At 41.7% G+C, this 144,179-nt stretch overlaps 4 protein-coding genes and 1 pseudogene across 6 annotated transcripts in view; 3 read left to right on the top strand and 2 right to left on the bottom strand.

The window, feature by feature from the left end:
• The window catches only part of RGMB (repulsive guidance molecule BMP co-receptor b), a 26,054-nt gene extending 2,785 nt beyond the window's left edge, over positions 1-23,269 (top strand). The window contains exons 3-5 of one of the 2 annotated variants that reach the window (XM_080941945.1): positions 2,099-2,361; positions 7,641-8,149; positions 20,024-23,269. In XM_080941945.1, the coding sequence (XP_080798071.1) occupies positions 2,099-2,361; positions 7,641-8,149; positions 20,024-20,680 (1,429 nt within the window). In that variant the 3' untranslated portion in view covers positions 20,681-23,269. Of the gene's footprint in view, positions 1-1,936; positions 2,362-7,640; positions 8,150-20,023 lie in introns of those variants that run through there. The other variant, XM_080941946.1, reaches the window with a different exon arrangement.
• Positions 23,270-28,578: 5,309 nt separating this feature from the next.
• On the top strand, positions 28,579-34,181 carry LOC308439933 (ADP-ribosylation factor-like protein 2-binding protein; annotated as a pseudogene). Its single transcript has 2 exons — positions 28,579-28,596; positions 33,721-34,181. The product of its transcript is annotated as an ADP-ribosylation factor-like protein 2-binding protein (transcript).
• A 20,326-nt stretch (positions 34,182-54,507) lies between these two features.
• Positions 54,508-114,680, bottom strand: CHD1 (chromodomain helicase DNA binding protein 1). Its single transcript, XM_080941852.1, has 36 exons — positions 114,553-114,680; positions 112,730-112,920; positions 97,239-97,440; positions 95,806-95,919; positions 94,085-94,143; positions 91,863-92,012; positions 91,477-91,745; positions 90,449-90,674; positions 89,883-89,983; positions 89,376-89,554; positions 88,218-88,345; positions 86,921-87,137; positions 86,256-86,345; positions 85,331-85,521; positions 84,318-84,506; positions 82,215-82,377; positions 81,307-81,459; positions 78,835-78,906; positions 78,164-78,313; positions 76,564-76,712; positions 76,188-76,284; positions 76,004-76,099; positions 74,110-74,286; positions 71,550-71,710; positions 69,817-69,858; positions 68,674-68,804; positions 68,053-68,191; positions 67,740-67,890; positions 66,048-66,170; positions 65,147-65,275; positions 64,125-64,265; positions 62,670-62,848; positions 58,898-58,994; positions 57,998-58,052; positions 57,108-57,318; positions 54,508-55,989 (listed from the first exon to the last, which is right to left on the bottom strand). Exons 2-36 carry the CDS (start codon positions 112,780-112,782, stop codon positions 55,662-55,664), a joined length of 5,112 nt encoding a protein of 1,703 aa, XP_080797978.1. The 5' UTR covers positions 112,783-112,920; positions 114,553-114,680; the 3' UTR covers positions 54,508-55,661.
• Positions 114,681-131,171: 16,491 nt separating this feature from the next.
• Positions 131,172-131,645, top strand: LOC308440049 (histone H2A.V-like; the record flags this gene model as incomplete). Its single annotated transcript, XM_080941983.1, has 1 exon — positions 131,172-131,645. Exon 1 carries the CDS (start codon positions 131,259-131,261, stop codon positions 131,643-131,645), a length of 387 nt encoding a protein of 128 aa, XP_080798109.1. The 5' UTR covers positions 131,172-131,258.
• An 8,111-nt stretch (positions 131,646-139,756) lies between these two features.
• LOC308439928 (barrier-to-autointegration factor) lies at positions 139,757-140,478 on the bottom strand. Its single transcript, XM_080941876.1, has one exon. It carries the CDS (start codon positions 140,393-140,395, stop codon positions 140,126-140,128), a length of 270 nt encoding a protein of 89 aa, XP_080798002.1. The 5' UTR covers positions 140,396-140,478; the 3' UTR covers positions 139,757-140,125.
• Between the last annotated feature and the right edge of the window lie 3,701 nt (positions 140,479-144,179).

The following is a 144,179-nucleotide window of genomic DNA, read 5'->3' as shown; positions in this document are numbered from 1 at the left end:
TGCGAAGAGGAAAGGGATTCAGATCCCCTGGAACTGGAGTTACAGATGATTGTGAGCTGCCTGTGGTCACTGAGAAGTGAACCTCAGGTCTTCTGGAAGAGCAGACACTGCTCTTAACCACTCAACCATCTCTCCAGCTCCAAGCTAAAAGGATTTTTAAGAGTGTCACGTGATCACTCTTCAAAAGAAAGATGATGATGAATATTTTCTGAACTGTATTTCAGGGATTATATGTAGTAACTACAAATGATAAAAAAAAAAAAAAAAGTTTGCCCCGATAGCATTTGGTATACACCATTACTTAAAACTGTCAGATCTAGCCTCCCCCCATTAAAAGTCATTTCTCCAGGCAACTGTGAAGCTATTATTAAGCATATTAAAGACAGACATAAGGCTTGGATTATATCTTGGGTAGTGAAAGGTGTGTTTACCACTTGAATCATCATGGCCTGTAATAAGTAATGAAAAATTACAGTTAAAAACTATAGGTCTCCTTCATTAGGGACCTGGTGGTTTGGGGAATTCACAATGTGTCTAATAAGTAAGATGGTGAGACCTAAGGCTTGCCCCCTAGTATCCTTGTCCATTGATTAGCACACTGCAGCTTGTGGAATATGCATGTGTCTGTGGTTGATAGGAGATTCCTAATTAGAGATTCTGAGTATTGTAGCAGGTAAAGTTGCAAACTGTAATTTAGATTACGCTAAGTGCATTTTAAATGCCAGTCCCCAACAGTTTGGAGAATGGCAGAGCAGGGGAAAGTAAAGTGGCTCCACTCTCCAGAGGAGAGACCACTTCACACTAACTGATAACAAATTGGAACCTATCGTCAGCTCCGCCAGTGCTTTCTTTTGTCTCTATTTACTAGCCCTTTTCCTTGGAGAGATGGTTTGAGGTGGTTTGCCTTAGGTTTTGGAGGACAACTCAAGTAGAAACAGACCTTCCATTGGATTAATAGACTGGAAATTTGTGGAAAAGCCACCGAGCAACAAGAAATCGTGGCATAATTGCACTGCATAAAAACTCACCACTCTCATTAATCTAATTACCTTGTAACCGAACACGTTGAAGTTCGCCCAATCCCTGACTCCCGCTCTCCACTTTGAAGCTGGGAAAATGTCAAAGAAAGCCAAACATCAGTGCCTCACGCAGCTGCCAGCGAATTCCGCTGGGAGCTCGCTCGCAGGTACCTTCTCGGTCCATCCATCTGCTACGGACCTCAGTGTCATCTGAGTATTTAACACGGCTCGGCTGGACTCTTGTTTTGCCAAGAGACCCCCAACAACTTTGCTACGAAATTCAGTAGTGGATAGGCTTAGTCGGGGGATGGGGGGGGGGGGAGACCTGCTACAAAGAGCTTGGAAAAGCGCTGGCTTCCTGCAAGTGGCTGAAGCCAGCAGGGATAGGACAAGGGGTTGGGAAGGGTCATTAAAAACAACGAACAAAAAACTAGGAGGAAGCTGAACCTGAAGCTCATTAATTCAAGGAAAGGTTAAAGGCCGGTTCTCCTGGAACGCGGGCCAAGCGAGAGTCGCTGTAGCCCATTTCTATTGGGTACCACAAAACCGTGATCGCGGAAAGGGGTGGAGGAGAAAAAAGCACAAGGAAGCCGGCAGGAGGGAGGCTGGGCCCTGGCGAGGCTGCCCCACCCGCGGGCGGCGGACACGGAACTTGAGCGAGACGCGAGGGCGGGAGGCACGCTCGCAGCCAATGGGGAGTGGAGGAGGAGGGTGACCGGAGGCGAGGCCTCCTCGGATTGGTGGGAGCCCGGCGGGGCGGGGCGAAAGTGCGGGGCTGAGATTGATTGACCGCGCAGGCCGCGGTGCGGAGCTCTCCGGGCCGCTGCCTGCTACGGCTGGTGAGGACCCTCCGATCCACGCACGTCGAGCCCACGCCAGCTGGGGCTGAACCGCTCTTGAGCTCCGGGCTGCTGTCGGCGCTCGCTCACGGTCTTTGTGTCTTTTTTCTCCCGCCTCTTTCTGCCTGCTCGCCGCGTCCGGCCGTCTCGATGTCTCTGCGCCCTGTTGCCGCCTCCCTCCGCCCGCGACGCCCTGCTCATCGCGGCGGTGGCGGCCGGTCTCGAACGCGGGCCTGAAAGGAGGAAGAGGAGGAAGCGAGGCGAGCGCCCCGGCCCATGCCGCAGCCCGAGGCCCGGCCCAGCCACTGCGCCCGCGCCGCCGCCCTTGCAGGAGCGCACGAGACCTGCATGGACGGGCATGGGCGTGAGAGCAGCACCTTCCTGCGCCGCCGCCCCCGCCGCCGCCGGGGCTGAGCAGTGCCGCCGCCCCGGGCTCTGGCCGCCGTCGCCCCCGCCGCCGCTGCTGCTGCTGCTGCTGCTCAGCCTCGGTCTGCTCCACGCAGGTAGGCGCGGGCCGGGTGGGGAGCGGGCCGCGCGGGCTTTGTTCTGGGTCCGGAACGCCACGGCCCAGGCGGGCGATCAGAGCACTCACCATCGCGGGTTCAAGCTCTAGCCCCCCGCCTCCGGTCTTCGCCCACGACAGCCGGTGGTCCGGTCTCGGCGTGCAGGCGTGGCCGCGTGCAGGACAGACACCCCGGGGCTTTATTGCTCTCTGCAGGGGTGTTGACTGAGTCCGCAGCGGATCGGGTTTCAGCCGCCCTGGTCGCCTGAGAGCGGGGACTGGGAACCCTATGCTGTTCCTCCTCTACAGCTGGGGGTGGCGGCGAGGCCCGGGATCGCACACGGTGCAGAGGTTTTTCACCCGAGTTTGGGGGTAAATTCCCAAGAAACTTGTGTTAACCGGAATCTCTTTCGGTTTTGCCACTGCTGCTTTGAGCGCCGAGCTTGGCGATTTGAAGATGGGCTTTGAGGGTAGCCTTGTGTTTTTGGCTCCTAGCCGGCTTGACAGATGCGTGTGGAGGTCACCAGGGTCCTTGCCGCAGCTGCACTGAGGAATGTGCCCTTAGGATATACCTGAACCTGACCCTCGTGACGTGTGATGCTTGGTTTTTTGTTTTCTTTACAAGGAAGTGCCATATCTTTTTAAGACTTTGCCTAGACCGTAAATTTCCCTTTCATACAAAAATTAGAAGGATCGTTGTTTTACATAGATTTCCTTGGAGGCCCTTTCCCCCTTTGTTCAGATGGCACAGCGCCCTAATCTGGAGATTTCTCGTTTAATATCACTCAACTGTACTGAAAACTTTTTTACTTGATAAGATATACCAACCGTGCTAAAATAGCTTGGAGGCCTTTAAGTAATGGAATAAAATGGCATTGTGGAGCCAACTCTTCAAGGTGTTTTAACAGCTGCATTGTGACACTGTCACTTGGGGAAATGGACTGGTCGTGCTAAAATGTAATAGCCAGTTATGGAATAACTAAGGCTTTAAGTTAGTGGCTTTAGATAGAAAGCGGTCTGCATGCGGTTTCATGGAAACTTTGTTCATGTTCGGGATGCAGAAGTGTTGGGGTAAAACGTATGTATTCGTTATGACAAACCGCCTTTCATGAAAGGGAAGCCAGCTGAAAGGCTAGGTTGAGCTCTTGGCAGCTTCGATATTGGTTGCTATGGGGTCCTGACGGGGTTGGAGAGTCGTTCCTGAAGATTTCATTGCTGCCCTGTGAAAGGCATGAGAAACTGGACTAAAGGTTTCCAGAATCAAGGTGCTCTGGTGAGAGAATTTGGAATAGGAGTTCCTTTCAGTAGCTCAGTCTGTGCTCACATCGAGATTGAACCCGAGGCCCTCGTTACTGTGAACAATTTGTCGCAGTGGAGCTAGCTCTCTTTGAAGAGCGGTGCCATGGAGATGCAGGGAACCTTTTCCAGTCCAGGGAACCCAGCAAGTGCTGCTTGCAGACGGACTACCATATGTTTTACGTCTGAGTCCCTATCTGAGCCTCTGTGCCCATATGGCTCCGAAGTTCACTCAATTCGGCTTCCACAGATCTCATTTCCTTTCCGATAAACTGGCGTTTGTGCTGTAGTCGCTCACAGTGCTGGTGTGAAGGAAGCTGTTCATTAAAAATGAGACGAAAGCTCTAGACCACGACTCTAGACCACGGCTCCTTTAGCACTGGTGTAACTGGCTAAAAGTACCAGTCACACCAGTCATAAATGACCAGACACCGAAACAGAAAATTGTTCTTTTCTTCCTGAGTGCTCCTTCTGAATTCTGCCCTTGGGAAATGGGCTGTTTATTTTCACATGTGTTTTATTTTTATGATTTTTATTTTAAGAAGACCTTTTGCAGTTCGTGAGTGAATATCAAATATGGGCCTTCTTGCTTACTCATACACTCCGCGGGCCTCCTGGGCCACATCCTAGAGAGTGTTTCTGCTCGGCATTGTCTTGGCATTTTGACAGGAGGCTTGCATTACCGCTTCTAACAGGCAAAGTGTGCGTTGTCATTAAGAATTCATGAAGCCTGGATATTTCTGGGTGTATGCTACAAATTAGTCATTCTACCGGAGCCTGTGATGGAGCTGAAAATGCTGACCTCAAAGTATTTTCTCTTTAGTTAGCCCTCCTCCCTCTGATCCTCTCTACAGCCACGGGTGGTTAGGCCCCTGATCCGAAGCAAAAGAGCTGTTTGTGTGTGATTTCTCAAAGCAGTCAGCACCCACCTACCATCAAGAGGGGAGGCTAGAGAGTGGGGGTTGGGAACGAAAGAACGTTGGGAATAAATGCTGCATCTGCTCCCAAACACGGGGATTCGGTATCTCCACGCTGACCTTACTTTTCATATTTTATGACCATTTGAAATAATTATAAGTAACTGTATGCTCAGATAGGTTTTATAGACCATAAAAAGAACAAATAGGCCCCACGAGTTTAGCGGAAAGTTCTACTGCTGTCATTATTTGAGGTCCGGGCACTGGTTCTTAAGGAGGGATCTCCTGCTTTTACCTGTTTTGTGCTTGCTGTGTATCTTATTTTAAAAGAAGAGTGGTATCATTCACACACACACACACACACACACACACACACACACACACACTGCTTTTTCATCTATCAGTGGCTGACCTTAACACTAGTTAGTGTACAATCCCACCAGGACAAGGCCAGACCTTGGGTACCCCATTGGTTAGAAAGCATTTGGGATAATGAATTGGTTTGATTTGGTCATTTTTGTTTTTCAATAAAAGTACTTGAAAGCAAATACATTTGTTTTCGAGAAAGGAATCCTGTAAATCGGGGTCTCTTTGTCAGCGCTGCACTGAGCAAGCCTTGAATGGACCAAACACATGAAGATGGCTGTGATTTTGTTTTTTAAATGATCTACTGATTGTTATAAGTCCATAGCTCCAAAATAGTAAGATAAATTTGAATCTCCCTTTTTCTGGTAAAAATGAAAATGAAGTCTCAACTGGGTCTTTGAAATTTCACAACAATGACAGACTGTTACCCTCACACACTTCTCTCCAACTAAAGCCAAAAGTAACTTATCGTTTAATTAAAATTTAAAAACATTGAGGAACCTCTCTAAATCAATATAGAGATTACTAAATGATGTCTTTCATCGGGTGAAGTTTTAAGTACTGATATCCTGAAGTTAATTGTTTCCACATATTGTAATAATTACGTATTTAAAAAATAGCCCACTGACTTTGATCAAGTATGGTGGCATACACCGATAGTCCAACTTTCTAGAAGCTGATACAGAAGGATTACAAGTTAAAGGTCAGCCTGGGATGCAGTTCAGAGAGACCTCTTGTCTCAGAACAAAAGCAAAACTAGGCTCTAGGGAGATGGCTAATAAGAGAACTGGCTGCTCTTCCAGAGGGACCCAGTGTGAGTCCCAGTACACACATGATGGCTCAGCCATCTGTAACTCTAGTTCCAGGAAATCCAACACCATCATCTGGCCTCCGAGGGCACCAGGCATGTGTGTCATGCACAGACATACATGCAAGCAAAACACTCATACATACTTAGACTAAACACACATGCGCGCGCGCGCACACACACACACACACACACACACACACACACAAGCCAAAAACCAATGAATGATCCAGTGATGTCAACCCAACCACCACCAACACAAAATGTGAGACAATGGTATGTGTAGAAAAGCCCGTGAAGTTGTTATAATAACTTCCACAGTCCTCAAAAGAGGACCAAGATGTGAAGAAATGAAGCCTTCCATAAGTTAAACACCTAACAAGGAGTTTTAAGTAGCAGATATATGTTACAGCTCCTTTTATACAGTTTGAAATAGAAGGCCAGTGTTTCTCTTCAGTTAACATTTCTTTGCTTTTGAAGCCATACGTAATTGATTGGTACACATGACTAATCTAGTGTTTTGTCTTTTTCTCTTGTGCTCTGAGATGTTCCATGACCTGTTATAGAAGAGACAAGTGACAGATAATTTGGAATTTTTTTTAATACAGGACTTTTTATACTTAAAATACATTTAACTTTTTCTCTAACCTTAATTAAGAGGGAGGGTGAGTTGTATATGCTCACACACACTAGGAGGTGTGCTCACACACACCAGGATATATGCTCACACACACCAGGATGTATGCTCACACACACCAGGATGTATGCACACACACACCAGGAAGTTTGCACACACACACACCAGGATGTATGCTCACACACACCAGGATGTATGCTCACACACATCAGGATATATGCTCACACACACCAGGATGTATGCTCACACACACCAGGATGTATGCACACACACACCAGGATATATGCTCACACACACCAGGATGTATGCTCACACACACCAGGATGTATGCACACACACACCAGGAAGTTTGCACACACACACACCAGGATGTATGCTCACACACACCAGGATGTATGCTCACACACATCAGGATATATGCTCACACACACCAGGATATATGCTCACACACACCAGGATGTATGCTCACACACTAGAAATTCTTGGCTCTATAGTTCTCTGATTGCATTTCAAAAAACAGTCTTGATGTTGCACACTTTTTTAGTTGTCTTGTGCTGTGGTTTGCTTGAGATTAGTGTGACAGACATGTTAAGAGAGAAGTAAAGTCAGATCCAAGTGAATCACGTTTTTAGCCAAGTGCTTGGGTTTTATAGCAGTTAAGGCGTTGTGACTGGATAGTGATAGAGCTTATTTGGAATTCCTTCAGGAAAAGTAGAAGGACTTACTACTTGAATTTTTTTCTTTTGATTTTCTTACCCTGTAGCCATACAAAACCAGGTAAAGATACTTTAAACTATAATTTAGAATTTTAGCCTTTCTTCGGGTGTGTAGACTTTAATCATAGGTGTGTGCATAGTGTATCTCCCCCACTACTTTCCAAAGCAATTACTCATACAGTTTTAAAAGTCAAGACAGCCCATATCTTTGGTTTTGCTTTGGAGTAGAAGAATCTTTGTCAAAATAACAAACAAGAAACAATATTTCGTTTGCAGTTTTAACCTGGAAGCATTTCTAGACCAGACTCTTGTTCCTTTACCAAAGCCCAAATGTCAGAGATTTAGCTAACTTTATCCAGTTTTTCTCCTAATAGCTTAATTTGAGATACATAATAGCACAATACAACCTTATTTATGAAATTGTCTTAAAATGGGAGTACATGAGATAAAACAGACAATTCCTAGGAAGAATAGCAAATTCTCATGCTGCCCAGGAAATGAGACACAGTTACATGCTTGATCCTGCCTTCTTTCCCATAGGTGATTGCCAACAGCCTGCTCAGTGTCGAATCCAGAAATGCACCACAGACTTTGTGACCCTGACTTCACACCTGAACTCTGCTGCCGATGGCTTTGACTCCGAGTTTTGCAAGGCACTCCGTGCCTATGCTGGCTGCACCCAGCGAACTTCAAAGGCCTGCCGTGGCAACCTGGTGTACCATTCTGCTGTGCTAGGCATCAGTGATCTCATGAGCCAGAGGAACTGTTCCAAGGATGGACCCACATCCTCCACCAACCCGGAAGTGACCCATGATCCCTGTAACTACCACAGCCATGGGGGAGTCAGAGAACACAGGGGAGGGGACCAGAGACCTCCCAATTACCTTTTCTGTGGCTTGTTTGGAGATCCTCATCTTCGAACTTTCAAGGATCACTTCCAAACGTGCAAAGTGGAAGGGGCCTGGCCACTCATAGACAACAATTATCTTTCGGTTCAAGTGACGAACGTACCTGTGGTCCCTGGATCCAGCGCGACTGCTACGAACAAGGCAAGTATGAGTCTTTTCCCCCTTCCTCCTCAAGTTGTTTGGTCCTTCAGACAACTTATAAGACGTGTTGTTATAAAGTTCAGAGGGACTATTTGTATATCTTCTTGGAAAGTTATTAACAGGGTTGGAAAAGGTTTGAAATTATTTAATGAGAGATTTTCTCTGGCGTGTAAGATGTGGATCTAAACTTAACTAGACAATGATATGAAGGATAAAAAAATAAACAGTGAAATCAAGTTCCCCAGGGAGAAAAGGCAGGCCTGTTTAATGAGAAAAACGTGTGCCCTCCCCGTGCTGTCTTAGTCTTGTGTGTGTGTGACTCTTCTCAAAGAAATCCACATTCAGACTCATCAGATGACGAAAGTGGGTGTTCTGAGTAAAGAAAGCTGTGAAGCCTAGGGCAGTGGCCCATCAGGAAGCGTACTTTATTGGAGATTTAGAAGCTATAGTAAATGTAATGGCTGTAAGCCAGGCTTCCCAGTGGCAAACCCACAATGGTGCTTTAGTTACTAACCTTTTGGTAACCAAGGAAGTTAAGGATTGACTGTTGCAGAACACTGCTGTGTAAGTCCTGTGTAACCTCACACCCTCTTTAACAGTTTAAGGCAGAAGCTAAGAAGAAAGTTCTTGTTCAGTTAAGCTAACCCCGAGCCAATGTCTGTGCACCTGGTTTATTTTGAAGAAATTGATCATGTATAGGGAGAGACCTACCAGGTACCGACGTCTTCCTGCCGGGTGGAAGAGAGTGCTCCGAGGGTCTGCGTGCAAGGACCAGTCAGTGCTAAGAAACTTACCTTTCATAAATAAAATCTCTCCTAGTGTCCAACTGAACCCCGTCCTTCCCTGTCTTCCCCAGCCAGGAACACACATAGACTGTCTCATCACGCTTCGATTTCCCGTATTCATTATATCTGCTCCTCAGGTGTCATAGACTAAACATAATTGAAGCTTTGGAAGTTCTGTGGCTGTTCATTTGACTCCCTCCCTTGCATCCAAATGTGTGGCATATTTTTAAGTCAGTTTAAATTATTTTACTTGGCATTTTGTGAAGGGAATTTTACAGCACCTCAGGAGATATCTGGAGACACCCAGGAGTGTCACAAATCTAAAAATAGAAACCATTGCTCTTGAACACAGAGAACTGTTCCAGCATAGCAGACGTTTTAGGGGATCTCCAAAATGTTTATACTTCAACCCTGTAAAATCTCAGGCTTGCCTCTTGCCTTAGCAAATCCTACATCTCAAAATAAAGCTTTCTTTCTCTGGCTCTTTTATGTTTATAAATACTTTTTCTTTCATAGGTCTCAGAGTATGGGGTTGGTAGAAGTTAGATTATAAATGTATATGATTATGAGGCTGGTGAGATGGCTCAGCAGTTAAGAGCAACTCCTGCTCTTGGAGAGGACTGGGTTCAGTTACCAGCACCAACGTGATAGCTCACACGCATGTAAGTCCAGTTCCTTGATGGTCTCTTCTAGATTCTGAAGACACTTGCATGTATGTGCATGTACATGATACTCATGAACTCAAGGCACGTACACACTCAACACAAAAAAACCCTTTAGATATATACATAGAAATATATATATACATATATTTTTTAAGGCAAATGATTATGAAGTTGTTTCGTTGCCAAAAAACCTAGGATTACAACAGCCACAAGACACCTCACACCTGGTAATAGTTATTCATTGTTCAAATAGTTGAGAATTTGGAAGACTTTTGGTCAAATTAAGTAATAATTTGTTTTACACACACACATGGGACAATGTGAAGTGCATTTACATTAGCAAATTAATTTTTTTAAAAAATGCAGGTCTGTTATCCTGATCTGGTAAGAGCCAAAGTCTTTGTTCTTTCAAAATGGAGGAAAACGGAAGGGAATTCAGGAAGACCGCTGGAGGGGGTGGTTTCTCAGTTCCCTGCTACTCAGTGAGTTCCTCTGTGGTCCTCCACCTCAGCAAAGGCTTAGTTTCTGTGTTGGGTGCCCAGGTATCCAAAAGGCCGGTTTTGATGCCCCGTCTCAAGACCAGTACATGTGCCACTGAATTCAGCAGAGGCCTAGCCTTGTGCTGCACAGACTTACCTTTAAGGACTTTAAAGAAAAGGTATTAATAAAAATAAAAACAGTGAGGCACAATGTCCTTACAAAATACATTCTAAGCAAAATCTGATTTTTTTTTTTTTTTTTGCAAAATCTGATTTTTTTTTTCCAAAATCTGTTTTTAAAACATTTTCTCTTATATTTAAAAAAAAAAATGTGGAAGGGTTTTCTTCATGTGGATGTCAGCACACGGCAGCCTTCTTTTTATCTCTGTGACAAGTACCCGAGGAGAAGCAGCAGAAAGGAGAGAAAGGTCGTTTGGGTTTCAGTCTTAGCTTGAACCTCAGACAAGGCAAGATACAGGCATCCAGTTGCCCAGAGAGGAGAAGAAAAGAAATACTGCAATCGGGGAGACTGGGGACAAGGTGGAACTTTCTGGGGAGGTGACCAGCTCCTTCCTCCTGGGTGCCACCTGCTTCCCACCCCCTCAGATGCTATCCTGTGTGACTCCACCAGGGTTACAGTAGGGCTCCGACCCAGTCTTCGGAGGCGTACTTCATTTTCTTACTGAGAATTGCTGGAGCTCCCCACCCCAGAGCTGAGGGAGCCCGTGCTATCTGAAGCAGATATGGAGCCTTCCTTGTGTTCATGCATTTTCCGAGACCTGCGCACTGCATCTCTGTACTTAAAGAGTAACTGTGCCCGCAGAAGGCCAGCTGCGAGGCTGGACATCCATGCTCCTCACTGTGAGACGTGCTAGACCCTGGGGATTTTACTCAGTGTGAGGTCACTAAGACAACTGGCTTCTGGGAGCCTGGTTTCTTGAGCCAGCCACCTGCAAGTTGAACTTAGTGAGGTCTCTCTTCCAAACATATCTCCCACCTATCACCAAAAGACACCTCAACAGATTAAAGTAGGATGAAGTCATCGTACTTGGGGACATTTATTAACTACACCTTTCTCCCCCCCCCCCCATATGAGCAGTGACTTAGTTAAGCAGATAGGCCTGTAGTCTAATGTGGATTTATCTCTCCTTATCCAGTGTTCTCACCACACACTGGCTCTCCCTTCCCCGTGGGAAAAGAAGGGCTTGTTTTCCAGGTGGTCACGGCGCGCACAGGTATGCTTTCTCAGAGCCTCCATGTTTCTGTTTATACCCTTGCTCGCTGGAAGAGGCCGTCCTAATGGACCAGCTTGCCAGGTAGAGATATGTTACTCAAGGTGGGAAGCCAGGGCAAGTTTTTCATCTCTCCACCCCAGGGCTGCAAGAGTTTCTGGCACACCTACACACATCACCTCATCTCAGATAGACATCTTCCCCACCTTTGGCTGTGAGAGGCGGCTGCAGGCGTGCAGGCACTGAGAATGGGGGAGGGGGGACACAGATAAAAAGGGGTTCCTGTTGGGGAGGAGGTAGTCACACCTTGTCAATTCCAGAGAAGCACCGTGGCAGTGGCTGTCCTGTATCTCACATGGCCCAGAGGAGCTAGGTGACCTATCCTGGGGTCCCCTGGCTTAGTACCTTTGCTTCACATTTTCTTTGCCACTTTCAGACTCAGCACATCTGTTAGATGGCTTGGGTATCTGTTCTTAAAGGTCCTTAGAGAGGATACTTAAATGCATGATCACAGAAGGCGGTTTGAAGGTAAACTTCTTGATCCTTTCGTATGTGCCCACGTATTAAAGGTGTAGAGTTTAGTGGTGGAGGACCTGCCTACTGTGAGTTACCTCCTCGGACCTACAAATGAAAATGAAAAGTAGACACTTTTTAGATCCTCGATCTCGGGCTAGGAAAATGGCTCAGTGGGTAAAGTACCCATGGCTAACCTTATAAACCCAAGGTTAGCTCGGGAACTAAAGTTAGGTATGGGAGACCTGACTCTGCAAATTGTGCTCTGATTTCCACATGAGCTGTCCATGCAAACACACAGTACACAGATAAAATGTAATTTAAAACATTAAAAGTCAGTTTTTCAAGTACATTTTCAATAACCTTTCAAAGTACTTTTCAATTAAAAACTTTCATTTTACCTACCTAAAAATGGCCATATTTTTAGTAATGATTTTCACAGGTATTCCTTTGCTTTATTTTTTCCCTTTAATTTGTATGCAGTAAGATTCTTTCCCACTTCTCTGGCCTTCTATAAAATACTTAAATCTCGTGGAAAACACATTAGAAGTAAGGGAGACTGGGAACCACACATCCTGAGCTCCCTCCTTGAGCCAGGGAAAGGGTTTGCTGTGGTGCAGGTTCCCTTTAAGAAAGGGGTTGTTCTTTGTGCTTCCCTGAGCCAGGTGACTTGGTCAGCTGGGACACTCTAGCCCTTGCTGTGGCCACCAGCTCCTGCCATCCTGTGTGAGCACCCGAGGCAATTTCACAATATCTATACATCTCACGTTCTTCAACTGCTTTCTTGGAAGTCCTGAGGGTTTCCATCAGACAGGTAGACACTTGGTTTTATTTCTTTTTGGCTAATGTCTTTCTTGAGCTGTGCAGCCTAGGTTTCCGTTCTGATAAAATCCACCAGTCCTTGGTAGCACTAAAACATACTGTGGCCACTGTTTCTGATAGCCCTCAGACATGCACATCACCCTGGGTCCTCAGCTGTCTCTTAGACATGCCTGCATTGCAAAAGCCTTCAGCTGTCATCTCAAAATGCATCTCCAGATGGAGGTTTGGAAATCTGTCCTCTCTCGACCTCACACCTTGCGATACTTGTTTCTTGCAGCCACGGTTCTACAGTGATTTATTTTCATAGCTGTGGGGACCTGTGAGCTACTGAGCAGTGATTTTTACTTCTATCAATGAAGATGTCCCTCCTTCACGTTGATTGAATCGTGCTTAGGAGTAGGACCCTGCTCCTGCATGCAGTGGTAGTCACCGTGGAGAGGGGTCTAATTAAAAGTCTAATCATTAAAATCTGATTCAATGATTTGCTTTTGGGATGCTTGTTTATAGTTGTAGCTCCCTTGTAATAATTTCTGATAAAATATCAATAATACGGTACTGCTGCTTTTTTTTTTTTCTAATCATCACGTAGGAGATGTAGGGGTGAATGTAGCCTCCGCATTGTTTTGGCACATATCTGAAATGTGCCGCATCAGGCAAGGGTGGATTTGTGTGCAGACCCTGCTGTCTTCAGAGCTCCTTGGTAGAATGCATTGATTCCCAGAGGCATTAGTTAGCAGGTTGACACAGGTGTCAGGAAGCAATATAGAAAGAGCAGTTGCTGTGGAAGTGGATCACGGACCATCACCCAAGGCGGACCCTCCTGCCTTGCTTGCTTCTGGGATTTGGTACTTTAGCTTCCCATCCCCCACAGTCAGTGCCTGCCCATCACCTGCTTCATATTTCCACCATCACCAGTCTTAATCAACTGTCAGGGTCCCATCTAATTACTAAAATTCTCACACTAAGTCATGTGTTAGACTTTTTGTCGTTCCTGAAGTTTTTGTTGTTTGTTCATTTGTTTGTTCTTAGAAACAGCACTGAAATGTTAAAGAATGAGTTTTAGAAGGAAAAATGAGCCCTGCTTCTGGGTGGGACTGGGTCTGCTGTCCTCAATTTCCCAAAAGGCTGTTGTTTGTACTGGATTATAAGGTGCCAGCCGCAGGAACTACTGTGTGGTGTAGTCTCAGTAAACTGCCTGAAGGTGGAAAGATTTCCAAGTGCATGTTGGGGAAGAAAGGAGAAAGGAGGGTTATCACAGGGTAACTGGTGTGAATTTGCAAGAGCATTTTGTAAGACAGATGTAGGGGCTCCTTATTTATTCTTTATGCTGTGTTTTTCAAATAAGGTTCCACTTTGTTTTTTTCCACATGTGTTAAAATATTCTGGATAAGAAGTTCTTTACCATCTTTTAATCTTCCTGAGACTGAACGTAAACAGTTGTGTCCACGCCAGGCAGGATTCCACACTTCTCCATAGTTGAAGGCAGGGGCAGGAAGCCAAGTCTGATCCACAGCTAAGAGTCTGAACATGTTTCTCTGTCAAGTTTCCAAATGTCTCTCGCTGCCTTGTTCAGCTTCCTTTGAGTCAGCCTTTCGAGGGGAAGGGTCGAGAAGGAAAGCTGGGTGGTTGGTTGGTTTTTGCTTGTGTTGCTGCTGCTGGCTTCAGTTAATGCTAGACAAACACTTTCTGCCTCTGTGGAATGCGGCCTAGTTACCTACAGAGTGCAGCAGTGAAACACGGTGCAACAGTGAAAACGCTCCCTTCCCCATCTTGTCTTTATTTGTTTTGACTGCAAGAAAACTTGCTCTTCCAGTGTTTGGATTTTGTGTTCCTGTGGGTGGGGTAATTTAACGAAGTGCTCAGCCTGTCTGAGTGCTAAGGAGCAGGAGCTAACACACCTGAGAGAGATTAAACTGTACGTCCTTGGAGTGAACCTGTAGTTCTCTTGGATACTAAATAGAACTCAAGTGAAATCAGCTCGCTAGAGACTGGAGCTCTTTCTGCCCCACTTAGCTGGTTATTTCAATGCTTGGGACTGGGGAGGGAATTCAGCTAATTCTGGTGGGTTTCTTTTATGTTGGCATACTGTCTACACTGCGGACGGAATGGATACCACAGCATTTAAACATGAACTTCTCATCTCCTGTGCAAGTGCTCTTGAAACAGATTCCGGGTTCAATCTGGACTTCAGACATTTGTCAGCTCCTGCCCAGGCACAAGGATTATTTTCGTCCGGTTACTGGCATTTTAAAACATGTGGTCACCAATTCTGACAGTCTTGATCCTTTCCTCTTTTGTCTTTGGAAACTTGAAATTGAACCTAGAGCTGGCGAGCTCTGTGTATATTGTGAAGAAATTGAGGCTTTTTCTCCCCCTCCTAATGTCGAGAAGTAATCAGAGAGGCCATAGCTCACTACCCTCCATCTGTTTAGGAACTACAATGGAACCTAGACCCTGAGCACTTGCCGAATCTGTAGCCCTGCCCTTTATTCAGATGGGATGCCTCTGGAAACTGGGACCTGTGTGACAGCTTCTGCCTAGCTGAGGGCTACTGCCCCCACCACAGCTTTCAACTTTTGAAGTATTTTTAGCCTCCGATCTGAAATAGTAGCATATATAATACTTCTCGGCTTCCTCATCGTGCAAAATCTGAAGCCAGACTTTTGGAATTTTTGAAGTTTCTGAGATGTACAAGCCTGGAGGGCTTGCTTCCTCGAGCTCGGCCTGGTGTTACTCTGGTGTGTAGAAGGAAGTTGGCTGACTTCCCCGCCTCTGTGCCTCTTTATGCTTCCCGCCTTCCTTGTTTTAATTATATAGAAACTGGTTTTTGAAAGTTGGCATTTCTGTGCCTGTCCGTTTCACGTGTTATCCCTGGGCCAGATTGCTTTCGTTCCCGGAGCTTTTTCCAGCAACTGGGCTTCTCCGGACCACCCTAGCAGCCTTCAGCTGTGGGTGTCCTTCCCCTCTGGTTTGGCTTCTTACTTCTCCATCTGCTGCCAAGTACCCCTGCAGCGGCCAAAGCAGCCCCCGTTCTTGCTTGTGCTCATTACCTAGGGCAACACTGACGGCTGCATCCTGCCCGTAAGTGCTCAGCGTAGAGCTCAGAAGAGGCGAACATGCTTGATACCTGTTTTGAAGGAGTATAACCTTAGTCTTGCCTACACCCTAAAGGGAATCTAGAGCAAGATTTTTAATATGCTTCTCACCTTACAAACATGTGCCATCTCAACTATTAGTGTATTGTCCTAACCAATAAAAGCATTTAACCATTTCTACTTCTGCAGTTCTTAAGACTTTACGTGAGTATAATATTTGATGTGAGCTAAATAGTGATTGTTAAATTGCTTTCTACTTTGTTGAGCTTACAGCTTCCTAACAGACCGTCTTCTCCCTGATGCTTTTGGGGAAACTGTCGGTGACCGTACGCATCTCCCACCCAGCGCTGAGTACACTGCATATAGCATCTTGTCTGGGTTCTGCATCGATTGTTCAGGCACAAAGTTAAGCTTGAGTGTGTGTGAATGTTCTCCCTGTTTGACAGAAGTCAGAGTTACCCTCATTTTTCTATAGCTAAAGGTCAGTTCCTTCCTTGCCTACACAGAAGAGGCCTGCCCTAGCTACAGTCCACACTAAGGTGCAGTCACTCAGCTTCTAAGAGCTTCCTCAGTGAGCTTCTCAACATTGAGAAGAATTGGCCTCCTGGGTAGAATTTGGGTTTGTTCAGCATGGAGACAAAGCCATTGTGGCTGAAGTATGTGCTGTTGTTGGAATGGTCTTGTTATCTGTCTAGAGGACTGAGGGAAAGCCAGATTCGACTTGTGTAGGCCTGAGAGGGACCCTGAGCCTTGGTCTCCTTGAGGGTCTGCCGTTTGTCCACCATACTTACCCCAGGTGACTTGACAACATGGCCACATCAGTCGATTAGATGAAATAAAATACAGTGTAACTTCCTTGTACATGGGGAGAATTTTAACCAGATACAAATCAAATTACCTTTCAAGTTCATTCTATCTCTTCAGTTTCATCTCTAGTCCCATGTTTAGCTCTAAAAGCCCAGTTCTCTTGTTGAGGGTTCATTCCAGAAAGTTCTTTGCACCTGTGGTGCTAAGTGTTCTGACTAACCCCTGGTAAATGTTTCTTCCATAATGTATACAGAGCTATAGCAAACACAGAACTGAGTGCAACGCCTCTGGGGAGTTGTGGTGTTTTGGGGGTTTTTTTGGGGGGGTTGTTTGTTTGTTTGTTTGTTTGTTTGTTTGTTTCAGGCTGTTGTACCTTGGGAAGATTTCTCTGTATCCTGGTGAGGCAGGGCCTAGATTTTCCTCATGACTTGTTCAATTCCATTTCATTTTACTTGCTGGTTGGAAAGAGGCAGGCAGGTGTCTCCAGTGGTACTCGACCTGTAGGTGGTGACCCTTCTGAGGATCTCAAAGACCCCTTCTTCAGGAGGTGGCTGTAGACCATTGGAAAGCTCTGGTATTTATATTATGATTCATAACTGTAGCAAAATAACAGTTATGAGATAGCAGCAAACAGTTTTATGGCAGGGGTCACCACAACACGGGGAACTGTTAAAGAGTCATAGCAGTAGGAAGGCTGAGAAGCACTGCTCTTTATTTTAGAGCAGCCCTTAAGTTCTTTTTGCTTTTTGTATGTGGAAAGGTTGATTTGTAGCAGACATCCCTCTCTTCCTCATAAACCTTGTGGGTGGTAGACATCTCAGGCATGAGATTAAAAATGAATGAGGAAGCTGGAGTAGTTTGTCTAAGGTGGGGTTAAAAGGAACTAGACGCAGGAGGTTTAACAAAAGACATTGATGTTTTAAATGCACAGAAATGCCACCCATCAATAATAAATGGTGTGGCATGAGCAGATGTGACAAATTGAGTTATTACTGCATATGGATCAGTTAGTGGAGGGGAAGCAGGCAGCGTGGCCCGTGTCCCACAGTTTTTAGACGCTGAGTGAAAGCCGTAAACCAGCTGGATATCTATTTTACTGCCCTGGTGGCTGCAAAATGAAAATTCTTCACGTTTGTAGTTTGCAGAAATTCCAGTGAAACTGTATAATTTTGAAGTGAGAATTATTACGGATGAACAACTTTGCTTTTCTGGAGAGGTAGAAAATCTAAAATGGATTTCATGCTGGTCACAGCTGAGTGCTTGCTTGTTGAGAACTTGTTATAATTGTTCTGAGGAATGGCATCCCATTACAAAAGTCAAGTCATGTGGAACTGCCACCCAGAGTATACATTGCATTGATTAGGAATCTAGGTCCCTGCTCAGTGCACAGATAAACTAGAGCGACTTCTCAGGGACCCTTTCCCATGCTCTGAGGTTCTTTCAGCCCCTTAGCAAGTTGGTTCAACAGATAATTCTATACACATGCCCAGTGGAGAAACAGCATTGCAATTTTATCAGACGGAAAGTCTCTTCAGGTAAAATAGGTAAACAGAGACCTATGGAGTACAGTACAGTATGTTCTAGGTGCATATTCTATTAGAGAAGGCTAGTTTTCCATGAGCCCTGAATCAGAGAGGGTAAGTGGGTGAGGGGTGTCTGAAGTGAGTCCAGGGTTCTAGGGTGGAATTTCTGTGCCTAATGAAAAAAGCAGGCTTGGTTAAACATGAAACTACTCCCCTCATCTTAATATTGACTCCTGCCTGTAACTTGTTTGCAATTGCATATCTCTGCTTTGTTGCCCCAACAAAAGGGAATTCCTCTTCTCTCTTCCTAATGTGAACAGAATGTTCGCACTTGTCGCATTCATGCCAAGTTGGTCTAAAGTTTGTGAGACCAGAAAGGCACATGACTGAGCTGTTGAATTTTCTGTTTTTGAATGTGTTTCAGCTGAGAGGCTCCTGAAGATCATGGCTATGTAAAACAGTGTTACTGACTTTTATTTTAATCGTCTGTGTGGGTGAATCGTTAGCATTTTCTATCCCTCCTCCAGTGTTTTCAGGCACAGAATTAATCTTTTCACCTCCTGGCAGTCCCAGCTTGTCTTAAAAAAGGACTTGTCAAACTGACTTTAGAGCCACCAAATAAATGTGTTTTATAGTCCCCTTAGATACCCACCCCACAGGGGAAGGTCCCTGGTAAGAGTGAGCAGTTCTCCTGGAGTTCTCTGGTCACCTTCTCTGGCTTGTTAAGAAGGTGTTGAAATGTGAGAAGGGCTGGTCGTGAAATCAAATTGTGGCTCTGGGTAATTAGGAGAGAAAGCCCGGGGTTTTCACTGCACATTGTCTGGCTGTTGGCTGCAGCTGCGAAGGACGGATATGAACTTCGGCGGTTGCCTGCAGCTGGCTCGGATCTGGGCTTTGTGACTGACTCAAGTAAACGAAATGGCTGGAAAATTCCAGTCAAGTAACACCAGTGGGAACATGTGGAATTAAATAGTGTGAGCAAACACTGGCTGACTGGGGGAAAAACTTCAGACATGGGCTTGAGGGTGGTAGTCAGGATTTGGGGGCCATTTCTGGCCTTTCAAACAAGAGTCCATTGTTTTGACTAGTTCCCTGCAGGAGCTGAGTCTCATACGGTCCTCACACATTCTTACAGACTGTGTGGCTTGTCTGCCTTCCAGCGTCCTGTTTGCTTTTTTTTCTTTTTAATTAAGAAACAGAACTGTTACTACATAACTAACAATGAGCTGAACCTCAGAGGCTGTGTCAGATGGTGCTGTCCCTTCCCAGTTACCCTCTCTCTTCAGAAGCTGGCTGCAAAAATGGGCGCAGGATTCCGCAAGGAAGGAAGTGTTTATTGCGGAAGGTTTTGTATTTATCAGTGGGTAGTTTGTTGTTGTTGTTGTTGTTGTTGTTGTGTTTCCTCTCCCTGAACTATTTGCTTCATGTGGAAAATTAAGAGCTTACTGGGAAAAGCTGTGAGGAGTCAGAGGCCCCTGCTGGTGTTTGGGGAACACATGTTCTGTTACCAGGTTTTGGGCATGTTATCTCCGCCAGTGCTTGAGAGCGGTGCTTGCCCGATCATTCCCTGCGCAGGGATTATGCAGTGATGCAGAACATTTGATTAAGAGACTCAGAGAAATCCCTCCCGAGGCACATGATTGGTAGTTGTTGCAGATACCCCACCCCCACCCCCGAAGCACCTCTGTTTTGTCTCCGTATTTATATTACGGTAATAGTGATGAGTCATGCAAAATGGAGCTAGGCCAATGAACGGGCTCTGTTAGATACACCATCAAGTCCTTAGAAGCTTCTGTACACCTTAGCAAGGAACCCCTACTGTGCTGTGCATTGGTGGTTTTTACTTTTCCCAAGCCTCGCTCTGAACCAGCCAGCATAGGGAACCCCCCCCCCCCCCCGTGGAATGGTGCACACCCCTCAGCTGCGCTAACTTGTACATCTCCCACCCCACAGATCACCATTATCTTCAAAGCCCAGCATGAGTGCACGGATCAGAAGGTATACCAAGCTGTGACAGATGACCTGCCTGCCGCCTTCGTGGATGGCACCACCAGTGGGGGGGACGGCGATGTGAAGAGTCTTCACATCGTGGAGAAGGAGAGTGGCCGCTACGTGGAGATGCATGCCCGCTACATAGGCACCACAGTGTTTGTGCGACAGCTCGGTCGCTACCTAACCCTCGCCATCCGGATGCCTGAAGACCTGGCCATGTCCTACGAGGAAAGCCAGGACCTGCAGCTGTGTGTGAACGGCTGCCCCTTGAGTGAATGCATTGATGATGGCCAAGGCCAGGTGTCTGCGATCCTGGGCCACAGCCCACCTCACACCACCTCAGTGCAGGCCTGGCCGGGTTACACACTGGAGACTGCCAGCACCCAATGCCAGGAGAAGATGCCAGTGAAGGACATCTACTTCCAGTCTTGTGTCTTCGACCTGCTCACCACTGGTGACGCCAATTTTACTGCTGCGGCCCACAGTGCCTTGGAGGATGTGGAAGCGCTGCACCCGAGAAAGGAACGCTGGCACATCTTCCCCAGCAGCCGTGGGGGGTGTACTGATTTGTCTGTCGGTCTTGGACTCACATGCTTGATCCTTATTATGTTTTTGTAGGAGTTGTTTGTTGGTTTTTTTTTGTTGTTGTTGTTGTTTTGTTTTTCTGGGTTTTATTTTTTTTTTTTGTCTATAACAAAATTTTAAATATATATTGTCATAATATATTGAGTGAAAAAGTATATATGTATATACCATGTATATGACAGATGTTTGTCCTGGAACACCAGATTGTACATTATGTGTTTGGCTGTGTTTCACATATGTTGGTTATGGTGTTTTTTTTTGATTGTATCAATTTTGTTTTGCCGTTTTGTGAAATGTTTTATAATGTTCCTGCCTAGGGACCTCTTAGAAAGCACTTTATTTTTTATATATTAAATATTTATGTGTGTACCTGGTTGATATGCACAGTGCATATACAGAGACACCACCCACAGCAGTCCATTTGGAGGTGACTAGTTTGTAGCTCCTCTGGTTACTCCTCCTGCACTTCCTTCCCATTTGCTACTGATTTTCCGAGGTTCCCTGTTCTGGGTGGAGCTGTCTCCCTTCCTCTGAAGTGTCGATTGGAGAGGAAAGTTGTCCCCTCACTTGTAAGTACTTTTGATTCTTAAAGTGCGGATCTCACTAAAGAGCCCCGTTTCTAACCATTCACTGTTTCAGAACATGGGCGCCTGAGTGTTGCAGCTGCCGCCTGCTACTCTGTGCATCCGAGCACACGTGGCCGATTACCCTGGCCCTTCTGACGCTGCTGTTTGTTGAGCACCAGTCTGGGGGTGGCCATTTCAAGTAAATACCCAGCGCCTTGCTATGCTCCAGCTAGTAACTCTCCCTCATCCTCTGTCCCTAAATTGTACTCCCCCCCCCCCCCATGGACTCTAAGAAAAACAAAACCATCAGAAGAGATCGTGCCTCACTCTTCTTTGTAATTTGTAAAACTCGAGATCTTAACTTTCTCCTTGGCTGCTTGGAGTCCTAACAGTGTTCCCTGGCTCTGCTCCAGCATCTCCTTAACCTCCCCTCAGGATGCCAAACGCTGGTATTACTGCTGCTCTGATACTGAGCTCCAAGAGCACGGCCTTAAGAGCAGAAAGTCTATCTTGGTGTGTATGTTAGTTGGCACTTGCCTGTGGGTGCTGTGGAGTCCTGATGGTCATCTTTTCAGCTCTCTGCCACCCTAACACCTGTTAGCGAGATCCTCATCCGATAAAACCTCTCCTTCTCCCATTATACCGCTGGTACCAGCTATAGACAGGACGTAACAAGACGGTGAGACTAGCAAAGTTAGCTCCTTGAATAGGTAGGTTTGTATTATTATATCTAAATGTGAGTGTTGGGTTCCAAGAAGTGATACAATTTGTGTTTTAATATTTAAGGTTTGCATTAATGCAAGCAAAAGATACAAACCTTAATATCATTGGGACAAGGTGATGTCTTTTGGTGGCCAGTGGGACTGACGGACAGAAGCTGTCAGCAAACAGGCAATCTTTTGTGAAGTTGTGTCTCTTAGGGAAGGGCTATCGCCCATGGGTGGGATTGTATGTTCATCCAGAGGTGGTAGTCTCACCTGGGGGGCCGTTATCGAGGCACCCTGCTTTGAATTCTTAAAGGTTGAACTCCAGAGAGTTAGGGTATAGCCCAGTGAAAGAAGGTCCTTTTAAGAAAGCTGCAGTAGGACTGACCAACCTGAGCTTTATAAAGCCTGGCCAGTTTCCTTCACCTGTGGAGCCCTGTGCCAAGGTCAGACGCTGTCAGTAGCTGGTAGCCCGTGATAGAGTTGAACGAGGGAGAGAAAATGTTGGATACTTTTAACCACTATTTTTATGCAAATATAAAAGGAAAGTAAGAACAATAGACGTTTCTACAGTGTCTGCCTTTAGAGTGCGTGATTGATACACCTTTTATCCTTTTGAGGAGAACAAAGCCACCATGTCTACCCATAGTTTGGAAAAGAAAGTTTGCTTGTTTAGCTGTATTTAGCTGGAGTGGGTGCCCATGAGATGGGCTACAGTATTAGTATTAGTGTAAAGGGTGCCCTCCTTTATAACTGGTGTCCCTGTGCGTCCTTTACGGTTCCCACAGATAACTTAGAAATAAAGTACTGGGTTTCTAAGGAACATACTGCTTGAACTTGTTTTATGAAGTCCATAGCCAGAAGAATTTCAGGCCACACTGGTAACAAATGGGCTACAGCTTTTTCACGGGTCTCCTGGGAGAGCTTAAAACTTGGGGCAAAACACTGACTTTCACAGATCTTCCCACGTCTCTCAGGAAAGACTCAAAAACACATTGCCCCCTTTGCTGTGCTTGAAACCTCCCCCCCACACCCCAAACCATTGTGCAGAGTCTTTGCAGAGAACCCTGTAGATGTGGTTCATAGGTATATGAGTATCTGTAAAAACAGTGAGTGTGTAGTATGTAAATACGTTAAATTATTATGCTAGAAAAATAAAGTTACAGACCTTGCTGTTTGATGTTTGTTCTGTGATTATAGTGACACCTGCTGGAAGAGCTGAGGAACCTCTGCAGAAGAGAAAGTAAGGGAGTTAAAATCCCCATCAGTATAACTTGTACTTCTTGCCCCTAGCTCATTTGACTGCTACTGTAGCTTTTCTTTTATAACCTTTAAGCGATTACAAATAAAGCAGTGTCCCACTGTCCTAAGATCTGTCTTTAATGAGTAACCTTGCCCCTTAAGGACGCTTCACTCCAGGTCTTTTGAAGGCCAACTGGATTGGGTTTTTGGTTTTGCTTTGTCTTTGGTCTTCGAAAGTTTAGAAGCCCTCATTTTGGGGGTATTTTAAAGGGAGATGTCATGTGACTCTAAGTTACCTGTGTTGAAGAAATAGAAGGTGGAAGAGTTTGGAAAACAAACAGGCTCAGGAAAGCACCTGCTGGTGCTAGGAGGAATGCTAAGTGGAGTAAACCTGGGGTGAGCAACTCCGAGTTCTTGAACAGAGAGCTTGCTGTGCGTTCTGCAGGTCAGAGCACATAAGTGGGAATTTTTATGTCAGCTGGCTTATGTGAGCTACAGAAACCAGAGATAGAGTTCCTGGGTGCTGAGTACCCAGCTGTGTGCACAACAAAGGAGTACACATGTCCACGTTTCATGCACAACAGAGACCCAGAGAGATTTCCATTTTCTTAACAAGTGCATTTGACTTTTCTGAAATTCAAAACCTAAAAATCCTATTTGTTGCTTGATTTCATTTTTTTAAAATATGGATTGGTAATTATTAACTAGAGTGTGCCAAGGTAAGAGTCTTAGATCACTATAGACTTACAGTGCATTCCAGTAACTAAATGCTGGATCAAAATCAAAAAACAGCTCTCTACCCACAAGAAGGTAAAGAAAAGGAAGAAGTTCAGAATTCTATTTCTATCTTCATTTTCTGTTAGTCCTCTAAAGGGAAATTAAGTCAGTGGTGGTGGTTTGGGGTTTTTTTGGTTTGGGGTGTGTGTGTGTGTGTGTGTGTGTGTGTGTGTGTGTGTGTGTGTTCACTCCTCTTCCTCTAGTGAACCTCTAGTAAGATGTTTCACACTGTCAGCTCCATAATACAGTGCTACCCAACCCACCCCAGTGTGTTGTCAGCATGTTTGGAGTGGTGATGTCTGTGTCTTCTCTCTCGTGAATGGCTTGCAAACTGACAGACTGACAGACTGGCACTCAGGGCCAGCAGGACACAGTGCAGACAGCCAGATCTCACTTTTTATGAGAATGATGTCAGATCAGCTGAGCAAACTGAGTCTCTTAACCAGAACACATTAAGGGAGGCCTATCAAACTACCATTAGAAACAAAACAAAACCAGAGCAGTGTTTCCTAATTGAAGGTTCTTTTCTTTATGGTCATGAGCCCAGCCCTTTAATGAATGGCTAAGCATATCTTTCCAACCCCTAATTAAGTCTTTATGGGTGATCTATCTATGATCCATTTTTTTAACTTCAATAATAAAAACACTCAAAAAAAAAAAGCATTCTGTAACCAGATCAAATAGGTAAGACTAAACCACAAATGTATTGGCAAAGTGCAAATCAATAATCAATCTTTATAACTATTTCAAGATCTGAGATGATAGTCAACTGTTGGTCACACAATCCTGAGGACCTGGGTTCAGATCTAAATGTAGTGGCATAGACCAGGGATTCCATTTCTGGAGAAGTGAAGCCAGAAGGGTCTCTGAGCTGAATTGGAGACTTCCCTGTTGAATAAAAAACTCTAGCTCCGGAATTAAGATAGTAGGCCATAAAGGATGACATCTAGTGTTGACCTCTATTCATTACATGCATGTACACACATCAACAGAATACTGCATATACCACACACCAAAAAGAAACTGATGATATGAATAAGAATGACCCCCCCCCCCACAGACTTGTATATTTGAATGCTTGCTCCACAATTGGTGGAACTGCTTAGGAAGGATCAGGAGGTATGTCACTGGGGTGGGCTTTGAGGTTTTAAAAGCCCAGGCCATTCCCGTTCTCTTGCTCTCTGTCTCTTGCTTATGAGTCAGATGGAAGGTCTCCGCTACTTCTCCAGCACCATGTCAGCCTGTCTGTCGCCATACGCCATGATGGGCACGGACTCAACACTCGGGAATTCTAAGCAAGATCCCAATAAATTCTTCTATAAGGTGTCTCCATGATGGTGTCTTTTCCTAACAGTAGAAAAGTAACTAAGACAGAACTCTAGGGACAGACATTTCAGTCATAAAATAACAGTAACAAAGGTGCTGTTAACATATCATTGGTTACCAGTATCATGGAAAGTGACAAGAAAGGTCCTGATCATCTTGCTCTGGGTGCAAGAAAGTCCAAGCCTATGTCTCCCAAATAAGACAGTATAATACAAGATCATTAGCTCCTATCAAATTGGAAAATTGGGTGACATTTGGAGTTCAGGAAAGATGGTAAAGATTACCTAGGCAAGATGGAAGTACACGACAGATAGGAAAAACGTGCAGATCAAAATGGCAGGTATGAATGCCTTCTGGGTGCTGTGAACTGCTGGGCCATTAGAGGTTCGGCGTCTACTCAGGAAGCAGTGTGCCCTCATGGTCAGGATGATGTCCTGTGAGAATGTCAAGTGTTAAATCTACCTTCTTTCACCATTGTGCCTCCTTGTGTGTTCTAAATCATGTCTAGACTTCCTTGTTTTCATCATTATCCCAAGAATTCTAACATCACACTTCAAACATTCCCATAAAGAGTAAATTTACTATATCTAAATTTCATGGCATATAGTCCTTGACTTTACCATTCTATACAGCACTGGAAACTGTACCTGGGATGTACCGTTGGTGTGTTCACCTTAGGGAATTGGCAGGCCCCAAGAACTACATTTTGTTTAGTTCCCGTAAAGATTCAAGAATTAAGGGTTGGGCTGAAGTTCTGAAGAAAGTTTGGTCACCCTGGAAGGAGGCAATTACATCACAGCTTCCAGGAAAGTCTCAAAAGTAGCCTCACCAAGTACCTTCTGTTTCCTCTCTGGTGGAACTGCCCTAGACTGTCAGCACAAATTTACTAAGGCCCTCTCTAAAACAGGAACACTAATTTTTGAGCAGTCGTTTGCCCTAGAGTAAAATAAGGAGAGTAAGAAAATCGCTACCAAGAGCATTGGCCATGTGTTTGCCGATCACTGCCCAAGTGGAGGAAATGGGACTAAGGGCTTTCTCAGGTGTTTCCCTTAGAGCAGCAAGAGATGTACTCATCCGATGTCTCAGACTCAAAGCAAAAGGAATCTTAGATCCAGACCCTTCTAGTTCTATCTATTAGGCCAATGGTGATGTTTTTATCCTCTTAGGGTAGAAGGAAAAAGGGCCAACTATAGAAGGCTGGGAGCTTTAGAGTGACCTGACCAAGCCAAGTCCTTTCCCTCTGGTTTTAATATTTCTTCCAGGAGCTATAGAAATAGCTCAGCAGTTAAAAGTGCTTCTTGCTCTTCCAAAGAACCAAGGTTTCTTTTCCAGAACATACACTAGTCATATAACAACTACCTATACATAGTTCCAGGGGATCTGACATCCTCATTTGACCTCCATGAGTACCCATTCATACATGTCATATCCTCATATAGACAAATAGACAAACACATACAACTATAGAATATACTGAATTGCAGATGCCAAAATGCAGGAATGACCTGAGGATTCCAAGACAGCGTTTTGAAGAAACATTTACCATCAGTTTACATGTCTTCCTTTAAAAATGATTATCTCTCTCCTGGACTTTAGAGAGTCTGATAATTGGCCATATTGTTTTGGTTTCAGTAAGTCCAATGTGAACTATTGTCTCCAGCCTGTGGGAAGAAATTTACTGCACTGTTGTAGAAACACCTTGTGCAGCCTGAGGACAAGAAGGCAAAACCCCAGTATGACATAATGAAATCATACAATCATCCTGTTTTCCAAATCAGTAGGGCCAGAAACGATACACTAAATACCTAAGTACAACCTGGTCGGTCTGTATAACTTCCGTGTAAGTGTGTTTTCCTGACTGGAGATTTGGTATTTCACAACCAACTGATGTGTTTTTCCTGGGGGAAGACGAATTCTCCTGCTTCCTTAGTTGCCTGTAGGGCTTTGTATAGGATTGGTACTTCCTAGGCTCTGAGCCATATTTGGAGGGAGTAAAAGGAAGGGTGGTGGGGATGGCATAAATTATATTGCAATCTCAGGTGGGGGGTGGGAGAGAGAGAGAGAGAGAGAGAGAGAGAGAGAGAGAGAGAGAGAGAGAGAGAGAGAGAGAGAGAAACACCTGTATAGAGGGCTATATATTCACAATACTACTAAAGCCTTCTGTGAGTCAAGGTTACTAATTATTACCTTTTTAAAAGAATTCTAGAACTGTTTCATCAGAACCCATCACAGGGGAAGATTATTACTTCCATTCATAGAAGAGATAACTATAGCCAAGTAAGGATATCGATTGAGGGTAACATGGAAGAACACAGCCACATATTTAACAAGCATTTATTAAGTGAACTGAATCCTGGGGTTCTAATCTTGAATATCCCTGTTTCCTCACCTAGAAGAACTTTAATGGTGAGAAAAAAATGGATATTATTTCAGTTTTCAGTGTTCAATTTTGAAATGTTTTTAATTGGGATAGGGTTTTATAAACCACATGTAAATCATCTTTATAATATCTAGCAACAATTTTAATAAAAAAAAAAGTGGCCATGATCTGTGCACTGGATGGTCTCAGCTGACTGCCTGTTCCCAGGGTAAGCTCATGCAGAAGTAGGGTGTCAGTAGTTGCAAGCCTCAGCTAGACATTCAAGATGTTCAGATGGCTCAAAATCAGTAGAAGCCAGCCTTTGAAAAATCAGCTGGGGCTATGAAATCAAGTACCCATTTTTATTACTTAGGGTTTCTTCTGATAGGATAAAACACCAACACCAAAAGCAACCTGGGAAGGAAAGGGTTTGTTTCTCTTTACAACTCATAATAAAATCACTGAGGGAATTCAGGGCAGCAGCTCAAGGCAGGAACTGAAGCAGAGGCCATGGAGGAATGCTGCTGACTAGCTTGCTCTCTATCATTCTCTCAGCCTGCTTTCTTAGACCATCCGTACAGTCACCCCAGGTGACAACACAGCTCCACAGAGGGCTGGGCCCTCCCACAGCAACCACTAATCAAGAAAATGGCCCACCTTCTTGCTCTTAAGCCAATCTAGTGGGGGTATTTTTCTCAACTGAAGTTCCCTCTTACAAAATGACTTTAGCTTGTGTCAAGTTGACAAAAAATAATTTGTGTGACTTTAGTTTTTCATAGCATGCTAGCTCTGGAGAAAGCCTAGCAAAAGTAACCGCAGGATGGTTAATAGCCAAGGAAGATAACAGGTACAGTTAATGACTACCCTTAAGACCAGCATTATCTTATGCTGGCCAAAGTACCTACAGAGTTTATCCAAATTCAAGGACACACACCTTACCTTTTTATAAGAGGGAAGATGTGTATCGAGGCTGCAGTAAGTCACATAGGATTACAGATATTTTGGGATATCTTCAAAAATTCAATGTCTGCAGGAATAAAGCTCACTGTTCCATATCTTTTTAATCTAGAACGAAACCTTTAGATGAACTAGATCCTCATAAATCTAGCAAGACAGCCTTGTCTATAATGTCTTACTATAAATAAAGGACTATCTCAACTGGAAAAAGACTTCTCAAAATAGTAAAATAAGTATGTATTCTGGCTTAACATGTACTCCACACACACCCACACTCTCTGTATCACAGAGAACACATCTTTAATATTCTAGACAAGACAGTAAGTGCAAATGTCTTCAAACACTTATCTTGGGACATTACATCCTTTCAATTCAACTTAAAAACTAAGCTGTGAAGATCATTTTTTGATACTGTTTCAAGCTATGTAAGCCAGAAGCTGCATCTTCTGTGATATTAATTCCAATTAACAACCTCTAACAAAAGGCAGAAAAATATATCTTCTTCAGTATATATTCAGAAAGTATGTCAACTCTCAGTGACAGTTGATGTGTCTTTTATGATTAAGGGGCTCTGCATCTCCAAATGAATGTGTAAATAAGTTGTACAGGGTCGAGAGTTATATGTGAGCAACTTCTCACTTTCATTCAGAAAGTTTTATGTATCTCTTGTTTAGCATTCAACAGTTAGGGAGTAAGTGCACCCTGCATGGATAAGTATCCACAGCATGATCACATCAACATCAGTACCTCAGACCCATGAGAATGGCAAGGCCTCCCCTGAGTCAGACTCAAGTAAATAGCAAGTTCTTCCCTTGCTCCACAGATTAATGCTGACTTTATGCAGAAAGCATCAACCACATATTCCTCTTTTGGAAGAAAAAAAAACCAAAGTTTTCCTTCCCAGTCACTCAATTCCCAGAAATAATAACTCTGAGACTAATGATTTATTAATATTGGCCATCAGCTTTTGGATTAACAGGTGACTCTTATAAGAGATTCTCTCTACACTCCTCCCAGATGACTGCAACCTGAGACTGGTCTCTGTATTACTAAAATTAGGAAACCCACCACCTTCTTTAGCTATATAGAACAAATGCATTTAGTCTCCAGGCTGCTGCGCCTCCATCAGACTATGCTGTACCTCCATTGGACCATGCTGTCCCCTGATGCTAGCTTTTCTGACCATGTGCCTTTCAGTTGCCCCTATCAACTCTTTCCCAAACTTACACAGGACCACACTGTTGACAAATCTAACTCTCACTTCAGGACATTACATCTTTTTCATTCAACTTAACAAAGGCTAATCTGTGAAGGCCATTTGTTTAAAGACACAAGATGTCTTAGTTAGGGTTTCATTTGCTGTGAAGAGACACCATAACCAAGACAACTTTTAATGGAACTGGCTTACAGTTTCAGAGGTTCAGACCATTATCATCATGGTGGGAAGCATGGCAGCATGCAGGTAGATGTGTTGAGAAGGAACTGAGAGTTCTACATCTTGTTCCAAAGGCAACAAGGGGAAGATTGACTTCCACAGGAAGCTAGGAGGAAGATCTGTTCCACACTTCAGGAAGCTGAGTATACGAGACAACCACCAAAGCCAACCCCCACAATGACACACTTTCCTCCTCCTGGCTTCACTATATGCTTTTTCTCAAAAATACTAAAATTTATAGAGATGTTTTGAAGCACTGGGCAACTATTTCAACATTTCAAGCCCTCCTTGCAGGCTAACAGTTTCCCAAAGTTAGAACATGTCACTTAAGAAATACACTCATTCTCATTTTTTATCCTGGACAGACATCATACAGACCTTAAGAGAACACAAATGCCAGCCCAGTTACTATATCCAGAAAAACTCTAGATGGAAAAACCAAGATATTCCAGGACAAAACTAAGTTTACACAGAATCTGTCCACAAATCCAACCCTACAAAATATCTTTGTAGATGAAAAACTACAACACAAGGAGGAAATTTACAACCTAGGGAAAGCAAGGAAATAATCACACAAGAAAACCGAAAGAAGAAAAGCACACACACAATAATTCTACCCCTAACAACAAAATATCAGGAAACAACAATCACCATTCCTCAATATATCTTCCCATCAATGAACTCAGTTCCCCAATAAAAAGAACATAGACTATCAGATTGGATACTTAAAGAGAATCCAGCATTTTGCTGCATACAGGAAACTTATCTCAGCGACAAAGACAAACACTACCTCAGAGTGAAAGGCTGACCAAAAAAAAAAAATTCTTCCAAGCAAATGATCCCAAAAAACAAACTGGAGTAGCCATTCTAATATCGAATAAAATAGATTTTCAACCAAAACTCATCAAAAATAAATAAATAAGGGAGGACACTTTTTACTCATAACAGGAAAAATCTATTAAAATGAACTCTCAATCCTGAACATCGATGCTCCAAATAAAAGGGCATCCACATTCATAAAAGAAACCTTACTAAAGCTCAAAGCATATATTGTACTACACACAATAATAGTGAGAGACTTTAACACCCCATTCTCATCAATGGACAAATCGTGGAAGCAGAAACTGAACAGAGACACAGCAAAACTAGCGGAGGTTAGGAACCATTAGATTTAACAGACATCTATAGAACATTTTATCCTAAAACAAAAGAATATACCTTCTTTTCAGCACCTCATGGTACCTTCTCCAAAACTGACCATATAGTCGATCACAAAACAGGCATCAATAGATAAGAGAAGATCAAAATACTCCCACGCATCCTATCAGATCACCATAGACTAAGGCTGGTCTTTAATAACAAGAAAAACAACAAAAAGACCACATACACATAGAAGCTGAGCAATGTTCTACTCAATGATAACAGGGTCAAGGAAGAAATAAAGAAAGAAATTAAGAATTTTTTAGAATTTAACAAAAACAAAGGCACAACATACCCAAATTTATAGGATGCAATGAAGGCAGTACTAAGAGGAAAACTCATAGCTGTGGGTGCCTCCAAAAAGAAACTACAGAGAGCATACACTAGCAGCTTGACAGCACACCTAAAAAGCTCTAGAAGGAAAAAAAAAAAAAAAAGCAGATACAACCAAGAGGAGTAGATGGCAGGAAATAATCAAATTCAGAGTAGAAATCAACCAAGTAGAAACAAAAATAAGCATTCAAAGAATCAACAACAAACAAGGATCTGGTGGTTCTTTGAGAAAATCAACAAGATTGAGAAACCCTTAGCCAGACTAACTAGAGGGTCAAGAGAGGGTGTCCAAATTAACAAAATCAGAAATGAGGAGACATAACAACAGAATGTGAGGAAATTCAAGAAATCATCAGATCCTACTACAAAAGCCTATACTCAACAAAACTGGAAAATTTAGAAAAAAAGCCTCCCAAGCAAAAAAAAAAAAAAAGCCTAGGACCAGATGAGTTCAGTGCAGTACCAATACTCTCCAAATTGTTCTACAAAATAGAAACGGAAGGAACACTACCCAACTTGACTATGAAGCCACAATTACTTTCATTCCTAAACCACACAAAGACCCTATAAAGAAAGAAAACTTCAAACCAATTTCCCTCATAAACATCAATGCAAAAATACTCAATAAAATTCTTGCAAACCGAATCCAAAAACACATAAAAATGATCATTCACCAAGATCAAGTAGGTTTCATCAAAAGGATGCAGGAATGGTTCAATATACGAAAATCTATCAATGTAATCTACCATATAAACAAACTCAAAGGGATAAAAAAAAAAAAAAAAAAAAAAACATGATCATCTCACTAGATGCTGAGAAAGCATTTAACAAAACGCAATACCCCTTCATGTTATAAGTCTTGGAAAGATCAGGAAATCAAGGCCCATGCCTAAACATAGTAAAAGCAATATACAGCAAAGCAGTAGCCAACATCAAACTAAATGGTGAGAAACTTGAAGCAATCCCACTAAAATCAGGAACTAGACAAGGCTGCCCATTTCCCTCCCCCCACTCAATATAGTACTGGAAGTCCTGGCCGGAGCAATTTACACAGCAAAAAGATGTGAAAGGGATACAAGCCGAAAAGGAAGAAGTCAAATTATCAGTATTTGCAGATGACATGATAGTATACTTAAGTGACCCCAAAAATTCTACCAGAGAACTCTCCTACAGTTAATGAACAACTGCAGCAAAGTGGCTGAATATAAAATTAACTCAAACAAGTCAGTAGCCTTCCTCTACTCAAAAGATAAACAAGCTGAGAAAGAAATTAGGGAAAGGATACCCTTCACAATAGTCACAAACAGTATGAAATACCTTGGTGTGACCCTAACTAAGCAAGTGAAGGATCTGTATGACAAGAACTTCAAATCACTGAAGAAAGAAATTGAACAAGATCTGAGAAGACGGAAAGATGTCCCACGCTCACGGATTGGAAGGATCAACATTGTAAAAATGGCAGTCTTACCAAAAGCAATCTACAGATTCAATGCAATCCCCATCAAAATTCCAACTCAATTCTTCATACAGTTAGAAAGAGCAATTTGTAAATTCATTTGGAATAACAAAAAACCTGGGATATCAAAATCTATTCTCAACAACAAGAAAACATCTGTGGGAAACACAATCTCTGACCTCAAGCTATATTACAAGGCAGTTGTGTTAAAAAGCGCATAGTACTGGTACAGAAATAGGCATGTGGATCAATGGAACAGAATAGAAGATCCAGAAATGAACCCTCACACATATGGTCACATGATTTTTGACAAAGGAGCTGTAAACATTCAGTGGAAAAAGGACAGCCTATTCAACAAATGGTGTTGGTCCAACTGGCACTCAGCATGCAGAAGAATGAAAATAGACCCTTTCTTATCTCCTTGTACAAAGCTCAAGTGCAAGTGAATCAAAGATCTCCACATTAAACCAGATACACTGAAATTATTTGAAAAGAAAGTGGGGAAAACCTTAGAACACATAGGCACAGGAGAAAATTTCCTGAACAGAACACCAATGGCTTGTGCTCTAAGACCAAGGATCCAAAAATGGGACTTAATGAGATTGCAAAGTTTCTGCCAGGCTAAGGACACTACCAAGAAGAAAAACAAAAAAAACAAAAAAACAAAACGGCAGCCAACAGATTGGGAAAAGATCTTTACCAATCCCACATCTGATAGAGGGCTAGTATCCAATATAGAACTCAAGTTAGACTTCTGAGAGAAGCCCGGCGGGGAGGCGACCACGGCGCCCCTGCGGTGGACGCCCTAGAGGAAGAGAGCTTCGCGCTGTCCTCCTCCGCCTCTGATGCAGAATTTGATGCTGTGGTTGGATGTTTAGAGGACATTATTATGGATTTCTCTGGTAGAGAAGTGCATTGAAGAGCGGTTGCTGGAGTGTATCCCAGGCTTCAGCATGGCGGCCTTCACGACCACACTGCAGCACCATAAAGATGAAGTGGCTGGAGACGTCTCCGACATGCTGCTCACATTCACAGATTTTTCTGGCTTTCAAGGAGATGTTCCAGGACTACAGAGCAGAAAAGGAAGGCCGATGACTGGACTTAAGCAGCGGCTTGGGCGTGACTTCTCTGTGTAAGTCATCTTCAACGCCAGCTTCCCAGAACAACCTTCGGCACTAGGTCTCACCTTCACACCACAGGTGACTGATATGAGGTCACCAGCCCAGCAGGCTCAGAGAAACATGGGCTAATGACGACAGATGCAAAGACCCACTGTGTGCCACAGCCCTTCGTTCATATGAAGTATTGATGGGTCCTGGAAAATATGACTGACCCTCCTGGCCCTTGTTCAGAAACACCTACCTGTAGTCAGTAGCCCTCTTTCCCCACCCCTGTCCCCATACAGACACCTCTCCCAGGTGCTTCTAGTGGCTCCTCTGAAGCATGTCCGGGTCGGCCACCTCAGCTGGGGGCTCTTCCCCATCAACATGGTAGTGTAGTGTGTCAACAATGTGTACACCACACCCTTCATCCCCTTCATCGATTTAGTGAGTCTTTGTTCTCCCCACAGTTTTCACCTGGGTCCGTTTTAGACCTCAGCCTCGATGGGGCTTTTGTTTGGGCATGTTTATCTAGGGAGTTACAGACCAGCTGCCTGTCCTGTTTTCTGACTCTGATTACAGCTTGACTGGCTACCAGGATCCACTGAGTGTCCTCTACCCACCAAGTGAAAATGAACTCCTGATCTCACGTTAGCATTCCTTTCTCCAGCAAACCCTGCTGAGCTTGATGTAGTCCACTGTTCTCTACTCTCTAAACATTATTTTCAAGAAACATATTTTTATAGATGAAAACTCAGGCTAACCTAGTATGATCTTGGGATGCCCTTGATCAACCACTTAAAGGTCAAAGTATTATATGCTGTGTGCTTTTTAGTTGTGAGTGTTGCGAGTGCAAATTTGCTTTCCGATTGGTGCCCCTCTCGCTGGGCACCAGTACAGACAGGCTGTGTACTAGACACACAGCTCTGTCAGGACAGCCTGCTGGGTGAGCTTGTGCCTGTTTGTCTGCCTTCCTGTAGTCCGGTGAGCTGGGTATTTTATTGGAGGGTGGGGGGTAGGGACTCTGCTGTTTGTTTTCCTACAATGTCTCCTGCTGAGTTAATACTCCCCTGATCCAGCTCAGCCTGGGGGGAGGGGCAGGACATAGTTTTTCTGGTTATCTGTCATCTTTGGTTGGCTGCCACCACCCAGAAAACATGTGTCACATCTCTAGAAAGAAGAAAACAGTTCAAATCCTAATGTATACTTTTGACTTTAACCTTTATAGTAAACATAAAAATCCACGAAGACTTTGCATGTGACCATCCTGACTTTAAAGGATAGAAGCTAAGCTCTGTGTTTTCTCTGTACCTGTGTGTCACTCTGTACTTTTGTAAAATGAGTAAAGTTTGAGGTGTTTGGCAAGGATAATCAAAAAAGAAGAAGAAGAAGAAGTTAGACTCCAAAGAATCAAACAATCCTTTTAAAAATGGGGTACAGAGCTGAACAAAGAATTCTAAACTGAGGAATATCGAATGGCTGAGAAGCATCTAAGGAAGTGGTCTACATCCCTAGTCATCAGGGAAATACAAATCAAAACAACCCTGAGATTGCACCTCACACCAGTCACAATGGCTAAGATCAAAAACTCAAATAACAACAGATGGTGGTGAGGATACTGAGAAAGAGGAACACTCCTCCACTGTTGGTGGGGTTGTAAGCTGGTACAACCACTCTGTAAATCAGTCTGGTAGTTCCTCAGAAAATTGCACATACTACTACCTGAAGACCCAGATATTCCACTCCTGGGCATATACCCAAAAGACACTCTAACATACAACAAGGACACATACTCCACCATGTTTATAGCAGCCTTATTTATAATAGCCAGAAGCTGGAAAGACCCCAGATATCTTTCAACAGAGGAATGGATACAGAAAATGTAGTACATTTACACAATGGAGTACTACTCAGCTATTAGAAACAATGACTTTATGAACTTCCTAGACAAATGAATGGAACTAGAAACTACCTGAGAGAGGTAACCCAGTCACAAAAGAACACACATGGTATGCACTCACTGATAAGCGGATACTAGTCCCAGAATGCTCTGAATACCCAAAGAAAAAATTCACAGATATTATGAAGCTCAAAAAGAAGGAAGGCCAAAATGGGGATGTCTCGATCCTTCCTAGAAGGTAGAACAAAACACTCATGGGAGGAAATACAAGGTCAAATAGAGGAGCAGGGATTGAAGAAAAGAGCATTCAGAGACTGCCTCACCTTGGGATCTATCCCATATGCAGCTACCAAACCCAAGCACTATTGCTGATGCCAGGAAATACTTATGGATGCCTCCTCAGGGGCTCTGCCAGAGTCATATAGATACAGCTGACCATGCTTGCAGCTAATCATGGGACTGAACACGAGGACCCCAATGAAGGTGCTTAGAGAAAGAACTGAAGGAGCTAAGAGGGGTTGCAACCTCATGGGAAGAACAACATTATCAACCAAGCAAACCCTCCAGAGCTCCCATGGACTAAAACACCAACCAATGAGCACACATGGAGAGACCCATGGCTCCAGGTGCATACGTAGCAGAAGATAGCAGTGTCTGGCATCAGTGTGAGAAGAGGCCTTTGGCCCAGGCAGGGCACGTTTTCCCAATGTAGGGGAATGCCCAGGCAATGGGGTGGAGAGGGTGATTAGGAGAGGATGTACCTTCGTGGAGGCATGTGGAAGGGGATGGGAGGTGGGGGGAAAGGGGATAACATTTGAAATTTAAATACAGAGAATATTCAATAAAAACAAATAAACAAACAAAAAAGAAGTACAGGGACAAAGTGGAGAAGAGCCTGAGGAAAAGGCTGTCCCTGTGACAGGCCCAAATTTGGTATCCAGCTCAAGGGGAGGCTCCACAGCCTGACACACATACAGCAGAGGACTGCCTGGCCTGGTCTCAGTGAGAGAAGATGAATCTAACCCTGGAGAGACTTGAGGCCCCAAGGAGTGGGGAGGTCTGGTGGGGTGGGGACATCCTCTTGGAAACCAGGAAGGAAGAATTGGATGAAGAACTGTTGGAGGTCACACCAGGGCTGTAAATAAAAGATTAAAGACAATTAAAGAAGGGGGGGAAGAGCAGTTTTCAGTTGCAAATTTTCTGACAAGAATTTCTTCCTGTTTGCAGTTGGTTCATTGGAAAGAAGCATATGAAATAATTCTCATGCCCTAAATAAAGCCCCAACCCCTTTCCCTGGCTGCTGCCCCCAGTGTGGGTCTTGCTCCTTTTCCTCAGTATAGGTGAGCTACTCCCAAGTTTTCCTGGATGATAGGGTCACAAAACCTGTAAGATTGGGTCATTGCAGAACAATGGATTCTGGTGTGGGCATGTATATAGGGCAAGGGTTCCTGTGACTCCACGAAGATGTCTCTGAGCTCAATTTAAACAACTTATTCATTGTCAGAATTATATTGGTCTGAAAGTAAATTGGAGAAGCCAATTTATAATCACAAGTGCGATGAATTCAGTTCTCTGAAGGGAGACAGAAGCAGTAAGATACAGAAAGAAAATTTAAAACCAAAGAAAACAATTTGTTTTTCAGAACATTGGATGCGTATGTTTTGTACATTCTGTTTCATTAATCAAGTTAACAAGGCATCAACTGCACTGGAGAGATGGCTCAGAGGTTAAGAGCACTGGCTGCTCTTCCAGAGGTCCTGAGTTCAAATCCCAGCAACCACACGGTGGCTCACAACCATCTGTAATGGGATCTTATGCCCTCTTCTGGTGTGTCTAAACACAGCTACCGTGTACTTATATGTAATAAGTAAATAAATCTTTTTAAAGAGCATCAACAAACTGAGCTGCTGGCAAATAATTACCAATAAAGTAGATTTTCTGTTCTGATCTGCCAATACATAGTTGTGGGACACACTAATTTTTAAAGATCGAACCCAGGGCACCATGCATACTTGGCAAATGTTCTCCCATTGAACTGACACCCCTGCCCCCTCAAAATATAATTAATGCATTTTGTGCTTGCAGGATACCATCTTTAAAGCGGACTGTGCACTTGCTCACGTGAGAGTCTTAAGCTCCTCTCCTCAAGCTCACTGAGCTAAATCCACCCTAGACAACTACAGTGACCTGCGTTGTCTTTGCCCACATGTGCTGCTCCCCGTGTGTTTTAAAAAAATGTTTAGGGTAAACAATGAAATTACTGAACAAAAACTGAGGCAGTGTGCCAAGTTTCAGGAGAAATTGCCCTCTTCACTCCATCCACGGAACAAGAAAATGATGAAAAGGAATATAGGCTATAATCCCAACTCTTGCTGAAGGCTAGAAGATGCTTCAGACAGGCTTCTAGGACATTGTAGCCCGGGGTCTTCAATGCCTCCCTTCCCCACCTAGGAACGATTCAATTCTACAACCTGATTTAACTGGCCTTCCTCACCTGCAGCTGTCACGGAGCAGGTCTATTATGTAAAACAAGATGAATAGCAGAACTTCTGAAATCTCTTCCTCATGAGCCATTGTGCAAGAAAGCTTGCCTTTTGACATATAACGCAGCATAATGTTGTGTAAAGCGTAGATTAATATTGCTTGTGTCTCAAGAACTGACAAGCTTTGCTATATAGAATGCACCTAATAATAAGTAGGAAAAGGATCGGTTATTTGAACCACTAAAGAATCTTTCGTGTGTGTGTGTGTGTGTGTGTGTGTGTGTGTGTGTGTGTACATGTATGTTTTTATCTGTGTGTCAGTGCACACATCTGCATGTAGAGGATAATGTACAACCTCAAGTGTGATTCCTCTGGTCCCATGTAGCTTTCTTTTGTTGGTATGTGTTTATGTGTGTGTGTGTGTGTGTGTGTGTGTGTGTGTGTGTGTGTGTGTGTGCATGTGTGCATGCAAGGTATGTATTCATACATCCACATTGCCAGAGACCAGTGCATTCTTCAGTTGCTGTCTGCCACGTGTGTTTTGAGAAAGTCTCAAGCTTCCCGATCCATCTAGGTTAGCAGTCTAGTTAGCTCCGGGGGTCTGCCTGTATGCCCTCATTCCACCTCATCCCAGTGCTGGGTTTCCACACGCATGTCCAGGTGCCAGCTCTCTATGTAGATGCTGCCAGTCTGTTAAACAAATTGAACCCTTACCATGTGTTCCACACACCAACCTTATCTTCTACCTTAGGTAGCTGAGGCCTGAAAGATAAGCTACTTATTCCTAATGGCATTCTCAAAGCTACTCTCAGTCTGAGGCAGACTCGAGATAACTGCCCACACCCCTCCCCCGCTGTCGCTGCACTGTTTAAGTTTACGATGTGATAGGAGGTGATGAATCTGCGTTGCTTGTATTTCTTGTGTGACTTGGTAGAAAGGCTAGAGAGTAGAACCTGACGGCACACCCTCTCATATCAACACAAGGACTAATCACCTGCTGTTGACACTCTGAATCAAATACTGAATTGTTTCTCCTACATTGCCTTGTGTTATAAAGCTCAAAGCCAAGATAATGATCCACTTCTCTGACATGAAAGAATCCATGACAATTCTTTTGTCTCCTGCATATTTTCCCCACGCTTTCTGTCTATTCTTCCCACCTGTTCTGTATTTATAAACTATCAGATTATTTTAGTCTATTTATTCCTGACCCTGTGGCTCACAGTTCTGGAGCCTAGACCTCCAACGTAAGGGGTCTGCAGAGTCTTAGCTTCTGGAAAGAGCTTCATGCTGTACCAGGCATGATAGTAAAACGAGACAGCAAGCATTTGTGTGTGGAGGAAGTGTGTGTGCAAAAGAGCGAAGGAGACATCAGACATCTTACAACAATCTGTTATTTCACAACTAACATGCTGCCACAGAATCTCACTGACCCCTTCATAAGGTGCAGCACAGGACCCAGTTACCTATTAAAAGTCTCAGTACCACTGTCACTAGAGACTGAATCTCTAGTATGTACACTTAGGAGACAGGGAAATCATGTTACATATAACTCTTAATCTAAGTAAAATCTCACATTCTGCAGTTAGTTATTAAATAGTCTATAGAATATTCAATTACATGGGTATTTCTATTTTTAGCAGGATCAAACACATCAGTGTGTGTATGTGAGCATGTATGCATGTGTGTATGTATGTGTAGATGCATGTATGTATATATGTGTGCATGTATGTATATATGTGTGCATGTATGCATGCATGTGTGTATGCGTGTGTGTACATTCATTGTATATGCATGTGTGTACGTGCATGCATGTATGTGTATGTGTACATACATGAATGTGTGTATGTTAGCTTAAATTCAAATGACAAAGCTGGACATAGTGGTACATACCTGTAATTCCTGTTGTAGGGAAGCAGGAGGGTCAGGATTCAAGTTCATTCTCAGGTACACAGCGAGCAACCACAAAAACAAAAATAACACAAATCATGATTCATTTTTGAGACTGGGCCTTACCATGTGGCCAGCATCTTGTAACTTTTCTGGGGTACCATAAACAAACATCTATTCAATCCCTACAATACACTAAAGGAACAATTCTACCCAAGTCTAGCTCAGAGAGACAGTGAATTCACTGACGTCTTTTATGGTGGTATAGTTGAGGAATTACTACATGGGAACACTCCGAAGTCCCTCTGTGGCAGGGGTGTGGACTCACAGGGGCTGCATCCCTAAATCTCCTTGCTCAACTCCCGGGAAGCTCCACTAGTCCCAGCCAGTCTCCTGTCTAACAATTGTCAGTGTTTGTGTGACCTTAGGGAGAAGCCCCGTCAGTCTAGCTGGGTAGACTCCTGAGACATGAGCTCTGTTTACTGCAAGAACCTTTCTACTTAATTTCCTTTCCCTCCTGAGTCATATAGAGATGTCCCCTTTGGGAAGGAATGTTTCAGACAGACAGACTCTGTATTGGTCATACAGATGTGTTGCTCCGCATACACTAATTCAAGTGGTTTTAATGTGCTTTTCTGAACCTTGAGGATTTAAGGATGCCCCGTGTAATCGTGGAAAACATCTGGGTAGTTAATTTTGGAGGGCTCTGCAAACTGTGCTGCTGGGACAGAAATGAACCCCAAGAGGCAAAGAAAACCCAGTTCAGCACAACTTGGTTCACTGGGCTGGTTCAAACTTCAGGAGTCTGACCCCTATGCAGTTTATTTTTGACATATGTAAGCACAGAACATCTTTGGAAAAAGGTTTTCTCATGACAATGATAACAGTTAATGGCCATCCTTAAACTCCTTTGCAGTGCATGTTTCTTCTGCAAAGTACCTGTGATCTCTTCAAGAATGGGTTCCATTGACTGAGAAACAATGTTCAGGATAAAAGTGAAGCCTGGCTCTGCAGAATAGCAAACTATCATCAGACCCTTAAACAGTATCTATTCCAGACTTACGGATAGAAAACAGGTATGCGCATCCCTCTGCTGAAGAGAAAAGCCTGCATGTAGAGCATCCCTGTTTTCCTAATGCCTCTCTGTGGGCCTCATGCTCTCTCCAATTAATCACTGCCACAATAGCAGACTTGAAAACTGCTTCAGCCGTCATCTGAGGCTGTCTGTAGTCCTACCCCATGGTCCGGCACAGCTTTTTACCTTGTGTAATGTAGTGACGTCGTAGCTGCTCGTAGCCCCGAGCCTGATACAGAACGAGTCTTGAGTTCTCAGAGTTCTCAAGCAGCAGGGACCCGAACAGGAAAGCATCCATGATGGCTTCAAGGCTTCTCTTTCGGGGATTTAGCACAGCGTGCTGAAAATCATTTCTGGAATTACTGAAAACCACAGAACCCCTTGGGTTAACTTCCGGAGTAAATTGAACAAGGTCCTTTCCTTTAAAACCCAGTCTTCCTCTCTTCCTGGAGTGCTACCTCGCTCTTGGGTTTGAAAATTCAGAGGATGTGTACCAACACCAGCAACTCAAGCAAGACTAGTCTCACTGCAAAGTACAAAACTCCAAGGAATAAATTACTTCATCACTTCAAAGAGAATCAAATGAAGACATCAAAAAGCAGAAAGTTAATTTTTATGGAAAAAAAATCCATGTACCTCAAACCCTGTTTAAGAAATCGACAAGAAGGGAAACAGCCACCTGCCTAGTCCGCTGAGGGGGTTTCTGCTGTGATTGACCTGTGAGAAAGAGTTGGCTTTGTACCAGAAACCAGAAGAGCTACCATGGAAAGCTTGGATCAGTCTGACAACGAAATTAAGACATTGCATATAAAGCAACATGAAATATACTTCCTGGCCAGGGAGTTGGATTCCAATCCTGAGAACAAATACGGAGCTCTTGTAAATTAAAAACATTTAATACTGGAATTCAGTGACTCAGTGGAAAACTGAAAATCTGGCACAAGATATCTCCAAGATCAAGGAGACGTTTTTGTTCCTGTTTTCTCATGGAATGCAGCAAGTCCTGCCTTGAGCATTTATTCAGTAACCAACAAAACCTAAGCTGAGGTAACAGAGGAGAAAAAGAGCCAAGGAATGCAAAAGGAAGGAAAACTGAAGTCATTTTGCTGAAAATGTCGCTGTAGTAAACTATTCAATCTATTTTCTTTTTCTTAAGACTTATTTATTTATTCCATGTATATGAGTACACTGTAGCTGTCTTCAGACACACCAGAAGGGGACATCGAATCCCATTACAGATGGTTGTGAGCTACCAAGTGGTTAATGGGACTTGAACTCAGGACCTCTGGAAGAACAGTCAGTGCTCTTAACCACTGAGCCATCTCTCCAGCCCCTCAATTCATCTTAAAATAATTACTATTTGTACTTTATTTGTGTGGATGGGTGTTTCCTTTGAAAATCTGTCTATGTATAATTTTCATGGGTGATATCCTCATTTCAATAAACAAACAAAAAAAAAAACAAGTAAATTTTGCAACTTTGTTTCATTCAATACAAGGGCAGAGAAAAGAGTGTCACACATGGGCGCACATCTTCTTGGGTATCCCCTGGAAGAGATGGTGATGGGTATGAAATCACTATGACATGTAGATTTCTTTTGATATGTGAAAGGATGTTATTTATTTTAAAGATTTAAGATACATCAGAATGCTTTATTATAATATGAAACATTTCTATATCTTGAAAGTGTATGAGTAAATGTAATTATTTGTTTGTTTGTTTGTTTATTTACAGAATTGTAATTGTAAGATATCTAAAATGAAATATTTTGCAAAACACCACTCCAAGGTTGACTGGTGATTGCAGTGTAATTAATTAATGGACCCGCACTGCCCCCTGGTGGTTAAAATGGTCAGCAACACGTTGCATTAAATTAATAGAATTATTTTTTCCAGATAGAAATTATTTCTTTTAGTTGAGTACTTCATTCAGACATTCCTCCGTTGGCTGCAGAAGCCTTAGTGCCAGCTGTTTCTTCCGCCTGCTTCACGGGCTTTGCCTCCTCTTTCTCCTCGTCGTCTTGGGGCTGGAGGTCTTGCATGGCCCGGAACTGGTCTATACAGTATGATCCCTTGATATCCTCTGTGCTGGAGTGGGAGCCGACAAAGGCGGACTTGAACTGTTCCTTACAGGGGCCGCTGGCCATTCCCACAACACGTAGGAATCAACGTCTCCGTTAGGCCGTATCAACCCACACTCCTCATAGTGACCATTGGGGTCATCAGCCACCAGCTCGGAATTCCATGGTCTTCTCTGGCCACGGATATGACCCGGTCCTTCCCTTCCTGCCGGCAGTAAAACACGGTTGTTCCGAGTCCTGCAGTTCGCAGAGGCTGTAGCGTGAGTGACCTCCCTCACCTCTCCTCGGGCCTGGCGGGTGACACTAAGATCCACCTAGAAACTTTTGTAAACTCTGTATACACCGAGGAAATATTCTGAAAATTGGTGTTTGCAACTCAGTGAACCAAGATAACAAAGTGTCTGTCCTCTGCTCTGATCAACAGTACTGGATCATTTCAACAGGATATATATATATATATATATATATATATATATATATATATATATATATATATATATATATATATATTCAAGTATCTGCTTCTTTTAAAAATAACACCCCCCACTCGCCATGACCTTAGCTGTGGCTCATAGTATTAGGTATACAGGAGAAGACACCTCCTGTAGCCAGGCAGGACCCCCAAGTGGAGTGAAAGGGACACCAACCCACCCACAAAGCTTTCGACCCAAAATTTATCCTGTCTGCAAGCAATGCAGGGACAGAGGATGGAGCAGAGACAGAGAGAACGGCCAAGAAATAACCGGTCCAACTTGAGAGCCATCCCGAGGGCAAACACCCGTCCTGACATTATTAATGTGTGGTGCTGGCAGACAGGAGTCTTGAATGGCTGCCCTCTGAGAGGCTCCACCCAGCAGCTGACAGATGCAGAGACCCACAGCCAAACAGTGGACGGCGCTTAGGACTCGAGCTGGGGAAAGATCGAGGGTCCCAAAAGCGATAGGAACTCCAGAGGAAAACCAGCAGAGTCAACCAACCTGGGCCCTTGGGAGCTTTCAGAGACCAACCAAGGAGCATACACGGGCTGGACCTAGGCCCCCCACACACGTATGTAGCAGATGTGCAACTTGGTCTTCATGTGGGTCCTCAGTAACGGGCAGGGGGTGGTTATCGCTAAAGCTATTGCCTGCTTGTGGGCTATGCTCGGGTGAGGGGATATCCAGGGACCCCACCAGCTCAGAGGAGAAAGAGAGGGGGAGGGGAGGGGGAAGGATTGCGGAGGGGGTGACAGGGAGGGGGTAGTGAGCAGGATGAAAAGTGAATAAATAGAAAAATAAAATTAAAAATAAAAATAACTCCATTAAAACAAAATAAAAACCAAAACACAAAACGTCCTTGACCAGTAACTGCGTGGCAAGCAGCTGGAACTACAAGCCCAGGGTCACCACCCCTGACGTACACACAGATGAAGGCCTGTGTCTGCGGTACTGACTTCTCGAATTTGTGTTTTCTCACGTTCAAACCTGGGTTGCACTTCCGTTCCGTCCCGCTAACCTTTCCTGTCCAGACTCTACGGTTAATTCTGTGAGAGCAAACCCAGCGAAACCTTCTCTGAAGGCTGTGGTAGCTTTGCACAGTTGATAACTTAATAAAAATAAATAAATATTTAAAATGGTCTCCTAGGAATTACTTGATAGCTAAAAACAATACAAATCACTCAAAATTCCTCCAGAACATACGATTTTTTAGAAGACTCATATGTCATCTCTCAAAATGCAGGAGAAATACACTGAACACTAGGTTAATCCTGCCCATTGTTCCTGCTTCTAGCTGGTCCTTCCCATGTCCCTAGGAAGACTACCAGTATGGAAGGGCCAAGGTCAGGGGACCAACAACTCCCATGAGAAAAAAACAAAACAAAACAAAACAAAAAAAAAAAAAAAAAAAAACCAAAAAATCCTCTAGTCCAAGGTATTCATCAGCTGTGCGGGTCCTCTGTGATACCAAAATTTTATGTATTGTCTAGTCTGTTCAAGGACCAAGCTATATGTTGTGGGTAAGGTATCTTCTTAGATCTATTATATTTGCCTAACTGCTCTCACGCTGAAAGAAGTATATTGCAAATACCCTCTTATAATAAAGCATTCACTGTTTTATAATTTTTTGCATAGACCTAAATATAAAGAAGTGACTTAGTTTAAAATTCAAATGTTTTACCCATAAGGCATAGAAAAAAAAAAAAATAAGGGTTGGACTGTCAGTAAGAGTTTCTGTTCAGGACCTAGGCTGGTGGATTGGTCAGTAAGAGCACTTGTTCTTGCAGAGAACCTAGGTTCTGTTCTCAGCATCCACATGGTGGCTCACAACCATCCATAAATCCAGTTTCAGGGGACCCAATGTCTTCGGTTTCAGGGGACCCATTGCCTTCTTCTGAATTCAGCGCAGAGATGAACATGAAGATTGTGATTTGAGTAAGAATGGCTCCACCGGCTTTGAATACTTCGCATTATGTTTTCCTTAGCTGTTGAAACTGGGAAGGATTAGAAGGTGTGGCCTTGTTAGGGAGGAGGTGTGTCACTGGAGGCAGACCCCATTCCCAGTGTGCTCTTTGCCTCCTGCCTCGGCTACTGTCCCAATGTCATGCCTGTCAGCTTACCTGCTGCCATGTTCTCTGCCACGGTGATCAGGGCTCTAAGTCTTCTGACATTGTAAGCCCCAAATAAAATCTTCCTTTTATAAGATACCTTGGTGATGGTGTCTCTTTGTGGCAACAGAAAGTAATCGGGGAACATTCGATACAAATGAAATAAAATGAATAAATCTACCAAAAAATGTCTATTCAGAAGGACTGGTGAGATGTTCTGCTCACCAGTTAGACTAATTTATTTTATCATGTGACTGAAATAAATAATTTTAAGAGGTATCTATTCCTAAGAGGCCTAATCTTTTGACTTGTATTTCAAGGTCTCTTGAAACTTCATGGCAATACCTGGTTTGTTGTTAGTGCCTTCATACACCCTGGTTCCATAACTCACATAATGTAATTCTTCATCACACAGTGATACTAATACCAGCAAAATGAAAGAGGGGGCTTTGTTCCCATAATTCCAGGTACTCTGGAGGTCAGAGCAGGGCATTGTTCTAATGCTCCTCACCTTATTGCTTTGAGTCAGGAACTCAAAACTCACTACTGGGATGGCTTATGGGCAGTGGTTCAGCTAGTCCCACAGTGGCTGTCAAAGGAGGGTACAGGAATCCTTTGTTCAGTACATTCTCTCAGCTACTCCGGCATAGGGCAGGATATACCAGAATCCCGGGGAAGCGAACCTAATGCCTGTGAAGGAACGGACTTGCCAGCAAGAGGGAGGGCGAGCAGGAAAAGAGCAAGAGCTTTCTTCTTCCATGTCATTTATACAGACTGCCACCAGGAGTGACCCAGACAAAAGGTGGATCTTCCTGCCTCCAAAGGTCTGGATTTAAAAATAAAAAAAAGTGAGACTTCCCACTTCAAATGATTCAGTTAGGAAAACCCTTCATGGCTGGCTGCACCCAACTGCTTGGATTTTAGTTAATCCCAGACATAGTTAAATTGAAACAAAGAATAGTCATAGCAACAGGTAAGACATTGTGTCCCAGGACACACCTATGTGTCTAGTAGGGTTTTGGGGGGTTTTTGTTGTTGTTGTTATTTTGTTTTGTTTTGTTTTTATAAAGAGGTGATGTAGGTTGATGTCAAGGTGATACATGATTGGACAGTAGAGAGTGGGTGGGAACAAAGTTTTGGGAAAGCAGACGAGGAGAAAGTAGGAGATTCTCGATGGAGGTGCCAGAGGAGGACGGTTCAGATCAAGATGAATTAGAACAGTTTTATCCTGTTTAGGTGTGCGGTTTATATCTTTATTAATTGGCAGTGAATTTATTGTTTGGATGTATTGTGGATTGAGAATTAGTCCACATATTAATTAACATATAAACCTGTTTGATAAGTTATTGTTGAGTCATGTTTTTACCGGGCTGTGGAGGACAGTGTGTGAAAGCAATGGCTGAGAGACAGCTGAAGCCAGCAGTTCCAGCTCTGTTGCCTGCTTGAGGTGAGAGGACACAGGGCCCATGGAACGAGACGTGTGGGTACCAAGCTTGGTAACTAACCCCTTAGGGGATTGCGCTTGGCTCTGCACTGGAGCGGCTCCCCAGATTGAGAGGTACGGAAGAGTGAGAGCACGGGACCAATAGCAACAGAATCTTTTTATTTTTACCACAACAAAGTTAAAATAATCCAATTAGAAAAGAACACTGTTTTCAACAATGTTACTCAAAAAAAATTGAATCTATGTGGGGCAGTGATGAATCTCAAGTTGCACTTTTTCTAGAAAACCCGCTAGGGGGCACTAGGGAGACGGGACTGAAGAGATTCCCCAGTGGTTAGCAACACTGCTGCTCTCACAGAAAATCTGGGTTAGTCCCAGTACCCACCTGGCAGCTCACAACTGTCAGGAATTCCAGTTCCTGAGGATCCAACACTCTGGCCTGCCCAAGCATCAGACAGGCAACTGGTGCTCAGACATACACTCATACACACAGAATAAAGTAAATGAACCTAAAAGCTTTGCTCAGAATTGATTCGTGGTGGAGCAGTGACTCAAAAGTAAAACCTGAAGTGAAAGCACATTTCACCAAATCATAGAAGAGCGATTTTATTATGAGTGTCTGTATGTTTTGCTTGTATACATGTGTGTGTTGTGTGTATGCCTTAGTAATCACAGAAACAAAAAGAGGTTGAATTCCCTGGATCCAGGATTTCAGGTGGATATTAACTGCCATGGGAAGGCTGGGAACCAAATGTGCCCTTAACCACTGAGCCATCTCTCTAGTCTACTATTTTTTTTAAAATTAAATCACAAAACCATACTAGATAAAGCAACTGCAGGGGAAAGATTACAGCAGGAGGCATTATTATACCATTTGACTTCAAAATACACCACTAAACTGTAGTAACCAAAACAGCACAGTACTGGTCTAAATACAGACCAGCGAGACAACACAGAGAGCCTGCGAGGCACGGTATGCACCTGGATTTTACAGCACGCATCAAGCTAAGAACTAGATATCTGCACACAGAAAAAGAACCTAGGTCCCTTATGTGGTGTACAATAAAATCAAATCAAAGTACAGGGAAGCCAGGCACAGTGAGACTGGAAAATGTTTCCGTACACCAGTGTAGGAAAAGATGTCTAGTTTTTGTTTGCTTGATATGATTCTAAGAGCAAAGAGAATAAAAGCCAAGTAGACAAACGGGATAGCATCTGATAAATCTGCACCCCTCAGTCATGTGGGAGAGCTGGTGTCTCCAGCAATGGCTGCTCAGCATGCTTGAAGCCGTGGCCCCACCCCTAGCACCAAATAAAACCCAGAGTGAAGAGGCTACATAGATATTGGGGGAAATATCTGCAAACCATGCACACAAGACATACAGGTCAGCATTCAACATATATAAAGAACCTCAAAAGTCAATAGGAAAAAAACATATGACCTAATTTAAAAACACATGATGGGTCCAATTAGACACATCTTCACGGACAGAAAAGAGCAGTAAGTGCACAGAAAAATGTTCCAAATCACCCACTAAAGAGAAATACAAAACCACACCCCAATTAGATATCATCTTACCTCAATCAGAATAGCTAGTATTTAAGAAGCTAAAGTGCTGGAGAGGGTGTAGAGACAGTGGTCCAACAATATACTACTGATAAAAATATAAATGAATTCAATCATTTAGGAAAAGAGTGTGAGACTTCCTTTAAAAAATAATGAAATACAGCATGACCCAGTTATTCCACCAAATGGTATATAGTCAAAAGAAAGAAGATCATATGTTAAAGAGATGTTCACATGCCTAAGTTCTCTGCAGCATTTATTCACGATAACCACAGAATAGAAATTCAGAACTGACAGCAGACAGGGAAAGGCGGTACATGTGTGTACAATGGTGTGCTATTCCCTCGTAAATGGTTAAACGGCATTCGTGGCAGTGATGGGAATGAGGCATGTGTTAAGACAAAACAGGCAGAGTCAAGCTTGGATCTCACTTGTGTATAGAATCTAAGGGGTCAGTGCCCAGGAATGAGTGGGGCCTGTGGGAAGCCAAGCAGAGTAGTGGGGGAGGGGGCAGTGAACTAGGTCACACTAGAGCAGGAAGTTCTGGTGTGCTATTGCACAACACAGGGACTACAGTAGCTTAATGTTTCAAAAGGTATGAAAAAGATTGTTTCACACACACACACACACACACACACACACACACACACACACACACACACACGAAAGCCAGTATATGTTTATTTCAAACTTATTTCAAACTCCAATAGATAGTTCCAATACAATGGTCACAAAGAAAGGTGTCATAAAACCAATCCCAAAATCATGAATCTGAGAAAGGGATTAGTAGGGATCATCTGGGACTGACAGAAAAGGGAGATAGTAGTAGAGTCTGTGTGGAGGGGTACTAACAGTATTCTCTCTCTCTCTCTCTCTCTCTCTCTCTCTATCTATCTATCTATCTATCTATCTATCTATCTGTGTGTATGTGTATGTGTGTGTGTATGTGTATGTTTCTGTGCATGTGTGTGCCCATCAAATAACATTAAAACTTTAAAAAAATTCTGAGTTCTTACTTAGACCAGGCTGCAAACATGTAAAACAGTTTGCAAAGGAAACCCATAGAAATGCTACTTGCTTTAACTGGAAAGGAAGCAGCCTGTCCAGTAGGTGAGCAGCGCACTCAGCAGTAGAGGGAATGAGCAGAGCTGGGCATGTGGGCATCACCTGGCTGACGGAGGCAGGAGGAGCAGAAGTTCAAGGCTATCCTCAGAAGCAAAGTGAGTCAGAAGCCTGGGCCATGTGAGTCCACTCCACCAGCCAACCTTCCCACAATTAAACAAGAGGGAAAAAAACCTCAGAGAGCAAACACGCCAGGATGAACTACTGACACACAAAACATAAAGGAGACTTAGGAAGTGTTGGGCAAAGGAGGTCAGATGGGATAGGTTCGCACCCCATGACCACACCTACTTCAAATCCTGGCAGAGTCAGATCTAAGCTAGTGTAGCCAAAGACAGGTCAGTATGTGGTCTTCTGCCCCACAGCATGGGGGGGGGGGGGCTGGTCAGGAAGGGGCACAAGGAAAACTCTCGGAGGGATGAAAATATTCTGCATCCTCCTTATGACAGGATAGCATTGCTGCAGCTCACACTTACACTGCACTATGTATATCTCATTACAGGCAGAGGTTCTGGATGAAGGTGACAAAAAAGAAAAGCAAAAGAACAATTCACTTTAAAGTGTCACTTCTTAGAACATGGATAATTAAAGGATGTTCCGCTCACCCAGAAGAAAACCAAACTGAAAACTGGAAATCATAATAATTTATTTTTAACTCGTGACAGCAGAGATCACCAAGCAATGAACCCCAAAGAGTGGCAAAGCCCTTTAAGGGGAGCTGGAACACATGATCCGGACACTGGAAGTAAAGCAGGGATGAATACTTACAGACTGTGTGAATGGTGACCCTCCCGCATACACTGCTCACTGGAACACAAACGGTATGCGTTACCAGCATCACCAGTAGGTTCCAGTGCTTCATGACACTCTGGACTGGTCACTTCTCAGAGAAAAAGCAATTACTGTGAGGCCATCAATACTGCCCAGGGAGACAGCATGGCTGCAAACACTTTACAGCTTCATACATGGGGCTTGTGTTGGGATGGCACAGGCCTTTAATCCCAGCACTTGGGAGGCAGAATGAGAAAGCTATTCATGAGTTCCAAACAAGCCAGGACTACAGAGTAAGACCCTGTCCCACCCTAACTGTCCAATCCCCACCCCCCAAAAAGAGAGAAATAAATGTGTAACCAGGCCAGAGGTCACACGGTCACAAAAACAAGTGTTCTATGAAATCTTAAAAATCACAATTATTCAACATCTAACAGCATATAAAAAAATGTGTAACACCACAATGCCAAAAATCTTAAATAAATGGAGATCTATGTTCATGAGTTGAAGTCTTGATCCTGAGACTATTCCACATTATGAACTCCACTAAAACCTCAAGAGGCTTTTGGTAGTAGGCTGTTTATAAAATGTGAGAACAAAGGGTTACAAAGAATCAGCAATTCTGGAGAAGTTCACAGGACTTACAGCTGTAATCTTGGGAGCTTAGCACCACCTATAGTAAAGAAACAGAACATGTCATTGGTGTGTGCGCATAAGCACAAATGAACAGAGCATCCAGGTCAGCAACGGCTCAGTACACCGGAACCTGGTCTAGAAAACTTGAGACTGTGTGCTCAGCAAACTGTGAAAAACACATTTCTAGTCAAATAGTTTGTACTATTTCTGTAATAACTTCATAGAAGCCCAGCTGTTGCTCGGTCTCGTTTTTACTCGAATGTTAACTGTCTGGTAGTTGTTTTTCACTTGTTCATATAGACCACAGTGTGCATAGAACGCTGTCTGTTAAATGATCTGAATATTTTCTGCATGGTGCCAATTTTATGTCAACAAAAACTAAAATTCCTCAACAACAACAACAACAAAAAAAAAAGTGCAGGGGTGTCTCACACCCTTAATCCCAACCCCCGGCAGGCAGAGACAAATGGAAAGACAGAAAGAGACAGAGACGGGGGGGGGGGGGGGGGATTGAATTAGCTGGAACTCATCACAGAATTTAAAGCATATTGTTAACTTGTTTCTTCCTCTTTGCTATAGTACTAGATGACTTTGTGGGTAAGTGCCCCGCACAGGAAAGACCCTTGAAGAATTCATATCTGTACTTAGGTTTAACTTAAAACACACACACACACACACACACACACACACACACAAAGTTTCTACAGAAGTCATTCACTGGAGAAAACACAATCTCCATGGAAGTAAATAAATGTTTTCTTCCTAATCCCCATAGCATCCTAAAAACTTGAACCCAGAAGTTAACTACACTTATTAGGACTGTGTCCATTCACCTCCCCTTGAAGATCTACACCCAGTGCCACAGCAAAAAATAAAGATTTGTCTTGAATTGCAATGTGTTTGATAAAAGATATCTATTAATTTACATACCAATTCAGAAACATCTAAAACTTGGTCGCTGAGCAATAAAGCACTAAAAATTTTAACCAAAGTACCTTTATATTTAGATGAAGCTGTAAATCTGAAAAACTTCAGATGCAGTGAGTAGCTGTTTTTTCCAAGCCCTAAGCCTCACTTCTATAAAGCTATTGTGTAACTACAGTTACTTATGGTCCAAAGGTAATTTTCTAGCCAAAAAGTTAGTTGAGTGCAGATAGAACTACCAAACATGAGCTGAAAAACTATACGCCAAAGCAGATGGGAAAAGCCTGGGAGTCTGAACCCTACACAAAGAACTGCAGGTAACTAAGGAGTGGGAGAAACAGTCCTGCCCAGGGACGAGCACGTGGTTATCCACCGAAAACATCCATAAAAGTAACATTATTCACACTGAGTGGGTTATAGTTAGAAATACTGATCACATACACGCACACACTCATATAACGAAACTGAGGCCATGAAAGAGAACAGAAAAGGGGTATATGGGACTATGGTATTTGGAAGGAAAAAGATGGGAGACAGCTTTTCCAAGGCAGGCTGGCCTGTGCAGTGAGTTCCGGGTGTCGAGAAAATATCACCAAAACCAAAAAGCAAACAAACCAAAACCCATAGAAGGTTGGTGAATATTCTCAATCTTACCATAAAATTCACTCAACCCTTTCATGAAAGTTTCAAAACTAGGTTAACTGAAATGTCCGCACGGTTAGCCAAGGCTACATCATACAAACTGCAATGGTTCGCACCACTGTGGAACGGTCTTGTCTCATTGGTTTCCAGTCTGAAGACTCACGCCCTGAACACAGAGGGTTTTCTTTATAAGCAGACAAGCCATTGCTTTTAGTAAGAATCTTTTTATTGTTTATTAAAATGGAAGGTTGGTACAATGCTATGAATAATCTCTCATCTTTAAAAAATTAAACAAATGGATAAAGATAGAGAAGCAGAATGAGCAGGTAAAAGACAAAAATTAGCATGTCTGTCATGTCCGCTGTCCCTGTGGAGGGATGTTTCCATTGCATCTTGGTAACTTTATGGCTTGCTCCTTTACTACGGAATTGCTACTTTTTACAAATAATTAACACGCAAATGTTACATACAGGTTTAAGATTGCTTCATTGAACTCAGCTAGTTAACTCAAATAAATGTCAAATTGTTTTTAAAAGCCTATTTTCCAAAATTGCATTATTTTTCTACAAAATCTTTACAACAGGCTTTTAAGCAAATGACCTAGCTGCAAAGGCATGTAGTGTCAACCCTGAGCTATTTGCTGTGTTACTAATGAGATTTATGGGAAGTGTTCTTTGGGAATAAAATGATCATTTACATTAAATGTGTAGAAAAGTTGAAAAAAGGTGTGTGCCAGCACTGAATCCTATCATCTTTATATTATTAATTAAAACTAATGTTTAAAAGTTGAGTTCTCCCCAACATAATACCTCGCATATCAAAAATAAAAACACTGTTTGCTTCAAGATAACTTTAGGCCAAAGATGTAACTGCTTTGAAAAATAAAAAAACTTGTTTGTATACACAGCATAAATGTTATATTTAACCGTGTGAAAGGAAGATATGGAAATACAAAGCCACAGACTAAGCTTCGGTCGCCCCAAAGCTAATCCATGGAGACATGATCAGGAGTAAAGGTTATTAAATGATTACACTACGTACATCCAAAATTCCCACTGAATGTAAGAAGAAAAGGGGTGAACGAGTAAGGCATCCTACAGGAATGTCCATAGGAAGTCTGTTTTACTGCACAGAGGTCAGATTCATCCATAGAGACAGAGTTTTGGGGTAACATATTATCAATTCTCAACTGTTTACCAAAATGCCTTTCTGGCAGCTGTTACTTCAACAAGGAGGAGTAAATGTTTGAGGGGACAAGAGCAGCAGAAAACTACAGGAGCCCACATATCCTTTTTCTTAAAATTTAATTTGTCATATATAAGGTTTTTATGTACAATCAGTGTGCACTGTGACAGTTTATATTAAAAAGTCAGTCAAGCTCATGGAAACGGTAACCTGGCTGCATAGCACATTTGACATTATTGCCCACAGGAAACGGAGGACAAATGGACTCAACTTTTGGCCATTTTGGATTTTCCAAAGTGTTCACACACCTACCCTTTTAAACCAAATGCATCTGAAAACGCTCCCAGAGCATCAAGTTTCTATCTGACATGTAACCCTCAGCACTTCTGTAAAACTACAAACACAATATTGACTTTAAAAAGGAGGGGTAAAACACGTATCTAATAAAAATATTCCATATCAAAAGAGGACTGAAAGAAATAAGTGGCCCCTTTCCCCATTTTTACATTCTAAACAATGATTCCATCAAGACAAATCATTAAAAAGTGTTATTACACTGATTTTTTTTAATAAGAAGGCCTGAGTTGGTAGGGAAAGGAACAGTGAAAAGAAGCCTGAGAAGGGCAAGGAAGGAGAGCTCATTAAATCCATTTACAATAACTTACAGCCGTCTTCTGTAAAAAGGCATAATAATCACAAACAGGAAACCCGGCTATCTTACAGACTTAAGTACAGGATTTAAATATTCAAGCTTGTGATGGGGAGCGGCAAGGCGGGCGCAGTGGACGATGTAAACAAGTAGCTTTGGAAAGTGAACAAAGTCCTTGAGCCGTTTTTCTTTATTAAGAAAAGACCTCTCTTTCATTCCTTCCTGAAACATGATCACAGGTCAGAGTAAAGTTCATATACAAACATAATTTAAATGGAGTCAGTGTAAAATTACTGACGTAAAAAGTTTTATACAGCCTACACGGGAGGGCAGTGCTGAGGTCCCTGTTACAGTAAACATTTTCCATTTCTTTAAAAAAAGAAAAAAAAAAAAGGTACTGCATTACTGCAGTACAGTGCAGCATAATCCTTAAATATAAAAATATTCTCTTCTGTTGGGATCACAGACCTTGTGTCCTGGGAAGAAGTAACAATACTGCTACTGGCAGAAGAGCTGTCTGTATCTTTCAAGTCACGTAAGGCAATCACTGTGTTGGTTTCTGAGCTATGGCTACGATGAAGTCCAGAAAGACAGTCACCCGCTTCTGTTATGTCTTCCGACTACTCCAGGTGTGTTCAGGTGTACTTCTGTGTTCGGATGAATGTTCAAACGGGGACCTGGAGCCATATGGAGACCTCTGATCTAAAGGGGACCTGGGGCCACCGCTGGCAACTCGGTGGTCCAACTGCCAATCTGAGGGGTACCTATAATCCCTGGAGGATTTATGATGTGTGTGCTCAGAACCTGAGCGATGGTCCGAGTGCGATCGGTGGTCAGAATGACACCTGTCCTTCACGCTGCCTTCCAGACTCGACCTGTGCTCTCGACTCCTGTGGTCATCCAGTTTTCTGTGTTTCTCTCTGTCACTATAGTACCTAATCAAAGAGAAACTCAGACTTTTAGTCAAACTCATAAGTTAAAGTAAAACTATACATAAAGTATAAATCCTTTAGAATGTACGTTAATCATGTAGAAGCTCAGAATTTCATGAAAGTAGATTAGAATCCCTTCTCTAGTGCAACAGAGAGCCACCTCACACAGCAGCTGAAATCACTAGAAATCTACACAAATCCTGGTTCACAAGTCTGAATGGAAGCTGAGAGCATCTGCACTTCACTTAGGAGCCCTGAGTCGGTGCGGCCCAGTGTCTGAGATGGCAGGGCACAGCTTCCCCTTCACAAACCTCCAGGAAGGACGCTTAAAATGCCAGAATGTAGTCTGAAAACTCTCATTTCGTTTTTATGTTAAAATGATGTTAAACATTTTCTCATTCACCTAGTTATATAAGTCAACACACATATCAAGAAGTTCACCCCATAATACAATCAGGCAGCTGAACAAGAAATCTCAGATATATTTGCCTTTTCAAGTAAAAGGCTCTTAGTCAGGGACTCTTGTTACAAACACTTTCTCATGAGTTACTGGTATATACAGTTACAGACACCGGTTTTCTTTTTACGTCTCGAACAGAAACCCTTTCATACTGCCATGGCTGTGGCACAGCTGAGCTACAGGAAGTCACATGGGACTCCTCCACGCCTGGCAGGCACTCTCAGAGCAGCACCTGCAGCCCCTCCCGTTTATTTCTGACTTTTACTTTTATTTCTCAGTTTTTTGAGTTTAATTGTAGCAACAGTCCTAAATTAGCAAGGAGACTCTTTAAACAATAAAGAAATAAAGTGTATTTTGCAGTTAAAAAATGTTTTCCACCCACCAAGGTTTTCAATGTCCAATGCAGAATTCTCTCCATAAAAAGCCTGCACCTCTACCAACAAATTGCACTATTTAAAATTATAAAACTTTCAGCTCTTACTGCATATTCTGAGGTCAATTTAATTTAATACTTCAAAACCATTTTGGAGAAAAATTTATAAATATTAACACAAAAAGTAGTATCAATTTTTTTGATAAACAAAAAAGTGCTTGATCTGTTCTCACGAGAGCGGTTAGGTCGAGCCCGACACTGGGAAGAAAGCGCTGACTGCCGGCTCACCTGCTGTCCTGCCTGTAGTGATCCCACTCCCGATGGTCCTTGCCGTTGCTGAAAGAGGAGTAGGGTCTCTTCCGAGAGTCACTCTTTTTATAACCGTCTCCCTGGTGACGGTCCTTGTGATGGTCATGGTACTGAGATAAGTGTCTGTCAGAAGAATAGCTGTCCCTGCTGCTGTCATCGTGACTTGTATTCTCTCTCAGCCTTTCCAAGTCTATTAGATAAATAAGTGAGACTTCATCAACAGATTTTCAAATGGGTTACAAATACTTAAATAACAGCCAATTGTCAAAGACAGATAACTAAAGCTTTTAAAGGGTTTTGCAGGTAAGTGTCGGTACCACCCCTCATCAAAGCCTCTTTATAGCAAGTGGAGACCATCACCGGATCCTGGGAAACCCAGCCCCAAGGATACATTGATGTCACTACTGCTGCATCTGTGGCTGAGAGAGCACTGAAGAGAAGGCGGGACTAGGAAGTCTGTGGTAATACAAATCTGTTGTAGAAATCATTGCTGCAGTAAGACCAGAAGAATGGTAATACCAATGGACACATTAATATGGAAGGGACAATCTTACAGGGTCCCAGCCCTCGACAGAGAACTACAAGAGCCAGTGATGGAGGAGGCTTGAAGGAGAACTTTTAGTCTCTCCCAGGGATATAAGCCTCCTACTGGCTGTCCAGTGCAGAGGGGCAGCCCTGAAACTATAAACAAACCAAAAACCAGTAAATGGACTCACAGGTCCTATTTATGCATTTGTGCACACATGTGCGTGTGCATACACCATGGAGGGCAGGGGATGAAGGGTGGGGGTGGGGGGAGGGGAGGAGAGGGGAGGGGAGGGGAGGGGAGGGGAGGGGAGGGGAGGGGAGGGGAGGAGAGGGGAGTTTACCTGGATTCCTAATCACTTGAGTGGTAGTAACATTGCTATTCTGGTCACTGTTTTGCTAAAATAAAATGCAAATATTAGACACATACATTTAAGTAATTTAAGTAGCTAAACTACTTTTATAGAATGGTGTATGTATGTGTGTTATGTGTGGGGAGGGGGAATATGTTCCCTTAAGAAAATCCTGCTCTTGAATGAAGGTCTTTAAATACCAAGTATACATAAATATAAAATATACACGTCTCCTTAAACACAACAATTTCCTCCATGTTTTTAAAAACCGATTTTGAATTAATTTTAGACTTGACAGAGAGGATGATAAAAAACCATGTGCTAGTCTCATATGCTCACCACCCACCGACCAATGTTAAATCCATATGGAAACAACACCATCTTCTGAACTATGGTCCAGTCAGATTTCTCCTATGTCCCTAGAAGCCAGTCTAAAGGCTACATGTCAGCCAGCCATTATGTCTGCGGTGGTCTTTTCTTTGAAAACCTTAACATTTTAAGAGTATTATTCAGTAGTTTTACTGAGAATCCCTCCAATACAGTTTGTCTGAAATTTTCTCATGGTTAGATTCAAATCACATACTGTTGGTGACACGGTCACAGATGAGGCATGACAATGTCAATTTCTTTTTCATATGAGTATCATGTTCCTTTCATAATCACTGTCCATGAAAACTATCCAATATAATATCCTGTTTTCTTGCCCATTAATTTAAGCTTATGGATTTATGTTTTGGATTATTAGTTTATGGTATTTATTCTAATGGTATTTGGTTTTATTTATTCATTACCTCTATTTTATTAACTAAATTCTCCATTTATTACTAAATAATAAAGAATGTGTATGGTGTTACCGATAATTAAAAAAATAAAATATTATATACAAATTACCTGAGATTCTTGTCGTTTTTTAATAGCATGCTTATATAATTTATGTAATTTCCTTGCATCAAACTCAGTAAACTTTGACACAAAAATCCACAGGTTTCTAGAAGAAACAAAAATGGCCAATTAGTCTGGTAATAAATATTTAACTTCATCACAGAACTTATAACCCTTTTTATACATAAAAAGAGTCATATCTCTCTATGAACCAAAGTCTACATTAAAGAAATTAATTATTGGAGACTATTAAGATGGCTTAGCAGGTAAAGATACATCCTGCCAAGTCTTGACAACCTGAGTTCAAAGCCAGGAGCTACACAGTGGAGAGAAGTCTCTGATCTTCATACATGTACACACACAAACACATGCACACCCTCTCTGATCTTCATACATGCACACACACATACACATACACATGCACACCCTCTCTGATCTTCATACATGTACACACACAAACACATGCACACCCTCTCTGATCTTCATACATGCACACACACATACACATACACATGCACACCCTCTCTGATCTTCATACATGTACACACACAAACACATGCACACCCTCTCTGATCTTCATACATGCACACACACATACACATGCACACCCTCTCTGATCTTCATACATGTACACACACAAACACATGCACACCCACACAGAAGAAAAAAAACAATTTTTAAGAAATAAAAAATGAAATTGTGCTTCGTGTTTACTCTTCAAATCTTCATGCACATTAAAGTCTCCAAACACATAAATGATTTAGTTCTTTTCCAAATCCTTTTAGTTCAGTCTGGAATGAAATCTTGTGTTTGACATTAAAAAACGTGAAATGTACCAAAGAGATGTGGCACTAGGCAAACAGTCAAAGATCCATCCTGTAGTATAGACTCTGTGTATAACATCAGATATGCTAATAGTTGAATAAGAAAAAAATAATAGCTGATAACAGATTAAGTTGGTAATGTGAATAATAGGAATAGGGAGTATGAGATAGGAGTGCCCCAAGTATAGCCTTTTCCCATCCAAAGACAGGAATTAATGTAGTGGTTATAGTGGTTATATCAGTGTGTGTGTGTGTGTGTGTGTGTGTGTGTGTGTGTGCGTGCGTGCGTGCGTGCGTGCGAGGTCCAATTGTATGCATTAAATATTGTTCCAAACTATCAAATGTCCTTCCAGCAATAAAATCTGTTAGGTGACTTAAAATATAATTTGAAAACAAATTTGGTTGAAATAACAAATTGAATATTTCCCAAAAACCTCAGAACCTAGCTTTTAAATTAATTTTATACACTGGCTTTAACATATACACATTCCACATCAAAACAAAGCATAGCAACTCTCCTAGAAAGAATTAAAATTAGAACTAAAGTCTTTTCATTCCCTAGGATACCAGCCACTTGGGGGTCTCTTTCCCCTTTGCCTGTAAGGAAATTTGAATAAGCACACACCATAAGGATGAACAGACAGCAAGAAACATAAAATTAAGGTTGGTTAAGGACCAACTAAGGGGAAGAGTAAAGGAAGAAATATGGAGACGAACCATCGACACTAAGGGCCTCATGAAAACCTGGTACTGGAGATTTCTAGCACCGATTCACATAGAACAGGAATCTAAATGGATCCACTCCCGTACTACAGAGTAAAACACCATGGCCCTCCCCCAAACATCTCAGACTACTGTCAGAGCTATTGGTCACTCTCACCAAACTTCTTGTCTATATTTCAAAAAATATGGAGAAGTCCACTGGTGCCTAGAGCCTTCGGCCCTACTGACTAGTGTTCAGGCACCAGAAAGTACTCTGCATGTTACCAGAGAAGGAAATGAATGAGCAAACCAGCTACAAAGTACGCAGTGGTGCTGTCCTTCGAGATATGCTGAGGCAGTAGTGGTACACTGTAATAACTAACCACTCTGACTGGATTTAGGCCCCACATGGAACCTGTGCCTGACACTGCTCAGATAGCCAAGAACCTGAGACTAGACAGGCCATAGGCCTAGGGGAAAACTAACTACACGTACTGATCTGCTAAAGGAACATGGTAATAAGATGCCTCCTAGTAATATTCTGCTATGCCCATGGGTCAGGGTCTCACGCAGCCACCATCAGAGAAGCTTCCTCCTGCAGGAGATGAGAACCAACACACAGACCCACAGTTGTACAAAGTTCAAAGAGTGAGAAACCTTGGAGCACCCAATCCTAAAAGGGTTGTCATCAAATCCGTCCCTTTAATGCTAGATCTATGTAGAAAAGGCAGAAAAGATTGTAAGAGCCAGAGAGTTGGATAATTCTGAGGAGTTTATTCTAGACACAGGAACTCACACATGACACCATACACTATGGTAGCACACACAGGGTTCAGCCCAGCTGGGTCCCAAGTGCTGAGACGGGGGAGTGGACACGGACATCCCCTCCTAACCGATGTTCAACCAATACCCACCCATCTGCAAAGCACAGTTTCTGCAACTGGTCCTCATGTGCACATTAAGGGACGTGCCCAGGCCTAGCAGTTGTTAGCCAACAGAAACGAACCTAGTGATATTTTCATAGATATTTTACTCATATCATATTTTTGGGGGCTTTTGCTTGTTTATTTGTTCATGTTCATTTTTTAAAGACGGGAGAAAGAAAAGATATGGAGTTGGAGGGTGGGGAGAACCTGAGAGAAGTTGGGAGAGGGGAAAAATAATCAGAATATATGGTATAAAAATTCTCAATAACAGAAAGGGCAGAAACTCCTTTACTGAGCCCTAGAGAAAAAAACTAAAGGACTTTTTGCCTTATGTGGGCAAGGAAAAAACAAGATCAGAGCATAACCTTTGGAGGGAAATTACCCGACATGCTGAAAAGCAACATTTCCTGCCACCAGTGCTGCTTCCTCCAAACACACACGTCTCTCTGTATCAGTCACTAAGGAATGTCAGTAACATGTTTCTATTGTCCAGGAAGCAGGAAAATGACATGCCTCTCTGCAAACATAAACTCTAAATACTAATAAACAAGGTTTTCAAAACTGGCAACTAATGTGTAAGTAAAGTGAGCATCAGTGATCTTCTCAGACGTAACCAACTCTTGCCGAGAGGTATTATTCATCAGCACTGCCAGACACTCAAATCTGTGCACTAAAAGTGAAAATTAATGGAACTCTTTGAGATGCTAAATTAACTTTAAGAATGACTTACTACACTGTCATTATTTTCCTAATTGTTACCAAGGTTAACAGCCTAAAACACACGTGGAAACCGCTGGGGGTAAAATCAACTGACTGTGGGAGGGAGAGGACGGCCGTGTGCTCACTAGTGCACTACCAGTCAGTCTCGCATGGCTAACGGCACAGCTTTACTAGACTACCACACATTTAAGGAAAAACAAACAAAAACCTTAAGAGCCCATTCTATCTACACTAAGGAAAAGCATTATACTCTAGCGCTGCTTCCTCTTTCTGTGGTTTCAGTTACCAAGAGCCAGAACATATTAGAACGACAACTCCAGAAACAAACAGCCTCTACACGTTTAAACCGAATGTCATGTCATGACTATGCAGTGAAATCTTACCCCAACATGACCCAGAGTCCGCCTGTGATGCCCACCAGTCTTCTTGAGCACACCCATGCTACACACACTACCTGTGTGCTGGTCATTTTATAAATGAACTCAAAATTTACAAATGAATTTTAACAACATGGTTTTTTCACCTCAAAACTGGAAGTAGAAAAATAAGCCAAGAAACACAGCAATGCTTAAACTCTGAATTGTACATCTCCTCAGAGCTGGTACTTACTTTCTCCACTGCTTAATTTGCTCCGGGTTGGAGTACTCCTTCAGACACTCAGTGATGTGATCTCCGATCTTGATTAAGCACTGTCTGGTGTGCTCCAGCTGCTCTCGCTCTGAAAGGCCTTTCTCCGGCCTGTCAAGTTGTTTCAAAGCTGCTTTCACTGGCCTCATCCTCTCCTTACACTTGAAAGGGACAGAAATGTATGCATTAAAAACCCAAGGTAAACTCTGACTCTGCGGGGCCCCTAGTTTCGGAATAAGCAGTTAAACACCACTCCACCCAGCATGCAATCAGCTTGGCTTTTCTTCAGGCAAAGAACACCTTCCATTACCACGTGACATCAGCTTGAGGAAGTGAAGCTTCTGATTTTACAGAGCTTCTAAAGAACTAGTGAGTGGCTCCCACTCATCACAGTCCAGGCTGTTGGCACTGTGACAGGACAGTCAGAGGAGCTACATAATGAGCTCATTAGTAGACTAGCAAGACAAAAATAAGAAAATTAGCAAAAAAGAAACGAAGAAGCAAAAATGTTAAAATGAATTAAGCAACTGGTATAAATCACCTGTGCTTTAAAATCTTTCGAGTAGAACACTGGCTAAAAATGACTTTTACCACTTTTCTGGAAGATTGGAGAACTGAGCAGAAACCACTTTTCTTAATAAATACCTTCACAATTATAAATGATGTCTGGATTTTCTGTCTTAGTTTTATTTAAATATACTAAAAGGCCAAGAACTTTAGATAAATTTATGGAAATGACTCTTAAAAACAAATATATTGATAAGGAACTTGGTTTAGTTCTACAAATAAATAATAAGACATCATTGCAGGTGATGTATTTAATTAATGCAATGCTATTTGGTTAAAAGAAAGTCTGTGTACTCCTGTTCTGAAAGACCAATGTGAACTGTCTATTTAGTTGCAGATATGTTCATGAGTAATTCAATGTTTGACTGCCTGTAATCCAAGCTGATAGAAAGTTCTCCATTCTTTGTCAGGAATCAGTTAAAATCAAATCTATGAATTAGAGCTTTACTTCCCCCAGCTGAATGTGGTGGCACCATAATTACAGTCCTGCAACAAGGAAATTCAGGTCTAATAACTAACAACTAAACAAGCTCATCATTTCGACACATACAGTATTCAGGTTATAGAACTCTGACGGGGAGACACAGGATCAAGGCACACATCAGCACAGTCAAACTATCCTTCATTAGCAGTCTATACAACAGATTTCTTACTCTTGGTTTATAAACTTAGGGACTTCACACCTTGCTTATCACTAGGCCTGCTTCTTGATCACAGTAATGGCTGAATTTAGGAAGAACAACCTTTGCACGTGAGAACTCAAATTTAAGTACTGGATCGGGAACTGAAAAGTTTGAAATCCTAAATGTAAAAGTTGCCTGAGATGTTTTGACCCCACTACTTCAGTCTACTTGCAAATGCGGTCCTTACAATGCTGAATGTCTTCTGATCCAGCTCTTCAGACTCCTCCGCTATGGGAACTGGTTCTCCACTCGCAGTGATGTGGACAGGAGCATCAGACACCACAGACTTCTTGGATCGGTCTTTACTTTCAGGCTTGGAGTCGTTCACCTGGAAAACAGAGGAAACCAAAGCCCAACCATAAAGACAACATGATACTCTTTACAACAGCCACTGTGCTTTCTGCTGCAGGTACTCCTTCTCAGAGAACCATCATTACTTCATTCCTCCCAATTCACTCGGAGATCTCTTGTGACCCTCGAACAGGACCCACCTTTACAGTTGCTAGACTTTTTAATAAAACTTCCTTGCTACTTTGCTAAACAATGACAAATAGGGAATGTCTACTTTGTAATGTTATCTTGTAAGGCATTAAAGCAGTGCTCAAACCAATCCCCCACCTCAACTGCATGCCCACAAAAACATCTAAAGAACTCAGTTACTGAGACTAGTTTGGGCTTTTCCACTTTCTAGGTTCTATACTAGAGTACCAGCCTTTTCTTTCCTTATATCTTTTTCTTTCTAAATAGCTTCTTTTATTTTTCTTTCTCCTTTTTTCAAGATTTGTTTATTTACTATGAATACAATGTTCTGCCTACATGTATGCGTACACACCAGAAGAGGGCACCAGGTCTCGTTATAGATGGCTGTGAGCCATCTATACGATGTGATTACTAGGAGTCTGGAAGGGCAGCCAAAGCTCTTAACTTCTGAGCCACCTACCTCTCCATCCTGTTTTCTTTTTCATCAAATTATTTTCCTATCTTTCTTATCCTTAATCTTTTTTTTCACCTCAAATAATTTTTTCTGCATTCATGTAGGTGGAAGATGTAGCTCCCTTTAATAATGATACATGTAATATTTACTTCTCTCTAAAGTGAGCCAGGCTCATTCAAATTCATAACAAAATTAAAAGAAATGGCTCATTTAGTTATCCTCACGTTCTCCTTCCCTTCCCACATTAGGAGCTGGTGCTCCAGAGGCACACGCACTTTATCCTCGTCCTCGTCAGACTTCTCCGAAGGCAGGGGCGATGAATCACTCTTTACTTCCTCTTTCACTTTGACGGACTTCATGGCTTTGTTCTTTTTAGCTCTTGTTTTTCTTCTCTTTGATCCACCCTAAACATAATTACTTATACTTAATCAATACTGATTTTCTGTTTTAAAAACATCATAAATACTAATCTGAAACCCATATATTCTGAGGCTGTTGGTAATGACCTCTACCAAGTTCAGAGTTAGCACAGGAAATACAACTCTTATATCAAATACAACGTTGTCAAAAGCATGAGAGGAAGAGGAATGAGGTTTTCACTCTCAGACATATTGAGTGGTAATAACACAGTGATAGGAACATTTGTGTATTTCACAGGTAGCTGTTGACATCATGTTCACAGGCAAACATAAGGGTTTGGAAAGATCTGGGGGAGTGAGGGAATCACTCTTGGGCCTGCAGCAATAGATAGGTCAGCAGCCGAGAGTATTTGCTGCTCTTTAAAGAACAGAACCCACATAGCAGTTTACAAGTACATATTAACTCCTGTCCCAGGAATCTGAAACCCTTTCTAGACTCCATGGGCAAACACATGGTACAAAGACATACATGCAAGAAAAATATTCTTACGTGTACAATAAAACTTTTTACAATGTCTTTTTTCATGTGTCTTTATAAAAATCTCTTTTGAAGTGGCTCTTAAAGTTCATGATCCTTAAAAAATTATACATTAAACTTTATAATACTTTGAATAATAAACTATACAGGTCTGGCCTCTCTCCTGTCATAACCAAGTAGAACCACTAAATTAAAGAACAATGCAGCTCTTACATTAACTATGGATAAATAGCACAGCCAAAAACCCCGGAAGAGTGGGCTGCTCTGAACTTAACTTACCGCACCAGAAAGTCTCTGAGCCTCTTTTTTTGCAAGATCTCTGCTAAGGAGTTTGATGAGGTAGTCTGCTCGTGTCTGTAACTGCTTTGCTTGTGGTTTTTTGTCAGGATCATCTGGAAGAATCTGAAAGGCAATGCATTTGCAGGCTGTCTTTCATAGATAACATGGAAAGTGTTGCATTAGTTCACACATTAAAGTTTCTAATATTTCTAATAGTGTAAGAATAGGCCATGTGAGAAACTACAAGAGGGCAGAAAGCTGGGTGCTATCATATAAAATACAGTTGTTGTAAAGATGGACTTAGTGTGTGTGTGGGGGGGGGAGTATGGTGTAAGTACACCGCCCTCATGCACACCAGAAGAGGGCATCAGCTCCCATTTAACAGCTTTAATTTCCTCAGAAGCAAATTTCATTCTTCTGCTTTGTTTGATTTTGAGACAGTTTCACTGTGTAGCCCTGGCTGTCCTGGAACTCCTTCTGTAGACCAATCTGGCCTCCAACTCAAGAGATCAACTTCCCTCTGCCTCCCAAGTGCTGGAAATTAAAGGTGTGTGTCACCACTGCCTGGCTATTCTTCTCTTCTTTACTGAGGGCCAGTCTTACTGCTTATGTTTACCCTTGCTGGCCTCAAACTTGTGCCCTTTCTCTATCTCCAAGTACCAACTAGGACTACCAGTGTTTACCAGCATGTCTGCCTCTTGGGAATAAACCCTATAAGAAAACCTAAAAATCTCTCAATGTAGCTAATGGTGGTAACAGCAAACTCTGGAAATCACAAGCCTAACTGATCTAGATGAACAGGTTAGTGAGATGTGTCAAAACACAGCCTCAAAATACATACACATGAGCACACATACCATGTATGCATGCACGCATGCGCACGTGCGCGCGAGTACACACACACACACACACACACACACACACACACACACACACACACACACACACACACACCCCAAGGCAACAAAAGCTCTCATGCTATAAACACAACAAAAGTCTAAGGTGTCCCCTAAGCACCGAGGAGGCAGGAGGACCCTGGGACTATCTGGCCAGCCAGTCTAACCTAACGGTAAACTTTTCAGACAATGAAAACCCCTATCTTGAAGAGGCAGACATACTTCCTGAAGATGACATCGTTCTGACCTCCACAAAGATGCACAAATGCTCATGTAAGCACAAACAGGTAAACTAGGAAAAAATAGCACAGAGAAATGCTTTCAAAGTTTCCATTTTATGCAAGGAAGGAAGAAAGGAAGAAAGAAAGGAAGAAAAGCTATCTTACAGAGCAGCAAAATAAGTCACCCAATTTTGTAACATTAGTTGATATTTTGAAAATATTTGATTTGCCAGGGCATGGTGAGCCCGTGTCAGGATCAAGAGATCCAACCCGTCATGTCATTCCTTAACATTATAAATTTCTCAGAAAGACTTTTAACTTTAGTGTTTTTACTTTAATAATAAAAAAGCTTTAACCAAATAATTTATACCTGTCTTAATAATAAAATATAATTTAGAAATAAAGCAAAATCATAAGAGATTAAATTCAATACTTCATAAGACCCAAGCTATAAATCATAAATCACAGAATTAGAGTCTTTACTTCCTTATTCTCAATTAAACTTACTTTCAAATTGACTTTTAAGAATGAAGGTTACCTCACAGCCATCAGCAGTGAGAGTCAGAGACACATACCTTGTGTGTCAGGCTGAGGTCTGGGTCCATTTTAATCATTTCCCAGCTGCCATAGCCGTACTCATAGATGCCGACTAACAAATTAGAGTCGTCTTCTTTGCCCCAGTCTATGTCAAAGTGAGCGGCCTTTGTATGGCACGGGATTGTATACCTAGCATTAAAGACAGTAAAAACTTCATGTTAATAATCGTCCAAAAATATGCTTTAATATCTAATAACTGAAACTTTCTATTCCAACATAGTCAGTGTCATAAAATGCAGTGTCTGTTCAGGACAGAATTCCGTGTAATAGTGTGGGGCGGTGAGGACTCACTGCTTCCTGTCCTCCGGGTCTGAGGGAATGGACTTATGCAGAGGTATCAGCTCCTCCTCATGAGCAATGACCAGCTTTGCGTTAACTTGCACTCCTGATATCCGAAATGTTGGCCCCTTCACTTTTCCAAGTCTGCCACCTTGATTTTTAAACAAGAATACAGAAAAACACAACATACATATGTATATATTTGTAAGTATACAAAACACAAAGCACCATGTTATTACTTATGCCAATGTGTAGCACTCTTTTCTAAACTAAGAATAAACCCCTGGCTATCTCTCACACACTACTGATCAAAGCAGATGTGAATTCGGATTCCCTCTGCGGTGTTTTCTAAGTACAGGAGGAGACGACACTAGCAGCGCCTAGATGGGAATGTCACAATGATTTCTTTAGTGCATCAGATCAAGAAGTCTTCCGCAGGTCTTTCCTCACCACATGCATGAGGACATAACTGTGCATGCTCCAGACTACTGCCACATGTCTCTTCTGTCCCTCAGTCATGTCCTCACAGACAGAACAGTAACGCAGAACACATCAGTACACCGAGGAACAGACTCCCTGCCTAACTGCAGCTCTGCCCTCTGCGTGCCCTGCAGGCTAACTGAAGGAATTCACCTGCTCGCTCTGTTCCTGAAGAACTGTCTTTTAAAGCTTTAACGCAACCGTTATGCACCAGTTCTCCTAGTCTTCTGAGGTCTGTTTCTGACTTATCAACCAACTCAGCATCTCGAGCAATCGCATCTAACCTGTAATAAAACAATGATTTTCAGTCAAATATGTTAAATAAAATGTTATTTTTAAAAACTTATATTATTTCAAAGTCCAAGTATATCACTCTTGTTTGCCTTGTAAATTCTAGTTTATATATGTGGACAACTTAGTAGAGAGTCAATTTATCACACTTTCATGAGCATTAATAATGGTAAGGTCTTTATTTCAGAGCAAATGGTAGGCTCCCAGAGATTACATACACCAACCACTAAGTCTGTTTGAATCTGAGTGAAAAAGTGATATATTTGATGACAATTATTAAAAAAAAAAAAAAAAAAAAAAATTCAGGCTGCTCTTCCAGAGGTCCTGAGTTCAATTCCCAGCAACCACATGGTGGCTCACAATCTGTAATGGGATCTGATGCCCTCTTCTGCTCTGTCTGAAGACAGACAGTGTGTATGTGTGTATATATATATATATAAAGTAAATCTTAAATAAATAAATAGGTCCTGAAGTTTGTGTTACCATAGAACCTACAAAGATTAATTATGTATAGTTATTTCCAACATCTAAAATCATCATGCAAATATCACTGCATTGAGCAATCTAGTTCAAAATAAAGAATGTATCTTTATATTGTCAATTTTAATGAGAAAGAAATGAACAAAGTAATTTGAGTCTTTGCTGCTCTGCATTAGTGAGATTACTACTAAAAGATTTTAAAAAGTCAGACATTAGGTTAGTAACTTAGTCCCTCTGTGGACAGATCTGTACTCTTTCTTAAGTAGTTAATGAAAAATAGACAGAAAATAATTACATTACAGCTGTCAAAATGCAATTTAAGGAGTATTTTAATGACATTTATTTAAAATAAGAAAATTCTGGAAACTCAAATCATGCAAATATATTTTTAATAATCAGCAATTAGGTTCCTACTGATTTTTAAAAATGCTTAAAGCAAAATCAATCAAGTAGCTAAACTGGAAACTATGTGAATAATCATGACATTACACATTTCATAACTATATGAGAATAACAAATATTTACCTCTCCAGAGGGCCACCAAATTTCTTATAGCTCTTGATAAACCTAACAAAAAATAAATGTTTGGTTCAAACATGTTTTATACAAATGTTTATATATGTATTATGTATTTTCATATATATATACATATATATACATATGTGTGTGTGTGTGTGCGTGTGTGTGTGCGTGCGTGCGTGTGTGTGTAGTTTGGTTGGTTTAATATTTAAGTGTACTGGGGATGTAGCTCAGTGGTATAGAGCTAGCCAACTATGTGCAAAAGGATCCTGGATTTGATTCCCAACACTGTAAAAACAGAAACAATAATTACAGACAAAGACAGACGGACAGGCACACACACACACACACACACACACCAATCTGTATTCATAATGCATATAAAAATAAGAAAGTATAGTGGTGCATGTCTACAACTTTAGCACTTGGAAGGTGGAGGCAGGGGGATCAGGAGTTCCAGGGCAGCCTGAGCTACTGGAGACCCTATGTCAAAATAATAAAAACCAACCAACCAAACAAACAAACAGAAACTTAATTTAAGGTATTGTTCCCTGATTTAAGAAAAGAAACTAAGCTATAAATTGTCAGGACATTAAGTTACACCAAATGTAACACTGTATCACCCAAGAAGCTAAAGTATCAATATAAATAAAACAATAGAAGCTAATTTTTATTTTAGAAATTACTTTATTATTTTCATAAGACAAAAAAATGTTCAAAGCTACCACAAAAAGAGGAATTGTCTCCAAACAACCAACCATCACACCTCGTCATACCCTACAGCTGACCAAGATTTACTTGAAGGGTTTAATTCAGATGACTATTATACCAACAATATAAAACAAAAATTTTACGTCACAACAAAGCAACTTAAGTGGTTGATGGATGAGGGAAAATATCCAGAAAGCAGAAGATGAAATGCTTCTTCAACTAAAGACAAAGTCCAGCAAATCAGATGGTCATAAAGGTTCCCTTAATGAAAACTAACAATGCACTTAGTTTTCTTGTAGGAACAATGAGGAAGGGCTTTGTCAGGTCTATGATTTAAAGGAAAAGAGTTAAAAATAACTTGAAAGAAACAAACTTCTAAAACATAAAAATGCACAAGCATTTATCAAACTTTATAGGTGAAGCTACTGCCCAACTAAGCTGCTCTCTCTTGCACACTGGGTACTCTGCTCTCTCTTGCACACTGGGTACTCTGCTCTCTCTTGCACACTGGGTACTCTGGGAAGAGGCTGGCTCAGCCTCCGCTCAGGTTTCCCACTTCTACTTGTCTATATCAGAGGTCGTCTTTGTGGTGCTGAGGATGCAACCCAGGATCTTACACAGGCAAATTCTGAGCTCTCCTGCTGAGTTCCATCCCAGCCCCAGGAGTGAATGACTACTTTCAAAAGCACAATTACCTCAATGTTAAACAAGAAAAATATAGAGCTAAATTAATTGCCTACAAAATTAGTAATGCCAGGGAACATCACTATCGTATGAACTGGGCTAACTTGTCCTTTTACTGTTCATAAACATCATGAGAGAAACAGTTTTACTATACAAGTGCTGTAACAATGGTGCAAACATGAGGTGCTACACCTTTGTTCCAAAGTTAGATCCGTATCTAAGCTGAGCACCCCAACTCCTGCACAAACATCTGTTTTACCCTCTAAAGCCTCAATCTAGTTTTCATATTTAGTTTTATGCTCTAAAAACACCAAGTTAAAGAAAACGGTCTGATGCCCTCTTACCGCCTAATCTCTGCATCACTGAATCCTTTAATATTCTCCCTCGGGATGGTGCGTGGTCTCCCACGTTTCTTCGGCCTCTTCCTTTCCGAGACTGAATCACTATCAGATCCTGAGTATCTCCTGCTTCTACTCCGTCTCCCTTCACTTCCATTGAAACTTATCTGGAAAACAAAAAAAAAATATCCTTTAATGCAGGGTAAAGAAGCTTGTATCTTCCAGGAAGACAAACACAGTAGACTACTGTAAAACTTTAAAACATTGGTCCACATATGGAAAACATTCCAAAGCCAAAATTAATCCATCAAATAATAATATAAAATGTAATGGCAAAGGATTACTGAGGCACATATAAGTCAACCAAAAAAAAAAAAAAAAAAAAAAAAAAAAACCACCATCTTTCTGTAAAAATACGATAATAACTACTAAATGGCAACCTAGCATATATGCAAAACTATATTGAGTTCATTTATACTGTAAAAAAAAAAGGAAAGAAACGCAATTTCTCTTAAGACCGATCAACCTGATAAATAGTAAATGAGCCGTAATGGCCACTATGAAATGCTACAAGGACACCGGGTACAATTCTTGCATTTCTGCTGTATATTGAAAACAACAGGTTATTTGGCAATATTTTATCATAAGCATCAAGTCATCATTCTGCGGATCCAGACCTGTCACTTCTAGGCATTGCCTGAGACCAGAGATGTCTCTATGAAGCTACACTGTCCAGTAAAATCCTTCACATAGAGAAAAATAAAGGAGTAGACAATGTAAAATCGACAGGCTGGAATGTGAGAATCTGATGTTCGATCCACGTGACAGAGGCACCGCCAGGCACACCTGTGGAGACGGGTCCTCTCCCTTTTTAGTATTTTTATTCTATATACCATCCTCTGTTGCTTTTCTAAATAAGCTGATCAGATAGATATCTTCAAGGAAAAAAAAAAGTCACAGCTTGCCCATGAATACCTATTTGTAACATTTTATTTTTAATGAACATACCAAAATAAAAACTAAGTCTCTGAAGTTTTCCCAAAATTTACAAAGCCATACTTTTAAATATGCATCAGAACTAAAGTCACAGAACATAAACATCAAAATCGAAGTAAAGTATTTCCAAGAAGAGATAGATATTTGAGCCCTGGCTCATTTGTACTATACAAGCAAGTACAAGGACTAAGCCAGCCACACTTGTAAAGGCCTAGCAAACACAAGAACATCACAGGACACCTAGAGGAAAGCATGCAGGAAACCCCGCCAAAACCTATGCTGGGCATTTAAAAAAGACTCGCAGCTGAATGACTTGGGAAACCTGACCTCCACACCACAAGCCTAAGCAAAGGTAGAAATCAGCTCTTCCAAGACAGGCAGCAAGCCTATGAGAGCTACCATTGACACGGGGAGCAGAGGAGGTGGGGTGGACACACACGCACACACGCACTCACAGGATCACAACAGACAGGAGAAGACTTCGCAGAAGAAAACAAATTCTTTATTCTTGAGTGAATGGCAAAGGACAGAAATACATTTCTTTCTCACTTCAAACGTAGTAATAAGCCCTCCCATAAAAGAGAAAATTCAGTGATTAAGACAATCTTAAAATGCAATATTCTAATGAAAGGAGAAATGAAACCTTGGGGTGTTTTTTTTTTTTTTTTTTTTTTTTTTTTAACACAGTAGAAAAAAATCTCCCCACTAAATTATGGATCAAAGAAGCCAAAGAAAATTTCATCACTGGATGGTAATAGAAAAATAATGCTAATGTCCAACCTCACATCTCAAAGAAATAAAAATAACAAATTAAATCAAAATCTAAAGAAATGATAAAGAACAGAAACAGAAATGAAACAAAAAGCTCATTCTTTGAAAAATAAAGGTAATTAATCTAATCTACCTAGAATGATCGAGAAATGTAGAGGATCTCTTGTGAGCAGTATGAAAGTCTATGGCCAAAGAGCTGAGGCAGGAAATAGAGAATACATCAGAGCTCACAGTGGGGCTGGGGAGATCACCCTCAACACTGAAGGAGACAGTCACAGAAACCTGAGAGGAGGTAACTAGCCATGTGGAAGACAAAAACCAGAATAAACGGGTAATTAAGTTACAAGCTAGTCAGGAAACAAGACAAAGCTTTTGGCCTAAGATTTATTTATATATAATTAGGTCTCATAAAATCATTATTTCAGGAACAAAGACGGCGAGGTTACAAAAAAAAAAAAAAAAGATTTCCAAATTAGGAATAAGTTGGCATGCATTATTAAGACAGTAAAAATGTAAGTTCATTCCTATAAATTCAGAGGGAAAAAAAAAAACCAGATTCCTCAGGAGAAACTATTCTAAAATCTTCCAACAACAAAAATCACAGACCAAGATAATTTTCCTGACAATAATCTCATCAGTTAACGAAGAAAAAATTTCCAGATCTACATAAAATCATCAAGATAGGAGGAAACATTTATCAAAGACATAAAGAGAAACAAGATCACGAATTATTACTATCTGTAAAGCAAACAGTAAGTACTGTGCACACTGACAGGCACCGTGTTCTAAATGCCATCACCTGCTTTGCGCAGTTCCTCATCCTCGGGAGCATGTAGATCTCCTCCAGCTCCCTCTGCCTCTCCTCCTCCTCTAGCCGCCGTCTTTGCTCTTCAGGAATGATGTCCTCCCAGTTCTTTGAATTTCTTTCAGGTTCCAATTCAATGTCATCTTCATCCATATTTGAGAAATTGGCAACCTAATAAATTTCAGAGTCTTAACAAAGGAAGTATAATCTAAACTATTTAAGTCACAAATGGACCACTGAACTGCGTTCTGATGACTAACTAGTTATCTCTTCCTCAGAGCCAACCAACTTTCTTCTACAGTGCCTCCCTCCAGCACCGACTCTGTCCCTTGTTCAGCATTGTTAGTAACAGAACTCAAGAGAGACAGCAAACTAGTAGTTAACAAAATCACCAAGCTGTGAAGTATATTATTAAAATGCTGTACAATCTTTTGAAGGAATTTCTAGTCTATGAACTAGTAAGTGCCAAAGAACATTCCTCCCCTTTCTAAAAGCAGAACCAGAGTGGCTGATAGATTCCTCAGACAACCTGAGGCAAATGACTAGGTTTCTAGACCTTTGCTTCCTTCTTTCCCACTTCCTAAGAACAGACAAACACTAACTTTTGTGAGGACAACTTAATACATTTATAGTCCTAAGATGATATTCAGTCAACAACTCATTAATACTGTCTACCAATACTAATATTTGAATACAAACATAACAATGAAAACTAGAAAATGTATGCCTACTGTTCTTAAGACAGGCTGAAGGTGTTTATTCTCTAATATTAAAATATGCTCAAGCATAGGAGTGCACAGCTGTAATCAACGTGTACAAGGCTGTGTCAGGAAGATAACAAGTTTCAAGCAAGCATGTTTTCCATAAGTCCTTGCCTCAAAAAAAGACAAATAATTTAAAATAGGTATCCTTAATAGGTTGCTAGCCATACTAGTACTAATTCACTGGTGTACAAATAATCCGCATTTTTCTAGTTATTAGTGAGCTGTGATTTTCTTTGCCTCCCCCCAACAAGCAGTAAATCAAATCAAGTACAACATAACCACAGGAAAAACAATTTGCTAGATCAAGCCCAGAGTGGCAGCTTCAGAAATCTTCATTCCATTCTGTCTTGCACTTTCTGGCCCTTCTCCCAGTCTATCCTCCATCCTCCAGAGTGACCGGTTTCTCCGTCCCTGGTATTCACACATTACAGTGGGTACCCATGCCCCATGCAGTGGACTGATGCCCAGTGACCCCTAAGAACTGTTCAGAGACTGACGGAGGAACCTGCTTGTCTTCCTTTGATTATTTGCTTGAGTTAACGGCCTAAGCCATCTCTCTAGCCCAGGAACCTGCTTTTTAAAAAAACAAACATAATCAATTCTCAGCTTCCTCCTGAAGTCATGTGATTCATGCTGTGTCACCCTCAGCAGGCCAGTGACGTGTACATGTGGTGTGACAGCTACTTTAACTTTCTACAGTGTTCTTAGTTATGATAATTCTTCAATTAAATTTTGTTGAAATCTGATCCAATAAAAATCCAGTAGTGAAGGAGGCAGAAAGGGGTGTCCCCAGGGTGTGTGAGTTGTGGCAATACATAGGTGTGATCAGAACATACTGTAGAAATGTATAAACTTTCCAAGGAATAAAAAAAAGCCACTTAAAAACATCAGCCTAGTCTTCAGCCATGGAAATCTGATGAAGTTCACACTCATCCACATATTACCCGGAATTTTCGGGGCATACTGTTTGTTGAGAGTAATTCTGGCTGTAAATTACAAATCCGTCTCACACAACGAATTTAATTGCCAATAAACAATTTGGTCTCACTGATGACGGTTTGACTGAGCACAAACTTCTGAACTGTCTTGTTAGCTCTGTTTGAAGAGAAACATCAGAGGCCTACCTTAAACTGTGAAAGCAGCTCGTCCCCGACAGTCAGCGGGCCAGCCTCATTTTCGTGAGTCTCAGCTCTCTTCAAGATCTCATCTATATCCATTTCCTGTATTGAAGACAGTTTTACTTTAAATATACTTGGACCTTTTCCTTATCTAACATACAACACAGATTCTGACGGAAATGCTGATGACCTGTGGCTCTTGCTCTTCTCCTTCAGGCTCCTTAAAAAGCTCCTCAGCACCAAATTTTAAAATGGCTGATAATTCCTCTTTATTGAAGGGGGTAGAACTGGAAACATGAAAAACAAAAATTCAGTCTTAACAGTAACATTTTCAGACCCTATTCAATACAGTTGCTTTATTAAGTGATGAGGAAGACGTGGGCAAAGTTTTAATCTACCTATTTTAAAACTATGAACCCTGAGACACAGAAATTAAGAGAATTCCTTTGAGTGGTCGATCTGTAGTGGTCAATCAAGGTACCTGTGTGTATGACTCTAACACAAATCAGTCTACCATCAGCCACACTCGGTGCAGTACAGCACGGCAGCCCCTCCCCCGCGCCCACCTTGATGGAGCCGAGCCTGTGTGCAGCACCGTCTTCCCAGTGGTGTCCATTCTTTGAATCACAAGGTGGTCCAAGACCATTTTCTTTTTGGCCCTTTCAAGAATATCTTCTTCAACTGATCCCTTTGTAACCAGTCGATATATATTCACCTGGAAAAGCACGAGAAGCAAGCTGCAGTAATAAGGGTCACTCTCTTGCTAGCCTGGTGTCCAAACAGTAGTGCAAACAGTAGAGACTCCTCCTCTACTAAGGTTTAAAATTGTCAAATGTAAAACAAAAATATAAAAACTAGTAACATGACATCTCTAAAACTAAAAGTTGTGCCATTCAAAAACGATTTCCACCCTTCCTTCATACCCTCCCCACTTTGGCTCTACTTTGTGAGCACACTTTGGATACATTTCTAAAATATAAACAACACACAATGAGAAGTGGACTGAGGCCGGTGCCGCTTGGCTTCAGGAACTGTCCGAGGGGAAAATGAGGTACCAGGTCACATCGCCTTGGCACACCACCACAGCCGAGTCAAAAGGGATTCCATCGCTTAGCTCCCACATAAGGAGTCATGTGACTTGCCCTTCCCTGACCGGCTGTTTTCTTATCAAACTCTACCCCAACTGGAAGCTGATCGTTGATGGTACTGGGTGGTACTCTGTTCTGGATGGCTGTGGAAGGTTAGTCTGTGAGCCACTGACTTAGTGGCTCAGCCCACACCTCCTGCAGAATCCCAAGGCTCAGTCACCTCTGTAGTCTTGGCCACTCCAGCTTCGTGAAAGTGACAATTCCTGTTATTTCTCTGCAATTTCTCTGCTTCTGTGACTCCATATACATTTCTTAGGAAAGTTTATTTGCTTATTTTGTATATAAAAAAACGGGATGATCTTTTTATGTGTATGGATGCTTTGCCTGTATGTATAAATATATATATCTTGGTGCCCACAGAGGCTAGAAGAACAATCCTGGGACTGGTTGTGAGTCTCCATGTGGGTGCTAAGAATAGAACCCAGCAACTCTGGAAGAGCAGCTAGTGCTCTTAAACAGTGAACCATCTTTCTACCTGCAGAAATATTTACTTTTAACTTATAACTTATTTGGTGAAAAAGAAGGAAATAAACTCTGCAAACCTCTGACTATCTTTATATAGGTTCTTTGATGCTCATGTGTTATATTTTTGTAAGTACTTTCTATTAAACTACATAGACAACTGAACTGTATGAACTACTTCCTAAGAGAAGCCACACTGTGAACAAAGCTTTAACTTCCTGTGTCACTGGTCAAAGGGACAGGGCTGCCCTTATTTTGTTCAAATAGCAGCAGACAGTTGTACGAGACCTGTAGGTGTCTGGCTCTTATGTATAGAGAAGCATGTATTCTCCACCTGAATTATCAAAGGCTGATAAAAAACAAAGTTTTTATGCTGAACAGTGACATTCACTTTAGCTACAGTCTGAGCCCTGCAGACCCTGAAATGGCTCCGGCTGCTCACCGGAAGACTGAGTGACTGGATCTCAGTGGCTTCCACATCCCAGTCAGGTTCACAGAGCAGTTTCTATACTGCAAATTTAGAAAAATACAGTAAAACAGTCAAATAACAAATTACCTGTTTCTTCTGCCCAATCCGATGAGCTCTGGCCTGAGCCTGCAGATCATTTTGTGGGTTCCAATCAGAATCGAATATAACAACCGTGTCAGCAGAGGCTAAGTTAATGCCTAAACCCCCAGCTCGGGTAGAAAGCAAAAAGCAGAAATCCTGCAGGGAATTTTAAATATACAAAATTTTAGATCTAAGCTGTGACCAACACAACTCAAAGTCATTTTACAACTATGAACTTAATTATCGATCCTCTTGAATGGAAACAATGCTGGTCTGCGGCTCAAGTGGAAGTTCACATGCCTAGCAGCACAAGGCTCTGGTGCTCAAACACGTAAACAATAGTAACTAATGTGTAAATATCTATGAAGATAAATCAACAAGATCTCAAAACTTAAAGTCAGGTAGTAATAACAAAGACAAAATTCCACATAGTACTTGCTTCAATTAAAACAGGAAGGGTTGGACGTGGCAGTAAGTTTTTTTTCTTAACAAATACAAGTCACACAACAAATTCTAATGATAAAGAGCTAATTTATATTGAAGTAAATTAACTGTAATTATGTTGAAATAATACTGACAGATCAAATTTAACATATAATACAAACCTAAAAGAAAATAAAAGCAGACCAGCACCAACTCTTAAAAACCAAAAACCATAATTTTAAAGGAATTCATACCTCTGACCCCTCAGCATTAAAATGATCTAGGGCTTGTTTCCTCAGCTCCCCTTTGATTGATCCATCTAATCTCTAGAATAAAGCAAATTAAAACACCTCACAAATGACATTCAAGTGTTAACATCTGAAATCACTAAGTCCAGTGTGGTTACTGGGCAACTGCACCAAAACCCCCTGAGAACAAGGAAACTGTGATTACGAAGTCCCAACCCAGACTTTCTGAATCAGACATCTTAGAGCTGGAGTTCAGCAAACACCGAGTAGCTAATGATTCTGACGAGTGCTCAGGTTTGAAATGCATGGTGGCATCTGGTCAAGCATATAACATGTCCAGCAAGCACTACCTGCTTCCATTCCCAGAACTGCTATTAAGAATTCCTGAGCTCATCGTCTCTGAAATATAGTTAGTGAGCATCTAGCATTTCACACTGATGAGTTACTAGTCTGTTTCTTTAAATCTGCTCCATCTTTTACCACAAATCTACCAGCCATTCAGATTCCCTCTCTCGTCCCTCAACTATGCAAGGGTCCCTGTTCCCAGACATCAATACTTTACTGCTGTCAGACAAACTTTCCTAAAAAAGGAAGGGATAATGTATGTTAAAGTCATCATTGTTGAAGTTTATTTTATCTTTAATTATGTGTGCACGTGTGGGTCTATTTGTTCTTGAAGGCCAGCAGAGGGTGTTAGGTCATTGAAACTACAATTGACACGTGCTGGCAACCTAACTCAGATCCTCTGGCGGAGCAGCAAGTGCTTTCACTCTCCAGCCCCAGCACTGACTCTTAATCCTTTAAATCTCCCCTGAGCTTCTTTCTGGAGCATCTTAGGCAGAAGTGGGAGGCTCTTGCTCAAAGCCACCATGAGTAACACCGTTATCTAAAAAGAAGAAAGGGTGGTGATGGAGTGATTTTGTACAATATCTAGCTAGACTGCACCAGCCGCTCAACTCATAACAAAGCACCAAACAGACCAAGCATGGCTGCTGATGCCCTAGTGCCTATGGGAGACAGAAGTAATGTAATCCATGCACACGGTGAGTTCAAGGACAGCCTGAGTTATACAAGAAAGGGAATTTGAGAATTTTACTGATGTTTCATTATTACAAATGTAGTTTTAACTCTAAAAACTTATTTTATCTTTGTTCATATGTATACGTGCACATATGCGTGCAAATTCCCTCAGAAGCCAGAAGAGGGTGTACGGCTCTGTGAAGATGGAGACACAGCTTATTGTGAGCCTCACAGTAAGTATTTGCTTCCATTTTCTATCTCTCCAGGCACCAAATAAATATTTTAAGGAAATAATTTTCAGTGGTTTGAGAAAAGCTTTCTACTAAAAGGAAGTCTAACTAAGCCTGGAAAAAAAAATTGTGTTACTTTTCCATTTAAATACAAATTGTGATTAGTAAAACCTATGTATCATTTATTGTGGCATGGCTTAAGTAAACATAAAAATATTTCCCTCTGGGAAGTAATATAAGAATGAGAAAATGGGAGAGGAGGACTAGAGCCTTCAGATGCATTTCTGTACAGTTTTTCACTTGATAATGTACACAATAGTTTTAAATTTCAAATAATGCTACTTTCCCCTTAAATCACTAAGCATGTTTACTGTGCTGACATCACCGACACATAAAAGGTATAGTATTTCTACTCTGACTACATGTATAGCATAGCACAAGGTAAGCAAGCTTGAGCAGAGCAGAGACTCTGTATGCTAATTCTCGGGGTAATTCTTCCGCCTACGTTAGACATGTATCATGTACTAATAGTGTGCACTGAACGTGTTACATTTGACCTGATAAAAAGGCAAGCCTGGGAACCTGAGTCCAACCCCAAGAGCCCACATGAATCTGGAAGAACTGATTCCACAAGGTTGTTCTCTCCTCCACAAGAGCATCAAGGCACAAACACGCACGTGCACACAAGCGCATACACGCACACACACAGACTCACATGCAGAAACACATACATAGACACAAAACTAATGAAAAAGAAATAAATCATTATTAGGTGTAAAGGGCCGATCTAGGACCTGACTCTGATACGTGAACACTCATGGAGTAGGCTTTGATACCACTGAAGGAATTTCACTATGAACCTAAGTAGACAGGATGTCAGCCTGCCTCTGGGCCCTGCTCAAGTTTTCCTCGGCAAACCACGGGTCAGGCTAACCACAGCCCAAGAGCACTGCGGCCACTCCAGCCTGTGTCCAGGACAGCTTCTCCAACTCATCTTAATTCACACTGCCCTGCACACAAGCACCACCTCAGTCCAGCTTCTGACAGTACACAACATAAAAACACGAGTAAAATAAAATTCAGAGGAAAAAATGAAACTCTTAGAAAAGTGACAAATGATTCTAAGTATGTTTAAGAGACCGCAATTCATATGCAAAATAATCTCAGAAGTAATTCAATAAAATAAGCCCAAGAATATGATGAAACGTAAAAACAAGGAAATGCTTACTTGAAAGGGGAACTGGCGATACTTCAAATATTCTGCAAGTATATCTAACATCCGCACCATCTGAGAAAAAATGAGCACGCGATTGCCTCTTTCTCTTAGGCGAATCAACAGCTTGTCTAGAAGGATTAATTTTCCGCTACTACGGATTAAGTGCTAAGGGAACAACAGAGGACAACTATTACAACGCGGAAGGAGGCAGAGCAGACAGTGCACAGTCCCACTTGATATTGTAGTTGCTGCAACTATTTCCAATAGAGTTCAAGTCTTGCATTGTGCTGAAGAGAGACTTAATGTCTAGGACTTTTCCCATGTGACTCTATATCACAAGTTAGACCCGCCCTCACCATGCATAACTGACTAGACCTTTGCTCTATCATTCTACTTGCTAGCTCTTACACTATTTCTCCAACATAGTCAAAACAAACATACAGTAAAACAAAACAGTAACTAAACAAACAATTCCTTAAAGAGCAAGCAAGCATATTCTTTTTAAATTCCGGGATCCCTGCCCCTCAATGAACTACGATGACTGAATTCTATCCAAGTGTGTCTTCACATCTGAGCTGCCTCTCACAGTAATAGGAGCAGCAGCTATGGGGCAAGCCCTCCGGCTACCATCAACAGTCAGAGTCAGACATATCACAATCTATAACACACTTATACATCTTGTCTAATAAATCGCTTCAACCCACTGACTATAAAAAACATTTATACTTGAAATGTATAAATGTTTATACATTTTATATTTTAAAACTTTTATAAACACAATAATAACAATACCACTATTTAAATGAAACATTAGCCAGAGAACTTCTGATGAATATATTACTATACTATTTTTAAATTAAAAGTGAAATACATATTTTTAGAATTCTGCTTTACCAAAAGAAATAGTTAAAAATTCTTACTTGTAAGGCCTCTTGTTTATTATAGAATTCATTATTATCTGGTGGTTTAATGAGGTAGCAATGGTTACAACATTTCTTTAGCTCCATCATAATGTTCAAAAAGCCTGAGGTACTGCCCTTGGAACCTTTGCTGAGGGCTTTGTAATTCCTAGTTAAAATCCATCTTCGAAAACAAAAATCATAGAAACAACATTCAGAAGATCACCAAGATAAACTCTGAAACTTAACAACAACACTAGGATCAAATCAAAACGTCACCATTCTGAAGCTCATGGTTACATACAGGATGGACTGAACCTCATATGAAAGACTTAAAAAGTAACACCCAACTACATGCAAACTCCCATGCAACTTGAAAAACAATTCGAACCACAAACAATTCTTCTCTTATAAACCTACTTTAATTACCTATTATTAACTCCCTTTCTCATAAATTTACCTTATGAAGAGAACTAAAAGTCCTGAACTATCTAGGAATCCTTTTATCTTGGCTCAGTATCTGCCTCACTTAACTAAGAAGCAAACAGGAGCCATGTCCAATGCTTGATTCTGAAGGATTCCTACCGCCCAAAGCTTATTTACTGCACTCAGGCTGCCTCCTGTGTTTCGGGGGACATACGCTAAAACTTTTTACACAAACTCATGGTAATCTTTCAAGGCTAATTTGGGCCTCGGTCAGGACTGATCACCACCCCACACCCAACCCTGCAGGAGGTACATACAACATTTAAAGCCACATTTTATTATCATAGTAACCCCGAAATAGTACCCAGAAGTTACAAGGGTTATAACTTCTTTCTCCTTTTAACTGTTTCAAATGCTTTTCCATTTTTAAATTTTCCTTTTACACACACAACAAAAAATACTTAATCTTACTCTTTTCCATTATAAAACATTCTCTCCATAAACAAAAACCCAAATCTAAACAAGCACTTGGTCTACAGCAAATAAAAACTGTTCCCTGTTCCCTTATCAATCAAAAGAATTTTAAGGAGGGGCACACACCTACATAATTATCACAGAAAGATCATGTTCATTTCTGATGTAAGCAAAATTTAAAGTTTGAGGTAACATAAAAAAAGCTTTACTGCACAATGACATCAAAAAATGTTAAAGAAAATTATTAGATACATGAAGAAATACGGATGAGAAAAGTGCCTCTGACATGTTTGAAAAGAAGAAATAGAAGAAACTAGAGTACTAATAAACTCAAACTTGATACTTGGGTTTGTTTTTGAGGTAGGGCCAGACCCTACAGTCCAGGTTTGCCTAGAACTCACTAAGCACTCTGGATGGGTTTGTAATCTCAAGTCCTCTGACCACCTCCAGTGTGGAGACCACAGCATGTACCACAACACCCACAATAAACCCACTTGTAAGTGCATGGTACTTACAGATTTCCACCATAAAATTTAACTTTTAAGATTCCAAATATAGATACAATGTATTTCCTTGTACAAGTAAAAATCCGAATAGATGTTAGGACATAGTTTTGGTTTTATCCTTTGAAAAGTTACTGTATAAATTTGACAAAGAACTTATACAAAACATAACTTGTTCGTGTTCTTCAAAAAAAGAGAGAAGGCAGCTAAAATTTTGTCTAAGGTTTCTTTAGCTCTGTCAATTACCAATTGTTGGATGTATCAGGCTGGTTGAAAGGTAAAAAGTATGAATAGGGAATCCATAATGATGTGATAAAAACATGGCTTAGGAGCAGGAGAGATGGCTCACTGGATAAGAGCACTTGCTGCCCTTGAAGACCTCCGTTCAGTTCTCAGTCCCCATGCACAAGTTTACAAGCATCTGCACCCTTGGTTCCAGTGGGTCCCATACTCTGCTCTGGCCTATGTACCAGGTACCAGACATGTACATGGTACATATACACACATGTAAGCAAAGACTATACATATCAAAGTAAGTCCTATAAGCAGTGATTTCACCTTGGTCCAGCACTAAAGCTCCCAGCTAATTAGCCACAGAATAAATAAATTTAAAATTGAATGCAGCGTAAGGACAAGGACAGCTAGCTCTGAACTTATGGTCTCTGTGCATAAGGACAAGGAAGGACAGCCAGCTCTGACTCGTGGTCTCTGTGCAGCTTACTTGTAATATTGCTTCTGTAATGCACTCATTTCCATTCTTAAAATCTGCTCAACCTTGGCAGGAAGAGATTTCTCCACATCTTTCTTAACTCTGCGTAACAGAAATGGTTCAAGCTCCTTGTGGAGGCTTGCATAACCATATTCTCTGCCTTTGCCATGTTCTTCTTCAAAATCTTCCCATGAAGAAAACCTTTAAAACAAATTTGAAATAGTTACTGAAAATAAGCAAAATTGTATATATGAGATAAAATTAGTCACCTCAGTCTCTGGCCCCAAAAGTTCCTCCTGCACACGCACGCACGCGCGCACACACACACACACACACACACACACACACACACACACACACGTGTGAGTATATGACATCTATATGCAGATGAGTGGGCACATACGGTCCAACCTGAACTACAGAGTATATTCAGGGCCATCCTGGGCAACTTAGGGAGACCCTACCTTAAACAAACGTAAAACTGAGGGCAGGAAATGAAGCACATGGCAGACGCTCCCTACAACATGTGATATACTAGGCTCATCCTGCAGAACTGCACCAGAAAGATCAAAGTAAGTTATAAATGATTGTTCTTGAATTAAATTCTTTAAGGATACAACTGTCACTAAACTATTTCTAAAAATTACCATGTAAAGTTCTAGACATACTGAAAAACAATGTTCATGTGACCTATGACTATTTGACTTTCTGGGCTAGTTTCCATTTACAAAATCAGATCACTAGCAGTCCCTGGGTATTGTAACTGCTACTGCATACGCATGGAACACACCCACACATGGAGGCAAGCCACTCATACACATAAAAGGTTTTAATCTATACTTTGAAGATTTGACATTGGAATTAAAAAAATCTAAACTTAGAAATCCAAAATTAATTCCATTAATTCCATTAATGATGTGACCCAACATCATTTAAATCATGAACCTGATTCCCTAAATTTTTTTTCCAACTCAATCTAAGCATATAAAACTGTGATCAAAACCGTCTATCAGATGTTGTCTTACTTTTCTGGCATAATGAAATGCAGCAATGACCAGAGCTCTTTCAGGGAGTTCTGTAGAGGAGTTCCAGTGATTAGGAGACGATGATTAGATTTAAAATCAATTAAAGTTTTATAAAGGAGGGAATCATCATTTTTTAATCGATGTGCTTCATCAACACCGATAAACGCCCAATTCAGACCACCAAGGAATGCCTTAAAATAAATAATTAAAAAAAAGTTAATGTATTTAGAGTAATAAGAATTCAAATTTAACTTTTTCATTTGATTTGAAATTATAATTACTAAAATGAGGTAAATGAAAATCAAAAGCTATCATTTTAATGTAAGCACTGAAGAGGCAGAGGTAGGTAGATCTCTGAGTTCAAGACCACGCTGGTCTGGAGGGGTTCAAAATTACCAGGGTAACCCAGAGAAAACACTTATTGTGAAGAACCAAAACAAACATATTCCTGACTGAACAGGAATTCTCAAATCAAGCAACCTATTATGCAAAATAAAATTTCTTAAATTATTAACTTCACTATTAAAAAATAAAAAATATCAGTCTATGTTAGCTTACACTATGAGCAAAAAAGGACCTATTCAAAATTTTACAGTCTAAATCCAACAAAGGTCTCTTTGAATGTCAACCTGAAATAGGGTCATGCTTCACATACATATGACTTCTACAAAATGCAGGTTTCTAATATATATATTTAGGTCTTGAGACCTGAAATAAAGACACAGGTCTCATTCCACTATTAATAGCTGTGACATTCAACAAGGGTCATTTTAAAAAATGAAAAGTAGAAAACAAAGAAAGGTAAGAAGAGCCAAGGCTACTCTTTAAGTTTGAGATCTGTTCTGACTTAACTGCCTTTCATCCTGACCACAATACACAATACAGAAAAACTGTAAACAGAAAACATTAATACATTAATACATACCTTATCCTTCAACAAAATTTCATATGTTGTTAAAAGTATATTAAATTTTAACCGTTTGGTCTGAGGATGCATCCATTCATGAGTTCTTATCTATTATGAAATTTTAAGGACAAATTTAAGAGAAGCATCAAGCAAATTATATAGTTCTATTTAAACATCTAAAATGAATTAAAAGCCACTTAAGATACACACACAAAAAAAGATGTAATAAAGTTAATAACTTCTTATAGACTCAAACATGGCATGTGAAACTGAAATCTTTTATTTAAAAAACAGAGCAAACCTAATTTTATCACATTCACTAAAGAAAGGTTTGTTATAAAACAAATTAATTCACTTAGTAATATTTATGAATGAAATAATTTGGCATCTAAGCTTCATCTCAACAAACTGCCAGGAGATATATACAAATATATAAAACAAAATTAGCAACCAGTTGAGACTGTCAAACTTGGGAAGGGAATATATGAGTGTTCCCTGCACTCTAAAAACTATTCTCATGAATATTTAAATGTTTCCACAAAAGAAAAAATATTTTATATTTTTACACACACACACACACACACACATGCATATATATATGATATAGAAGAATATGGAGACACACATACACAAAACCCCACACTTATCCTCAAAGATAAATCTGTTATGGAAAAACAACTTACCATGTTTCTGCTGTTAATGTCACCTAAATAAACCACAGCATTCATCTGAGACGCCCATGTCTGAATCTCCCTTTGCCAGGAAGTCAGAGTGGAAAGAGGGACAACTAGAAGAAAAGGTCCGTATAACTGATGTTCGTGAAACAAGTAGTTCAGAAATGAGATCGTCTGTATCGTCTTTCCAAGGCCCATCTCATCAGCAAGGATACAGCTGTTTCCTCTGCAAAGTTAAAAATAAAGCCATGTGTGCAGCAAAGGTGTGAATTCATGAAGAATTGTTTTCATATTATGTCTCCCATTTATATGAAATTGTATACAATGATAAAAGAGGTATTTTATGCAATACACTATTTCTATCAACAACATACAATAAATACAAAATCTCACCAAAAGACATAATCACTAACATTACAGGAAAGGTAAAATGAATACTAAGTAACATTTAAGGCCAAATTTTGCTTTAGTATTTAATATTAAATATTAGTTAATTACAAAGCCAATACCACAGTTTATCTACCAGCAGTGAGTAGACTGTATATCGTAGTAAATAAGGAGTGTCTAGGAAGAACACAGAGGAAAGAAAAGTACAGCTGAACCACAACCTAAGTAGTTGAGGACTTCAGAGCAGGGACGAGGGGAGGCAGGGAAAGGGCAGAGGACCAGGTGGTTACTGGAGAGAACTAGGAAAAGAGGAAATATTTCAGAAGTGTGGACGAGAGCATATACAAGCTTTCCATTTCAATAAAAACATTTAGGAATGGTAATCATCAAACTTTGTAAGAGAAGTCATCCCTGAATTACGCATTTATAAACTCCTTGGGCTTCACTGCTGTTAGATCCCACCGGTGCCCTCCCCCACTGCAGCGTCAGCACACTGTGACAGGGAGGGGGAGGGAGGAAGGCAGACAGAGACTGACAGACTCACTGTCAAGAATCCATTAGATCCTGAAGTCAGGGTAGTAAAAGATGTGAAACCATCCAAAAGACTCAATCTACTCCCTACTGACAATTATGATTTCCATTCTGTCCACTGGATCCACTTACAAGACTTCAGTCATATCTGACATGTTTGGATGAAAGCAGGGAAATGAAGGGAAACACTTCTCTGGTGCCTGCTGCAGATCCTATATCCGACCTGTGGTGTTGCCTGCAGAGCGATCTGCAAGTGAACACTGCTTTGCTGCAGTGTTTTAGCTTGTGGAAAGCTGACAGCTCAATGTGGTTGTGACAGGGGACCGTCACCTGCATAGAAGAGGGAAGCCTCGTCCCAAGGTAAGTAGGTAACCCAGAAAACACTTACTTGCACCAGGAGTGAGCAAGCCAGTTTAAACCATTCAGCTGATAGTCTCTCAGTTCTAAGCCCTCATGTCCTCCAATATAGGACGGCTGTTTCTTCAGAGCTACAAATCTTGGTCTTTGTTTCAATACCTTTGGTCAGAATAAATATTAATGTACAAAATATAAGCAACCATGCAAAAAGATAAATGTCTTTTAGATTATCTTTCACCATAAGCATTAACATTTATTTTAATTATTAGTTTCAGAGGTTCTATAATTCAAAATGTTAAGAAGCCAAGTACTGTAGTATGTCTCATAATCCGCCCACTCAACAGATGTGAGGAAAAGACATATGTCTAAACAACTAAAGCATGAGGATCCTAAAGTCAAGGCCAGCATGGGCAAGGTAACACAACCTCAGCTCAAAACCATGTACCACTAATTAATTCTACCCTCCAGTATCTCATCTGTAGAGCTCTCCTGAGCTCTTGAAGGCAACTGTAATATCCCACACCTTCCACAGGTACCAGCACTAAAACAAGACATGTATGTATCCGACGCTTCTGTTCAAGGCTATTTCCTCTGACTCTAGCAAGAATGTAGAGTAAAATGTTTTGTCTTTTTTTTTTTTGTGGAAAAAAATTACTGAGGAAATTCGGCTCTCAACAATATATACATATATATATTTATGTCAAGTACTTCATAAAGAATGCCAAATTCATTCATAACCACTGCTCCAAACATGAACTATAAATAATTTAACTTCTATTCCATATTGTTTTCAAAATACCACCATAAATTTAACTCAGTCCTGTAATAAAGTACTATCTAGACTTGAAAACTATCACTTATATTTTTACATAAGCTATGTAAGTTTCCAAAGTTTAGGGAAGATAGCCCTATACAGTTTCTCATGCCCTGGTTTCTATTTCTACTCTCACCTTCAGCAACAATTTCTGCTACTTCTAAACCAAGCATGTACTTCCAAATTTCCAAGGAAATTTTCTCTCTGCAGTCTCCACAGTCATTACCAAGTCTATCATAGTTTAACATAACGGCGCTAGAGGGCCTCAGTTCCTCTGAAAGGCACACTGAACTAAGTACCCTTTCAGCCTGTCTGACATCAAGACTCAAGGCGAACACAAACACATGTGCATTACTTCAAACTGTCAGTACTCACTTTGCAATCTTTGAAAGGTGTAGTTTTTGACTGATTCCTGCTGAAATACTCATCGATGCACGTCTGGAATTTTTTGGAAATGAGCGCTCCATCCTCCCAGCTGCACTCCGAGTATGGAAGCCCCTGCCATTTGCAATAGTAATCAGGAAGACCAGCTGCTGATTTTTGATTGGAATGAGCTGTGAGATGAATCAGGTACTCATTTTATTTATATTTAATTACATCACAGGCATACTCAGTAAAGGCTATACAAGTGAAAATTAGTCATCCTCATTTCAATACTTTAGTAAAAGCAAGCTAATGTATTTTGTGTATAAAGGTAAACTCACGTCTGCTTACATGATTTCAAGTACAGATAAAAAATCTGAATGCACGCTTGGGAGTACAAACTTGTAACCCCAGCCACTCAGGAACCTGAAGCTTGAGACCATAATGGGCAACACGATGAAATCCCATTTCAGAAACACACCAAACAGAGAGCATCTGTCACACATATTTGCCACTAACCAATTATGCGCTCCACTATCTGATACTGTTTGTGTAGGTCGTCTGTAAGTTCTTGCTGACAATTATAATACTCCACATCTTCTGGAGAAGCATTTTTCAGCCTGAAAATGATTAAAGCAACAACAGACTTTAGATTTTCCTTGAAATAACTGTATCTTACTAATAATTTATCTGTTAGACAAGCTCCCATTTGTACCCTTTAATGGTGTAAACTAAGTCTGAACAATGTACAAAGACCATTAGTAGTAGGTTTTTTTCTTTCTGGATTTTTGTTTCTTTCTTTTGTTTTTTATTTTGTTTTGTGGTAAGGCGAGAGACTGAAGGTTGCACATTCTGAGCAAGAGTTCTAACACCTTCACCCACATTTTTAGCTTTTAATTTAAAAAAAATTTTGCATATGACAGTTTGTATGATTCTTATCAAAGACACGTTCACACTGGACCATTCCTAAGACTTTCACCCTGAGATGAAATACTATAGACTAGAAATATTTTATGCTGTCATTTAATTCTTAGTTGTCTAACTCTAATCTTGAACTATACAAAAGATTTTAAAGGAATCTTTACCATCGTTTTGTCTCCTGATCTTTTTTCTTATAATTATCCAATTTCTTCATCCCTCTAACGTTCTGCTGCTTGAGGGTCTCCTCCGTCTCCCACGTGTTGTGGATGTGGGACCACCCTTTCCATTTAATTAAATACTGTATGTCTCCCGGCTCTTTGTTTTTCTCAAATCCTGCATTTGGGTCACCATCTGCTTCGACAGCATAAATGGTTGTAGTAGCACCAGTAGCTAGAGGAAAAAAACAACTCCACGTGACTCAGTTACAGGGTTATTTTCTTCCCACTTCAAAGCTTTACATGTGTACAAACCACTCACTAAATAAACTATTAAAATATAAAAAATTACAGTAAGTTATGTAACATATAAAAAGATACTATGAATTTTAGAACTAAAAACTACCTACTTCAATCCCTCTTGAGTTTTAAGAGCTGGGGAGGCAGGCAGTGAGGTAGCTCAGCAAACAGAAGCCTGGCACCCTGAGCTCTACCGCAGGACTCACGTGATAAAGGGACTAACTCACACCAAGTTGTTTTCTGGCCACCGCATGGGTGCCATAGCACACACATACACATACACATACAGATGTGCACACATACACATACGCACACTGGAGAAATGTAAAGTTTTCTAATAACTTATTAAAAAAAAACAGTGGGATACTCAACAGCACATCCACTAATGTACAGTAACTAGTAATTTGGAAATTGCTGTTTTAATTAATTTACTTTCTAGGCACATTAAACAATAAGAAGCCTACATATTCAAGACATGGGGAAATGGTCAAAAAAAAAACCCTCTTTAAGTTGAAAGTATAAAATAAGAAACAAAAGAGTTAAAATGTAAGAAAACACTGTTTTCCTTATTGAGTACAACACCAGGACAGTTAAGTGCAGGACAAGCGACACCTATTTTCACAGTAAATTACACAAGAAGATTCGCTTCATTCTGTCGTGACTGGAATGTGTCTGAGAAGCGCTGTCGTTCACACTGAGTGTTCGAACAACGCATAGCAGAGGGTTTGCAGCCGTACCTCCTTTCCGTCCAACTCTGCAGTCCATAAACCTTTCTATGGTCTCAAACTCCTCGTCCTCCGTCTGGGGGACGTCTTCCCCGCAGACCTCAAGCAGGTCGTCGGAGTCCGTTTTCATTTCTTCATCCTCCTTGTAGCTCACATTGACGGTGGCTTGGCGGCGAGAGCTTCGTTTATCATTATCATAATCTTCATCGTCTTCATCCTCAGATGAATCTAGCTGTCTCTTTTTTTGTCCAAGAATTTTTTTCCCATTTTTTGACTTAGATCTGGGGAAGGAAAGGAGAAAGAGGTGTTTTGCAGACACTAGAATAAAGAAACTTGAGGAACAATACAAAACAATTCTCTAGCTGGCGATTTTTAGCATCCACAAAAACCATACTCACCTGTTCTGCGGTTTTCTGCTTTTGACTTTGTTTTTTGGCTCATAGTCAGATTCTGTCCCATCACAGCTACTTTTATCTCTCTCTTCTTCAGATTCTGAGTCTGAACCAGACTGAGATGCAGATCCAGACCCAGACATTTGCCAATCTTCACTGTACATAAAACATTTTTATTTAGATATCAGAAGTAATTTATATTGCTAATAAAATGTAATTGAGATCAAAACTAAATTATATTCCACTGAATACAAAGAAAACTTTTGCTTTGAGCCATAATGGAAAATAGTAAATATCAGTATACTAAGAACAAGAAGTGTTTGCAAAGATTTCTCTTATAACCCCCGAATTTTACTGGTCACTTAGCCCTCAAATAAAAAAGATTATGTGAACAAATGGTTATGGGTTTACATATACACTATTCTTTTAAAAACAGAAGGAGTCTAACCCCTCCTTTTACTTTCTCAGAGACAATAGTATGTGAAAAGCACGTCCTTCTATAGAGGTGGTGGGACTCGGCATGGTGGAGGTCAGGATGACCTGGTCATGCTGCACCGAATTCACCAACCACATCCTCCTCGGTGGCACTCCCACCTGCTGTGTTTTGTTTTGGCTTCACATGGGGAAAGCAGGACTGTGGAACAGCAAAGTATGTGAAGGCCATGTGAATGCCTGCGCATCTGGATGAGCTTCCCAGCCCTGAAAGACCTTTCCCTAGGAGAGAATCTGCTCTTCCAGAGAACAGTGGTTTAGTTCCCAGGTAACCCACATGGTGGCTAACAACTGTCCGTAAATCCAGACCCAGGGCATCTGACACCCACTCTGGCCCCTGCTGACACTAGGAATGCAGGTGGTGTACAGACCCCAAACACCTTCCTTAGGTAATGTTTTTGTTCTAATGCTTAATATACAGCACATCAATTGTGACTATGATGAAGTTAATACAACAAACACACATAGATTATAATTTTTTCAGATGACAAAGCACAGTAGAAGCCGATTGCTTCATCCTGTGGTCTTCTTAGAGAATTATACACACTCTAAGTACCATCATGTAGGACACATGAAAGATTATTCCGAATAAAATTTTCAATGTAATTTTTATACCAAATCAAGTCTACATATCAGCCCAAAGGACTTGTCTTTTATTATTTTCTTATGATCATGCTGAGAATTTAGCAGCTCAATAAAAGCTGAGAAGGCACCATATTTGAGAATAAAATTAGTTTCACTGAAAACTACAATAATCATCAGTGCTTTTCTAGAATGTGTGCAGCCAGCATCACACACACACAAAAGCACACAAAGCTATAAGACAGATCTGAAATAATTAGACACAATGCAGCAGACCAAGAGAAAATATGACACAGTAAGATTTACAGAGTAGATTATCTGAGCTACACTAAGTAACAGGTATGCCCCTAGGAGAGACAGGAAAGAGAAACAAAAGATATCCAAAGATACAAAAACAAAATTTTCAGAAACTAAAAGTCATGAATCTTACAAAAATACAAAACCTATTAGAAAAATAGTAAAGCCAAACACATAGAACAAAGTTAATAAACAGAACCCAAGACATAAAGAAAGATCAGTCAAAACATCAGAATGAAAGAACAAACCAGTGGAATGGACCTAATGTGAGAAACTGCCCTACCTGCTGTCTGGGGCAAATTCTGCGGCAGCTGTACTGAGTTTGGGGCTCTAAGTGAAATCTGCAGAGGTAACCTTTATGTGTAAATGAACTGTTTGGGTAATTAACACAAACATAAGTCACTCCATTATCCCTCGATCTCATGCTTTTCTCCCAGGTGATAATAATTTGGAAAGTAGTTCTTTGATATCACTTAAAGTCAATCTTTAATCACAAATACATAGAAGATAGGTTACAACACATAAACAGAAAGACAAATGTTATGGTAGTAGTTTAAATTAACTTCAAAAACACCATGAACTAGGAATTTTAAAAACTACTTTTGGAAAGAAAATGTACAAAAGAAAAAATACAAAACTATTTTCTTAGCATTCAAAGTTAGTTGAAGGAGCCGGGGGTGGTGGTGCACACCTTTAAACCCAGCACTCAGGAGGCAGAGGCAGGAGGATCTACCTGGTCTACCAGCCTGGTCTACAGAGTGAGTTGCAGGATAGCCAGGGCTACACAGAGACACCCTGTCTCAAACACAAACGAATAAACAAAATCAAACACGAGTTGGATGAATAAAACCACATACTCATGCTTTTTCCTCTTGACGTCGCTGGATGAGTCCGAGTCCTCACCGCTCGAGGAGTCCTAAGAGAACAAGGCCGTGTCAGTGACGCACTCAAATCAGCCACATGAGCAGTGTCATCTGCTATGCTAGTTAGCATTCATTTTGCTAACTCTAACAGAGAGATAGAGAGACGAAGAGGCAGACGGACGAATGGACGATACATGCATACTACAGTGGTTTAAATGAGATGTTCCCCCATAATCCTGGGCATTTGAATATTTAGTTCCAAATTGGTGGCATTCTTTGGGTAGGTAAGAAGTATGTCCTCGCTGGAGAAAGTCTATCAATGGAGCCAGCTTTGACATTTGAAAACTGGGCTATTCCAGTTCACAGTGTAACTCGTGAGCCGCCTGCTGTCCCACTCCCCACTGTAACAGTGGCAGACTCTTTATCCCTCAGGAATGTTAAGCCCAATAAACCCTTCCTTCTGTAAACCGCTTCAGTCTTGGTGTTTTTAATCACAGCAACAAAAACCTAACTAAGACACATAAAAAAAATTACCAAAAAAATGGGGCATCTGTGCCAGTTATCTCTAAAAAGTAAACTTTCTTTCAGAAATGTGTTGACACTAGAATACACACTTATATATAACTATGTATACCAACAGTAGACTACCTCACTGTAGGATATATATATATATATATGTCAGACTACCTCACTGTAGGATATACAGCACTATATGCACTAAAGATTAATAAATTCCAATAACACATACCAACTGGAAATAATTCAAACCAAGATATGTGTCTGGCTACGTTGTGCCACCAACACAAGCTAGAGTCATCTGAAAAGAAGAACCCTCAGTTGAGGAAATCATTCCACCAGATGGCCTATGGCTAGGTCTAAGAGCATCACCTTGAGTGTCAGTGGCGTGGGAGGGCCCAGCCCATTCGTGTGGTATCACCATGGACAGGTCCTGGGAGGTGTAAGAAAGGGAGGTAAACTGAGCCTGAAGAATAGTAGCCCTTCGTGGCCTCTTTCAGTATCTGCCTCCAGGTTCCAGCCCTGACTTCCTTTCATGATAGGTATATAATGAAATAGGAAATTTCTTTCCCAGGTTGCTCCTGATCAATGTTTACCATAGCAAAAGAAAGCAAACTAATAAAATATACAAATATTCAAAATAACAAATCTGGGATATCTTGTATAGAACTAATAAATAATATGTCTTTACCCATTAAATCATGTGTGCATCATATACATATACAGGAGTATAAAATATTAGGGATGGGGCACTGAACAAAACCCCTGAGGTACAATCCCATGATTACATTCACTACCATGCTAATTCATCACATTTAATATTTCTTGCAAGCTCACCTTTGGCTTCTCCAGCTTGTCTTGAAACAGTATTTTAAGAGGTACCACAGGATGGTCTAAAGCACATATGGCCAGTGCTAAACTCTAATTTACCTTGCCTCAGCCTCTGGGACAGCAGGCAGGTATCACATACATCAATACCTTGCTTCCTGCTTTGCCATGATGAGAAAACAAATCACATAAAGGACCCACTAACTTTTTGATTAGCCTATCAAAGTAGTATACTGGTACTAAAAAAGATGTCTGTATGTCAAGATTAATACACATATCTAAATACAGGCATTGCTATTCATTCAAAGCAATAGTATTTAGTAAGTAAGTGAGTATATGTCTATTTATGGAGCAGCTCACAATAAATTTACCTCTTCGGATCCACTATTAGATGAAGCTGGACGCTGCTGCTGGGTCTGCTGTGGCTGCTTCCTAAGCATCGCAGATCTCTGAACAGCCAGGATACTGGGGTTGGATTTCCAAAACTGTACCAAAAGCAAAGCAGGTAGAGATGAAATGTTTCAACATGTACACCCTCCAAGTAAAGTATCCCCTCACTCACTCTATGAACCAGCACCCCTGCAGAACAGTGACATACAACGCAAGGCTTCAAGTGACTACAGGCGGCATGTGGGTCTCATGTGTGATAATAACCACCATGGCTCCTGCTGCTTCCAGTGCTTTCCAAACAAAGTGGAAACGTACCGCGCCCTCCTCCATCTGTGGCTACCTGTGCTCTTTTGTTCAGGGACGTGAAAATATAAACCGTGTCACTCTACAAACACTGCAAAAACTCTGCGGCTTCACCTTCTGGGGTTTGTTTAGTTTTGTTCTGGGTGGGATGAGGAGGCAGGGTTCTCCACTAAGAAAGCTACAACATGGTTTATATTTTTGGCCCCAGCATCTTAGTTCTCCAGGGGCAGAGAATACAGTTACTCCGCAGTAAGTAACCTGCAGAAAACAGCTGTCAAGCCCTCCTACTGTGAGCAACACAGCACCCCTTGTAGACCTAAGAGCAGACCACACAAGCCTAACCAGAAGGCCTCAGGCAGCCTTTACTTTTATCTAAGGAGTTTCATTTCTGTCATGTGCTGTTTGTAGTGCTAAGGACGAATCCAGAGTTTCATGCATGCTACGCAAGTATGTTGCCGAGATGCACTCCCAGACCATAACACAGTCCAGTCAGCTACAAGATCCCACTCCTGTCTTCACGAGACAGAAAAGGCTTTATGTCTAAGTACTTATAGTCATCTGTCTTATGCCAGTCCAACTGCATAAATTACCTTGTGGTAAATATTAAAAAAAAAAAATTGTTGCTACCAGTCCTGCAGGGTTCACTCCAGTGTGGAGCCAGGCACCCGGTCTCTTGCTCTACCACAAGGTTCCCTATGTGGTTAGTAACCATGGCACCCACACATCTCGTTCCATGGGCCCATGCGTTCTCACTTCTCATGGGCTAGAGCTGGAACTGCACGCTCCAGCTGCCTCTCAGCCACTGCTTCCACACACTGTCCTCCACAGGCGGGTAAGAACATTACTCAATAATCAATAATCTATCAATCCGATTTATATATTAAATTCTTAATCAATAATACTTCCAAAAATAAATTCACTGCCAATTAATAAGGATATGGACCACTGACCTAGACAAGATAAAACTGATCTAGTTCACCTTGATCTGAACCATCCTCCTCTGCGGTCTCCAACTTGAATCTCCTCCCTCTGCTCTCCCACCTTACCAACTTTGTCCCCACCCACTCTCTACTGTCCAATCATGTATCACCTTGACATCAACCTACATTACCTCAGCTCCATCAACTTTTGGTGATTTTGCTTGAACTTTGTTCTCTCGGGATGTGTCTGATTCAGACTCTGATTGACTTCCTGAGTCAGAACCAGAATCCGAGTCGCTGCTCCCAGACTGGCTGCTGCTTCCATCACTGCTGCTGCCAGAACTCGAGCCAGATCCAGAGCCTGATGCTGACCCAGAATCATCTTCTGACTGACTATAATTGAGAATAAAAAACTTAAAGCAAAATTCAACAAGAACTCTTCAGCAGAAAACTAAACATACAGTTTATTATTTCAATTATCTGTGTCAAAATACAATGGGCAATGTGCATTTATAGTAATGGACATACATATTTGGTTTTTTTGTTTCAATTTTTGAGACACATGGTTCTTCTGTGTAGTCCTGGCTGTTCAGGAACTCAACTCTGTACGGCAGGCTGGCCTAGAACTCATAGAGATGTGTGTGCCTCTGCCTCCTGGGAACTGGGATTAAAGGTGTGTGCCCTCACAGGCCATTGGACATGCTTGTTTGTAGAAATGTAATCTTCCTAACTGATAACATGCAAGGCCTACCAACCATGGGATCCTAGGATGGAAACTAGGAAGACATGTTTAAGTCAGACTACAAAAGCCCTATTAGAGGCTAGCGCTGAACAGTTTAAATGTAGGAACTGTGTGAAGAAATTAATAAACGTGTTGGGAATTCTCACTACAGTGGGTAGAAAGAAAATAAGCCCATTTCTTCTGGTGAATACTTGTTTTCAAGATTATTTCCGGCAGTGTGCAGTGATGCGCATCTGCGATCCCAGCACTTGAGAGACAGAAGCAAAGGCATTGTCTTCTGCCTTCCTTAATTTTCCAAACTACCACCAGGTGGCACAATTTGCTGACATACTACTTTTTAAAACTGCCCGGGGGAGGGGGGGAGTACCTTAGAGAGTTGTAAAACAGAGTAATAAAGTTTCCAGGAAAAATTTTAATCCTACAAATAAAATGTTTAAATTGACAAATACATATTGAAAATATGGCCTAATTTTGTTTCATGGAAACACAAAGTAAAACTTTTCCTCTAGTGAGATATATGGTTGCAACGTTGTTTCTACCAATATTGCTTTTTCTCTCCATTCCCAAACTCTTCCCACCAGTATTTCTCCCGAACACATGGCTCTGAGTCTCACAGATATCATTTGTCTTTTTAGGGAAATGTCTTATTTTACTTGAGCTATTTGTACAAAGTGTAGCAATGCTATTGGAGATTTTTTTTTCCCTGACAATTTGATTTTTCTATTAACTCTCCAGGTAAGAAAAATCACTAATTCAATAAACTTTCCTGAGACCCACTCATAGATCAGGCCTGGGGAGACTAAAGGACATCAGAAGAACCCCTACCTTGAGGTAGCTCCATAAGCTGATAAGCAGCTTCCTGTGCTATGTTTATAAACAGCTGATCTGGACATGAGCAGGTTTGGTGAAGCAATCAAGAGCACTTAGTAGAAAGTACTGTCACATGGGAAACACTTGGTAGAAAGTACTGTTACATCTATCCTTCGCATGGGAAACACTTAGTAGAAAGTACTGTTACATCTATCCTTCGCATGGGAAAAAAATCACGGAGATGGAAGGTCTTACTGTTACTTTGCAGGGGTTCCTATTTTCACTAAAGCACCTAGCATAAAATTTGCTTGATCCCAGTTATAAAACTTGATAAAACATACTTAGAAACACTAAGGGTGGAGGCGGCAGAAGGATCAGTTCAATGGCATCCTTGGTTACAATGTGAGACCTACCACACTGTCTCTAAAGTGGAAAAAGTAAACGGGTGATGGAACTTTGTTATTTAGATCCAAAATAGTTTACTGAGTTATTCTTTTGTGGAATAAAGAGTATGTCAAGATGGAGAGGAAGGGGAAGTTTTAGCAGAAGTGAATTCTAATGTCTAACTATAGAGCAGGGTGACTACAGACCATGGTAATAATAATACATCTCTTCTTTTTAAAGCTAGGGAAAAAGATGCTTTAAGTGATTCAATCTAAGTGATAAATATTTTGTGACATAAAGGTTTATCCTAACTTGAACATTATACAAATAAAATTCTTGCAGCCAGCCACCTTGCTTTCTGATAAGACATATCAGGCTCACTTTGTATATATTCTTGCCTCAAGCAATTAACTGTTATCCCATCAAAACCTAAGCAGAACGCAAGCGTGTGGTTAGCCTGATTCACAACTGCTAGGTTTTCTCCTTTAGTTTTATGTTTACATCATTTTGAGTTTCTTGGCTCCAAATGACACTAATCATCTGCTTGTTTTATCTTAGGGGCCATATATGCACAGACATATACATATCCAATTAATCAATTTCAGATTAATAACATTACTGGTGGTAACTGAAATAATTTCTGTGCTTTCTGGTTTCATAATTGCTTATCCCCATAGTTAAACTACTGTCTTAAAGTCTCTAACTTCTGTATAACAAGAAATTGTCTGGCCAACAACTTGATATACTCAGAATCACTTAAAGACTTATTGTTTTAACATCATATTATTAACTTAGATTCAACTGTTTAAAGTTTAAAGATACAACATTTGCTGAATTAAAATCAAAACGTAATTTTAAATTTTATTAATTGCCTTGCACCCAGATCATGATTCCTAAATACTACTGCACAGTTAAATGACAACTCTCCTAAGAAATAAAATACTTCAGTGTATGCCACACAGAAAGTAAAACCTAAGCCTCACAATCCTGATTGGGGGGGAAAAACTTAAAAATCAAGTTTTAAGAAGGGGAAGAGCACAGAGAAATAAAAGGACGTAAGAGTTGGTGTGAAGAAGCTTTCTTTGGTCTAATTTTTAATATCAAAATAATAGCACTGAAAGATTACTGGCCAGTAAATGAAGTAGGAACTCAAGTTCCTAAAGATGTCAGACTGGGGTACAGTGGAAGTGTCGGACACAGAGTGGTAGTTTTAGAAAAGTCACATCCCAGTCACACAGAAAATACTAATACAGACTAATCAGTAGGTGCTAAGTATAAAAGAACTTGATGAGTAAAATATTTACAAAATTTTAGACTCTCTTTTTTGGGAGGGGGCATTGGTGGGTGTCTGTTAGTTTGTGAAAGAGTTTCTGGCTGTCCGGAACCTCAATTGTAACCAGTCTTCTCTGGGTCTCTCAGACATCCACCTACCTGCCTCTGCCTCCTGAGTGCTGGGTACCGCCACACCCAGCAGCTTTGAACTCGAGTCACTATGCAGCCCTGGCTGGCCTGGAACCTGCTTTGTAAACCAAGCTGGCCATGACAAAAGAGAATCTGCCTGTCTCTGTCTGCTTCCCAAATGCTGGGAGTGAGGTATGTACCACCATATGTGGCAAGATTTATGTAGCTTCAAACATCTTTTCACAGGGGCTAGAGTGGTGGCTCAGAGGTTAAGCATACAAACTGATTTTCCTTCTTTTTCTGCAGGAAAGGGATAAAAAGAGAAACTGTATTGTGAAGGAACTGACTCAAAAAGACAAATACCACACATTTTAAATTTCTGTGTGTACAAATGTGGGTAAGTAGACACGGGTGGAGATTGTGATGGGAGGAGAAAGGGTACCATGAGAGGAAGGAAAAGTGTCTTAAAGAAGTGGAGAAGGAGAAAAGGGTAATAGTACACATGTCACATCACATGTGACATGACAGCAGCCAGTCTTAGAAGCAAGTTACGGTCAACAAAACCTGTGTGATATATGATAATAAACATATTACTTTATGTTAATGAAAAATAAATCTTATTATGTAAATAGTACGATATATCAGAAATAAAGGCCAAAATAAATCTTAAATAAATTTTAAAGTGTGTAGCCAAAGCAAAAAAAAAAAAAAAGAGAGAGAGAGAAACATATTCAACATTCACATCAGTAATAATTTAGAAACTAACTCTTTTCCAACATTCCCTGAGGTATTGAAGAGTTAATGTTGTCAGCTGAGTGCTCACAAAAATATTTACATTCCGTTAACAGTCATTTTAATTTACTTCTTTTTCAAAGGATTCTGTGCAGCTATAGTCCCTGGTCAAACCCTCATGAATTTCATGACTAAAATGTTATGATTCTGTAGCTATAAATTATCTGACAGAAATGGTTTTCAAATTCTTGCCTTCATCAAGATGGCCATCCTCCCACCCCGGTTCTAAACCGTGGGGTCCTGGAATCTATCTCAAACTTCTAGGAACCAGTGGCAAAGCTATAACCACAACTTATTTTGAGGATGTTAAAAGCTTATGTTTATTGCCTGGATAAAAGACCTAAAATTTGAACTCTGATAGCTATCTATCCACCTAATCTAAAATTATTCTCTGCTTTGCAAGGTAAACACCTACCTTCCTTCAGTCCTGAATTCCCATTTTTACTACCTCTTAGCCAGCCTTGGTGTAAGCACTTCTGTTCCTACAAAGCTGCTAAGTGTCACTATCCTGCTGGCTCAGGGATCTCACTCCACGCAGTCTGGACTCCAAGATGTGCTTTTCTACCTGATACTCCACACATGACCAACACAAGGCAACACAGCAGCACAGTGCTCACTTAGCGAATACATTCCTGCTCCTAGCTTCCTACCCTTTTCCTTCCTGCTCTCCAGTGATGGAACAACCTCTGCGTACATTCCTCTCTTCTCCAGTCTTCCTGCCTCCACACTGCTTCACTGTATTCTTCCTCAGCTGCTTCCTTCAAATTCTGACTTTTCTGGAATAATGAAAGACTCGACCCACAGTCAACTTCCCATAGTCACACTGTCTACATGTAACGCTGACCCTATGGGAGCTGACTCTACTAAGAATCAATTCCCCAAACAGCTAATACCTGGCAAACGTTAGCCGTAGGGCCCTTTCTCACACCTCTTCTCTAGTAAGACAAATTTAAGACATGACATAGCATATTTCCACTGTGATTAACCTCTACAATAAAGCTGTCCCACTATCCGGGACAAGTACAGTGTGAGAACAGGTATCCATCACACCTGCCCGATCGTGAAAAAGATTTGCATTTGAGAGCATGTGCTGGGGGGTGGGGGACCTTTAATACACTGCATTGTTTATTCAATGCACAGACAACTTCTTAAAGAATAGGTTTTCTACAATTAATAATTTGATTTTACTTGTTTACCTCCTTAACAATTAGTTAGCAGGGGCTTCTACTAGGAACAAAACAGGGAGAAAGCCAGGGCAAACAGAACAGAAAGAGAAAAAATAGGAGCTCCTTGGGAGGCGGAGGCAGAACTCAGAGAGTGCTGGTCTACACAGCAAGTTCCAAGACAGTGGAGGCTATGTGGAGACGCTGACTGAAAGCCCCACACAGGCTTTCCCTGTACTTTCCCTCGACTGAAATACTTGCTCTGCAAAGCACTGGTAGAACCAAGACTACACCATAGCATCAGGCCTTGTCTGCAGCCGCGCCCACTGTCCCCCGCGGAGGCCACTGCTCCAGCTCGGGTACTCGGCCTCTTCCATGTGACAGAGAAATCATCTTCAAACCAAGCATCCCCAGCCTAACCAGTTAATTGGGTGACGTCATGTCCATTCCACTAAACACAAGCAATGCTGACAGAGAGCTAACAGGTCAATCTAAAACAGTAAGAAATTAATGTGTGAGCAACAGCTTCAAGTTTTATTATCATCCATATGCCTTGATGCGGCACCACACACACACACACACACACACACACACACACACACACAGGCGGAGACACATATCAACAACAGTTTCCAAGGATTTCAGTAAATCTGAAAATCCTCTCTCCTTCCTTCAGACTATAAAACCTAGATTGTGCCATTGCTGTTAGGTCCTAACAATCAAACAAAAACAGATCTTTTGATCATTCAAAACAACCAAAGACAAAATAGACCACACTAAGCTCCTACCTACCTGAAGTCCCAAACTGAAGGGAGAGAGTAAGACTGCCAGAAAGGGTCATTTTTGGCAGACTAAGTTTGAAAGAACTGCATTAGTCATTCTGAGTTTGAGGCTGAGCTCAAAATGCTTTAGAGCAGCGCTCTCAACCTTCCTAATGCTACAGCCCTTTAATACAGTTCCTTGTGCTGGGGTGACCCCAACCATAATTACTTCCATTGCTACTTCATAACTAATGTAATTGTGATAAACTGGAATGTAAATATTTGTTTTCTAATGGTCTTGGGCAAACCCTGTGAAAGGCTCTACAACCGCTAAGACCAGCAGACTGAGTGGAGAACCACTGCTTTTAAGTATCAAGAGATGAAAAATAACGAGTTTACACACATACAATTAAAATTTACTAGTAATCATTTCATAAAATACATATGAAATCACACTATTAGTAGGAGGATAAATAACTAATTCTATCATCTATAAGTCGGTCGCTCTTTTCCCTCATTAGTATTTCTGACCACATAGTGACTAGTTTGAAGTAGGCAGAATTAGGAGACGGAACTGCATTACCACAGGATGAGTGCTGAAGGCACAACATGTATGTGTCAGCTCACCCTGTGGCCACCATTACTTCAGAGATGCCTGAAATTATCCAAGGTAACTGAGTCAGCAAAATAACGTCATTTTTAAAAACATTAACATGTTTAAATTTCTTTAATGCTGCCACAAGAAATAAAGTTCCCACCAGCTGTGGTGATGTTCACCTTCAATCCCAACACAAGAAACAGAGGTAGAAGACTCTCTAGGGTTTAGAAGCCAGCCTAATCTACACAGTAAGCTCCAGGACAGCCAAGGCTACATGGTAAGATCCTGTCTCAAAAAAAAAAAACCAAACAAACAAAAAGAACCACCAAACAAAACAAAAAATTCAGATCCCTATACTGTATAGCTTTAAACAAAACTATAGTTTGGTATTTCATCAGTGTACACATGGCCAAACGTAAGCACAGTCTGCGTCTACCATGAGCCACTTACTGAACAATGCTGGTCGGTGCAGGCCACGCCAGGGTAATTAGAATCAGGACAATGTAAAAGACTGCACATCTGGTCAACCCTCTGGCACAGTACACGCTGAGGCTGGGATTAAAGGTTAGTTACAGTGTGAGCACCCATTTATATGGCTGGGAGTTAATACACATTCAAGTGACTTCTCATTAATGTATTTCAGGATTCAGTTATTTATAACTGTGAGGAAAAGTACTCTAGGGGCTAGAGATGGCTCAGAGGTTAAGAAAACCTGCTGCTTTTGCAGAGGACCTTAGGGTCTTAGCACCCACACACATGGCAGCTCACAACCACGTCTAAGGTCAATTCTAGATCTTAGCACCCTCTTCTGGCCTCCACAGTGACCAAGCATGCACACAGTCCACTTAGATACAAGCAGACAAGACACTCATAAAATTTAAACAGATCCCTCTTTAAAAAATAAAACTATTCTGGATGTTTCATCAGGATAACCATCATCTACCTTAACAACAAAGCCCCATTATCATCGTACTAGTGAGGTGAGGAAGTAAAGACTCTTCTGCCCGCCCCCCACTGTTCTCACGGCTCCATTAAACTCCTGAGAGCATCCCCACCTGCCTGCCTGGTCTAGCTCAGCCTGCGTCTTGCACATGCTAGAAAAGGACTATACCAATTCCCAGCTATTCTGCCTTTCCACAAAACCTGTCAAAATATACCGCATAAAATGTGCAGCAACAGGGTATTTTTAATATATACAAAAATTTAAGCTTTACTGAGGTTTTAAATGATGCCTTTTAAAAAAACTGAAAAAAACAAAAACAAAAACAAGCAACAACAACAAACAGTCTTTATTTCAGTCCATCTCAGACTGTTTTTCTGAAAGGTGGCTGAGAGTCAGCAGACAGCGGTCAGTAAAAGGACCCAGAACATTTCTCCTGTGCTTCAGCTCTGAGACAGTACAGACACTGACTACCAGGAATGTCTTTTAACCTTCCTGGTTTTTCATTTCAACAGCAACTTAAATCTTAGCCTATCTTCACACACCAAAGAATCATTTGTCTGTGGCTTAGCATGTAGTCAAGTGTTAGCTTTTGAGTGAACATTCACAACTCATGACCAGTGGCAGCTAACATAGCTTCAATTATGAAGAGCAATTCTGAGTCACTAAGTTTCAGGAAGTTCCAGGGCAATACTGTCTCCCTTAAAACTAGTGGGTCTGAGGAGCCTGTGTGTGCTCTGTCTTTCCTTCTCTGTGGGTGTGAGCAGCCTGTGTGTGTGCCTTTTCTGTTTACCTTCCCATCATCTACTCTGCTTCCTTTTTTTAAAGTTCCCTTCATTCCCTCATTCCAGCTAAACCACATAAAAACTTCAGCATGAGGAGGAATCAATCTCAGGGTAAAGGCTGTAAAAAAAAAAAAGTTCAATATTTCTCTTTATTAGAGAGAACAACTCTTCTTTACTAGGGGATACGATATTTGTAAAAATCTTTCATTCCCTAATAAAAGTATCATTTGTCCTTTCTTTGAAAACTGTACCAATTTTTACCCAGATTTAAAATTTCAGTGGGAATCTTCCATATAGCTCACTGCATGTTTCCAGCACTTACCAAACTGCCTTCGTCACCTCCCCTACAGGACTATATGGGCCTCAGCAACTGTTTAACTAACAGTAGATACACTAATCTATTGTTACCTCTAAATTAAAATAGTGTTTTTAAAATTCATTTGTCATTTTAAAGCATACTGCAACTCCATGTGAATCAATTTTGATATAAAAACTATTCCAAAACCCTATTGTCATGATCCAGGAAACGTAAGATACATATGAAAACTCTCAAGGGAAGCCAATCCTTTGCTAGTTTTTGGTTCTCTGCATTTGTTAAAACTAAAAACTCCAAAGCACAACTTTTTAAAATTACAAGTTTGATGGATTTCAAATGTAATGCGACTAACAAATGCACCTAACATTATGACGAATGTGAAAACCCTGCAGGAGAAAGTGAAGTACTTAGTAACTGTGGAAAGTACTGGACTGAGTGGGCACTGCCAGGCTAAATGTACATATATACTCTATATGCACTGCACTCAAGTTGGCAAGTTAGTTTCCCTGGAACCTACTTTTCATGTATTCTAGGTGTCATCTCGTGTGAGTCCCTGAGACAGCGTTCCCACTGCTGGATGTGGAAGTTATAAGAGCACAAGAGAGTTAGAATGAACACTGTGGAACCGGGCAACGGGCCCGCACCTTTAATCCCAGCACTCAGGAAACAGGATGAAATCTCTAAGTTCTAGGCCCGCCTGGTCTACAGGGAAAGTTTATGACAGTTTCACACACATTCCTAGTTCCATGTGCTTTATCTGCTGAATGGACCTCAATGAAAACCAAAATTTCCTGATCAGGGCAGTCCCTGCAGCTGCTTACCATCTTCCCAGTCCCCATCTTACGGCACTAGGCAGGTCTCCAGTTTCAAGTGTTGAGATGACAGCTGAATGCCCCCACTCGAGGCATTTTACATAAGGTGAGGGATCCAAACTCAAATCCGAATGTTGTATGCCAACATTTACCCATCCAGTCAGCTCCCAGGCCTCACAGTAATGGCTTTAAAACAGTGAGTTTTAAAACTGTTATAGGAGCTGAAGAGATGGTTAAATGGCTAAGGACCTGTTGCTCTTGCAGAGGACCCAAGTTCAGTTCCTCACACCATGTTAATCCAGCCCACAACTGTCTGTAACTCCAGCTCCACAGCACCAACACACTGATTATGGTCTCCTCAGTGATCCTTATCGATGTGGCATACAAACACATGCACAAAAATATAGTTTTAAAGCTGTTTATAAACCTTATTTTCCTACCCAGAAAGCAAAGCTGTAAGACTGTAGGTAAAAATGGGGTTTTGTGGAAAAGTGTTCTGAAATTTCTTGTGACACACACACAGTGCCCCACATGCACCTTGCTTGGTTCGGTCAGAAAAATCAACAATTACACTTTGCCACTGTACATGTTTCTAGCAAGATTTACCTAACCTCTCTATGGCATGGCTCATGACAACATTCCTCAGGAACTCTCAGAAAATAGAACCTCATTTAAGTAAAACACCAATAACAACAATTGTAGGAATAAGTGGCTAAATTACTTAAGATAGGTTTGTTTTATTTTTACATTTATACAATGAATTTAACACATATACTAGAGTCAGTGTGAAACCCAATTCTACATTCACAAGAGGCTGAGAATAAACCACAGAGGTCTAACATTTCCTGTGCATTTTAAATGTTCCCATTTAAAAAGGGAAAAGTGACTTCAAGCAGTTACACAAGTTTAATCCCAGCAGTCCTCTCCAATCTTAACACTTGGGAGATGAAATTCCCAACAGCTCCAAGCCAGCCTTATTACATAGCAAGTTCAAAGCCAGCCTGGGCTACAACGGGACCTTGTCACATACCCAAATAAACTAAAAAGTAAAAAATTTAAAGAACAGTAAAAAATGTTTCAAACACCTCTTTACAGAAGAAACACATCTTTTGACATAGAACTACAAGCGGTGTGATACTGCTGCTGTCCCCGCCTGTCCCTGCCTGTGCACTGTGTCACCTTTCTAAATAGGACAGCGCTGCACTACAAGATCACGATTCTCTAATTCACCAGCTAGAGTGACACTGACTATAGTAACCTATGCTTACCACAATCTCAGGAAGGTCTATGAAAATTATAACTTGGCCAACTCTATTCAGGGAACAGCCTATTGCTAAGCTGCTGGTAGGCAGCTTACTGAGTCTTCCGAATAGAAACCTCACTTTCAGAAGCACGCAGAAGATGTACAAAAAAAGCCAAAGAGCGTACAATTGACAAAAACGTGGATTGAGAAATAAAATACAAGAGTTACTCTTTTTTGCAACTAATGAATGACATCACCAGATTGTCACAGGCAGATTTCTGAACTGTGTCACCTCTGACCACCCCATCTTCATCACTTCCTAGTTTCCTGTCTTCCTGAAAATGCTTCTTGACACTAACCTCACAGTTAGCATTACTTCACAAACTTTCTCAACTTTTAAAAAGTGATTGTAAAGCAAAGAGAAAGAAACACCATATTTTTACAATGTCTTATAAAAAGTATTTAAATCTAATGTAAAAGATAAACCAAATTTTTTTGTTTTTTGTTATGTTGTTGTTTTTGAAACAGGGTTTCTCTGTGTGGCCCTGACTATCTGAAGCTTGCTGTGTAGACAGACTCGTCTTCAACTCAGAGATCTACCTGCTTCTGCCTCCTAACACCTAACCCCCCCCCAAAAAAAAACACCCAATTTTTATGTGTAAAAGGTATATGCACATTTATATAATCCTCGAACTAAAGTGGCTACAGATGGAGACTCAGTCTAAGCCACACATTTACCATTATTAACATTGTTTAGAGATAAAATAAAGATTTTTGGTTGGGGTCTATCAGCATACACAAGCTCCACGGCCCGCGCCCTTGCACTCATACACTAAAGATTTTATTCTAAGAATCAGGTCAACTGAGTCCAGCAGACTACAGCCTACAAGGGACTATTAGAGCACACCACCGATATCTCCCACTCTAAGAATTATTCAAGGGCATGATATATAGTTAGAACAGTGGGCCTCAACCCTTTCACAGGGGAACATATCAGATATCCTGCCCATCAGCTATTTACACTGTGATTCATAACTACCAAAGTTACAGTTATGAAGTATAAACAAAAGTAATTTTATGGTTGAGGGTCAGCAAAAACATAAGGAACTATATAAAGTAGTTGAACACAGCACTGAGAAGACTGGGAACTGATTTAAAGACTAAAGTATCAAATTTCTAAGCCTTACTTGACAAAGTTGCCAAAAGTTGAACCTAACAAGCATCGATCAATTATCCAAAAAAATAAGCAAAATATGATCAAATATTTGCCCTTAAATTCATTACTGCATTAAATCATTCTTCGAAATACCCTTAGGATGAAAGTCTGTGGGGTACACACGCAGCTCAGGAGTAACTGTCTAGCATGTGAGCCCTTGGGTTTCATGTGCAGAATACAAAATGAGTGAATGTAAACTTTTTAAGGAACCGCCCACACCCCAAGTCCACACAGGTGAACCTGACACCTGGAACCCTCCCCACTGTATCCAGAGGGCTTGGCTTCAGTTACATAAAACTGTTCAACTCAACTGCATACAGGGGTCCTGGCTGCACTTAAAAACTAAAGACTTACTCTAGAAACACAAACACATGATAATTTTGCTTTTATTTTTTATTTTAATTTATTTTCTGGTTTTTTTTTTCAACCGGGCCAGCCTCGGACTTCCTATATAGGGTATACATACATACATACATACATATATATAGGTTCCTATATATATTCAGGCTGGCCTTGAATCCAAAGGTCTGCCTCTGCCTCCTGAGTGCTAGGATCATCAGACATGGACCATGAAAAATATTATCTTCATGTAGCCGATTCTGATACTACTTTTCCCTCTACTAACTCCTCCCAGATCTTTCCCACTTATCCAACTCCTTGACCTCTCTTAAGAAGAAGTAAGGAAGGAAGGGAGGGAGGGAGGGAGGAAGGAAGGAGCCCCACTAAAACACAAATCAGAGACCATAATATAGACGGGAAAGACCAGTTTTAAAAAAAATGCCCAAATAAAGCAAGATGGAAAAAGATCTACAAAACTACCACTGAGTTAGTTCTGTGAGGGCCTACAATTCCTAGGCATGAGGCCCACAGTTAATATCAAGCGAGACATCACTGAACACAGCTAATTGTTTGTTCCTTTGCCACCAAATAGCAAACAGCTTTTTGGTTAGGAGCAGAAGCCTGTGTCCACTTCCCCATCTCAGCCCAAACTGACTTTTCTAAGCAAGGTTTCAAAACTATTCATTTATAACATAGCCAAAGGATCTACTTCTCAATAATCCCTTCTTTTCATCAATAGTGACTGCTCTATACAGAAGGAATCGATCCTTTCGCCTCCACAATTCTTTTTCTGTAAAAAGCTAAGCCCAACCCAAAATACCAAATGGTAACCTCATTTCAGAAGCTTTCACAAAATAAAAATGAAATTCTGTAGCAAAACACATTTTACATCTCTTGGCCAACACAATAAAATTTGCTTAACTATTTACAATGTATACTAACTTCAAAGGTAGACTTTTTCTCATTTCTCTATTAGCATTTTTGGTTGTGACACCTTTTGGTATTTCTGTAAGAAATCCTATCTATAGGGCTTAACTCCTTATTTAACTAGACACATTCCTTTTCTTTGCACAACCTTACAAGGAAAGCATTTTTGAGAAAGGGCAATAAGTATGGATGACAAAGAGTGACGAGAAAATAAAAGACACAAAACAGCAAGAAAGTAAAGGTCAAGAAAAAGCAGAAACAGATTCCAAAGCACATGTAGTCAGATCACTCAATAGTGATGCTCAGAAGCACCAGAGGCTGAGGGCAGAATTACTACTCAGAACATTACAGAAATAGGCTTTGTAATAACTCTAAAAAAGTATAAGCTGAAAAAGAATAAACAGTACTCTGATCTCTTACCTCTGTCCCTTCCTGGGATTATAGGAAAAACAAATGAATATAGAAATAATATTCCAACTATGTCAAGTTGGAAGTATTCAGACTAATTTCAAAGGCTTCCCCTCCCCCAGTGCATTATTATATTGGCTTTATTCCTCCTGGAATAGGGTACATTTTGACAATGTACCAAGCAAGTTATCCCCTGCCTTAAGCAAGTAGGTATTTAGTCAGGAGTCTGACTTCCTATTCTGTGGGTACCCTGGTTCCTATGTTTCTCTGGGGATATCTACTTATTAACCATTTCTTTACTCCTAATGAATGAGACCTTAAACAATGTTAACTCTTCTATTCACTTACTACAATGTATCTACAGAGATAAGAATAAGTCCTCTTAAGTAAACCAGCGCTCAGGAGGCCAAAGCCAGATGGATCTCAGTGAATTCACAGCTAGCTTGGTCTCTGTCCCAAAATAAAATCTCAATATCTCTCTCTCTCTCTCTCTCTCTCTCTCTCTCTCTCTCTCTCTCTCTCTCTCTCTCTCTCTCTGTCTCTCTCTCTCTCCCTCCCTCCCTTTGCCCCCTCTCCCTTTCCCCACTACACACACACACACACACAAATCAACTCAACTGATTCTATAAACTCTTACCATATGCACCTGTACCACCCCCTCTCCCGGCTTAAGTTTTTTGAGGCAGGGTCTCTCAATGTAGTTCTGGCTATCCTGAAACTCTTATATAGACCAGGATGGCCTCCAGCTCAGAAGCCCACCCGCCTCTGCCTTCTGAATGCTGGATTAGTGCACACCACTCCCAGCTCAGCCCAGGTTTAGCTTCTAGATCCTTACTTACCTAACCAAAGTGTTCTGTCCTTTATCATCATTACTGTCTGTGTACCTTCCTGCTTCTTGTACCTCCCATCTGTGCACCACTGTAACTTCAATTTGGTGCACTACATGACACTAAGCATCAGTGTCTATTGTCCCTGAAACCATTTCAAGCACTAACATACCAGCATCTCGCATGTCTAATTTTTTGTAAATAGTGTAATTTCCACTTTGCAAGACCAAACATCAGAACAACTGAACTTACCTCAATCCATAGTGAGTTAGCGGTAAGTCAGGATTAACTGCACAGTCAGACTAACACCCACTTTGCTGATTTCTATGTGAAGTATATATAAATAATGGATTGTAGCAGTAATGTGCGGTAAGTCAGGATTAACTGCACAGTCAGACTAACACCCACTTTGCTGATTTCTATGTGAAGTATATATAAATAATGGATTGTAGCAGTAATGTGGAGACTACGAAGAGTATAAAAGAATCCCACAGTGTTGGTCCAGGCAGTGACATGTGCCTATAATCTCAGTGCCCCATTTGGGATGGGATGAGAAGTCTTGTGGAGACAGAACAAAGACTGTCTCGGACATAAAATGGTTCAATGTTTTATTTTCCATAAACTTTATTTCTAAGAAACAGTATGTTCCAAGTAAGAACTCTAAAACATCAACGTAAAAATAAACTGAATTCACATTAATTTTGTCTAAAATTTTCTACAGCGGTAGAAATATATCCCACTAGTGCTGTTCAATATAGTGGGCATGTGTCATACGTGATTTATATACTATTTGAATGTCTGGTTTAACTTACAGAATTTTGAGTGTTTTATACTCTAAACTGTTGCATGCGGCTAGTAGCTAACTGGACAACATAGGTGTAAGACATAAAACTGAAAAAAAGGAGTGCAGAAATTCTTCCTGCATTTATTTGGAAAGTTCATCAATGGCCAAATCAATTTTTAAGTTTCTTTACTGTTTTAGCTTCAATTAATTCAAAATATAAACCCCCAATAGATTTAAATAGATCAAAGTCATCTATAGTTGTTCCCTGCTATCTTCACACACACACACACACACACACACACACACACACACACACACACAATGCAATGTTAACAAAACTGCTATTAGGACTCCTTAACCTTTGCCAAGCTAAGACAATTAGAAACGCCCAGCAGTCCCAGGTCACAGGCACCCGCTGGCTGAAGCTTGCTCACCTTGATTCTCCGCTGCCATTTCTAACACTTTCTTCGTCACTGTGTCCATTCATTGTAAATAGCAAGACGTTTAAAATAAAACACAAATCTCCTCAGGTCAATAAAAGATGAGTACGACTTCCTTGAATATCAAATGTTCAAAGACGAATCTTCTTCAACTTTCACGGGTTTCCTGGGGCCCTCTCTGTCACCTGGGGGAAATATATTAGCAGTTAGGAATATTTGCTGTAGGAAAAGATGTAAGCCCAACTTAGAACTCACAGAAATGGACCTAGGCCATCAGACTAGAAGTGGCTAGGAAGACCCAGAAGCCTTTGACTTACAAGAACTAGGCATCTATTAAGTACATTTTTTCTTTCTTACTAGAATTTAGCCTGCCACTGCTACAGCTGTTTTGACAGAAGAGCAACAAACTTTTGGAGATTAACTGCTAATATGTAGCACTATGTATATAGATTACTAAAACAAAGTGGTACCATGTAACGCACAGAGTGGAAAATGCTACTTGGTAACTTCGCCAAGCAAACGAAGTGAGGATGAGGATAAGAGTTATGTTTAATGAAGCTCTAACTCCTGTTACCAAGAACTTCATATTCCAGCTAAGGAAAGTTTTTAAATGCTCATATGCAAAAGAGTGTAATAAAAGACATCACGATCTTAGAAAAACTGCAAACGTCAAAACTGGACAACGTTTTTTTTTCCAGGTAAACCAATGGTAGAGTTGAAAAAAAAAAAATTTACCCAGTAAGGTACTTAAGACGCCTTGAAAAAAGGGCAATACGAAGAATATACACTGTTTCTTATTTTAAAGGCAAACGACAGGGGCGGGGGGACCAAGACATAATATTTCCACCTCTCAAGATTTCCGCCAGAGCACTGGAGTCACCTACAAGCCAACCACGAATAAACAAAGGAGATCTCTGGCAGGGGAGGGAGAGGAAGAAGCGGGGGAAGGAGACGTCAGATCCTTCCCCAGCCAGAAAGTACCACCAAGACACGCTCGGAACGGAGCAGAGTTGTCCTCCGACTCCAGCAGAGACTAAACTCTGATTATTTCCACTCCAAAGAACAGAGGGGCCACACAGACTGCTCGACCCCGCACCTGGATCGGGATTTCCAACCTGCAGAGCTCAGTCTCCACTCCTGCACGAACAGGTCACCCAAGAGCCACGGCCCTCAACAGCAATTCCTGACGTTAACTATTAATTCCAGTCCCCCCCCCCCCCCCCGGTGAAACCCTGTCGAAGTCCTCCACCTCCCTCTCTCCGCAAAGTCCGCGCAGAGAAAGTTCACTCGCCTGGGCGCTTTCCCTTTCACCTTCCTCCAGCCCCTCAAGATGGCTTTCCCCGGCCGCTGGACTTCCTCTCCAGCCTCGCCTCCTTTCTCCGTCCTGCCCTAAGTTCTGCTCCGAGCGCCCGGACCCCGGGACGCTCCCGCGTCTCAACAATAAGAGCCGCCCGAAGTGGCCGGGGCTCCCTCTGCAGCCTTCCTCCCCGCCCGGCAGTTGCCGGGGCCCCGGCTAAGTTTGCCGGGCGGCGCCGCGCGGGGCCGCTGCACCTTCTCCCGGCGGCCGGGCGGCGCGGCCTCCTTCCCGCCTCCGGCTTCCCGCAGCCCCCGCCGCGCGCCCTCCCGGGCTCGCCCGGCCGCCGCCCCCTCCCCCCCGGCGCTCCCACGTGCTGGTCCCCTCCGCGCGCCGGGCAGCGCCGCCAGGCCGCTGAGGATGCGCCGGGCCGCTCTCTCCCACGCCCCCGGTGCCGCGCCGCGCCGGGCCTCGCGGGCCTCGCCGGCTCTAGGCCTCCCCGGCCTCGCGGACCCGTGCTTACCGGCGGGCACGGGGCGGAGGGTGGCGCGGGCTGGCGCCTCGGGCGGAGGATGCCCCGCGCGGGGGCCCGCGATCCTGGACGCCCAGGCCGCGGGACCCGCGCCGCGGACGGCAGAGGGGGAGGGGAGGCCGCGGGCGGAGACGCGCGGGGCTGGGGAGCGGGTCCTGGGCTCAGTTCATCTCCGGGCGCCGAGGCCGAGCGGGAAGTACCGAGGGCGCCTCCTCCGTCCGCGCTCCCGCCCCGCCGCTTATCGGCCGCCGGCAGCCGCCATGACGCCAAGATCGCGATCGAGCGCAACCGTCTCCGCCGCGCGGCGCCGCCGAGGTCGCTGTCGCCTCCGCCTCCCGAGCGACGTCACCGCCTCGGCTCACTCCCCTTCCCGGCGCGCGGCGGCGGCGGCGGCGCGCACGCCCAGCCTTTCCGCCGACGCGCGGGACGGGGCGGGGCGCACGCCCCTCGGGGAAGCCTCGGTCCTGTCCCGGCTCGGCTGGCGCACCCCTGGCCCGCGCTACCTCCGGCTCTCGCCTGGGGCTCCCGACTGCACAGACAAGCAGGGATCCAGAAGCGGAGGCCGAGGACTGCCTGCGGTGGGGGTCGGCGGCGCGCGCCGGGTGTCCGGAGTCCGGCGGGAGCTGCTGCGTCACCCGGGCAGCTAGGGAACGATTGGGCAACCTTGTCGCCTCCCGCTGCGATCCTACGCCTGGGCGACCTGCGGCTAAGTCTCCTCCCGGGCGGGGCTCTAGTGAAAAAAAAAGAGAAAATAGAGTTGGAGCTGCTGACATCCCGTGACGCTACTTGATTCCTGTGTGGGTGGCCCACGCCTGGTTCATAAAAGGACTTTTACAACAGTGGCTGCCTAGGGCCCTCCCTGGAGGGCGGGTGGCACGGTGCCGTGCAGAATTGGAACAAGAAAGGCTACTGGAGGGGCGTTGGTAACTGGATCTAAGGTGCTGCAGCTTAGTTGACAGTTTCTGTCATTACTGTATCCGCGGGCCTCAGTATATCCGAAGCAGGATCTCTTCGAGCATGGTGATGTAGCAATCTGTGTACGGCTTTTCAATTTTGTTTTTATTGTGCTCTTTGGTTTTGAAAGAGCGTCTTATGTAGCCCAGGGTGGCCTCAGGGTGATCCTTCGAAGTTTTGGCATTACAGGCAGGCATGTGCCACTACCACAAGGCTGACTGTTTTTGCACGGGTTTGGAACTTGATTTGCTTACTTGATTTTAAATCAAAAATTCTGATTTTATTATCCAGTCCTGCAAACAAAAAGTTGTGTTTTGTTTTGTTTTGTTTTGTTTAAGACCAAGCTGGTCTTCCTCTCTTCCTCTTCTCCATCTACCTGTCTCAGCCTCCGGAGTAGTGGTAATGGACTTGCCCGTGTACCCACGTTGTGGCGCTAACTTTTAAAACCTTTCAACTTATTGTTTGAAGTTACATTTGCTGCAGATGCCCCTCTTTCAAAGTCAAATAAATAAGTTTGACTGCCATAATGATTCCTAAGCTATTTGGGAAATTTCTAATAAAAATGTAAACTTTGAAGCTTTGTGTTTTGAATAAAATCAAAATATACTTCATTGCTCTGTAAAATTCTTAGAATGACTTAAGAATATTAGAGAAATACAATGTATTAAAAAATTGCGACAATCTTGCCTTTCAAGTTTTTTTTTTTTTTTTCTTTTTGTTTGAGACAAGGTTTCTCAGTATAGGTTTGTGGGGGTTTTGTTTGTCTAGACAGAGTTTCTCCTCCTGGAACTCACTCTGTAAACCAGGTTGGCCTTGAACTCAGAGATTCACCTTCCTCTGCATTCCAGGTGCTGGGACTAAAAGTGTTCAGCTTCCTGTTCAAGTTTTAAAAGTAATGCAAAAATACTTGTCAGCTGGGTGATTAAACTCTACTTTCAATTTTTTTAAATAAACAATCTCTTCTTTAAGTTTTATTTCATGTTTTGGGGTGCACCACAGCGCAGGTGTGGCAGTGAGAATTCTTGCAGGGCTGGATTCTCTCTTTCCACCACGTTAATCCAAGCGGCAGAACTCAGATCCTAAGATTTAGTGGCCGGTGTTTTTCCACACTAAACTGTACCCTCAGGCCCATTTGTATCTCTTAGTATATCAAACAACAGCCTAGGCATGATTATAAACATGTAATTAGCAGAAATTCCAGAAAGTTAGCCTCAACCAGGAGGGAATTTTGTTTATTTTGCTACTGTTCAATTTCCATCTGGAACACTTCATGGTCCTCTGGGAGAGAATGACATTTACAGAATCTAACACATTCCTTTGTGAATCCTTAACTCTGACACATTCTACTAGCTGTGATTGAAGTGGATGTTTGTGATGGTCTGTCTTCGTTGTCAGCTTGGTAGGGTTGAGAACTATATAGGAGATGTGTGAAATAAATAACCTGATGTGTCCCTGAGGTCGTTTCCAGAGAAAAATGAAAGGATTGGGCCTCCAACTCCTCCTTGGCATGGATTCAAATTTTGAATGATGAAGTGTGGTGGATAAAGCCTCAGTGGAAGGCGTGAGTTACTTGGGGGTGTGCTTTGGAAGAATATAGTTCAGCTCTGGCCCCAAAATTGCTTTTGTTTCTTTTGTTTCAAAATTGGCCAAAATCTTTCTTCCTATAAGTTGATTTTCTCAGGAACTTGATCATAGTACTATGAAAATGACCATGCACACATACACACACACAGAGAGAGACAGAGAGAAAGAGAGAATTCTTAAATAGATAAACTGAGAAACACTTCCATAATATGTTCCAGATAGAAAATGGAAGCTCTTTCTCCTTTAACTTTGTGAATGCCAATATACTGGTAAATAGATTCTTTCCCTACTTAATATTACAATAGAGACACTCTGACTTAAGATTGCTTGAGTTAATCTTTTTTTTTTTTTTTATGGTCATATGAAATGAAAACACATTCTGTAGAAATAACCTTTTCTGGACTAAAGAAATGCCCTGTAAGACACAGTGTTCACCCACGCATTCCCAGTCAGACATGCGAACACAGGATAAACAACACACACTCAAGTATTCCGTATTACTGAGTTACTGTTTTCTGTAAGTCACATGTGCTAGATGCACTTTTGGCTTAGGGTATTGTTCAGTTTTAGCCTGTGATATCAACCCCAGTGCCTTGCCAAACTGTAAGAGGCTTCCAAATGTCATGTGAAATTTTTACAAAGTTCTTTGATAGGTAAGCTTGTGAAATTTTAAGTCATAATAAATGTGACACATTTTCCACTTTGCTAATCATAATTTTGTGAGAGTTACTGTTTCCAGCATTAGACAGAATGTTTTCCCCAGGACAGATACCTGACTCTGTGTTCCTTCCACCATGTGTGATTTCCAGCCTATATAGTGTTTAAAAGAATTTTCTAGTTCATTCTGATATCCAGACATCTTGATTATTGTATTTGGAGATTTTGACTGTAAGTGTTTTTTACATTTATTGTATATATGCATGTGTAGGCACATGCTATAATTCACATGTATGTGGAGGTCAGAGAACAATTTGGGTACTTAAGATCAAATTCAGGTCATTAAACTTGGCAACAACTACCCTTACCAACTGAGCCATCTTACTAGCTGATAAATCCTTTTCTGTTTAAGACACGGGTTACAGTTTGACAGTCTCCCCATAGTAACTATCATGGCTTTGATTCCTGGGCTCCAGTGACCCTCCTGTTCTGTCCCCTGAGAACTATGAGCTTGTGTGATTTTTACCTTTTTAAATAAGTCCTTCCGTGCCAATAAAATTTCATTGTTTTGATTTGTTTGAGATTGATTTTATTTATTATATATAAGTACACTGTAGCTGTCTTCAGACATACCAGAAGAGGACATCGGATCTCATTACAGATGGTTGTGAGCCATCATGTGGTTGCTGGGACTTGAACTTAGGGCCTCTGGAAGAGCAGTCAGTGTCCTTAACCACTGAGCCATCTCTCCAACCCCCAATAAAATTTTAAATGGAGTTCTTAAAGATGATTCTAAGAGACCAGTAAGTATAAAATGTCACAGGCATTGTGTAAATACAAAAGTATATCTTCTGCTTCCAAAACTAAATGTGTATATATATATATATATATATATATGCAATAAAAGAAAAAAGATACTTTAAATGGCTAGCCTCTATAAATTCTCTTCACCAGTATTGCCATGCCGCCATTCAGCTTTTTAAAGAAACTGTTGTTCAAGTATTAACCATTTCACATCAGATATTTTGTATTAATCCCAACTAATATTCTACTAATAGGTTAGGCACCTATTTTCTCTATCTTCCCAACTTCAGCGTACCTTTTATGTTACATTTTGGATACACACACACACACACACACACACATACACACACACACATATATATATATATATGTTTGACTACACAAGTGCATCATGTGAATGTGCTTCTGTAATTATATATGCAAATGTATAATTTATACAGTTATATATGCAAAAATATGTATGTTTTTCACATACTTAGTTTATCATTGCCTCCTACCATTCCTGGTAGACTCAATACACACATTTCTTCAGGACATTGGATGGCATTTTTTATTGTCAATAGTTATAGTTCATCTATTTTAAAGATCACTCTCTGGATTCAGGACTATTGGAACTGTACAGGAAGACCATAAGCCTGTCCAATCTCTCGTCTTCCTTTTAGGACATAAATAAGTGTTCGATCAGTTCAATAGATCACTGTATTGTCACATGGTATTTGCTCCCATGTCTTAGGGTTTCATTGCTGTGAGAAGACGCCATGACCACAACAACTCTTCTAAAGGAATTTACATTTAACTGGAGCTGGGTTATAGTTGTGAGTCTATTATCATGGCAGGAAGCATGGCTTCGTGCAGGCAGACCTGGTTCTGGAGCGGTAACTGAGAATTCTACATCCTCATTGGCCGCCAGCAGAAAGAGAGAGTGACACTGGCCCTGGCTTAGGCTTCTCAAAGTCTACCCCTCGGTGACACACTTCTCCAACAAGGCCACACTTCCCAATATTGCCATTCCCTGAGCCCATGGGACCCATTTCCATGCCAGTCACGCTCTGCTTCTTTGCTGGACTGTGAGACCCTTGAATGTCGAGGCTGCCCAAACTGCAGTGTATCAGTAGTTAGTCTGTAAACTTATTCACCTCAGACATTCTCCTAAGGGATAGGGAATTGTCACAAAATAAGACCAGACAGGAAGCAACCACACTGAATTCAAAACTGAGAGGCGCAACTACAGAGAGACATGCAATCCTATGAGTGGAATAGATGCTGGTTAGAAAAACAGTGTCCCCAAAGAAAGTGCAGTGAACTGAGAACTCAGAAATTAGTACGAATTACACAAACAAGGCCACTGAAGACATTCTTTGTAGATAAAAGAAATGCGAGGAAAAAAAAAAAAATCCTGAGCCAGAGAAATTATCACACTTCCTCATTTGCAAAGAGTGGGCCTCTTTTACTTAAAAAAGTTTCCTTCAAGGATCTTTGAGGAATGTTCCGGTAATGAATGGGTGAGCATTTGTGAATGTATTCACGGCCTTTCTGTTGCTGTGATCGTTTAAAGGAGAATGGCCTCCATAATCTCATAGATTTGACTGCTTGGTCACCAGGGACTGGAACTGTTTAAAAGTATGACAAATATGACACTGTGTGGTCTTGGAGGGGTCTGTCCCTGGGGCTGAAACTAAGGTTTCAAAAGCCCATGTCAGACCCAGTCAGACACACACACACACACACACACACACACACACCCGCCCCTCTGCAGATCAGGGTGTAACTCTCAGCTATTGATCCAGCACCATGTTCCACACATACCCCCACCATGATGCTAATGGACTAACCCTGTGAAACTGAAGCAAGCCCCCGATTAAATGCCTCCTTTAAGAGTTGCCTTGGTTGTGGTATCTCCTCACAGCAATCAAACAGTGACTAAGACAGTTATTTTGACAAAAAAAACACCTCTAACGAATATTATTTCAAGAAGGAAAAGTTTATCCTGGCTTATACTTTGCATGTATTACCCATCACGGTGGGGAAGATGGCGGCAGACGTGAGGCAGCTGGTCACACTGTCGGTCAGAAAGAAGAGATGAATCCTGCTACTTAGCTTGCTTTCTTGTTTCTATTTAAGCCTTTAATGTGAAGCCCACATTCACTCTTCTTTCCTGAGCTAAACCTTTCTGAATGTATTATAATGTGATGATTTACATATGCTCATTCCAGAGAGTGGCACTCTTAGCTGTGGCCCTGTTGGAGTAAGTATGTCACTGTGGGTGTGGGATATCAGGCACACTTCCTAGGTGCCTGGAAGCAGCCTTCAATAAAGATGTAGAACTCTCAGCTCCTCCTGCACCATGCCTGCCTGGATGCTGCCATGTCCCCACCTTGATGATACTGGACTGAACCTCTGAACCTGTAACCCACTCCCAATTAAATTATAAGAGTTGCATTGGTCATGCTCTCTGTTCACAGCAGTAAAACCCTAAGACAAAAGTTGGTACCAGGGACTGTGGTATTGCTGTGATAGGCTTGACCATGCTTTTGCTGGGAAGAATGTGGGTTTGGGGACTTTGGATTTGGAAAGCCGTGGAATGCTTTAAATGAGGCTCAACGGGATATCCTAGTAGAGAATATGGAAGACTTCGTTGCCGAGAGTAATGTGAACTGCGCAGACCTGGCCCAAGAGGTTTCAGAGAAGAATTTCAGTATGTGGCAGAGAGACTGTTTTTATGGTATGTTGGTGAAGAATGTAGCTGCTTTTTGCCCTTGACTGAAGAGTCTGCCTGAGGCTAAGATAAAGAGATTTATATTAATTGCATTGACAAAGGAAGTCTCAAAAAAGTCCAGCAGAAACGTTATTCTCTGGTTAAGTCTCATGAAGAGCATTTTGAACAAGCGTAGCAAGCCTAGAAAGAAAAACTATAAAAATATATAGTTCAAGGACTAAAGGGACACCAGGAAGTGAAATGGAGCTGAATCCTGTGTTCGAGGATATTAAATAAAATTAAGGGAGTGGGACTTTGGGGCAAGATCCTACCCAGCTAAGTTTAGATTCAGGCATAGTGATGTACGCCTTCAATCCCAGGAGTTAAGCCAAGCAGCTCTCTGAATTCAAGGACAGTCTACTGAGCAAGTTCCAGGAAAGTCAGGCTTAGGCAGAGAGGGAATCAAGAAAGAGAAAGCTGGTGATAGAATAAGGGGGAGGAGGGTAATTCCAGCCCCAGCAAGCAGCAGAACATGGTAGCTTGACCATGTTGCTCTAGCTTTAGAGTGAAAGAGAGAAAGGACTACTGGGACGATTAATGCTGGAGCTAAGAAGTTAGTGGTAAGCCAGCTCCAATTAAAAGAGTTGTATTGGATATGGTGTCTGTTCATTGCAGTAAAACCCTAAGACAGAAATATGAGCAAATGAGTGTTTTGCTGGAAATTTAGTCAAATTGATAGTGAAGATTAGCCATCCCAATAAGGGATATAGAATGCATAGTCCTGGAAAAGCAAACAGCAATTGAATGAGGGGATCTACACAGGCAAGGCTCTTCAGGGACCAAGTCTATTGTGAAGGAAAATAGGAAACCGTTGAAGGGATTTTAGCTTGATGATAACTTGAAAGGATTGGTGAATTGAAATTTGTACTCTAAATATAAATCCCAAGCAAAGATTAAGATGGATCAAAGTAGATAAAATACTCCAGAATTAGTTAGGGGTATTTGTAAATGAAAAAATAGCTAGAAAGGGCATGTTGGACCTTGTGAACATAGTGAAAGTTAGCTGGAAAACGGTAGAACGTACTTCCCAGGGTCTGCCTGAGCATTAGGAAGAGGTAACATGTATTTACAGCCGAGCGGTAGTGGCATTCACTGAATGTTAATGTATTTGAAGCTAGATAGGTGATTGGGAGATCATTAGGTTTAGTACCTCCTGGATTTCTGGTGGCTTCGAGTCATCCAAGCAGCTTCTAAATAGAAGTATGAACCTGCATGAGCCTGGGGACAAGTTCCTTAGGGGAAAGGATTTATATTGGCTCAACATTCCATGTTACAGTCTGTCACTGCTGGGAAGTCACTACAGCAGGAGCCAGAGCTAGCTGATTGCATCACTTGTAAAACAGAAAACCTGGTCCATATATAAGGGAAGATTAAATTCCTGAATACACATGAGACTGACTTTACAATAGCTCAGGGCCTAAGTAGAGGCTAAGTGTGCTCACCTTCCTCAGAGGGCGTTGTGTGCTTGAAGACGAATGACTGACTGCTTCAAGGAAGGAGTGGTGAATACTTGATGTCAAGTGCCACTGTGAGGTCATGTGAGACAGGCCTGGAAAATGTCTACTGCCTTTGGTAACGTGATGGTCATCAGTTACCACAACAAGAACTGTTCTGTTGAGTAATATGGCCGTAAGCTAGACTGCAATGGAATGTGGTAAATGATAAATAAATGGAGTGAATCTAAACTCCGCATAGGATTTGACTTTCAATATACCATTTTTTATAATTTTAAGTTTGTGTGAGTGAGTGTGTATATGTGTGTGTGCGCACACACATGGCTATGGTACTCAGGAACTGCAGTTGTGACCCTTGGAGCTGCAAGCCATATGGCATGGGTGCTGGGAACTGAACTTGTGTCTACAGATGCAGTGAGAGCTTTTCGCTGCTGAGCCAGCCCTTCACCCTGGAATGTATCTCTTTTATCTCTGAGGACTTTGATTTATTTGCTTTGATAAAAGACTTAAGGTGTTCCACACACACACACACACACACACACACACACACACACACACACACACACAGAGTAGGGGGTAAGACATGGTCTTACAATATACCCTGAGCTCAGTAGTATCAAACAGGTAGTCCTTATGCTACTACATTATAAGCACTGAGACAACTGGTATACCTGTCACTTAACTCTTCCATACCCTCCATTTTTCCCTCCCTGTGATAGTTCGTTTCAATTATCAACTTGATACAACCTAGAAAAGGGCCTCACTGAAGGATTATCTACCTTTGGTTAGCCTATGGTCACAGGGTAAGAGACAAGACTGTCTTATGGTAACTGTTGTGGGATGACTCATCCCATCATGGGTAGCACCATTTCCAATCAGGAGGTCCTGAACCATGAAAGGGTGGAAAGATTCAGCAGAACAAAAACATGAAAGTAAAGGATCATGTATTCATACATTCTCCTTCTGCGCTCAACTGTAGTACAAACTCCTGCCACCATGACTTCGCACTATGGATGGGTTTAATTTGGACTTGTGAGGTAAAATGTCTCCTCTGAGTTGCTTGTCAGGATGATACCACAGCCACAGAAAGGAAAGCAGAACACACACACACACACACACACACACACATACACTCTCTCTCTCTCTCTCTCTCTCTCTCTCTCTCTCTCTCTCTCTTCCTTCCATTTGGAAATTTTCCTTTTATTTTTTATAATGTCTATGGTGTATGTATGTGTCTGTTTATGTGTGAAAATATGCATGTAACTATAGCTGCTCATGGAGACCTGGAGACCCAAGACATTAGACCATAGTTTTTGCCACAGGCAGTTGTAAGCAACAAGACATGGGTGCTAAGAAACAAATTCAGGTTCTTTAGAAGAACAGCAAGTACTTTTAATCACTGAGTTTTATCTCCAGTCATCCTTCCTTTGGAGAACTTTGTTTTTCACCCTATGACCCAGGCTGGCCTCAAACTCATGATCTCATGTCTTAGCCTACAGAGTGCAGGATTACAGATATGGACAAACATTCCTACTTCTGGAAGGTAATAATCTTTTGAGATGAGGTTGACTATATGAGAAAAGTTGGATATAAGAATTAGCTGCAAAGACAAACACATTGATCACTAGAGAAAGTAAATATATGAATTTTAAGCCTGATATTGGCAGCTATGTTTCTGTATTTTTAGAATAAGGAACTGAACAAAAGCTAACATTGTTTATGTTACAGCATATGGGTGGCATGTTGATCTGATTTACCCCATAAGTCTCAGGCATTTTAATACTTGGTCCCCACTTGGTGGCTGTTGAAAAAGAATTAGGAGATTAGGGGGAGGTATGTCCCAGGGATAGTCTTCAAAGTTTCAGAGCGTATTCCATTCCCAGTTACATACAGAGGTATGCCTCCTGACTCTTAGTGACAGCTCTAACCAACTGCTGCCATGACTTTTACTGTGTCATCACAGACTCTAACCCTCTGAGATAAATACATTTTCCATATATCATCTGGGTCATGATTACAGTAACACAAAAGTAACCATTACAGGTGATCACTTAACTGGTAAGAGTTTCCATGAGCTCTCCAGTCTCCTGCTAATGCATAGAAGGCTTAGAAGGTATTTGCTGACTGTGGCATAATTTAGAGCTACCTTTAAGCCAACAGTTTCATTCCTAGCCTGCATGCCCAACAAAGCAAACGCATGAAGACTTGTATAAGCAGCTTGATTCTTAACAGCCTCAAATGCGAGTAAATAAAGACAAAATGGAGTATCACCCAGCAACAAAGAAGAGACCACTCCTACAGTAGTTAACATGGACGGATCTCACAGGCATTGTTCCGAGTGAAACAGACTCAAAAGAAACCATGTTTTATAATTTGGCTCATGCAAAATCCAGGAACTGAAAAGAGGATGGTAAGATCAGGATAACAGTTACCTCTCTAGGAGTGATGTGGACTTTCTGGGTCACGTGGCCACTGAAGAAAGTGTTTTGTGTCTTGCCCCGAGTTGTGAATGCATGAGTATACCAGGCTGCACACTTCAACTACACATCTGTAAATTTTACTGCGTATGTTCTGTCCTATGTTTTATTTATTACTAAAAGTATATACTTTTTATTGGGCTCATGAGATGGTTCCTCAGGTACCATTCACTATGCCTGTAGCTCTTGCATCCCCTAATTGAACAACAATGTCCTCCAGGCCCTTCACCTTTTGACTAGAAACCTCCCACTTCTGTCCTTTGCAATCTCTGGTCCTTTCTGTCCCTCAGCTCCCCACTGTGGTCCCCTCTGATCTCCTTTCTGAGGGACCAACTTTATGTATGGGCTTCTCTACATGGACCTCTCCACTTTCTAAGGTCAAAGGTTGAATCCCATCTCTACTTCAAAGCAAGGCTCTTTCCAGTCCTCAGGTTTCAGTCCATGTGCCCTCTCTCCCTGTAACCATTCTTTTCCTTCAACAAGTTTTCTAGAGATACTAAGAGCAACATGCCAACAAAATCATTTTCCGAATTTTCCCCCGACTTGTAGAAAACTTGGTACACCAGATCACCAGTTTGTCGCCAGTTGCAATTGATGGCTCAAGATAAACAAAGGTATTATCTTCTTTAAGTTTGAAATACAGTTTCCACCATGAGCCTTCAATATTCCCCAAGCTCCCAGAAGAGAGAGTATCTGGGGAGGTTTCAGCAGTTGAAGGTGCTGGTAAATTATTAGACCAACTCCTGATTCTTAAAAGATCCATCCTTACATATCTGCTCCCCTAGAACCATCCCAGAACCAACTCATGAACCTGGAAAGCTTTTGTAAGGCAAAGGACAAAGTCAATAGGACAAATCAGCAAACAACAGATGGGGAAAAAAATCTTCACAAGCCCCACATTCTATAGAGGGCTAATATCCAAAATCTATAAAGAACTCAAGAAGCTAACCACCAAAGAAAAGAAATAACCCAATCAAAAAATGGGGTCTAGAACTCAACCAAAAATTTACAACAGAGGAATCTCAAACGGCTGAGAAGCACCTAAAGAAACGTTCAAAACTCCTAAGTGATCAGAGAAATGCAAATCAAAACAATCCTGAGATTCCACCTTACACAAATCAGAATGTAAGCTCTCACTTAAGGCTCTACCTTCATCACAAAGCTTCCTACCGTAATGGTCATGAACTAACCCTCTGAAATTGTAAGTGAGCTTTTCTTTTATAAGTCACCTTAGTCAAAGCCTTCTCTGAAGTATAGCTGATTTTAAAACCCTTTGTTTTAAAAATTAAGAATAAACATAAAGGCCAGGTTCATGCTTAGATACATGCAAGGTGTATATGTGTCTGTGTGTGCGTGTGCGTGTGCGTGTGTGTGTGTGTGTAGAGCATTGCTTACAGAAAGGGACACTGGATTTAGGACCACCACTCTCTGTGCCTTCTACCATTAGTTAAGTGGCATTCAGCAAGTCAGTTATTTGAGGACTTTTGTGGTTATAAAAAGAGGCATCAGTGATTTGGGACAGATAGAAAACTTGTCTTTCAGCACTTTGCCCTTGATTAGCACACTCCCACCGTATGAAGTTCATCCTCAGCAATAACATAGGTACTAGAAGACCAAATACCTCTGGATTTCGCTAGACGAACTAATGGCCCTATCTGGGTCAAGTATGTTGTCTTGAGAACTTCAGACGAGGCCTGGGGAATGTTTGCCAGGTGGCTGATTATTTGAACTAAAACCACATAAACTTGGGCTGTGTGTGACAGCACACAGCCTGTGGAGACTCGGTGTCTGCATGGCAGAGAGGAACAGTACTACATGCTGCACCATTTGGGGTCACACTTCTACAGCTCTATGAAGATAATACTATCTCCTCTACCTTGGGAGTCAGAAAGCTGAGACATTTGCCTGAAGGACGTGTGGAAGCTGAATAGACCCAGGCAGTTTAACTTGAGTCTGTGCTTTCATGAAGCACTTAACCAACACAATATAATAGCTGCCCCAAGTCCTACTCTCCATCCTCTGAGAAGTCAGCTTTTAACTTTGGATTTTTTTTGTCATGTCTCATCCTTGTAACGTAATTTTATATATTGGCTTTAGCAAGATAGATTCCTACTGATTGCCGCAGCAGTACGTGGACAGCTGTAAGTGGGACCTGCAGATACGATCCACAGAGAAAGTAAGTAAGGAGGGAAGAGTTATATAGACCTCCGACGATAAGATGGGAATTTAGTGTACTATGCAGTAGCTACCTTACCCAAAGTGGCTTAGAGCTCAAACTATATAGTAGCCAAGTACTTTTTAAGCTTTCAAATATTTGCATCAGTACATACTAAGTTTCAAATGTACCTAGGAAAGAAATACATTCTAATGAAGGTTTCAAGATGGAAGTGGAGTGTATTAACCAGGGTTCTCTAGAGAAACAGAACTGATAGAATGAATCTATATTTTTTGTATATAATACATGTTTTATATATTATATAATATATTTTAATTATATACATGTATATATATATGTATATATGTGTGTGTGTATATATATATGATATATATATATATGTAAGGAGGCTTACCAGCTGTAGTCTGGATAGTTCAAAATCGGCTGTCTCCTGATGGAAAGTCCAAGACTCTAATAATTACTTGGTCTGAGAGGCTGAATGCCTCTGCTTCTCTTTATTATATGTCAGAATCCTGAAGAAGGTTCCAATACCAGAGTAGGATTGAACCTACCAACCAGAACGGGCAGGCAGGCTAAAAGCAAAAGCTTCTATTTTTCCCTGTCCTTTATATAAACTGCCACCAGAAGGTGTAGCCCAGATTAGGGTGGGTCTTCCCACCTCAAATGATTTTTTTTTTTTTAAAAAGCCTCACCAGTGTGCTCAGGTGCTTAGCCTTTAGTTGACTCCTTGATTCCACGTGTAGTTAAGCTGAAAGCCAAGAATAGTCATCACATAGAGCAAGTTGCCAGGGTTTGCTCCAAATTTGACCAGTTTGATATCCTACTTACCCAACGTGTCCCAGTTTGAAGAAGGAATGAAGTTCTATCGCCTTCATCATAGATGAAGGAAAAAAGGAAAACACAGCAGACTAAGTGGAGGGTCAGATAACGGAAAACGCTGACGTTCTGGTATGAAAAGGCAGGGCTGCTCAGTGGTCAGAAGCACTTCCTGCTCTTGCAGAGGACCCTGGTTTGGTTCACAGCATCCTTATCAAAGAGGCGTGAGCCATTCTAGCTCCAGAATATCCAACGCCCTTTCCTATCAAAGGTTTACTAATTGGGTGGCCACATTCTGTCAAGGATCCCAATATCATATATCATTGAGGTTGTCACTGACAATGGGACAACTCTGAACTAATTCTCTAACTCAATCTTTTGGATTTATGCTATACATTACGTACATGCAGGTTTCCTCTCGGCTTTGTGTTCCAGAACCCTTGAGATTTTATGAATACTAGAGGGTTGTGCATCTACAGATAAGCAGCCCCTACATTAGTCTGACCTTCATTCATAAGAAAACATTGAAACAGGACAATTTATAAAGAAAGGAGGTTAATTTAGCTCACAGTGAAAGAGGCTCCAGTGCCCACCTATGACTATGCCTTCTTTCTGAAGCACTTAGTATATCACACGAAGGGACAGGGACTGTGCCTATGAGTCCCCTGAGCTAGTCCTGTCTTCTTTTTCTTATAGAGCCATCAGAATCCAAATTTTTAAACAATCAAATATGAAACTCCAGAAGAAAAAAATTTTTACATTAGGGAAAAATAAATGCTCAGGCCCTACTTCTGTGCCACATTCTGTCATTGATTGACAGGTGCCAAGAAAAAGATTAGTTTTGCTGGAATGATGTGCTTGGGTTTCATGAAGAAGGGTAGCTTAATGGCACTCAGTGGAACTGTATGGCAAGTTCTGTGTGTGTGTATGTGTGTGTGTGTGTGTGTACAACTTTAAGGACTTGCTTCTTTACTTCCGTGGGTTCCAGGGATAGAACTCAGTATCCAGAAATACATGGCAAGAATGTCTACCCACTGAGTATCTCACTGGTCCCCAAATGCCAAGTTCAGTTTAAAAGGAGATGAAGTGGTGTGTACCTGTGACGAGCCTCTAGTGTGAGAAGGTGCACAAAGTTCCTGTACCTAGAAGCAAAAGCACTGGAAATAAAGCCTGCTGCTTGAAAGTGGATAAAGAAGCAATTAGAAAGCTAGAGCTTCCCAAGTGCTTATCACCAGAAGAAGATAACTGCAAACTGTGGGTGGGGGAGGGATGAAAGTATGATCCATTCGCTTTCATCTGTGGTTTGTTTGTTTGTTTGTTTTATGAAATCAAACAAGCAAGAGTTTACAATAATGTTCCTTCCAATAGAGAGAAGTCTCAAATACAGATTGCCTTCATTTTTCCTTTTGTAAAACTACAGTGCATAATTGAAAAGACCTGGTTCTTTACAGAAAAACCCGCCAGCAATTGGTATTTGTTTTAAGTGTTAATCGTCGGTGTTGGTGTTGTTTATATCCACTGTTGCTCCAGGATAGGATGCGTGGGCTTGTGCTCCCTAACTCTGCATTTGGAAGAATCATGTTTGTAGTTTGGAACTGGCCATGGAGAAGAACTTACTGCAGAGATCATCAAAGGTGGCCTTTTGGGCCTATTTCCTTCTGGAGAGCTGGCTGTAAAACATTACCCTGCATAATGTGTCACTGAGAAGTGAATATGGATTGGGTCCTTTACACAGATGCATGGATTGAAGTCCTAACCCCCTCTACCTCAGAATCTGACTCTATGTGGAATAAGACCCCTTGAAAAGGTACTTAAATTCAAATGATGTCCTCAGGGCAGCTCCTAATAGAGTTTGGATGAGCTGCTGTCCTTTTGAGAGTTGTAGTGGCTATTCCTGGTTGTCAACTTGACTCTATCTGGAATGATCCACAATCCAGAATTGGGAGGATCACCTTTGATCCAGATCTTGAGGCTGGGAGATACAGATCTTCTGACCTGGATCTTGGCAGGGAGATCTTGAGGCATAGCGGCTATGAATCCCAGGAGACTAAGGCAAGGAGATCTCTGAGTTCAAGGTCATCTGGGACAAAGCAAGTCCCAGATCCAGGTGTGATGGTACACACCTTTAATCTGGGTCACACCTTCTGCTGAAGACATATATAAGGACATTGGAAGAAGGGATTCTTCTCTGCCTGCCTGCCTGTCTTGTAGGACTGAGCAACTGCTGGATCCTTGAGCTTCCATTCACAGCTGCTGCTGACCATTGTTGGGGAGTTGGACCACAGACTGTAAGTCATCAACAAACTCCCTTACTATATAGAGACTACCCATAAGTTCTGTGACTCTAGAGAACCCTGACTAATACAAGAGTTGAGCCCTGGACACTAATGTAGAGGAAAGGCTTCAGGATAACCCAGGGCAATGGCCATCTAGTGCCAAGGACAAAGCCTAAACTGAGCCCTACTCTAGTGACATCTTGATGTTAGACTTCTAGATTCTAGAGAGAGGGATACTTTCCAGCTTTCTAATCAGTCAATCTGTGCTACTCTGTCAGGGCAGCCATAGTAGATGTTTATCGTTGGTGTCCCCCGGTGGCCAAATTGCTCCAGAAGTTATCAAAGAAAGGCATTTGATCTATTGAGAGTCTACACCACCACCACCCAACCTAGTTTCATATTGTTAAGACTTACTGTCAGGTACTCTTGGGTGCAAAGCAAAACTTACGTATACCTTTAAGACCAGCTTCCCTAAGAAATAAACAAGATGGTAGAACATTTTCGGCACCTGATGTGGCTTCATTGCTACCTTAGAAGAGCAAGACAGTAAGTTTAAGGTATGTTGACGACAGCTTTCTATGACTTTCTTAGTGGAGTGACATTCCAAATTTCCTTTTGTTTAGGACTTTAAAAAATATTTACGGCAGTTTTGCGGTACGACGGAGGAGTGGGCTCCGCGATCTCGCTGAGCGTCCCCTTGGCCTCGTCATTTCGTCGCTTGTCCGAGCTTCAGCACAGTCTGAGATGGCTGGCGGTGAGGCTGGAAAGGACTCCGGAAAGGCCAAGGCAAAGGCGGTTTCCCGCTCGCAGAGAGCTGGCTTGCAGTTCCCTGTGGGCCGTATTCATCGACACCTGAAATCTACGACAACGAGCCACCGACGTGTGAGCGCGACCGCTGCTGTGTACAGCGCAGCCATCCTGGAGTACCTCACCGCAGAGGTACTCGAGTTGGCAGGAAATGCATCAAAAGACTTGAAGGTAAAGCGTATTACCCCTCGCCACTTGCAACTTGCTGTACGCGGAGATGAAGAACTGGATTCTCTGATCAAGGCTACCATTGCCGGCGGTGGCGTCATCCCACACATCCACAAATCGCTGATCAGGAAGAAAGGACAACAGAGGACTGCCTAAGGATGCCTGGATTCCTTATTATCTCAGGACTCTGAATAGTCTTAACAGCTGTCCAGTGCTGGTGATTCCAGTGGACTGTATCTCTGAGAAAAACACAATTTTGCCTTTTTGTAATTCTATTTGAGCAAGTCAGAGGCTTAATTAGCCTTCCAACCAACCAACTTTCTGCATTCGAATCTTAACCGTATTTAAGTGTTACTGTGGCTTCAAAGAAGCTATTGATTCTGAAGTAGTGGGTTTTGATTGAGTTGACTGTTTTAAAAAAAAAACTGTTTCGATTTTAATTGTGATGCAGAAGTTATAGTAACAAATATTTGGTTTTGTACAGACATTATTTCTACTCTAGTGGATAAGCTCAAAAAAGATCATGTGCCAAACTTAAATATATATATATGAGTGTGTGTGTGTGTAGATTGTCCTGAAGCTGTTTGTATTTTAATGTTAATTCCACTTCCCCAAGAAGGGCTGCCTAGTCATGACTCCAACTGAACCTTCCCATTTTAATTAGTAAAACAAAGGAAAACCAGTGAGTGAGTGGGGCGAGGGAGGTGGAGAGAGGGGAGGTCTAAGAGGTTAGAGATCATGGCAACGTGGAGTTTCCCAAGGACACCCAGGTGGGGCTGGTGTTTAAAAGCTATGAACATTAAGGATTTTATAGGTCTAATATCTCATATAGAAGGGCAGTTTGTATCTTTTCTGTTTGATGCAATCTTGTTGTGTAGAGGGTTTGTGAATTGGGAATTAAACACATAAACCTAAGCTATCGGGCTGTAGAGTTATGTTTGTGTGGGATTTTGTGGTAGAGAAACACCCCAGGACAGAGGTGGAGAACAGGCGGTAGAAAATAGCCAGGGAAGGGAATTGTGCGGACAGGCTTGGGCACGGAGGGTGACAGACTGGGAGCCAGAGGTGCGTGTGGCTCTGAACTAAAACCGGGCCTGAGGAGTGAGACCTCAGGGCTGATAAAGAGATAAGCATTTTATTTCTTAATATTTACTGCAACATTATATATACACATTATATATATATATATATATATATATAATGTCTCAAGTTCTCTCTGGTGACAAGGCTTTCCCTTACCTGTCCAACTATGGCAGAGATAAAGCTCTGAGTTCACAAGTCAGCAAGGCTATGCCAAGGAGAAGCTATTTGCTGACTTGGCGCTCCTTGTTGTCTTTGGCCTGGGAAACAGATTTCATTTGTTCCCATTGTTACAATAATCTCTGGCCAGGAACACGGGTGACCTCAACCATGTCTTGCCTATCTGGGGTGAATAAGGAACGTGTAGGGTTCCTTTGAAAGCTCTGACACTGACAGTCTGATTTTTTTAAAAGTCTGAATTGTGGTATATGACTCAAGCAGAAATCTGGTACATGGTGGGCATTAGTAGTTGACCCTTGTGGATGTGTTAAAACCAGCCTCTAAAGCAATGATCTTATTATATGTGAATTTCAATTTAACTTTTAAAAGTTAAATGAATGAATGAATTAATCAAGCAGTTGAATTTTTGGAAGGAAGTGAATTTACGTTGGAATTTTAAAATTCTCTTTCTGGTAGACTAAAGCAACTACAATAACCGTAACAAAAGCACTTTTAAAAAAGAAAAAAACAGGCACACAGGTGTATATGCAGATAGTGATGAACTTAGAAATATCTGCCCCTCCCACTCCAAAAATGTGTTTGGCATTATTTAAATTATACTATTCTGAATAATATAAAGTGATTCCCACTCTGAAGTTGTAAAGTAAGGAATGTGAAAACCAGAAGGAGGAAAAGAGATACGTTTGCTGATTTGTGGCGCTTAGGGAAGTAATGAATTTCCGAAGCCTCAGCTCTCTTTTTTTCCCAGCAGCCTCCTGGGTGCAGCTCTCAGGATGTCCATTTGCCCTTCTCTATGAATGGGACATGAAGGCTTCATCTGTGCTGTCTGTGCAGCCGAGGAAGAAAGAACCAAGGCAAGGCTGAGATAACTAGTGGTTTCCCATTGTACTTTACGATCTTTGTATTTTCCCTGCATTTCAGACTCCTGCATCCTTTACCCAGCCCTGCCCACGACTTTATAGCAAGTCACTGTAGTCCCTTAACTGACGCCATACACGAATTCTGAAACCCCTGACTCCGCCCTCACTTTTTTCTAAGGTCTGAATGAGATTTTTCCAGACACTATTTTGAGCTTTCCACTTGAATTTTCTGCACATTAGATTTACTGTGTTTAAAAATAAACTCATTACCTTCTCTCAAAACCCCATATAGTTTCCACCTCTTTTAAAAACAGCTGTGTGCCAGACGCATAAAGGGGATTCCTCTGGGCATTGTCAGTCACCCTGTGTCTAATCAGCTGATCCTCTCTGAGGCAGGATCTCACTATGTAGTCCTGGCCCTTCTAGAACCCAGTAAGTGACCAGGCTGGCCTCAAACTCAGAGATCCTCCTGCTTCTGCCCCCCAAGTACTGGGACTAAAGGCCTTTATCAACCTTCCTGGCTCTAACGCCTCCAGGATGTAATCAGAATGTTTCTCAGCTGTGTTGTTCAAGTTTCTTACAGTCTTTTCTTTCTTCCTCTTCTTTTTCTAATAGTTAATCCCTATGAGGAGACAGAATATTTTGTTGCTGTTGGTCCTAAAAAACAGACAGTTCTTAAAGAGATTTGCTTAGATATGTTTAAAAAACAGGAAAGGCTGCTTTGTAAGGTTGCTTTGTGGGTTTTGGTTTCAAAGATATTCTGGGTAGTAAGGACAGAAGAGCTGGTAGAAACTCCTGCCCTGCTGGTTGAGAGACATCTGTTTAACTCTCTCGACTGTAAGGAATAGGGTGCTAACCACAATGTTTACCCATACCCACCTGGCTGACCTAGTTTGCCAAAGAAGAACTTTAACAGAGAAACTGCTTTCCGGTCCATCTCTTCCCCTAGTGATCTATCTGCTGTCTCTATTGCTTTCCCCCCTCAGCAATGGCTGGGGTCAGGGGATAAAAAGCTGCCTTCTTTGCTTAAACAACTGAAAATCAGTATGTAAAGCTGCAGTACAAACTTGGTATGGCTAATAGGATATTTCACAACTTACTCTGCAGCTTTAATTCCTCTTCGCAGCCTTCCTATCCCAGGCTTGAGGTTTATTGCACAAAAGCCAGAGGGAGAATGACTGCACAAAAGAAGCTATGGCAAAGAGGACAGTGATTATCTTAGAGACTTGGCGCTGACTTTCTTGACCCCTGTAGGAAGATAATTGTCTTGCAAACCGGAAGACTGAAAAGGTTTCACCCTCGGCTTTCTGCTTGTATTTAACATATCAAAAGCTAGGGCTGAGCTTTCACACCAACACCCAGCTCACACGAATTCACAAGAGTCACTCCACACTCTAAGCAAATTATAGCTGAAACTTAAGTTTCACACACAAGAATACTTTCATTATTTCAAAGGTATTTTGGACGTATTTTTATCATTTGTTTTAAATATACTATTGGTGGTATGTTGTGGTGTGTGTTTTGCTTTGTTTAAAGCTTTGAGCTTTTCAAAAGGCAGAATTCAATGAAGTAAAAGAAAAGAAGTTAATTCTGCTGCTGGAGGGAAATGGGGAGGGAGAGGGTGGGGCTCCGAGAGAATATCAGGGGGAGAATTGATCAGAGGGTGAGATATCTTACACCGAAGAATAGAATTGTATGTTGATATTAGAAAAAGCTGAAAACGGAAGTGACTGAATTAGGAGGAAAATGTCACCAAGGCACTGTGTGACAGATAGGAATGGATTGGTCACAGTATGTTTGTATTGTGATGAATCATAAGCACAAAGTAGCCACGGTGTGAGACCAAAGTGGCTGGAACGGTCAGCAGTAAACTGATGGTCTAAGCCACGAAATGCTTCCTCCTGACCATGCTATAAGAACAGGAGACACAAACGACGGTCACGAGAACCAGTGCTGGAGCCATCTGGAGGCCAGGTGTTATCTCGGAAAGACTGCAGCAATGGCTCCTGGGCGTGGGACTGAAGGCTGCAGCGATGTTGTTTGAGGAAGATGCATAAATACAAAACAGTCACTGCAGGGCTGCTGTGGAAATGTACTGCATCGCCAGAAAGCACTCCAGTACCCTCCTTACATCCGAACCGACTACCAAGGTTGTGTTTGCAGATGATAGAAGTTCATCCTTTTGTCTCATCCGAACCTAGACGGCAGCAAATACATCAGGCTGAGACTTTCCTAGGCTGCGTTACACTTTTATTTTCCGTTCTTTGCTTCTCCAAGTGGGAGATAGTCACAAAATAGAAGAGAGGGCAGATGGAGACACATCACTGTCACTGTACTTTGAGTACATGAGTAACCGTGTGGTCTGCCTCCTGTGTTTCTCCAGCTCTCTCAGCAGGCCTTCCCTAACCACACAACACACTCATTCACTTTCACTTTAGTGGGTCACAAACCAGCATGTGTGAGACAATAGTAAAATGAAGCCTCACATGTCTATTACCAGTAAGATTTTCCATTCCCGTTAAACTATCTGGCCACCACTTTTCTGGTTTGTTTTAGAGTAATTTTAAAGAAAATCCCATTTGTTAGGCACCACCTTTCATTCTGGGGATTTGGTTTGTTTGTTTATTTACTTTGTGTCTACCTTTTATTACTAAAATTGGAGTTCAACAACAGCAGAATTTTTTTTTTCTTACCATCTAATCATAGCAACAGCATCTTTAAAAGGTCCTGGCATGGACCTAGCTGGAGAGATGGCTTAGCAGTTAAGAGCACTTGCTGGTCTTTCAGAGGACCATTCTCCAATGACTCACAAGGATCTGTAACTGCTGTTACAGGGATTCCAACATCTTCCTCTGTCCTCTAGGCGCTCAGACGACTTCCATACATACATGCAGGCAAACACTCAAACATATAAGATAGATCTTTTAAAGTGTCCTGACACCTAATATATGACTGATAAATTTATTGAGCACGTAAATGTAGAATAAAAAGGGTGACATTTTTAGTCTCTTGCTAATTAGTCACTTGCACATCCAAGGAAACCACAAACAGCACAAACAGGCAACTTAGAGAACTGTCGAAGCCACGTATTTGGTGGAGTTAGCTCTGAAATACGCGAAGAATTTCTGCAATTAATGGCAAAAGAACATGCAACCCCTTCTTCCTCTGGAAAATGCCCACCAGTGGTACTGCTGCCTGGGTTTTAGCAAAGACCTACAAGGAATGATTGCTGCAGTGATTAGGGATAGGAGTTGCTTACAGTACTCATATAGGCAAATCCAAAGACAGAAAGTGGACTCTTGTCTTTGGTGGTGTTGGGATTCTGTAAACCCCACACCTCAGTTACCTGGCAATAGCCAAATATGCTCTTCCCCAGTGACCTGACACTATAAAAGGGGCTGCTTGTCCCCTCCTCTCTCTCTTGCTTCTTTTGTGCTCTTGCAGCCTTGTTCTTGCTCTTTGTCCCTTGTTTCCCTTCCCTTCCCCCCCTTTCTCCATGTGCTCAGGGCCGGCCTCTACTCCTCTGCTCTTCTATTCCCCCCCCTCTCTCTCTTTCTGCCTCTACTGCCCTCTTAACTCCCCCATGACCTGAATGAACTCTATTCTGTACTATACCATCGTGCGGCTGGTCCCTTAGGAAGAAAGGATTCCCAACATGGATCCCCTAGAGGCATCTCCCTCGCCTCCAGGCCTTACCACACCTCCATGGGCCATATCCCCACCACCACCACCCAACACTCTCTCTTCATCTTTTTCCTAACATTGGTGCTGAAACCCGGGACGTCATCTTTTAACAACAGGTGGAGATTTGCTCTTCTCCCTGCCCATTTAGGAGTTTTGCTTCCTGGAAGCAAACCTCAGAACGAGGTTTAAAAGATGGTGTAGAAGCAGACAAGCCAACCAATGGACCTAGATCAAGGCATCTATTGTCTTTGGAGATTTCGGTCATGCTAGTCTGGGTACGACTTAGTACTTACTCTAAGAGGTAGCTATAGTCATCAGAGCAGCCACCATCTTGGCTAAGTTCTACACAGGGCCCGCATAGAGGAGTCAATGGGGAAACAGGATTATTGAAGCCCTATAGCATCCCATGCAAGGTGACAGGCTGTTGATATACCTCATCCCAACTCCAGAGGGACAACTATCTCTTACTCCTATGTCCCAAAAGCTACTGCTATTGGTGGATACCTGCTATGCTTCAGCCATGTGGGGGCTCTTCAGAGAAACGTAAAGGTTAGAATTACTCTAAGACCCCACAATATCACTTCTGGATATTTATCCAGAAGACTGGGAACAATCTAAGTGTCCCTCTGTTCACTTTGGTAGCATTCAAAATAACCAAGACAGGAAAAGTGATGTCTAATTGAGTGGCAGACAAAATAAAGAGTCAAAGAAAGATTTGACAGATTTAAGGGGAAGTGCAGAGAGGAAAAAAAAAAGACGAGTGCTGTTTTACAAGGAGGGCTTACAGAGACAGGTTGAAGCGAAAATGAGGTAGACACAGGTGAAGACAGAGAATGAGAAAAAACCAGATTTGAACAGATTGCCAAAATTAATTTGAAGCCAATCAGAGCAAAAAGTCAAAGGCCAAGAGAAGCCAGTTTGAATCAGTCAGCTTGGAGAGGAGTTTGAGCCTGAACAACTGAGTTGAATCAGCCAGCCAGAGTTCAGAAAGAACTAGAAAGGGTGAACTTATTCAGCAGTAAGTCTCAGAGGTTGAAAGCATTCAAGTCCTAGATAAGATTGTACAGAGGTTAGATGCTTCCAGGACTAGGTCTAGGACAGCACTCAGAGGTAGCATGAGCCTAAGACAACAATCAAAACAGGAGAATAAAGGCAAAATTTACAGACCTGCTTCTGGTTGGTTATGGTGAAACATCCCTTGTGGCAAATAGTAGAACAGTAGTGAGAATCCTGGAGGAGGGAGAGATCTTACAGCAAGACAGGGAGTCAGGAAGCAAGGAGAGGAGACTCTTGATTTTTTTTTTTAAGCAATGTTTTATGTCAAAAGAATTCTTTTTTTTTAACAACTTTATTTTACAGAACAAAGATAAATGTACAGATTTCAAGCATTTTTTGCGTAAAATTATACAATACATTTTGTCAGTACTTTTTTTCAGATTTTAAAATAATTTTTACATAAAACTATATGAATATATTTTTTAGTCAGTACTTGATCTTTTTAAAGGTTTGACAGTTTGCATCGAAAACCCAATAGTTACAATGAGCACAAAGTACATACAAAACAAAATGTAACATGGAAATAGTCAAAGTTTTCTTGTTGTGTAAAGATTTTTTTGTTTTGTTTTGTTTTCTTTATTTCTTGGACTTCATACAGTCTGTGAGTTGTTTCTGGGGCAGTGCAAGCCTCTGGGGTTAGCATCCCAATATCAGTGACTGCATATTATGTCTGTTCTTTTGTGACTGGGTTATCTCACTCAGGATGATATTCTCTAGATGCAGCCATTTTCTTAAGAATTTGGTCAAGTCATTGTTTCTGGTGGCTGAGTAGTATTCCATTGTGTAAATGTACCACAATTTTTGTATCCATTCATCTTCTGAAGGGCATCTGGGTTCCTTCCAGCTTCTGGCTATTATGAATAGAGCTGCTATGAACATTGTGGTGCATATATCTTTGTTGTGTACTAAGGTGTCTCTGGGGTATGTGCCCAGAAGTGGAATAGCTGGGTCTACAGGTAGTATTATGTCCAATTTTCTGAGGTATCGCCAGACTGATTTCCAGAGTGGTTGTATTAGTTTGCAACCCCACCAACAGTGGAGAAGTGTTCCTCTTTCTCGGCAACCTCGCCAGCATCTGTTGTCATCTGAGTTTTGGATCTTGGCCAATCTGACTGGTGTGAGGTGGAATCTCAGGGTTGTTTTGATTTGGATTTCCCTGGTGGCTAAGGATGTCGAGCACTTCCTTAGATGTGTCTCAGCCATTCGATATTCCTCAAATGAGAACATTTTGTTTAGCTCTGTACCCCATTTTTTAATAGGGTTATTTGATTCTCTGGTGTCTAGCTTTTTGAGTTCTTTGTATATCTTAGATATTAGGCCTCTATCTGATGTAGAGTAGGTAAAGATCTTTTCCCATTCTGTTGGTTGCCGTTTTGTTTTCTTTTTTTTTTTTTTTTTTTTTTTTTTTTGAAGGCCACCGACTTTATTAATTTAAAAATCTTTTATAAGACAGTGACTGTTTTTGCCAAAAAAGGAGCCAAAGGGCATCCAACAGATAGTGAAGGAGAAGGGGACCAGGAATCCATTGAGGAAAGCTGGTAACTGTTGCCATGGAACTGCAGGGAGAGGTGGAAGGGGAAGACATGCAAGGTCAAGAATTCCAGAAAAGTTGAAATGCTGAGGGGAGAGAACTCCCAAAAGACCCTGGAGTACACAGGAGGTGAGGGTGACAACAGTAATCCTTTCCTTCATGGAGGACAGGGAGGAGCCCCGCCCTGCTGCAGACTCTGGAGACTCTGTGCTGTGGCTGGGGGGCTGAGGGGTCCCCAGAGAACATTACAAGAAGGCATCACACCATTCTCGAAGGCACCCAAAGCAGTCCCGGGACTGCTTGGCATTGGCACCACATGTGTCTTTTAGCCATTCTCGAAAAAGGTCTTCATCTTTCTTTAGCACCAGAAACTGGCCAAGGACCACATAAGCCTTGTCAAAGCCCCTTTCTTCCAGCTTCTTGCCCAGGACTTCACCAATCCCGGCCAGGCTCCCCACTGGCTTTTCCCCCATGGGCTCAGCCACGAAGTCTCGGTGCTTTTGGGACGTTGTCATCTTGATCAGACTTAACCCGCAGCTCTGGCTCTGGTAACGGCTTCTCGCGCCACTCGGCCGCTCCCGCCGATACCTCAAGCTACTAGAACGTTCTTCGACTTCCCGCCGTTTTGTTTTCTTGACAATGTCCTTAGCCTTACAAAAACTTTGCAATCTCATTAAGTCCCATTTGTTAATCTTTGACCTTAGAGCTTGAGCCATTAGTGTTTTGTTCAGAAAATTTTCTCCTGTGCCTATGTGTTCTAAGGTTTTCCCTACTTTCTCATCTAATAGTTTCAGTGTATCTGGTTTAATGTGAAGATCTTTGATCCACTTACACTTGAGCTTTGTACAAGGAGATAAGAAAGGGTCTACTTTCATTCTTTTGCATGCTGAGTGCCAGTTGGACCAGCACCATTTGTTGAATAGGCTCTCCTTTTTCCATTGAATGTTTACAGCTCCTTTGTCAAAAATCAGGTGACCATATACATGAGGGCTCACTTCTGGATCTTCTATTCTATTCCATTGATCCACATGCCTATTTCTGTACCAGTACCATGCAGTTTTCAGCACAATTGCCTTGTAATATAGCTTGAGGTCAGGGATAGTGATTCCCGCAGATGTTTTCTTGTTGTTGAGGATGGATTTCGATATTCTAGGTCTTTTGTTGTTCCATATGAAATTGCACATTGATCTTTCCAATTCCATGAAGAACTGGGTTGGAATTTTGATGGGGATTGCATTGAATCTGTAGATTGCTATTGGTAGGATGGCCGTTTTTAAGATGTTGATCTTTCCAATCCATGAGCATGGGAGATCTTTCCATTTTCTGAGATCCTCCTCAATTTCCATCTTTAGAGGTTTGAAGTTCTTGTCATACAGGTCCTTCACTTGCTTAGTTAGAGTCACACCAAGGTATTTCATAGTTTTTGTGACGATTGTGAAGGGTACCTTTTCTCTAATTTCTTTCTCCACATGTTTGTCCTTTGAGTATAGGAAGGCTACTGATTTGTTTGAGTTAATTTTGTATCCAGCCACTTTGCTGAACTTGTTTGTTAGCTGTAGGAGTTCTCTGGTGGAATTTTTGGGGTCACTTAAGTACACTATCATGTCATCGGCAAAGAGTGATGTTTTTATCTCTTCCTTTCCAATTTGTATCCCCTTGATCTCCTTTTGCTGTCTAATTGCTCCAGCCAGGACTTCCAGTACTATGTTGAATAGGTAGGGGGAGAGTGGGCAGCCTTGTCGAGTCCCTGATTTTAGTGGGATTGCTTCAAGTTTCCCACCATTAAGTTTGATGTTGGCTGTTGGTTTGCTGTATATTGCTGTCAAAAGAATTCTTATAGCTGGAGTAGCTCCCAAGTAAGGTCTCCTCCAGTATGTTAAGAGCGATATAAAATACACAGAAGGCTCTGTCACACAGGATGGCGTATGAAGCACCTGGGAAAGAGATGCTTTCTACACTTTGTAATTACTCGACCTAGGAGGAATGTGAAGCTATCCCAGAGGGTTGTAAGGAATTTCATTGAGTGAACTAAACATTGAGCATCTCTCTATCTTACCCCTGTTCATTTGTGCTTCCTTTTCCTTCTCTATATCAAGCTGATGCCTTGTCCTATGTTGAGGACGCACAGCTTCAGTGGACAGTAAAAGCAGTTCTGGTACACTGGAATGTCACAACTCAGCCTCTGATCCAAAAGTTGTCATTGAATGTCAGCTATTCCTTAGATCTCACAGAAAGAGACAGGACTCAGACTGTCAGGAGAGACCTAATTCAGATATGCTACTTTTTGTCTCAAATCTATACCTTTAAGTTATCTAATACACTCATAAAGCACAATGGTGGCAATATATCCTCACCCACGTCCTTTCTGTGTTTGGCTTCTCCCTATATGTGATTCTGAATTCTTGGAAATTCCTCTTCTCTTAGTTAGCGTTTTATTGCTGTGAACAGGCACTATGATTAATGCAAGTTTTATAAAGGACAACATTTAATTGGGGCAGGTTTACAGTTCAGAGGTTCAGTCCATTATCATCAAGGCAGGGAGCATGGCAGCATACAGGCAGGCATGGTGCAGGAGGAGCTGAGAGTTCTACATCTTCATCTGAAGGAAGCCAGGAACAGACTGGGCATCCTCAGGCAGCTAGCTTGGAGGAGGGTCTCCAAGCCCATCCCCACAGTGACACACTTTCTCCTACGAGGCCACACTTTCTGATATTGCCACTACCTTGGCTGAGCATATGCAAACATTCACACCTCTCTTATCATCTTGCTTCTTTGAGCAAAGAATTTTTTCATCACCATTAGGAAGAACACATTTAATGAAGATTAACAAATTTTGCCAATATGGATGATATTAAAATGATTTCTGTCCATTGAAGATATAGTTAAAAGAGCAGAAAGTAATGTATCAGAAAAGTCATTTAAAAATGAAGCACACTTTCAAGAAGCCTTATAAGTTAGCCATGGTAGGCCATAACAGAAACATTGACAAGACTAAGGAGAGACCTCATAAAACATCGATTGGTCAATCCACATATGGAAGTCAATAGCATTAGTCAACAAGGAAAGCTAAAACTATAAGGGGTTAACATTACTCAGCAATTAAAAAGGTTAAGTGGGTCGGTAAGTATTGACTAGAGGAGCACATGAATCTCTGAGTTAGAGGCCACCCTGGTCTATATACAGTGAGTTACAGGGGTCCACATTAGCCAGAGCTATACAGCGAGACCCTGTCTTAGAAAAATAAAAAATAATGGTGTGTGGGTGGGGTGGTGGGTATGGGTTATGGAATTTATTGGAATGACAAATAGGCATCAAGCTAGGGCTCAGAATATCGCTTCTGCAAGAATTGAGGCTTAAGAGGATGGCCTTTCCGGGCATCAGTGGGAGGAGAAGCCCTTTAGTCTGTCAAGGCTTGAAGCTCCAGTATAGAGGAATGTCAGGGAGGGGAGGTGGGAGGAGGTGGGTGGGGGAGCACCTCACAGAAGCAGGGGGAGGAGAGGTGGGGTAGGTGGTTTCTGGAGAGAAAACCCGGGAAAGGGGATAACATTTGAAATGTAAATTTTAAAATATTCAGTTAAGAAAGAATTGAGGCTTAACAGTTATTGGAACTGGTTCTCTAGCATTTCATCAATGGCAGATGTAGGAGTTAGTTTGTGAATGAATTCACAGAGCACTGACGGTTGGGAAAATGCCGTTAGAGAAAAGAAAGCAGCTTGAGATAAAATCATGAAACATAGCAGTTATTTAACAGGAACAGATGTTTTCAGTATTAAAATCTTGGATGTTGCTCACTGGGAAGAAGACTATAGGAATGTAGCTTTATGTTTACAAAAATGTTTAGTGGGTGGCTTCATTTGGAAACAATATGGGGTCCTAGAACATTCTGTATTTATAGTGTGATGTGAATTGTCTTATGAGTTTTTATTGCCATTTGGAAAGCTCTATGAACAAATACAAATTCTGATAAATGGATTATGACGAATAGGGAGGATGTCACCAAACATGTCTGGGAACTGCAGAAAAAAAAATGTGCGGTGGTAATCAGGAAGCCAGTGACCATCCCATATGGGTTGTTGTAGAGAATTTTTAGTAAGTTTGGTCTTTGATAAGAAAACATAAATCAGATTAGGTCATTTACATGTTTTGCTTTTTGAGACAAAGTAGCCCTGCCTGGCCTCTAACTCACCATATTCTTGCTTCAGCCTCCTGAATACCAACATCTCAGATACACACCCAGCAATCCTGGCTTAGATTTCCTTCATTCTTAGGTTCAGAATATCTTTTAGGTATCAAGACAAT

Source organism: Micromys minutus (genome assembly GCF_963924665.1).
Source record: "Micromys minutus genome assembly, chromosome: 30".
NCBI lineage: Eukaryota > Metazoa > Chordata > Mammalia > Rodentia > Muridae > Micromys > Micromys minutus.
The sequence above is the reverse complement of the archived record's forward strand: the minus strand, read 5'-3'. Positions and strand labels throughout refer to the sequence as shown.

Bases quoted from the DNA above. Each gene is read 5' to 3' on its own strand.
- LOC308439928 (XM_080941876.1), bottom strand. From the start codon at position 140,395: ATGACAACGTCCCAAAAGCACCGAGACTTCGTGGCTGAGCCCATGGGG.
- CHD1 (XM_080941852.1), bottom strand. From the start codon at position 112,782: ATGAATGGACACAGTGACGAAGAAAGTGTTAGAAATGGCAGCGGAGAA. The intron at 90,675-91,476 runs GTACGGCTGCAA...TTTTTCCTCTAG, and splicing joins CAGAGTTGGACGGAAAGGAG to CTACTGGTGCTACTACAACC. The intron at 76,285-76,563 runs GTGGGCGCGGGG...TCATGTTTCCAG, and splicing joins ACAGGCTCGGCTCCATCAAG to TTCTACCCCCTTCAATAAAG.